The 121,896-nt window shown below is 37.0% G+C and overlaps 2 protein-coding genes across 5 annotated transcripts; one reads left to right on the top strand and one right to left on the bottom strand.

The window, feature by feature from the left end:
- Positions 1–3,342: 3,342 nt before the first annotated feature.
- On the top strand, positions 3,343–96,915 carry ABCC13 (ATP binding cassette subfamily C member 13). 4 transcript variants are annotated; one of them, NM_001032930.1, is given in 28 exon segments: positions 3,536–3,726; positions 9,178–9,239; positions 16,188–16,335; positions 17,046–17,188; positions 24,915–25,092; positions 32,579–32,833; positions 35,232–35,297; positions 37,343–37,480; positions 38,720–38,866; positions 41,399–41,483; positions 41,580–41,646; positions 42,011–42,137; positions 45,896–46,072; positions 49,126–49,293; positions 50,725–50,887; positions 56,788–56,863; positions 70,374–70,434; positions 70,975–71,194; positions 78,346–78,500; positions 81,066–81,221; positions 84,932–85,131; positions 85,881–86,007; positions 87,369–87,470; positions 90,049–90,192; positions 91,479–91,637; positions 93,164–93,330; positions 94,371–94,565; positions 94,978–95,147. In NM_001032930.1, coding segments are annotated over 28 exon segments (3,891 nt in total). In that variant the 5' UTR covers positions 3,536–3,660; the 3' UTR covers positions 95,117–95,147.
- Positions 96,916–106,822: 9,907 nt separating this feature from the next.
- Positions 106,823–117,207, bottom strand: HSPA13 (heat shock protein family A (Hsp70) member 13). Its single transcript, NM_001193708.2, has 5 exons — positions 117,099–117,207; positions 115,181–115,521; positions 112,160–112,373; positions 109,644–109,811; positions 106,823–108,261 (listed from the first exon to the last, which is right to left on the bottom strand). The coding sequence occupies exons 1-5, from the start codon at positions 117,121–117,123 to the stop codon at positions 107,594–107,596; spliced, it is 1,416 nt and encodes a 471-aa protein (NP_001180637.1). The 5' UTR covers positions 117,124–117,207; the 3' UTR covers positions 106,823–107,593.
- Between the last annotated feature and the right edge of the window lie 4,689 nt (positions 117,208–121,896).

The raw sequence follows: 121,896 nt of genomic DNA, 5'->3' as shown, positions 1-121,896 counted from the left end.
GTGAGCCAAAGAATCCCTGTTTATAAATTACCTAGTTTGTGGTATTCTGTTACAGTAGCGAAAAATGAACCAAGACACCATAGAAGAATTTTTTTCCCCTTAGGTTCATAATGCTTAAAGAGACAGAGAATAGGAAGAACAAATCTCACAGGGAATACGCTTGATAGATGAGGTACATGGACCACATGGTGAGTGAGTTCCAAAATGACTGAAATCGAATTGCTCAATTAGGATGGAAACAGGCCTCTGTAGAAAGCAAAGTCCAGTTAAAGTTTGAGGTATATGTTTCTATAAGTGGTTCTCAGGTGAGACTGTCATGAGTGACAAAGCAGGGATCTTAGATTAGAGGCAAGGTGACTGGTGCTGGGTTCAGAGATTAGCTCAAAGGCAGGTGTGGCTCTGTCAAAACTGAGGGCTCAGTCTTCCGAGAAGCAGCTGACAGTGTAGCCCTGAGTCAGCATGTGTAGGGAGGTGGCTCACAGAGTGTAGACTACATGGTCTTAAGCTTTCAGATTGTGTGTGTATGTGTGTGTGTGTGTGTGTGTGTGTGTGTGTGTGTATTTTTTTTTTTTCTTTTTTTGAAGTCCAGTAGTTGAAATCAGTAACTCACATATGGTGTATGATAAGGCTAAGGCGTGGTGTCACATTCCTGAGGGCAGGGGAAGATCACTCCAAGTTCTCACATATGGAGTAGGATAAGACGTCACATTTTTGAGAGGCTGAGGAAATACACTTCAAGTTCTTATCACAGCAAAACATACATCGCTCACACAGCAGAGTACATGTTTGGAGTCATTTCAAAGCCACATGACAGGAGAGAATTGTATCGCTGTGACTTTATAGCAAAATACCACTTGTATAAATGTTGAAGACACATAAAACAGCACCATACATTTTCAAGGATAAACAAGTATCTCAATAAATGTGTAGAAGGTGAATCGGAAAGATATTTACTAGTTGCTTCCAGACGACTTCTGGTGGGGAAAATAAATGGACTAGAAAATAAGTAGATGAAAAATATAAATAAAATAGAAAGTCACTTCACAAAATGATACTGATAGTATGCAGTGAACTGAATAATATTGTTAATTTAATTTTTATATCAAAGTTAGCAAGAACAATGAAAATTACGTCTACCCAAATTTCCCACCCCTCATAAAAACATAGCCTACAATTGTCTTGAAGAAAGAGATTCTCCTGTCTCTGCCATAGTGACAGGGATATGCCCAACTAACTGTGGAAAACAGTCAGCTCTTTGTTTCAACTTTACTCATCAGCCTCACAGTCTGACTCTGTTTATGAGGCTCTCCTCCACCAGCCAGAAAGGATGACATGCCATACCTGCAAAACTTGTACAGCATCAACAGAATGAATCTTTCCAACAAGCCAAAACATTGACTATTGTGGCATAGAATATGTCCCACCCATTACTAAATCTAGATATCCTTTTATTCCACCTTCTCATGATTTTCTTTTTCCTGGGAAACAAAAGTATTTCTTTCATAGTCCAGCTAGCATGATACATCAGCGAGTCAGAATTCTAGCTTTGTTGTAAGGTTTCGTGAATGTCCGATCCTCTTATTTTGTACTTTTCTATTTCCTAGGTAAATCTGAGTATTTCACCCAGTTTTCCTTAACTAGGCATTGAAAACTCAGTTTTTTCTTACAGACCTTCATGTCTTCCTGCTCATTTGCACAGCCTTATCTTGCACCTTCTATAAAACGGAGAAACTTGACATTAAAATGTAATTTTTATTACATTTTGAGGGATTCCCAGATAATTTTTTCCCCAATCTCCTTAGGTAGGGACTTCTTTACTGTAGTCGCCACACACATCTATTACCCTCCCCAACTTCTACACAATTTTGGGGGGCATTCCTCCCTTCTCCCACCAATCAAGGAGCCAGGTATCTCTACCGAGCTGAGTAAATGTGGAAATCTTACTACTTCCAGTTGCTAGCACCCACATTACCTGAGGGGACTGATTCCTAGAGGTCAAAGACAAATGCTGGGTTTGGTGCCTGAGTTGGTTTTAGGCTTCATTTTCTTCCTGGCTTCCTCCTCCCTGGCACAGGTTCAAAGTTGTTTCTTTCCTCATAACTATATCTGAAAAAGCAAGGCCCATTCTACTAGAAGACCTTGTATTTTCCGTGGAGAATCTACAGAGTGAGCAGTTTGAAAGTGCAGATAGGAGGAGGGTTCTTCAGGCTGTGGCTGCTGAGTGAGAGCGAGGTATTCCCAAATTGGTGCACGTATTTGTGGAAAGGAGACAAAGTTTCTGAGTCTTGAGCTGCACCCTTAATTCTTCACAGACATGTTGATTTTAAAGTTAAACCTACAACCACTTCCTTGCGCAGGGTCAAGCAAGCATGGTATGAAGAGAGGAAGACAAATGAATTGTTTTCCAAACATTCCCCAGGACTTCAGTTCCATAAGGTATCATCTGGTCGAATTCGTCTGTGGAAGTTGTCTGGTTCCTCAGTTTCACCCATTCTATGGCCAGCCCAGACTTCCCCAGGTAGGACTCATGCCCCTTCCTCCAGAAAGCAGAACTTCTCCTGTCCTAAATCCTCCATTCTCTCCATCTACCAGTTAAATAAATCCCAGGCAGTAGACGGAAAGCTCCTTGTCCTGAAGTATAATATCCATCCTTGTAAAATACTACATGGCCTTATCTTTATCCTTACATTTAGGAATTTCTAATATTTCTCCCTCTTTTGTTGCTTCAGGTGCCAAATAAAACAAAATGCTTCATCAAACCAACGACATACATCATGTGTCAAGTATGTGCCTCAAAGTAACTTGTTGTGTACTCCTTACTTCTGTATACAGGCTCACAGTTTCTTAGTATTTACTAACAATCAGAATGCAATTCTTTAACTTTTTTTGTTCCCCTTTGTACATCATGTGTCACCTTTAATTCTTTGTTCATCCTAGTTACTGTGAAATTTTTCATTTACTTGCTTTGTAGTTACTTTGAAGAGTAAAATGTAGATGAGATGCAGTATACTGTTAAGGTTTTCTAATACTACCGGGAGTGTTTCATTGGTTTGTAAAGTTAAGGCCATTGTAATAAATTTGCTCCTTAAAATTCTACTGACACTTCTTCTTAATATTTTTTAAGAGACAGCTGTAACATTGTTTGCAAACGTAGTATCACCCCAGCGAGAAACTAGCTTTGTGCTTCGGTCATAAAAGGGACACAGGTTTGTTTTTTGTTTCATTTTCTTTTTTATTATACTTTATGTTATAGGGTACATGTGCACAACGTGCAGGTTTGTTACCTATGTATACATGTGCCGTGTTGGTGTGTTGCACCCATTAACTCCCCATTTACATTAGGTTTCTAGTAGGAAATGGAAAGGAGAGAACTACTGAGTCAAGCGCAAACTCCCCACCAGGCAGAGAGCAGCCCACTATATACAACTGTCCTTGTCCGGCTCCCTCCGCACCTTCCCTCGTCTGGGCCCAACCCCATTCCACCCACACCCCGCCCCAGGCGCACTGGCTGGGACCGACAGGCCGGGACTAAGTTGACAGCTGACTCTGCCGGGCGGAGTGCGTGTCCTCCCACCGTGCCGGCGCTGAGCTGACAGTCCGCTGCCAGGGAAAGTGACAGCCGCAGCCGGCTCGCAGCCAGCGGCCAGACGCCCGCGGACCATGCTCTGCAGTCCGCAGAACTGGGGCGGCTCCTATCAGCGGGTCCGCGGGGGGCTTGATGCGCAGGTAAAGTTCTCTGGTTCTTAGGGGAGAGGAGAGGCGGGTCGTGGGGCCACTGTGGGTGCGGGAGTGGAAGTGGGGAGAGGCGAGTCCTCGAACCCTGGATGTGGACTGACAAGCCCTTGTTTGAGTAGCCATCACACACGGGACAGACCGACCCGCATACACACTCAATCCTGGAAGCAGAGATCAGAGATCAGGGTGTGAACCACAGGAGCTCAGTCTTGGTAGTGCTGGAGGAGAGGAGGAGGCATATTTGTTTGAAGAGATAAGTAACTCCCCCATAAACAGAAAGGATGGGTGGACCTGTCATCGCTGAAGGGACACAGGTTGGAGGGGAATTCTACAACCACTGAGTGATCCCATTAAAACCGCAGAGCACTGGGGATTAATAATACTCAGTATGGATTTTGGGACCCAGGTCTGGGGTAAATCCAGAAACTTCAGACACTTAACCGTGCTCTGCTCTGGCGCACTATACCTCATGCTTCTACAATGGGAGTCAGATGCGAAGGCGGTAGTCAGAGAAATGAACCCTACAGTTGTGTATTAGCAACAATTCCCCTAACAAGAGTTCCATTTGTTTCACTTATCATCACTATACAAGACATGGGCTTAGAAACAGCCCTGTTGTCCTAACAAAGAAAAACTACATAATTCCGATTCAGGGGCACTTGTTCTAATCTTGGCTTTTTCAGTAACTCTGAGTGTCAAATAGATGTGACATCTATTCTGATCACATACAAAATCAAACTATAAATTTATTTAAAATTAAGTTATATGTAAACTACTTTTATAAAAGTCTATAAAATAGAAGGGCTGAATAAGTTCCTTGAAAATGTGGAAAAGTTCCATCACTATAGTACTGTACCGTAGACATGGCAGGCTCAATTGTGCAAGCTGGTTTAATATCATTAGTGTAACAGCCAAGGTGACCAAAGGCAGTAAATTATGAATTTGTAGTTGAAAAATTATAAAACACAATTTTGTCATCCCAAATTCTAGTCGATTCTTCCTCTAGTATTCAAACACTGTTTCCTTGATTATTATTCAACTTTGACAGCCTTCATACAGGAATCCGCTTAAACAAGGTTGAAAATATTCATTTTAATTTCATTCTGTATTTGTTATTTCTATGATGTCAAATTTTTTAAAAAGTTGATGGTAGCCAAGCACAGTGGCTCACGCCTGTAATCCCAGCACTCTGGGAGGCCAGGCATAGAGGCACACTCATGTAGTCCCAGCTACTTGGAGGGGCTGAGGTGGAAGGATTACTTGAGCCTGGGAGATGGAGGCTGCAGTGAGCCATGTTCACTCCACTTCACTGAAGCCTGGGCACATAGTGAGACACTATCTCAAAAAAAAAAAAAAAAAATTGATGGCTTCAAAATGTATAAAAAACCTCTGTTTACCTACATATTGATTTCATATTTTTAATACAACAGATCTCAGGTAAAAATCCCTATGTAACTAAAAGCTAAGAACATACCTTTCTAATTGAATTTTTATGGCTAACATGGTGACCTGTGAATAGATGCTTCTAAGTATTTTTTGTGGGTAGTGATTAGCATCCATCCATTCATTCGGTCAGTCATCCAAAGCATGTTTATTATGAGCTGGGCCCTGGGCCTTGAGAAACTGGAGATTTCTCCAGAAGCTAGCGATACAGAGATAAATCAACTATAATTTCTGTCTTCCAGTGGCACTAAATCTAGTAAGAGAGAAACACCTTCCAGGAAATAATGAGAGAGTTGGGTAATATGAGGGTATATTCAGTGAGTGCCAACCTGAAGGAGCTCTTAAGTCCTCCCTGAGGAGTATGTTAAGGTTGCTCTGGTAATACAGAACCTGTTTCAGAGCCTTGGACTGGAGTGAGAGGACAGAAATTACAAAAGGCACTGAAACTTGAGTAGGATTGAAGCACAAAAGCCAGGAGAAAGGAGGCAGAAGGAAGTGGGCAGTAGGAAAGGTGTAGGTAGTGAAAAACAGGGCTGCATGGGTACTGAGTTGAGAGTGTGGATTTAGAACTGGAGTATAGAATAAACTAAGTGGTTTAGATCTTGTTTCCAATACTTTGTTGCAAGACCCTAGGTGAGTTTCTTAAACTCTGGGTGTTAGTTTCCATTTCCATAAAATAGTGGTGACAGAAATTATGCCATCATAAAGATATTTTACATTTAGTGAAATAATGTACTTAGTACAGAATTTAGCACATTTTAAGTGATTAAAAAATGTAAGTTTTATCTGTCTGGGCGTGATGGCACACACTGATAATCCCAGCACTTTGAGAGGCTGAGAGGGGTAGATCACCTGAGGTCAGGAGTACCAGACCAGCTTGGCCAACATGGGGAAACCCCGTCTCTACTAACAATACAAAAATTAGCCGAGCCTAGTGGCAGACGCGTGTAATTCCAGCTACTCAGGAGGCTGAGGCAGGATAGTCGCGTGAACCTGGGAGGCAGAGGTTGCAGTAAGCCAAGATTGCACCACTGCACTCCAGCCTGGGTGACAGAGCAAGACTCTATGTCAAAAAAAAAAAAAAAAAAAAAGTAAGTTTTTTTTTTTTTTTAAATTCTAGAAGTTTTTCCTCCTCCATGAGCATCTACTTTCATTTTCCAGTAACTTCCTCCACTATTCCCAAAATCCTCCTATAAAATCCACAAAGGAAGCTTCTGAAATTAGGCATTATAGGATATCAGTAAACATAGCGATCTGTCACACAAACCATATTGCCATGAGGCCACATCTCAACATTAAACCCAAGGAAGCTTGAAAACAGCACATTTCAGAACCCTGGCTGTGCTATGATCTGGTGGTCTAAATACTTCTTGTTCCTCTGCCATAATCCAGAAGTAACAGGACCTCCATTCTAGTGAAAATTACTCTTAAATCAGCAATGTCGAGGTAAGTTTATGGAATGCCTACTGTAAGCTCAATAGTAAATAAATACAATAGATAATAAAATAGCGTAAATAAGATCTGTAGTGGACATGGGGACACACGAAATGAGAAACTCATTTGGGGCCAATTGGGTCTGCAGACCAGAATTGCTGTCAGATTAAGAACAAATGAGTTAGAAAGATGATAAATATTTAATGGAGAAGATGGGAGTAAATTAGAACATTCGAAGATACTCAGAATTGTCATGTTCTATTTTTCTGCATACAAATTAGTATGTGCAATATATAATCAACTCAATGAGATCCATAATATGAATTCGATAGTTATGAATGCATTGAAAAGTCATTTGCACATTCTTGGTGCTTGGTAAGGATTAATTCCCTTCATCAGCCTTTAAAAAAAAAAAAAAAAAAAAAAAAACCAAACCTGGCTGCTATTCCTTCTGGGATGGTTGGACTTTACTGTGATTCAGCATAAGATACCTGGTTCACATCTAAGGAGGCTATTTACCAGAATATATAAAGGGCATCATATAAGATGCTTTCACATGAAAAAATGGTCCTAGAAGGAATGTTAAACCAAATACTGATGTCTCAGTCTGCTAAAATAGCCATCTGCAGTAGCTTTGCAAGGCTTAGGTGCCTAAAACAACCATGTTACTTAGTTCATTATTCTTTGTGTCAATTGGATTGTGTCCTGGTTTGGGTCAGTTTGGCCGGTAACTCCTGCATTCTCTTATGCATAGGATTGTTGCGAGAACTAAATACAGTGACAGTGATTCTACGATTATAGAATCCGCTGGCAGATGGGCTGGTAGCCAGATAATCTAGAACCACCTTATTCCTATATCTGGCAGTTTTCAAGCGATTGGCCTGGTAATAGAGCATCAGATGAGTGCCTTAGTTCTCCTCCACATGATCTGTCATCCTTCAGCAGCCTAACTCCAGCTCAGTCACATGGTGCACTCAGTATTCTAAGCACAGCAGGAGCCAAAGTATTGAGGCTTTTTGAGGCTTAGAATTGGAGCTCTTTCAATGTCACTCCTGTTGTATTTCTATGATCAAAACAAGACACAATGCCAGCCCAGATACAAAGGGTGCGAAATAGATTCCACCTCTTGATGGGAAAAGCTGCAAAGAATTGGTAGCCATTTACAGTTTTCCACAGAAATATATGTGTTTTGGATATGAATCAGATCCTTGCATTGGTGGCAAATTATCACATTAGCAACTCCCTGTGAAATTTGAACTTATGACATAAAATACATCCTCCAGGTTAATTAGATAATTTTTAGAACATTTTTTCCAATAATTTGTGTACTTATTTTTTAGAAGTATGTTGGTAACAATAGTGATGACAATTTTATTGTTCATATATTTGAGTCATTGTTTTGGGCTAATGGTGTGATAAGTATTTTATATTTATCACTATATTTAGTTCTTGCAAAAATCTTATGATGATAAATGCCATTTTGGTAAATTGTATATATCTTACATGATTGATATTATATAATTTGTTATAACACAGAGAACAGATCTGGCGTCAAATATATTTTCTCATCTCTACTTTGGGCATTTTGTTGTATATGATAAAATTTGGATTTACTCATTCCTTCTAGCTTCAGAATTTTTTAAATTGGTAAATACTGATTATGGAATCAGAACTGAGTTAGAGAAGATCACTAGAAAATTTCTTAAATGTTAGACAGTTTCTAAAAATCAAAATTAACTTGGTGACTAGTCTTACTTTTTAAAATGCAAAGAGATTGATGCTGACTATAAAAACATAAAATGGTTGTTTTTGAGACATCTCTTTTTAAACCTCTTTTCTCTTAGTTAAACCAATATAGTAAATGGGAAAACTTTATGGAAATGTTATAACCCACCCCAAAATAACATGTAATTGTGACAAATATGTAATTATGTATATAATTTTAAAAATATGTAAACACATATAGAAGTACACCAGAGAACTATTACATTCTCTTATTTTTCTATTTTTCAGAAAAAGAAAACTATCTTTAGCAATTTAAATGCTTTACATTTATCTTATATATACATAGACATATATAATACATATGTGTATAAATTATTCATGTATATTATACTGTCATATAATTGTATTAATTGTAAATAGCCAATATGGGCTATTAAGTTCAACGAACTGTCCCTCTGTATGTGTACAAATATATATGTACACATATATGTATATGTACGTATGTTGTATATGTATATATTGTATACAAATACATATAATTGCAAATTTACAGTTCTAAAATCTCTCTATGTATGTGTATGTACCTGTACCTACAATTTTCCTTTCCGACATGACTTATTGCTACACACACCATCGCCATGTTGAGGGAAATCTTGAAATTCCTCTAGTCCAACCACCATACAAGAATATCTTAACTATACTTCTTAAGAATTATAACAACATATCTGCAACTATTAGTAGAATAAATAATCTCAGGTTTACTTTTCTGACAAAATATATTTCAAATGTAAATTAAAAATATTTACTTTATACACTATTCTCTGTATTTTTTCTTTTCAGAAATGCAGTCCAGAGAAAAGTGCCTCATTTTTCAGTAAAGTGACATATTCCTGGTTTAGCAGGTAGGAATTTTACTAATATATTCGTAGCATTCCACACTGAAAAAGATCCCAAGGGAAATGACACCTGAATTTTCTTTAATCTCAACGTGAATTGTTGTACAAAATTGTCTCATATTACTTATTACACAGAAATCATAGGTAAAAACATACTAAACAGTTCCACAGATAACAGTACTAATATTCCTCCAATATGTCTGTCCCTTTATAGAGTTTTCATCTCATTAGCACTAGGGAAGGACAGAAAAATGAACTTCTTTTTTAGCATCGAGTATATGCTATCCACTTTGTGTTTATTATTTCATTAAATTCTCCCCGAAGTGCTATGAGAAAGGCATTTGCATGAGAAAAATTTAGGCTCAGGAAAGGAAAGCATCTGTCCATTGATACTCATGTAGGAGTATGTGTTTTAAACCAATTTCTGATGAGTTCATGTTTCATGCTTTATTTTTGCTATGTCATTCTACTTTTTATTAGAAATGCTCTCTTATATACTCATATATGCTACTATTAAAACACACACAAACACACACAGCCCCAATCATTTTATAAGACATGTATTATGGGTTTCCTTATAGAATAATTCATCCATAGTGTATAATGAGGGCTCAGAATTTCTTCGGGAGATACCATTTTGAACTTTGATTTTAACACATAAATTAAATCCTATTGAATGGGAAGAGTTGATGTTTTCTTATTTTATAAATTCAGAAGCTTTCTTTAGAAATGTATTTCTTTTTCCCCATAACAGAAAGTCCATAATAATATGAAGTTAAATTTGTCTTTCTAGCTTTATGCCCCTTGCTTTACAGTTCACAGAAACAAAATTGCTCAGTTTTATCTACAGATAAGTTCCCACGAAGGAATTAATCTTTTAAAAAATGATTGGCCCCAAACTCCGCTAGTCTTTAAAAATGCAGAGATAAATGACTTCGTTTCTGTCTTCTAGGAATTCGTAGTAGAATTAAAAAGATTAAAAAGTATACCACCATTACAAAAAAGGGGACAAGACAACATAAGCATAACTGACAAACACACATTTTCAGGAGTGTCATCTAATCGAGTTTGCACAACTAGGGACTATTTCACAGATACCAATGTTTTCACTTAACATTTAAAGATGTGTAGGAGTGAGTAACATGGTATCCCAAGTTGAGCAAATAAAATGTGAAAACCACAATAAAAGGTGGGAAAGAACTGGCTGGGAAGTTTAGACGTGGTGAAAAACTGTGGGTTCAGACTGAGACATTTTTAAGTTTTGAGATACATATGAAGCATCACATGAAAATGAGTTTGGATACGTGGCTTCCAGGCTTCGAATAAACCTTTGACCTATAGATATGGATTTGGGAGTCACTGACTAGAGGACAGTAGTTGAAACCATGCGTATGAATGAGATCGCCCAGAGGAAGAACCCATTGAATAGGTTGAACAAATGCAACATTGGCAATCCTCAGTATTTAAAAGGCAAGAGAAAGAGGAGTCTACAAAAAAGCTAAGTAAAGGTGTTCAGAATACATTGTAAGAGAAGTATCTGATGAAATAGTATGAGTGACAGGAAAGAAAAGAGAGACTGTCAAGAAAGTAAAAAAATAAAGTGGTCAATAGGGCCAAATACTGAAAAGGAGTAAATTAAAATAATAACAAAATATTCTCCATTAAATTTGTCAACATGAAGATCATTGGGGAGCTTTTTAAAGCAATTGAAGTAGAAAATGTATATACTTGTGAGCAAATACTTGGGCAGAAGGGATTAAATTGTGATAAGATTTTCAAGTTACACAAATCTAGGAATCTCTTAAAGAGATAGCAAAACTATGTAACATTAAGCAGCACACTAGAAAAAAGAAAGCATAGCTAGAAATGTAAATGTGAGCTATTTACAGTTAATGTTTTTAACACTTCAAATTTGTGTATGTATAGAAATGTTTTCCAAACCTGAATTTTGTTTATGGAGAAGCTGAGAGGAAGAGTGACACCTGCCCCAGCTTTAAAAAATTCCAGTCTCTGGCTGGGCGCGGTGGCTCATGCCTGTAATCCCAGCACTTTGGGAGGCTGAGGCGGGCGGATCACGAGGTCAGGAGATCGAGACCATCCTGGCTAACACGGTGAAACCCCGTCTCTACTAAAAATACAAAAAATTAGCTGGAAGTGGTGGCGGCGCCTGTGGTCCCAGCTACTCGGGAGGCTGAGGCAGGAGAATGGCGGGAACCCGGGAGGCAGAGCTTGCAGTGAGCGGAGATCGCGCCACTGCACTCCATCTCAAAAATAAATAAATAAATAAAAATAAAAAATAAAAAATTCCAGTCTCATTTTAAAGTCATAGGTATCACAGAATTTAAGTAATGCAAATAAAATTAATTTTAAATAAATGTAGTTTTAAAGTTTGATTATCAAGCTATAAAACCTATATGCATATATATTAAATATTGCAAACATTATTTTAGCATTCCTGAAGAAGCTGAAATTAAGTTTAATAAGCAAGATAAGATATAGCAAATCTTCAAATATGACAGCCTAGCATTCTGAAATCCGTATCTTAAGTCAATCAAACAAACCATCAAGCTCTAACTGTGAATATCACATTTATTTTCTAGTTTAATTTGAATATCTCAGAATTAGATATGAAATATTTTCAGAGAATGTTGTTATCCAGAACTGTCATTGGCATGAATCTAATTTGATTTCTTATGTGGTGATTAAACAATTGTAGCAGAAACCTAACTATTGTTCAAGAGAATGTCCCTTTGAAGTCAAAGATGAATTGTATTCTCAGATCCATTTTTGGAGTTACAGAATAGTGTCAAATTATTTCCTAGAACAAATTCAAGCATCAATAATTATATGAATAACTCAATTAAAATGTGCTCAGAAGACACAATAATTAAAAAATTATATACTTATGAGCCTTAATTCCTAAGACAATAGCTATCTAGATCATTCTGATGATCAAATAATTACCAAGCCTTTATTAGCAAATATAATCTGTCACCAGTGTATAGTAATCATGGCCAGAGACATACATGGAAAAATGTAGTAAGAGTTTTCATAGGTCACAATCCTGTTATTATTTTAACCGGATACACTATTCAATATGTCCTTTTTCTCACATATTAAAAAATTTGTACATTAAACAACTTTCTCCCATCCTATAATTTTTGGCCAGATTGCTTTCTTTCCTTTTCCCATAACATAATACCTCTTTCCAGAAATGTTTTAAAAAGTGAATAATAGTAATAAAATTGATAATGCTACTATGTATTTGCACATTCTAAGTATTCAAATATTACTCATCTATAAAAGTTACATTTCAGCTCATCTTCCTAACAGAATGCCATTGTTTTTCTATTCTCTTCACATGAGTTGGTTGAGATATTTATGCACACTTGTTAATTCTAAATGTAGTCAAAATTTTCTCTAAGATAATAACATTTAAGAGTGGAAATTGTATTAGTCAGTTCTCACCCTGCTACGAAGAAATATCCGAGACTGGGTGATTTATAAGGGAAAGAGGTTTAGTTGACTCACAGTTCCACAGGCTGGGGAGGTCTCAGGAAACTTACAATCATGGCAGAAGGAGAAGCAAACACGTCCTTCTCCACCTGGCAGCAGGAAGAGGTGCCAAACAAAGAGAGAAAAGCTCCTTATAAAACCATCAGATCTTGTGCAAACTCACTCACTATCACGAGAACGGCAGCATGGGGGTAACCACCCCTGTGATCAGTTACCTCCCACCAGGTCCCTTCCACGACATGTGGGGATTGTGTGAACTGCGATTCAAGATGAGATTTGGGTGGGAACAAAGTCAAACCATATCAGAAGTAATACATTTCACTGTCTGCTTTTTGCTAAGTTAGCCCTGGTTTATTTTACATATAAAACACCATCACTAGTCTCTGAAGTTCTTAATGTTTAACTGCCTGTAAAAATGAGAAATTAATCCTGTTCTGCCCGCTTTGGGGAGTTGTGAGAATCAAATTCATTGATGTGAATGTCCTTTGAAAAGAAACATCAGTCGGCCGGGCGCGGAGGCTCACGCCTGTAATCCCAGCACTTTGGGAGGCTGAGGCGGGCAGATCACGAGGTCAGGAGATCGAGACCATTCTGGCTAACACGGTGAAACCCCGTCTCCAATAAAAAAAAAAAAAAAAATGCAAAAAATTAGTTGGGCGTGGCGGCAGGCGCCTGTAGTCCCAGCTACTCGGGAGGCTGAGGCAGGAGAATGGCGGGAACCCAGGAGGCGGAGCTTGCAGTGAGTGGAGATCACGCCACTGCACTCCAGCCTGGGCGACTGAGCGAGACTCCGACTCAAAAAAAAAAAAAAAGAAAAGAAAAGAAAAGAAAAGAAACATCATTCTAAAAATACGAGATACATGTGTAAACTTTATTATCATTCTAGGAATAAAGCCCACAGGTTGATGGGACCTAGTATGTGTTATACATTTCACTTACTGAGAGGGCCAATTCTTGGTCCTCGTTGTTTCCCAAAAAGCTGCCTCAAGATTTGATTTAAATAAGTACCATTTTCTTATCACTTCCTTGCTTATTCTTTTTCCAAACTCTTGTGTGAGAAGGTAAGGCCACCCATGTGATCAGAGGCTATTAATAGAGAGCAAAAGATGGTGGAGGGGAGCACACATCTGGGAAAAAAGTCAAGGTAGTTAAACCACTAATCCATGAAAGTCACAATCAAGTCAGCTTCAGTGTCACTTTTAGATGCTGCATTATTTGGGGACTCAGCATGAAAGCAAGAGGTCACTTTTCCCTGAACCAAAACCGCTGAGTTTTGCACAGTTCTAACTCAAAATGCTGAGGCAGTAAATGTTATTAAAAATGCTTTTCTAAAAGTCAATGCAGTCTTATTTTGAAAATGAATATTTATTTTATGGAATGAAGTAGAACTTAATATGACATGAAAGTAGTTTGTTGCTTAATATGTTTTTAAAAGTGCACTGCAGGAAAATGTCCAGCATATTTGAGCCAACAGAAACATGATTACGGAAAGTCCCTTCTTATTACATTTAAACCTTTTTGTTAGATATGAATTGTGGGAAGATATTATGTATTATACTAAAAGTAAAATAAAATCTAGTGGAATCTCTTGTTACCGTAGGGTTTAAATTCATCCCAGAGTCAATCAATTGAGATTATTTAGTAACAAGGCCAATGAAAGCAGTCCCAATTTGGAGTAGTTTAAGACATTGTTACCGCCTCGTGGGCTAATACACTTTATATGGACAGAACTTAGGCCAGTCAGAAGGCTTGGATTTAAATATAGGTTTACTTTCTTATTGAAAAAGTCATGTCACCAAAGTCACAAACTATATCTGATTTAAATCACTTCAGAGTGCGTTTGACTTCAAGTAACAGAATAGTCAAATAATAATAGTTTAAACAAACAGGTATTTATTTTCTTATGTTATTGGAAAGAGGGTGTTGTTGGAAATAGGTTGCTGAGCTATCTCGGAAATGTTATGAAAGGCCCAGGTTAGGTTGGTCACAATGGCTCACACCTGTAATCCCAGCACTTTGGGAGGCCAAGGAAGGCAGATCACTTGAGGCCAGGAGTTCAAGACCAGCGTGGCCAACAGGGCAAAACCCTGTCTCTACTAAAAATAGAAAAAGTAGCCAGGAATGGTGGTGTGTGCCTGTAATCCCAGCTACTTGGGAGGCTGAGGCATGAGAATTGCTTGGACCCACAAGGCAGAGGTTGTAGTGAGCAGAGACTGATCCACTGCACTCCAGCCTGGGCAACAGAGCAAGAGTCTGCATTTTTCTGTCTTTCTGCTTCCCATCCTTATTATTTGACTTTTTATCCATAGTGGCAAAGATGGCTTTTATATCTCAAAGCATCATGGCTTCAAAGGACACAAGGGAAGGAGAAGGCAGGCAAAATGTTTTCTCCTTTTGAAGTTCTGTGCTTTCATTTGAAAAGGAAAGTTCTGCCTAGCAGATATTTGCTTAGGTATTGTTAGCAATACCTAATATAATAATATAATTAATAATATAACTCAGTTATATTATTAATCCCAAGCAGAGGGTAATGAGAGTACCAGGACTGGTTTAGATCAATTTTAATTCATAACTCTGTGGCTAAAATAAGACCTGACCATGAGTTCAAGAGATTTGCAACTGAAGAAATATCAGATCCCTGTTAGCAGAAAGATGGTAGAGCAGAGCTGTAGGTAAGTGCAATTCGTTCTCTCCACAGTAACTTCTGTGGTAAAACTACGCTATGCATCTTGTTTCCCTCCCAGTTTAGATCCACCGTTCTTGCATAATTATTCCCAGTGTCAGCCAGGATAAGCTCAATGAATGGAGGAGGGTAGAAAAACTAAGAGACTGGTGGAGACTTGCCTTGCTTCTTAAGGCATCAGTTCAGAAACTGCACTCTCACATTGGCTCATATTCTGTTGGTCATAAGGCCAAGGCCAGAGCTTATGGGATAGGGACAAGTTCTCCCCATCCAGTTGTACAATCTATAAAGTCAAGTGGCAAATTGTACAGAAAGTCCTAGTGGAACAGAAGAAAATTGCAAATTCAGAGGTTGGATTCGTTTCCCCTCCAATACAAGCCTAAAAGCCAATGTGGGTACTTGAGTGGTCAGGGTAATATTCTACTGTGAAAGTTTGCTATTTAAATTTTAGGAAGTGAGGTCAAGTAGTGAATGAGCTGAGCGCACTTCCCAAATATAAGATGAATAAATGAAGTTGGTATTTCGCTGAATCATTGGATGTCTAAACAGCATTTATAAAAACTATAAATGATTATTGCACATTATTGACCTCCAGGATAAAACTGTATGATTTTTTTTTAAACATGTAATCTCGTTATTGTATTTTAATCAATAAAATAATGTATAAATCAAAGAAAGAAGTAAATGCATGACAATTTCTTTTTAACTAGATTATTTGTTTTACTATCTTGTTTGCCTTACTTTTTCATCTTTAGAGTAATTACTTTAGGCTATAAGAGACCTTTGGAAAGAGAGGATCTTTTTGAACTAAATGAAAGTGATTCTTCCTACACTGTGTGCCCTACCTTTGAAAAACAATGGAGAAAGGAAGTTTTAAGGAATCAAGAGAGGCAAAAAGTAAAGGTAATTAATTACAAAGTTCTATTAAATCCTGAAGTAATCACTACCTGCAAACTAGATAAAGCTATTTTCAAGTATGAGATACTATTATTAATATCAAAATTCCTAAAAGGTGAAATGACAATCTACTTTATAAGCATAATTCATTGCTATTGCAGTCCACTTCTGTCTTCAAACTACTCAACACTGATTCTCTTTAATGTTCAGTAGCACATGTGTTGATATGCATGCATATATCTTTGGCTCCTTACCAGCGGTGACAAAGATAGCTTCTGTGTCTCAGAGCATCATGTCTATTGGTCAAAGCAAATTATATGGTGGCCAAAATTAAAGTTTATGGGAGCAGGGGCAGACACTCCACCTCTAGCATCATATATGCATATGTGTATATATTATTTTCAGACTCCTCCAAAAGAAAATATAATTTGGAGATAAAAACTGTATTTGTATTAATTAAGTAGTTTCAAAACTCACAAAAATAATAAAATGCAACTATTGCACTTGCCCTTTTATGCCACGTGGTATGAGTAACACCACCTACCATCTCAATGATGTGGGTCATAATTTCAAGTTTAACTGATTGATTCCTTTCTTATTAACTTATTTTCTTCGGAGCACATTGTTAATTGTATCATCTGTTTAGATAGATTTCATTTTATTAATATTAGTTGTGTCCAATTTTCTCATTGTTTCTATTTTCTTTAATTATGTAGGCATCTTTTTATATTGAGGCACATACCAAGAAACCATCTCTACTCTATGCATTGTGGAACACCTTTAAGTCTGTCCTGATTCAAGTTGCCTTATTCAAAGTGTTTGCTGACATTCTGTCCTTCACTAGCCCACTCATAATGAAGTAAGTTAAAGTCTGGTGGGTTTTTTTCTCCCTCCTCACAGATAAATGATAAGTAAGTATTCTAATATAAAAGTTCTAATACAAAAGAGTAGAGAAGGTTCTTATTTCAAATATTATTAGGATGTGGACATGCTATTAGGGTTATATACAATATAAATGGGAATTAGGATAATATAGTCAATATCTAATAAAGTCAACCATATACTAAGCACTGTTCTAAAATCTTATATTAATTTTATTAAGCAAGGGTTCTCCAGAGAAACAGAACCAATAGGATAGATAAACCCAAATAAAAGGGGATTCATTAGGGGAATTGGCTTTTGCAATTACGGGGGCCAAGAAGTCCCACAGTCTTCCATTTGCAAGCTAGAGACTCAGGAAGGACAGTCGTGTAATTCAGTCTTAGTCCAAAGGCCAGATAACCTTGAGTTCTGATGTCCACGGGCAGGAAAAGGTGAATATTTCTGCTCCAAGAAAGAGAGCTGATTCACTCTCTCTTTACCTTCTTGTTCTATATAGGCCCTCAATAAATTGGATGAGGCACTATGCCCTGGGATCTTCTTTACTCAGTCTACTGATTCAAATGCTAATCTCTTCCAGAAACAGCCTCACAGACACACCCAGACATCTGGTAGATGGTAAAACATTATTTAAATGTTATTAAACAGAAATAATGTTTTACCATTTCTTCACCAGTCAAGTTGACACATAAAATTAACCATCACATTGGTAATCTCATTTAATCTTTGCCACACTCCTGCGACATAGAAAGTATTATTACATTCATTATTACAATGGCAGAAATAGACAGAAAGATGGGAGTAATTTGTCCAAGTCTGCACAGCTAGAAAGTGCCAGAGTCATAATTGAAATCTAGGAAGTCTTGCTTGAATGTGTGCTTAGAAAAGGAAATGATACATATTTTCACTACGTTACTTAGTCGTGGCCTTTTGAGAGTTGAGCTTTAACAGTCATGGCAATTACAAACACACACAAACATACACACATACACACACACAATTACTATGCATAACATATATAAACATATATTATTATTACCTAACATATGTATATTTCTGTGTATCTCTGTATCTAGATATAGACACAGTAAAAAGACTTGAAGCATTTCTATAATATCTATCTGCAATGGTTTACAGGTAGACAATGAAATTGAGCTTTTGACTGTGCCACCTTTTTCAAGGAAACCTTGACTTACACCTAGCTGTCATATGAAGGAAACACAAAGAAACATATGTTTTATTAACTGGTGATTATATTTTTAGCATTGAAAAATTTCCAAGTTATTAGAGTTTTTAATAATCACTTAATTCATGAAAATATCATTAATCCTGCATTACCTACATCCCAGATGATATTCAGGAATATATTCATTCAATATTTATTGAGCACCTATGCATGGCAAAACTGTTCTAGGTCGACTGTGGGGACAGAACAAAAATCAAAACAAAGAACCTGCTCTGATGACATTTAGAGGGGAGAGATAAAAGTCAAACAAATGAATAAACATAAATGATATCATCAGTGCTTAGGAATGAAGTAGGGTAAGGGAATGCCAGTTTGAGGAGTTAGAAGTTACTGTTTTATGTAAGGTAATTATGAAAGATATTAGTGATAAGGTGACATTTGGTCAAAGTCCTGAAGGAAGTTGGGAAAGAAGCCAAGAAAATATTGTGATTAAAGGTAGCAGGGAGGGCAAAAGTCATGAAGATGCTCATGCCTGGTATCTCTGAGGGACTGCAAGGAGGCAAAGTGAGGTTGGAGCAGAGAGCTGGAAAGATAAGGTTGAGGTGAGAAAGGTGCAGAGATGAAAAGATTTTGAAGGACCTTATGAAATATGATGGGAATATTGGCTTTTAGTCCACATTAGCAGGGAAGCATTTGGAAGATTTTGAGCAAAAAATCAAAGATCTGACTAGACTTAAGTCTTATAGGGATGACTCTGGCTGCTATGTGGAGAATAAAATCAAGAAGTGCAAGAGTGGAAGAAGAAACACCAGTTAGAAGTTTGTTTGTGATAATCCAAGCAAAAGTCAATGGTGGCTTCAGCTAGGTAGCAGTAATAAAAGTGATAAGAAGTGGTCAGACTCTGGTGTTTTAAAGGTAGAGTTAACAGAACATACTGCTGGACTGAATGTAGGTTGAGAGAGGAAGCGAGAAGTAAAGGCAACCTTCAAAAAATTGTTTTTAATCATAAGGTAAACGAGTCAGCATATCCTGAGATATAGAAAATGAAAAGACTAGAGAAGGGAATGGGGTTTGCTTCTGGACTTGTTAACCTTGAAAGATCTATTAGCTATTGTGCAAGAAAGAATTAACATAGCAGGCTTGCCTATGGACTTTGGAAAGCCTGCTTACAGGGGTGATCTTTGGCTGGCAACTGGAACTTACATTTCAGGAGGGTGCCCACTACCCTAACTGATAAGAATGGTTCAATAGCTCCAAGTTGTTTATACAACCAATAAGGTTCATGGTGAATATCTGTTTTCTTTCTGGGAGTTTGGAATTTTGGTGTGTGTTAAGAAAAGGGGGCCGGGCGCGGTGGCTCAAGCCTGTAATCCCAGCACTTTGGGAGGCCGAGACGGGCGGATCACAAGGTCAGGAGATCGAGACCATCCTGGCTAACACGGTGAAACCCCGTCTCTACTAAAAATACAAAAAATTAGCCGGGCGAGGTGGCGGGCGCCTGTAGTCCCAGCTACTCGGGAGGCTGAGGCAGGAGAATGGCGTAAACCCGGGAGGCGGAGCTTGCAGTGAGCTGAGATCCGGCCACTGCACTCCAGCCTGGGCGACAGAGCGAGACTCCGTCTCAAAAAAGAAAAAAGAAAAGGGTGTCCACTTGACCAGCCTCCGATAAAAACCCCGGATGCTGAATTTCTATCAAGCTTGCCTTGTAGACATTTCACATGTATTGCCACAATTAGTAGCTGAGAGAATTAAGCATGCTCTGTGTGACTCTACAGGGAAAAGACTTTTGGAGCTTGTGCCTGTTTCCTTCCAGACTTCACCCCATATATCTTTTCTTTTTTGCTGATTTTGTTTTGTATCCTTTCACCATAATAAATATAGCCATGAGGATAACTATATGCCGAGTCCTGTAAGTTATTAAAATAAATAATTGAGCTGGAGAATTGTCATGGGGATCCCTGACATGGGACCGTCTAGATTAAAAGGTTGAGTAGGCCTGGTGCGGTGGCTCACGCCTGCAATCCCAGCACTTTGGGAGGCCAAGGCAGGCGGATCACGAGGTCAAGAGATCGAGACCATCCTGGCCAACATGATGAAACCCTGTCTCTATTAAAAATACAAAACATTAGCTGGGCATGGTGGCATGTGCCTGTAGTCCCAGCCACTTGGGAGGCTGAGGCAGGACAATCGCTTGAACCCGGGAGGCGGAGGTTGCAGTGAGTCAAGATTGCGCCACTGCACTCCAGCCTGGGAACAGAGCAAGACTCTGTCTAAAAAAAAAACAAGAAAGGTTGAGTAACCAGTTGTCTATATGCACCTGGTGTTAGGAAAGATATAGGCTGGAGTGACACACTGGAATTGTTCTAAATTGGACTGGGTATGTCAAGGCATTGTTCTGGATGAAATCACCTTAACATATGTGAAGAAAAGTAAAGATGTCCTCAGAAAACAAAACAAAACAAAACAAAACAAAACAAAACAAAAAAAACAACTATCAGCTACTCCAAAGCGTAGAGTTGGTGAAGATGAGGAAATTTATCAAAGGATATTGAGAAGCAGTGGCTAGCACAAACACATAAAAATAAAAACAAGAGAGAATGGAAGCAGGGAATCCAAGCAAGGTATATATTGCTGTCAGAAAACTGTTCCTGACATTTTTCACCCCAAATTCTTTGTTGGCTCCCTTGCCTGTAGAAGTATGAGCCAAATGTTTCCTGGATTAACTGCCCCCTCCCCACAAAATGACAGATCTCTCCCTCCACTTGCCTCTGCCCCTCACCTCAGCATATCCCAGGAGTCACCATGGCACTATCTTATGTGTGACCAGAAATCTTTCTATCAGAGGATTGGCCAGCATCTTCCTTTCTTGCCCTATTCTGGTTATCCAATGCTGCAAAACTAATCACACCACAATTTGGTGGCATTAAACAATGATGTTATTATGTTCATGATTTTGGTGGTCAAAACTTCGGGCAGAGACTGCTTTTCTCTGCTCCACCATGATTGTGACCTTGGCTGAGTGTCTAGAACAACTGGAGACAGCTGAAGCAGCTCACATGGAGACATATGGCTGGTGCTTCGGTTCTAACTGTGGGCTGAGTTACCCTGGTTCTTCTCGCTGTGTGCTGTGCTGGAATGCGCAAAATGGCTCCGTGACTCACACCTCTGAGGCCTGGGCTGAGATGGCTGGAAATGGCCAGATCTCTCTCTCTCCTCTCTCCTCTCTCTCTCTCCTCTGTCCTCTCTCTCTCTCCTCTGTCCTCTCTCTCTCCTTTCTCCCTGTCTCTCTCTCTCTCTCTCCATGCCACCCTCGCTATCTCTCTCCTTCTCTCTGTTTCTACAGACTCTCTGAATGGTTAGCTTGAGAACAGAGGTCTTAGAGTCATTAAATTTCCTACATGGCAGCTGGATTTCCTCAGCATGAGGATTATAAGAGGCTCAGACAAGTCTTTCCACAACATAGGCTTGGACATCTCAGGTCACTTCTGCCACATTGTTTTCGCCAAGAGATCCCCTAAATCAGCCCACATTCAAAGGGAAGGGAATTAGAGAAAAGAGGTTCAATTTCTCAACGAGAGGAGTAGCGAGGGATTTTCAGTCATATTCTGATTCCCCTTTGCCAATGACTACTGCTCAAGAGACTTGTGAGAGAATCTCACCATGGCCATGGTCTTTCCTAAAATAGCAGTAGGTCATAGCAATTCAGTGTGTCTCTGTTCCCTAAAAGTTGTATCTGAATTACCAAAGAATGTCTGTGGAGTAGCAAACAGTCTCCTTTACTTTGTGAGACACTTTTGCATCACACTGGTTTGATCAAACCTGCAAAACAAGAGTTTTAATATTGCATTGCAGTGAGTCACACCTTTCTCCCGGCCTAGGTGATGATGAAAGAGGCAAACTCTCCTGCATTATTCAATCATTGTGTCCTTAGCTCTTAGCACGAAGTCTGGCATAAAGAACCGAAATAAATTCCCTGAAAAAAATACAGAATAAATGGGAATTAACACAAAGTTACAATTTTCCAAAGTACCCTTATTCTGCAGCAGCTGAAAAACCTTAAATTTAAAAACCTTAAAATTTCAATTGTTAAATAAGTAACAATTGAGTGATCAGAAAGAATTGCAGAGCTTGTGTGATCATAATTTGGCCATAGAAGAACTAATTTTATAAGCTAATTTTGAGACTACATATATACATGTGTAGTTTCATATATATATACACATACACACACATATGTAGAATACATGTATTTTGAGACTGCATATGCATATATGTACATATGTATATATGTAGTCTCAAAATAGATATTCTTTTTATATGAAAAAGTTGCTGGAAAGGACTATCTTTAAGGATGAGAGCACACTGTCATATTATGACTCATATGTGTAAAATAAAACATAAAAGGAATATTTTTTATTAATTTATTAGTAAAATTATACTTTCATTATTTACAAGATATATTTCTTATTGATTGTTGTGTGACTCTCTTCCTCCCTTTTTGGATTTTATTGTAATATCAAACAAAAAACAAGTATTTGTATCTAATATCATGAATATTGTTTTATGGTCTTTATCAAGCCTTGAGCATAGATTGTTTTTAATATTTCTCAGTTAATGTGTGTAGAACCACTACAATGCCCGATGTTAGTCATTTAGTTGTTTTGTCTTTATGAAAAAGGAAAAAGTATAATCAGTAGATATATGCCCAATAAGAATAGTGCTACTCTTTCAGGAAATGTAATTCCTAGAACAAAGAAGGGATTTAGCAAGTTGCTTTAATAAAAGTAGGTGTCCCAATGGATGACATCAATTAAGAAATACAGAACTTTCTGCTGTTATTATGTATATGTGGGGTGTGGGGTAATTTAATAGTTTCATTGAGAATATGTAATGCTCCAAATAATTGTTGATACCTAGAGGTTTTACTATTAGAGACACTTGTATATATTTTATTCTAAAGTCTTACTTTAATAAAGTTAATATTTTTAAGCACTTGGTTGATAAAGCAATTTGAACAAGACAAATTACTTTTAATTTTAACACAGTAGCTGTCCCAATTGTCAACAAACAGATCAAAGCCTAGAAATTTATGCTTTACTTACTACTTAAAAATTTAAACTTTTGGCTGGGTGCAGTAACTCACACCTGTAATCCCAGCACTTTGGGAGCCCAAGGTGGGTGGATCACTTGAGGTCACTTGAGGTCAGGAGTTCAAGACTAGCCTAGGCAACATGGCCAAACCCTGCCTCTACTAAAACTACAAAAATTAGCCAGGCATGGGGGCACACACCTACAATCCCAGTTAATCGGGAAGCTGATGCAAGAGGATTCCTTAAGCATGGAAGGCAGAGGTTATAGTGATCCAAGAGCCCGTCACTGCACTCTAGCCTGGGCAACAGGTGTGAAAACCTGTCTCAAAAAAAAAAAAAAAAATTAAACTTTTATAAAGAATGAGTTTTTAAATATAATATTTTTTTGAGAAAAGGGTAGATATAATCAAACCTAATTGCATATGGTTTCATTTTAGTTCTACTAACCTATGGATTCACTCAAAATGGCACATTACAATGATATAGGACATTTTTGCATCTCCAAAGTTTACAGTGAAAAAGGTCCACTTATCAAACCTCTAATACTTTACCTTTACATATGAAATAGAAGGGATTACTAAATAAAACCCAAAATAGTAAGCCTGCAAAATAAATGATATGTTAACTTGTAGTATGTCACAGTATATGCCCAAATTGTTTTCACCATGTTGCATGGGCTATGTGGTCTTTTAAATTAAATATTATTTTCAGTTACATTGATGCAGTTTAAAATCATGCTTAAAATATTATTACCAATGAACATCAGGCACTCTGAGTTTTAGACAACGTTTATAGTTGAGGGACTATCAGCCAAGATACTTGTAATTAGAACCATCCCCACCGTTTTTCTGCACCCCAGGATAGACCCTAATCATCCTGATCATGCTGTCACAAACTTAAGAGGAAATAAGGAAAAGCAGAGAAAAAAGAAATTGGTTATGGATAAAAGTGAAAATAAAACATGAGATATAAATCAAGCTTTTTTTTTTTTTAAAAAAAAAAAAGGCAGCACCTGTGTGACATACGTAAAATCCCTTCCTTACGTTCTGGTTGTCATGTTTCCCTGTATTTGATAAAACACATAATTTTGAGAAAAAAATGGTTTTACATGTATCTATGTCTCAACTTTTCTGATGAGGTTATACCAGAAAAGTTAATTATTTGATGGGCCTGCTATGTGAAAACCAGAAAATCACCTCGTACTCACAAGCCAGTGGAAGGGATTCCTGATTTTACTTAAAAAAAAAAGTGGGGGACGGGGGGACAAATACCAAATTAAGCAAGTAGAGAAAAAGAACAGGTAGGAGTGTGTGTGTGTGTGTGTGTGTGTGTGTGTGTGTAACATTTTGACAGTGCTAAACTCTCATAAGCATTTAACTACTTCAGATGTTTAACATTTCTTACCCATTCTCAATTTTTATGACATTCAGGCAAATGATCATTTTCTGTGAACACAGCTCAGATTTTGGCTGGAATGGCTACGGCTATGCAATGGCACTTTTTGTTGTAGTCTTTCTGCAAACTCTGATTCTTCAGCGATATCAATGTTTTAACATGCTCACCTCAGCAAAAGTTAAAACAGCTGTAAATGGACTGATCTACAAAAAGGTAAAAATTCCAAGGAATTCCCATTTCTAGAGGGACTACTCCCTTATGTGCTTTAAAATAAGGGGACTAGAAAAATAGGGGAGTATATAAAAAACTCCTTAGGAAACCCTTTGTATATACATTTGTTTTGTTTTAAAAGAACTTTGACTCATGGATATCAGTTGCATTAATTTCTCTTTAGTGCATGTTCTCTCTCTCCTTTCTCTCTCTCTCTCTCTCTTTCTCTCTCTATCTCTCTCTGGTCTTTACAAATTCTAATCAGCCCTAATCCATTAAATTAAATGATAATCTTTGTTTACTCTTATGCCACCTAACTGCTACTCACAAAGTGAATGGAATTGAATATTTTCATGGTTTTCTGTATGTATGCATCAATAAAAGCTCTTCTTTTCACAATATTATTTTTAATCTTCATATTACCTTTTTCTTTCTCCTCTGTGAACTTCATTTTTGGGCAATAAAGTCACTCATTTTTATACAGTCATTCTCCATTGCTCTTTTATTCTAAGTCCTGCCTCTCAAACTTGGCTGATCTTTATTCCTGGCATAACCCTAAAGTTTAATTAGTCCTTTTTTGAAAATACCATTTTAAACACTGCCTCTTTATCATGGAGGGTATTTTATTTACCACATAATTATAAACAGTTAAAGAGCTTCCTCCTTCCCCTAGTTATCAAGTAGTTATCCAAGCAATAAGTGTACTTTGTTCCTGCTTTGCACTCTGATATAAATTGTAGGTTCATCAGCATTTGGAATAGAAATTTATTCACCTGTTGTATCTTTATCATATGAGACAATGACTTTTACACTTTATTAAAGTTGGATTACTGAATGAATAAATGAATGAATGCACGAATGAACAAGTGAGCCCCTGCTTTCCAAATAAATTGAGGGAAGTGTTAGCATAAATAACAAACATGTGGAACTAAATGCAGATTTTATAAGACATCAGATGAATAGGAAATCTACAAGGGTTGTACACATCTAAGGAAGTTTTCACTTTCTTTTCAAGAAAGTCTTGAAAAGGTCTGTGAGAGAGCTATTGACTTCGTGTAAGGGGAAGGAAGTATTATAATTTGGGCTGAACTGGACATGAAGCATTACAGGCCATTTTGCTCTGTTGGGCCACAATGGGGGCATGAAGTGGTTTTATGGATCTTGGAAAGCCAAGTACAAATTGAGCAGTAAATGGTAACTGAACTTGCAGCAGAGTTTAGCTCTGTAGAACTCAGTCCAAATACAGGATTAGAGGGGCTGTCCCGGTCCTAATTCTAGAGGCAGTATGTGCTGCCTCCAATATGGAATAAAGATACAGAAGAATCTAGAAACCGGTTTGAATGCTAACACTTGTTCTGGTATACAGTCCATATGGAACAGGAGTTTATTCCATGATTAGAGCATTGGAGTTTAGACATGAGATGTAGGTGGATTTACAAGCATAAAAGACTAAACTGCCATGAAAGAGTGAATTTAGAAGCATAAAATGTGGAGCACAGATAACTTTTAGAGCAATAAACCACTCTGTGTGATACTATAATGGTGGATATATGTCATTATACATTTGTACAAACCCATAGAATGTACAACACCAAGAGTGAACCCTAATGCAAACTACAGACTTCGGGTGATAATGATGTATTGGCTGTAACAATGTAACAATGTTCGGCTGTAATGATGTATCGGCTGTAACATCGGCTGTAACAAATGTACCACTCTGTGGAGGATAATGGGGGAGGCTATGCACATGCAGGGGTAAGCAGTATAGGAGATTTCTCTGTACCTTTCAGTTTTGCTGTGAACCTAAAACTGCTCTAAATAAAAGCAGTCCTTTGTAGGGGCAGAAAGGTGTAATGCCTCTTTTCACCCACCGTAAGAGTTGAGTGGGACACTCCTATAGCAAAAGACAGGTTGAAAAGAGAAAAATAAAACAAGTTAATTTAATTAAATTTTACATCTTCAGAAGTAAGACCCAGCGATCCAGGGAAAACTGTCTATTCTTATGCTTAGGTTCTGTAAAGAATAGACAACAGTGTAGAAATGTGATCAGACAAAAGGGTATGATCCGATAGTAATGGACTGAGAGGAGAAGCCCAGCATGACCTTTCCACTCAGATTCCTCCTGGCCTCTCTGTAGAGTATTCCTTTCCCTGGATATTGGACAGGAGACTTCTGGAATGATGGTCTTCAAGAGAGAAGGGAAAAAGTGTTATCTCTCTGAGTTAAATGTTTTGTTTGTAGGGAGAGGGGTTCTAGTTCCTGTGACTCACTTTTGGGAAAAGGAAAGAAAGAGGAGGGGGAGACAAAAGGGCTGGAGAGGGTCAAAGAGACTTTGCTTCTGAGGCTTTCCCAGTGTTCTTCAGTTCCACGTGCTCAGCATGCCAAGGTGCCATATTTTGGGGTGTCATGTTCTGAGCCCCAACACCTTAAATGTAAAAACAGAACAGACTGAAGTAGAAATTAGAGCAAGCTGTTAGAAATAAAAAGGGAAACAAGTGTCATCGTTGAGTCTATTGCAAAGTGGGAATAGTGACTACAGGGGCTAGACCTTGTATAATTCCTTAGAGATTGTTTAAGATTAATTTGGGCTGAGCTGGACATGAAGCATTACAGGTCATTTTGCTCTGTTGGGCCACAATGGGGGCATGAAGTGGTTTTATGGATCTTGGAAAGCCAAGTACAAATTGAGCAGTAAATGGTAACTGAACTTGCAGCAGAGTTTAGCTCTGTAGAACTAGGTCCAAATACAGGATTAGAGGGGCTGTCCCGGTCCTAATTCTAGAGGCAGTATGTGCTGCCTCCAATATGGAATAAAGATACAGAAGAATCTAGAAACCGGTTTGAATGCTAACACTTGTTTTGGTATACAGTCCATATGGAACAGGATTTCATTCCATGATTAGAGCATTGGAGGGAGAGCAAATGGGAAAGTGCCACTTTTAAACCATCAGATCTCATGAGAACTCACTCATTACCATGAGAACAGCATAGGGGAAACTGCCTCCATCATCCAATCACCTCTTACCAGGTCCCTCCCTCACCACACAGGGATTATAATTCCAGATGAAATTTGGGTGGGGACACAGAGCCAAAGTATATGAGGGGTGAAGGTATCAGGATGTGCTTTGTTCCTTATCCATCCACAATTACTAGTGTAAGTTTGGAATAAAGTTCAGGGAATATCATTTTTAGGTTTGCAAGAAAGAACATGGGTCTCCTTTCACTTGATGACTTTAAGATTCTGTGACCTCAAAACTCCGATTCTGTTACCCCTTAGTTCACAGGTGCAAGCTGCATGGAAATTCTTGGAGACTAAAAACAAAACATGATTCCAAAGAAATCATTACATCTAAAAGATACCTTCACTTGTAGGCTGATCATAGTTCTATTCACAACAGCAAGGATATGGAATCAACCTCAGTGTCCATCAACAGATGATCAGATAAATAAAATGTGCTGTATATGTGTGTATACACACACACACACACACACACACACACACACCATGGAATACTCTCAGTCATAAAAAAGGAATGAAATCATGTCACACTTGCTGGATCATGGATAGAATTGGAGGCCATTATCTTAAGTGAAATAATTCAGAAACAGAAAGTCAAATACCACATGTTCTCACTTATAAGTAGAAGCTAAATAATGTGTACACATGGACATACAGAGTGAAATAATAGCTATTGGAGACTAGGATGGCTGGGTGGGTGGGTGGGGGTAAGGGATGAGAGATTATTTAATTGGGACAGTGTGCACTATTTGAGTGATGGCTACATTGAGAGCCCAGATGACACCATGAACCAATATAGCTATGTAACAAAACTGCATTTGTACCCCCTAAATCTATAAAATAAAAAATAAGAACTTTTTAAAAAAGAAGCATCAATTAGATCTGGGTTTAATATGGGCAGTCTGGGGGCATTCCTCCATTAAGCATTGTCCAATAGAGTTTTTGTGATTTTTTTAAAAAAGTTCTGTATTTGCATTGTACAGTATGGTAGACACTAACCACATATGGCTGCTGAGCCCGTGAAATGTAACTAGTGCAACTAAAGAAGTCCATTTTTAATTTTAATTACTTTAAATTTTAATGTAATAACTACATCTGGCTAGCGGCTACCATACTGGCTAGTATGGTGTCTACACTGTCTCCATTTGTACTTTAAAGATGTTATCTAACTTTAATTATGGTAATTATAAAATGCAAAAAAAAAAAAAAAAAAACCCAAAAACTGGTAAACATTTAGTCACATTCTTAAAGTAGAGATACTTAAGTATAGTCAGGAGAAGGAGAGACAGAATCCAAACCCTGCTCTTAGATTCAGAAAGAGAATCCCAGCATATTTATTGGCACAAAAGGGGTTGAAGAATGCATTCTTATAAGTGGTATGTGGTACCACCTTCAGCTTTACCCTTTCTCATACTTCTGGTTGAAGACCATTGGGATGGAAATTTTTGGAGCCCTTGCAGCTCTACATTAAATGATGTGTATTACTTGCAGCTAGGATGGTCAGGAAAAGTTTCATGGTTAATATTGCATGATGTGGGTCATGGAATAATGGAAGGATGCATTGCATGGGGTAAAGGCTCTGATGTTGGAATAACATAGAAGAAAAAAGGTACAGAAATGCGTACAAGGCCTGCTCAGACAATGGTGAGTAGATTAATTTGGCTTGAGACAATGTTTCATGTCCAGAATGGTGGGAGAGATAGTAAAGTCAGAAGGGATTGCTTAAAAAAAAACTTGAAAACTATATTTTTAAAATGGACCTCAATTCTATAGGACATTGGAACCCATTTGAGCCATAAGACAGATGATAGGACAAAAGGATTAAAAACAGATGAGACAGAAAAGAAGGAGACCCTTAGAGCTACTGCAATAATTCAAGAAATAAAGAAATGAAGAACTAGGGTCTTGGCATCGAGTCTAGAAAGTAACAAATATATAAGAAGAATGTGAAATTGCAAAACAAATTTCATTGTCAGTTTATAAAATGAAATATTAAGGACTGAACTAGTGATAATCAAGATTGTGGGGCTTGGAACTATATCTGGTTCATGTGAATTTTCTTAGAGCATAATTCAGTGAGGGAAATGAATGAAGTTTTTAAAACAGGTAAGTCACACAGCTTTATGTATGTGTGTGTGTGTGTGTATTAAGATTTATATGATATGAAAATACTGTAAAAAACAAATCTAAAACTTGGATAGAAGTTTAAATAACAGTTTCTTAGAAAAAGTGATTAGGTAACAAATGACCTGGTTAATTTTCATTTTGATTGAAGAGTACTTAGAAGCTTCTAAACTTTTAACATTGTTTTAGATTTCCTTTCTTTTCATCTGAATCATTTTTCCTCCTGTAACAGACTAAAGTACTTCCTACCAAACAATTCCAGAAATGTTACACCATCCACTGTAACTGGCCATATTACAGTACTCTTTCAAGTTGTTTCGTAAAACAAAAGGCAGCTTACATTGTATAATTTAGCAATAAATGGTAACTAAATTGCCCTTAGTGGATTGTGAATTTTGGCAGAAACAAATACTGAAAGAAATTTGAAAAATTGAAAAATTCCCCTAGTGTTAGAAATGCCATACAAATAACCTTCAATCTTATAATAACTTTCAGTATTTTCTCTAATAGTCTAAAGCAATTGAGTTTTTCTTCTATTATTGTAAAAAAACTTAACATGAAATGTATTATCTTAATACATTTTAAGTTTAAAATGCGTTTATTGTTAACTATAGGTGCAATATATTACAGCAGATCTCTAGAGCTTATTCGTCCTGGTTAACTAAAACTTTGTACCTGTTGAGTACTAACTTTCCAGTTTTCCCTTGCCCCCACCACCCTTGGAACCACCATTCCAGTCTTTGATTTTATGAAACTGACCATTTTAGATACCTCATATAAGCGAACTCATCCAGTATTTATTTTTCTGTGTCTAGCTTATTTCACTTAGCATAACATCTTAAGGTATATCCATATGGTCTCATATTGCAGAATTGTCTTCTTTTTTTAAGGCTGAATAGTCATTTATCCAAAGAAGACATATAAACGGCTAATGACATATACCTGGGTATATGTTCCTGGCTATAGGTTCCATTGTGGGCCCAACCTACTATATTCCAGATGGGCTTTTCCATTTTTTAAAAAAATTTATTGAATAGATAGATTTAGAGTGACTCCTGTATCTCATTTTCTCTTGCTATCCCCAAGTCTCAGTCCTGTCTCTCTTTAAATCAATGCAGGGAAGTTTTCATAAAATTTTTGATATATAAATGAAACTTTGTCCAGTTTCCAGTACAAATACAAATCTCCCACTACTTTTACAGTTGTTTATGTATTTCACTGGGAATTTTAAATGGATGAATAATTAGATAAATCTATTTCTATCCTCATCTTTTGTAAGAAGTTACCAATAATTATGCTTGGGGGTACTGGATTCAGTATACACATATTAAGTAGCACGCACTTGTGGAAAGTGAGAATTGGGAGTTGGAAGAAAAGATGTATTTGCATCTACTCTATGACACCTTTTGAGTACTTTCATCTCTAAGTTCCCATGGCCCTTATTGCTGTTTTTACACTTACAGCAAAAACTGTGTGTGTGTGTGTGTGTGTAGCTTTACAGATAGACTGTAATCACTTTGAGAAATAAAACTGTGTCCTTTTTAAATGGTCCACAATTTCAAGCATAAAACTATTCATCAGTGTTCATTAGATATTCATTGATGCATTTGTGTACTTTGCATTGATAATATTTAGATGGCTTAGCATTATGGGGACACAACCAAATGGAGGAGAGCCTTAATATATCTAGAAGAGATTTTTTTTTTTTTTTTTGGCAATTAACAAGTTATTGAGGGTTCTCTTTTTTGCTTCATCTTTTATTTTAAGTTCTGGAGTGCATGTGCAGGATAGGTGAACATGTGCTGCATGTGATTTGCTGCACAGATCAACCCATCACCTAGGTATTAAGCCCAGTGTCCTTTAGCTGTTCTTCCTGATGCTCTGCCCCCACCCCCATGACAAGTCCCAGTGTGTGTTGTTCCCCCATGTGTCCACATGTACTCATCGTTCAGCTCCCACTTATAAGTGAAAACATGTGGTGTTTGGTTTTCTGTTCCTGTGTTAGTGTGCTAAGGATAAAGGCTTCCAGCACCATCCATTTCCCTGCAAAGGACATGATCTCTTTCCTCTTTATGGCTGCATAGTATTCCATAAATTCTTATTGTTTGGAAACCCAAATGTTACTCTCTGCCAATAAACATTATTCTAAAACTATATACTTTAATCACTAATTATATTTCCTCCCCTAAAAATCATGTTTCTGTGTTTTATAATATCCCAGTACATAAATAACCTTGTACATTTTCCTAATTATATTAAACATTGATATTAAAAGTTACCATTATTTGACTATAAAGATGCCCCATAATCACAGAACTCTAAAATATTCTGCTTCTATTTTTATAGGCCCTACTTTTATCAAATGTTTCTCGACAAAAGTTTTCCACTGGGGAAATTATTAACTTGATGTCAGCGGATGCTCAGCAACTCATGGACTTGACAGCAAACCTCAATCTCCTCTGGTCTGCCCCTTTTCAAATCCTAATGGCCATATATCTCCTTTGGCAAGAGCTGGGCCCAGCAGTGTTAGCAGGGGTGGCAGTCCTTGTGTTTGTTATACCAATAAATGCTTTAGCTGCAACTAAAATAAAAAAGTTAAAGGTAAGAAAATGACTGCCTGATGTTACATGTGTCAAACAGGAGCTGAGTTTTTCTGACTTGAATGAACAATCACCATCTCGCTAATCATATAGAGAGAGTTATAAATGGAAATCATCCAATTTTATCATTTACTTATTCACTCAATCAGCATTGACCAAGCATGTATCCTATGTCAGCCAGTGTTCCAGGCACAGCAAGTACAGCAGTGAGGGGAACTGACAAGTCCAGCTCTCATGAGGGGTAGTGGAGGGGACAGACGTTAAGCAAGTAAATAAATAGATAGAAAACATTTGTATATGAAGAAGATTTAGTAAAGATACAGTGATGAAGAGACAAAGAATGCCATTTTACATTTAGGATCAGGAAAGTCCTCAGGAAGGGAATGGGATATCAACAGGGTGAAGGAGTAACTCATGTGGACGTCTGAGGAAAGACATGCCAAGCAAAGGGAAGGGTATGCATGCAGCCTGGAGGTAGGGGTATGCTTGGTTGTTTGAAAAGTGAGGTACTGCAGCAAGCAGACAGGAAATGCTTCACTAAATTAATGTTGATATTCTTCCTTTATAATCAGTCATTCATCTTACCATCAATATATGTTTTGACATTCCGCCATGTGTTAGACAGTGTGCGCTATGCTGTACTGTAAGAAATGGAGAAACCACAGAGTTCACTGCATTGAAGGAAATCACACTGCAATGAGATAGATGCTTTCACATGTTAAATTAACAGAGGCGGATGTATTGCTTATGAAAACATTTTATAATTTTAAACGGATCAAAGATTAACAATATATATTGACATGGAAATGTGTCAATCATATTTTAAAGCAAAAAGTAGATTAAATATATGCATGTATATCATGCATATATGTAGCTATATCATTGATCCATTATTAAAATGTGAATATACCTATACACATGTGTGTGATGGAGAGGTAAATAGATGAAGATACATAGCTATAAATATATTTGCATAAGCATAGAAGTAATCTAGAGATAAAGCATCAGTCTTTAAAGAATAGTTACCTGTAAAGTAGAATTAGACAGAAGGAGGGTACATTTTTACTTATTACTTTAATACCCCTAAGTGATTAAAACTTATATATAATTTTATATTTTTCTTAATTTTTCAAATAAAAGATGACTGATCTTTAAATATAAAAACTAGAAAATAGCGTATATTTATGAAGTAAAGGTACTTAGCATGCTAGTGTTTAGAATAACAGATTTGTTTATAATTATAACAAATACTTTTAACCAGTTTTTAAAAATATATTCTGGATTTTAAAAACTGCTATTTAAAGGCACATTATTAAGAATGCAAAAATCTTTTTTGAACCTTAGAGTCCTATAACCTTCAAAGAGATTTAAATATTATGTCCAAATACACTAGATAGAAAATATACCTTTAGGCTAGGCACAGTGGCTCACACCTGTAATCCCAGCACTTTGGGAGGCCGAGGTGGTGGATCACCTGAGGTCGGGAGTTCGAGACCAGCCTGACCAACATGGAGAAACCCTGTCTCTACTAAAATACAAGATTAGTCGGGTGTGGTGGCGCATGCCTGTAATATCAGCTACTCGGGAGGCTGAGGCAGGAGAATCGCTTGAACCTGGAAGGTGGAGGTTGCGGTGAGCCGAGATCATGCGATTGCACTCCAGCCTGGGCAAAAAGAGCAAAACTCCGTCTCAAAAAAAAAAAAAAAGAAAAGAAAAGAAAAGAAAATATGTCTTTAAATCACACACGATATTATTAGTATAAAATCTCACACAGAATATGATGGATATTAGCTCGTAAAAGCATTCTTCATAAGATATACAAATACTTATGACATATAACATAAAGTGCCAATGTTAATGGAGAAAACACTTAAGAAACGATACTCAAACAAGTATAAAATATTATAATTGTTAAATATTTGAATAAAAATACAATTGCATAACATTTATATAAAGAAAAGGAAGTGTATTTGAAAATATACATTTTAATTATTCTAATTCCCAAAGAACAAATAAAATTTATAGAGAGCCTTATTTTTATTCTTGTGACACTTCTGTTATAAGTATGTATATAAACAGTTAATGGAGTTTTTAGAAATGTGTTCTATCTTAGTAGAATGTGGGTGTTATTATTCAATTTTAAACAAATTATGTTTAAATACGTATTATATTTTCTACTTTTCTACTATTCTCCTGTTGGCTATGTTCAAGTTACCTATTTATAACTGTCTTCCAACACTGTCAATAGAATAATGTATAAATATTGTAAGATGCTTTTCTCCACTAAATCTTAAATAAAATAGAGAAAATAGAGCATATTTTAAAAATAGCTCTGGACATATCAGTAAAAGTATTACCAATTTTGTCAAATATTCTTTTATTTTCTTTCCATTAAATAGAAAAGCCAAAGAAAGAACAAAGATAAACAGATAAAGCTACTCAAAGAAATCCTACATGGAATTAAGGTAATATGAAAGGGATATGCCTTTGACCTATTTTGAGCATAGTAACACAGAGGAAGTTTGTAGTGTTCTCAGTATCTCAGAGTGATGACAGATAATAATTGTTGGCAGAAAATTTCAGATTTCAGATATTACAGGAATTCTTATCACTAAAATAACATTTAAATGCAAAGTCAAATAAAATGCAGCCATTTTCTTTTTGTTTCTCACACAAGTGAACACAAATATCCTAAAAGTCACAAAATATTACTTATTTTAAGGTATTGTGTTGAAAAGATGAGATGAGGCAGGCAAGAGTGGTCATAACACACCCATCAGTGTAAAGGCAGATTTATATAAGGGAAGTGATGAGGTGTCATTTAGTTTATTTTATGTGGGACACAAATGATCACATAAATGCTATTCTATAAATAGTATGTTGCAAATTATTTTTCTCTAGAAAAGCTGGGATAGTTTAAAAGTGAGAGCAGTCAGTATCCTTGGGATCTGATAACAGGTGTTATAGAACCTCTCTCTGACAATACTGATAATTGCTACCATTTATTAAATATTTTCCATGCATCAAATGCTGTGCTTATTCCTTTATATGTGTTTCCTCATGGAATTCTTATAAACCTCAAGAAAAAGATTTCCCATTTCTATCTTATTAACTAGGAAACCAAGACACTGAGCAGTTAAGGGTCAGGTTTAAATTTACAGAACCAGTGAGAGTGTATTAGAGTTCTCCACAGAAACAGAATCAATAGATTTCATATAGAGAGATACAGATATACAGAAATATGAAGAGAGATTTAAGAAACTGGCTCATCTGATTGTAGGGGCAGGCAAGTGTAATATCTGTAGAACAGGTGGGCAAACCGAAAATTCTAGCAGAAGTTGATGCTGCTATCTTGAATCTGAAGGCATTCTGGAGGCAGAATTCCTTCCCCACTGAGGAACCTCAGCGTTTTCTCTTAAGGCTTTCGACTGATTTGATAAGGTCCACTCATATAACAGAGGGTCATCTGTCTAACTCAGAGTTTAACTGATTGAAATGCTAACAGCATCTAATAAATACCTTCACAGAAATATCTAGACTCCTGTTTGAACAAACAACTGGGCCCCATAGCCAGTCAAGCAGTCGCATAAAATTAAGCATGACAGCTGGGCACGGTGGCTTAAGCCTATAATCCCAGCACTTAGGGAGGCCAAGGTGTGCAGATCACCTGAGGTCAGGAATTCGAGACCAGCCTGGCCAACGTGGAGAAACCCCGTCTCTACTAAAAATACGAAAATAGCTGGGCATGGTGGCTCATGCCTGTAATCCCAGCTACTTGGGAGGCTGAGGCAGGAGAATCGCTTGAACTGGGGAGGTGGAGGTTGCCGTGAGCTAAGATCATGCCATTGCACTCCAACCTGGGCAACAAGAGCAAAACTCCATCTCAAAAAAAAGAAAAAAAAAATTAAGCATCGCATAGAGCTGGAATTTGAATGTAAGTCAATTCACTCTAAAGTTTAATGCAATAAGCCAGTGTAGGATCCTATTTCCCCACATTTTCTGTCTCAGAAAATAGTTGACAATCTCAAAACGCTAATCAGCTTTCAGAGAATGGCTTGAAGTCCCAAAACATCTGTCGTGGAGAAACTGGAATGGCAGGGAGAAGAGTTTAGCTATAAAGAAAAAGGTAATAGACAGAAGTGAGAGTTGGATCAGCAGGAAGAGTGACAGAACTGAGCTAGACGGAAGCTGTCTATGGAGTTCTATGGAGTTCGTGCCTTACAGCTGGGATGTTGCCAGAGTCTGGCTCAGAAATAAGTTACTGGGGGTGGTGGGGACATAAGGCTGGGTGGTCATTCCCTCCTTCTGCTCTGCTCCACCCCCAAAATACCACAATTTAAGAAAATATTCTGATTCAGTCTAAGTGGAAGCAATGCAATTTTCTTCATGGTTGTACCATCATTTTTTATCCTCACAATTTTTTTTGTGTGTGTGTGTTACTTGTTTGTATGTGTGCATTTTTTTCTTCTATGATATAGATTGTCAGATAATTATTGTGACTCATTTACAGATCCTCAAACTTTATGCATGGGAACCCTCTTATAAAAATAAGATTATCAAAATTCGAGATCAGGAACTGAAATTTCAAAAATCAGCCAGGTATCTTACTGTATTTTCCATGCTGACATTAACTTGCATTCCATTCTTGGTAAGTGTATGTCATATTTCCTGTTTTTATTTTCAAATCTGATTTACAGATTTACCTCCAAATTACTTGGAATTAAGATGTATAAAGTTAAATATTATGTATCTGAATTAAAATTGTAAAGAAAATACATTCATTAACTTATGTGGATTAGAGAACAAAAGTTACAAAGAAAGGGAAAATACTGTATGTGTTTTCATTGATCTGTATTTTTTAGATATAATAAGATTTACTTCTCTGTAAATTTCTCAGAGATTTCATATATGCCTATATCTCTTAAAAACACAATCTACATTTCAGAATTTCATTCCAGTTTTAGAGCTTGATATGTATGACCGACTCCTTTTAAGCAGACTCAAAGGGCACATTATATGGAGGTGAGAAGAGAAGCAACATTTATTGAGTTGTTACTGAATGTCAGGAAAGTTACATACATTGCCTTTTTTTCAATCTCGCAATAATAAGGCATTATTTTTCTCATTTCACAAGACAAAATGGAAGTCCAGAGTAGTTGGAAACATCCTCAAAGTTACAAAATTAGTATTTAGAGGCGAACTGACATGAAGTGACATTATTTTCTTTCTATTACACCATGTAAACATTGGGAATCCCATGCTATTTTAACTAGAGTATAAATTGCCTTGAACTATGAAGCCATGGGCAAAAGCCAAAGGAAAAGCAAGCCACAGGTAACCGGAGCATCAATTTGAATCAAAGTTGCCACTCTATGTAGATAATTAATTTTTTTAAATTTCAACAAAAGTGAGTATTATGGAAGCAAATGCAATATTTACATTTGGAATACTTTGGTAAAACCATCCAAGATGTATTTGCTTAAGCCAGGACTATATATATGATAGTTAAGTCCATTCGCATGCATGAATGATTTTTTTCTGCCTTTTCTAAATGAAACTTATAAGAACAAATATAAATCTTAAACATGATTTATTCATATCTTCCTCAGTTAATCTTATGACACAAAGAAAGAATAATTATTATATATATGTCAGAATGTATGCAACTGGAAAATAAGTTTACATAAAACTTCTGAATTTTAAAGAAAAGATGAACTGGTTTACAATATAAATGGTAATAATAACTGTGGTAAGGGTATAACATCTTAAAAGAAAAACGCTGGAAACAAAATTATTTAGATTTTATTTTCTAATTTTGGGGACTGTAACTAATAATGTTATCAGTAGAAATTTGAAGAAAGTAACACAACACATCTCTATTTTTTAGGTGTCCCTGGCAACCTTGTGTGTCTATTTCTTACTGGATGAAGGAAACATTTTAACAGCCACTAAAGTGTTCACATCAATGTCTTTGTTTAATATTTTAAGGATTCCTCTGTTTGAGTTACCAACCGTGATCTCAACTGTGGTCCAGGTACATACAGAATACCTTAAACTAGGAGTTATTCCTTTACAGGAATCTATGGTTTGGGACATTTTATTTCTTCATCTTTTTAATTTTATTTTATTTCACTTTATGTGGTTGTTTAACACTGCATTCAAAATTAGTTTTCCTGAATTAATGAGTAATAGAGAACATTATAGAATAAAAATGAATCATGTCTTGCTTGCTTGTGCTTTTTTCCCATCAAAGTGACTTTTAAATACTTCAATATGTTATTTTGTTTTCTTGTTAAGTGTTAGGTTCTCTACTTAGCATTTTTAAAGCTGGTGTTAGCCACTATGCCGTCATAGGATTCATTTCCTGTTTCCAACGGAAAAGTTATAATTAGGTGCTTTGTATGAAACTGGATAGAATGTTTTTCCAGGGTTCAGCAGCATTTCATCTATACTGAATGAATAAGCAGGGAGAAAAGCACATTGATAATATCAGTCAGCCAACAAGCCATGTGTGAGATGTCTGGGTCTGCCTGCTTTTAGTTGTAATCTCCAGTTCCTGGAGGCTGTTTAGATACTAGATACAATGAGTAGATGGATGCTAAAGCCACAGGAAACCCAGAAAAGTTCCTTGATCCTTTTGCCCTGAGATTTATGGTTACATTTTTTGGATATCAGGTTTGGCCATCCTCCATTCAATTATTTTCCTCAAGTCTGGATTCATAAACAAAGTGAATATTTGCTTATTGGAATCATCCTTTAATTTAAGAACTTTACTCTTTAAAACATATTACTTGAATAAGGAGTAACATAATTGAATAGTAAAAACCAATTAAGCCATTTTTGTTACATCACATCTTTTTTCATGTTATTTTTCTTAAAATAACCAACAGAGGGCGTAGAAGAACCGCTGATGTGATCCTTTTAGCATTTGATTTCGTAGCACGCTTCTCATAAAGAAAATGTCAGTTCTTAGAGTAACAGTTTTGTTCTAGTTTTGCAATTAGAATCTAGCTAAAGGTCCGATATCAAAGCCTTTTCCAATTGCTAGCAGTACTGTGCTACCTTCATTTAAGGAGACATTTTTCCAAAATGGAAAAACAGAAAAAGCTAGCTGTATATTCTGATTTGCCACACTTGGTAAACAAAACCACAGCCCAATTACATCTTATGTGCTAACGATACAAGTCCCCTAACACAAAGTAAATAAAAATGTACTAGAAATTTTATGTAAGTCAGTTTTCCGAAAACAATGTAATTTTATTTCTCCTAATGTAGCTAAACATTTTATAGCTATTTTACTACATTACAATTTCCTGTTACTATAATTGAATATTATTATTGTCAACATTATAGTTTTGTTTATCATCAGTAGCAGAATTCACTCACCAATCTTAAAGTTGCTTTTAAAACTTTATTTTTCTATATCACAAGGAAATATTACCTCACACCTGTTAGGATGGCTAGTATCAAAAAGTCAAAGAATAACAAGTGTTGGCAAGGATGTCAAGAGAAGGGAACCCTTGTATACTGTTGGTAGGAACATAAATTGGTACATCCGTTATGGAAAACAGTATAGAAGTTCCTCAAAAAATTCAAAATAGAACTACCATATGAGATGGAAATCCCACTTATGGGAAAATATCCGAGGGAAATAAAATTACTATGTTGAAAAGATATATGCACTACCATGTTCATTACAGCATTATCAGGAGCCAACATGTAGAAACAACCTAAGTGGCCACTGGCAGAAAAATTGATTAAAAAAATATACAAACAATATAATAGTATTCAACATGGCAGAATATTATACTAAGTGAAATAAACTAGGCACAAAGAGACAAATACTCTATTATCTCACTTATATGTGAAATCTAAAAAAGTCTAACTTATGGAAGCAGAGTGAAGAAAAGTGCTTATTAGGGCTCAAGGGTGACACTGGGGTGGGGTGGGGTGAATGAGATGTCAATCAAAGATTACAAACTTCCAGTTATAAGATGAATATGTTCTGGAGACCTAATGTACAGCATGATAACTATGGTTAATGATAGTGTATTGTATACTTGAAAATTGCTAAGAGAGTAGATGGTAGGTATTCATATACACAGGAAAATAAAGGTGTCTACAGGAGGCGATACATAATCTAATTAGCTGGATTGTGGTAATCATTTCAAAATGTGCACGTGTATAAAAATCATGTCATATACCTTAAATACGTATAATTTTTCTCAATTATACCTCAAAGAAGTTGGGAAAAAATCAATCTTTCTGTAATTATTAAGAGTTTTTATGGCTTTTCTAGAATAATATATAGGATTTTCATTTCTTTTTCTCATACCTTTCAGCCTAGATGACATTAGTTTTGATCTTTGATTCTTGAAACTGCCCTTTGTCTTTAGGAATGAATGTATTTATAGCATTAAATCAATTCAAACTATGCTTGATATATTTATCTCAATATCTTTAATCTGCATAAAAATTCTACTCAGGCTGTAAAACATAATAAACATTTTTTAGTTTAAGTTCTACTTGAACCCCAGATAAATTCCATCTGTGCTTATTTTGATAGACAAAGATATCCCTGGGGCGTTTGGAAGACTTTCTCCACACTGAGGAGCTTCTTGCTCAAAATATTGAAACAAACTATATAGGAGGTCAGCACTTCCTCTTTGCATTCATTACTTACTTGACTTCTGGGTTGAAGGTAATTGGTTCTAAAATGCATCATTGTATATTTTTTTCTTCCTTAGATCATGCTATTGAGTTTACAGATGCTTCTTTCTCCTGGAATAAAACAGGAATGCCAGTTCTAAAAGAGTAAGTCGTGGTTTGGAGAATTTTTTTTAATGTTAATATTGGGTTCTAAAATGCTCCGTATTTTTATTTCTTAGAGGTTTTAAATAAGATTAATATACTGAAATTAATAAGACTTTTAACCTCTCACTTCACCTTTCATTTTCATGGTGATCTTGCTGTCCTTTTTTCTATTATTTCTTCTACCTGCAGCATTTTATTGTTCATTTGTTTGCATTTTGGAAGGGTAGGTGTTTGTAGAAAAAGGTGAAAAGCGACGATTTCAGGGATGATGCTAAGTGCTGCACACAGTGACTTATCTAGGAATAGATTTTTAAAACAACCGTAAAAAGAATCTCCTATATTGTCTCCCTTTCTTCTCATGCAGCTTGAACATAAAGATCCCAGAAGGAGCTTTAGTGGCTGTTGTAGGGCAAGTTGGGTCTGGAAAATCATCCATGCTTTCTGCCATTCTGGGGGAAATGGAGAAACTTACCGGAGTAGTCCAAAGAAAGGTAAAATAAAAAATACATTCTTTCAACATCTTCTAATGTAACAAGCTATAGCCAACTTGTCATTAGTGTCAATAAGAATTTATCAAGCTGAATTGAAGATGCAAGCCTTTAATGGGCATTTCCAGTTTATAACAAACATTTCAATTTCCATAGAAATTGATTAACTATGGGTGGATTAATAACAGAATTCTGTTCTCCAAATACTTCAGCAAATCATTTGTAAATGCTTATGGTAATTGTTTGATGATATTAACTGAATTGCAACCAATTATAGAGAAATGAATGTGATTTATATTGTAATTTGATTAGGTTTCTATTTATTATTCAGCAAGGTTCCCTAAGTAATTACAGCCATTTCATTTCTAAGAAGTCTTGTAGCCACTCTCGGGTAGGATCTTTGACCAAAAAGAAACTTCAGAAAAATAAAGTTATTAATAACTTACATTTAAGATTCAGCATTAGGACCATGAAGAGATCTACTCTTGACTAATTGTTCTATTCTTAAAGGTCAATACGAATAAGAATTGAACAAGTTCTTAATCAGCTCTCTCTTTTTGAAACAGTAGACTACCCAATGAACTTTTCCTTAGATGTAATCAACTCTTAGGTAAAACACTTAAGTAGCTCAATCTTTCCTTCTTACCTGTGACAAGATGAACAAGCTCTATGTATCTGAGATCAGCATCTCTTCACTGTATTATTTTTTCTTTCCTCTCTGGGAAAAATCAACTCTAACTCCTTTTATTTTTCCTCACATCTTTCTTTCTACCTTTATATCTTTCCTGATTCCAGTCCTTTGGTGACTATTTTTTGTTATTCTTTTTTATCTCGGCATGACTGTTACCTAGTCTAGGGCCAAATATGATTCCTGTGACTTTTTCTGATAAGATTGCACTTAATGAGCACCACTGTTTTTAAACCTTAAGTATACTATCTTTGTAGCACTATGCTGTTTGTAGCAATTGCAATTAGCCATTTCTCTGCAGTTCAGGATAGCTGTACCTTTTACTTGGGTGCACATTACAAACATAATAAGTGTCATATTAATTTCATTTTTATTATGTTTTTTTCAGCTATTTCACTAAGCAATTACTGAGCCTATGCTATGTGCCAGAGAAGTAAACGTGAATAAGATATGCCCCTCTTCTTTCAAAGGTCATAGTGTAGTGAGGGAAATACCATAATCAATGATAAAAAGGTCTAAATCAGATATGAAAAATGAATTGAGGCATAAAAAACAACAAATTCTGCTTCAAAGAGTTCGAAAAAGAATCCAAAAGGAGGTCGCCCTTTATTTGATATTGAAAAATAATTAGAAATTGATAAAGATAAAAATAATGTCGATTCTAGATTTCACTTAATTCATTAATAATAGTAATAAGCTGAAAAGGCTGGGGTGAGAATTGCATAGGATAATGTGCACAGACCTAGCCTAGCTCCTCTCTATGAATATGTAGGATGATCATCATCTTTATTACGACTGTTGAGCCTCTCAAAATAAGATTTAAGGATTATTTCTGATATCTTTGAATGTTTTTAATTAAGAAGGTGTTCATAGCGATGAAACAAACTGTAATAATGCCATTATTAGTGGTAAAACAGAGAGGATATTCCTTGTTTATTTTAAATTACTGATGCCCAAGAAAAAGTATATTATCTGTTTTTATAACTGGTCATTGGCCTTCAGGAAGCTTTTGGCCTGGATCAATGGCAGGATTTGAAGTATCACATTCTGAATTATTTCCCCAAATACTTTTTATTCAGAATTTATATCATCCTGATTATCTCTATTGAAGTAAAATTAACATTATAGTGGCATTTTCAAAGTGCTTTTGTGTGCACTTTCTATTTTTCAGTTTTTCAGATGATTACTTTTTTGAGGCATATTTTAATCCACAATATTCAAACTCTAAAACTGCCTATTGTCGCTAAACTTTCTCTGTAGACTCCCTACTCTTTTCAGTATCAAAAGCTCACACCAGGCACCGTTCATGAAAAGGATTCAATGTTCAGTGTTCTGTGGCAGAAACATCAGAGATTTGGAGACCATTTTTGAATTCACAAAACTTCTATTATAGTTTCATTATTAAGAATGAAACAAAATGTTTTCATTTGTATGTGAAAGGAAATAATAAAAGCGAACATTTACATCTCTATGAAAATTGTAGTTTCTGTTTTCTCATGTTCTTCAGTCTCTTCTCCTTTGTTTTTCATCCTGTGCACTGCTCAACTTGTTTAATACATAGCAAGTATTCAAAATATCGACCACTCACATGCTGATTTAATATGCAATTCAAAGCACAGTTTAGATTATTCACTTCACAAGGCAATTTGAGAACAATTCCTTTTGTGTTCAAGATCAGGTCAGATCAGAACTATATTGTTTTTGATCAAAAGCCATTCTGTGTCTTACATACTCAACAAAGAAGAATTACAAGTTAATCTTTGATCTTTAAAGTAGCAGGTAGAAATCAAAAGGCTAATAATGGTTGCACATGTGTGTATATCAGAAAGTACTTTAAGTGGCTGGTATTGTTATAGAGTATGGAGTACTTAAAATACTGAATCAGTGTTTGAATGGAGTCCATAGGGTAGATTGAAAGGTAGGCCACTAGTGCAAATACTGTGGGTTCTTTTTCTAGAAAAGAAGGGTTAGTTGAGAAGATATTTTATGCAGCAGACTGTCATATATTTAAAAATCATTTCAAGGTATAAAATCATAAAACATAAATTTGGGAGCAGTGGTTAATGTATAATACACGGAGATTTGCCACCCAGATCCTCCTACTAGTTAGGACTTCTACAAGTCCCAGCTGTGGGAGTATGAACAGGAAGTCATCTCCTTCAAGGTTGGCCTGGACTTCAGATAGTGGCCTGTCCCAGGGTCTCACTTTTGCTCAGCCTGACTTGGGACAGCTCTGATGACCAATTCTCTTCCATGGCTCTCCGGAGGATTGGCCAAAGTTTTCTTGGTTCTGCATCACATCCGCATCTGTGGCTTCTCCCTCTGCCTAATCTTCCCTCCTCCTTTCCTTCCACAGGGGTTGATCCCAAACAAACAACTTGGACCCCAAAATCTGATTCAGTGTTACAGACTGAATTGTGTTCCCCCAAAATTCATGTGTTGAAGTTCTAATTCCCAGTACCTCAGAATGTGACTGTATTTGGACACAGGGTCTTTAAAGAGCTAGTTAAGTTAAAACAAGTTCATTAAGGTGGGTCCTAATTCAGTATCACTGGTGTCCTTATAAGAGGAATTAGGACACACACACACACACACACACACATGGAGAGAGAGAGACCATGTGAAACACGAGAAAATTACAATCATCAACAAGCTGAAGAGAGTGGCCTCAGTAGAAATCAACCTTGCTAACACCTGATTTCAAACATCTAGCCTCCAGAATTGTGAGAATAAATTTCCATTGTTTAAGCCACCCAGTCCATGGTATGTTGTTATTGCAACTCTAGCAAACTAACACACTCAGCATCTGCTTCCAGAGAATACCACTTTAGACAGATAATTGAGATAGAAGCTACAGTGAAAGTAAATAAGAAGCACAAAGTAACTCATTTGGAGGAAATTCCAGTAAAACATACATGATCTATGTAATTATATGTATCCATATTAAATTTTTTCTTTCTGTTTTAAAACTAAAGAAGGCAAAACTATGGACTAAATATGTTCCTTTACTGTGATGCATGCAACTTCTCCTTTTCTCTAGTTAAGAATTTTTTTTAACCTCTTTCTTTTTTAGGGTTCTGTGGCTTATGTTTCTCAGCAGGCCTGGATTCAGAATTGCATTTTGCAAGAAAACATTCTCTTTGGCTCCATCATGAAGAAAGAGTTTTATGAGCAAGTATTGGAAGCCTGTGCTCTCCTTCCAGATTTGGAGCAGTTGCCAAAGGGAGATCAAACTGAGATTGGAGAAAGAGTAAGGGAACTGTAATTTATCACATAAAGAAATATAATCCCATTCAGCTTGCTAATAAAATGTTTATGCCTTTTTCTTGAAGTCTCGAAGAGCTATACAACTATAATTTTTAAAAATTATTATGTAATTCCTATATAAGAGATGGCGATATTAAGGACAAGTAATTATTTACAATTGACTGTTTGGAAAAGATTAAAAATCAGTCGGAAATTCTGTTGTTAGTATCCACTTAGGGGAATAAAAGCCCATTCATTAGACCATCAAAATTTTGTTTTGATGGCTGGCACAATGCAGTTCACTTTCTAAAGAGTGACTAATAGTTTTGTTTGTACCTGTATCTCTAGTGTGCAAAGTCAAGGCTAGAACAGGAGCAAAAGAGCACCAATCTCCAGCAGTAGCACCCGAGTCTAGGTTCTAAAGAAGCTCTGAAAACAACACTGTTATGAATGTGCCTTCTCCACGTTTGCTCATTCCTGCTTAAGTGGAACTTGTTCCCCAATTATCTCTCTTTGTTCTATTTCATTTTCATTGTGTTAGTAAATAGTCATTACTCTGCTCAGTGTTTTGGATTTAAAAATACATATATATATATATCATGAGCCAAAGTATGAACCCCGAGAGATTATCTCCAACCCCTGACTAAAATCTGCATTAATTAAACATGAATGCAAAAGTAGCCTCTGCCTGCAATTCATGTGTGCTCTAAAGATGAATAAATAATCCTTACTGAGTGCTTTGAATCTCTGAAAAGAGTGAGCATAACATTGTTAGACATTTTTACACCTGCCCTCATGTTATCTAATAAGTCCATTATAGAAATTAATACAAGAAATACATAACAAAATTGTAGAATGTAGAAATATGTAAAATCCAGGATGAGCCAGAATTTACCTTGTAACTAGAATTACTTCATTTATAATCTATAACTTTACAGATGTATTTTCTCAATAGTTTTAAATAGGTTTATTTTTTCCAACCCTTGGATTTCTTCTTGCATCTTCACCATCTCTAAGCAAAATGATTCCATAGCTAAAAGGCAGACATGTGAATTCTTCTTCAAACTTGTTAACACATGTTGAACAAGATGCTGATAAACCCAATCTCTAAAAGTATGAAATATCTGATATTTTGTAACTGTAAAAATCTTAAACAGGGAAACAAATCCAAACTAACAAGTATAGACTTAATATAGGCATTAAATGCTATTGCCATTTATAATGTCTTATTTTTATGATTAAATTTATCCCAATCTGCATTTGAACTTTACACATGCAACTGAATATTTCAAAAGGAAATCTGTTTATAGGTGCTTAAGAGACAATAAAGACAATGACTGTAGACTTTTCGCCTACTTGTATTCATCTTTTCTTTTGGCATTCTTCATTTGACCACATTTATTAATTTTTATATGCCCTTATTCTGCTATGGGGTACACAGTGGTGAGTGAGAGATCTACCACTCTGCCTTCAGGGATTTGCAGTCTGGTGCACCTCTGCCAATAACATTCATCAGTTGTCTTTATCAATATTTATTAATCACCTAGTGTTAGACACCGGGTGTCAAGAACACAAGGATTAACTAGGTAGGGGCTCATAGGCTAGTGAGAGAGACTGAGATAAATATTGCCAATTCTAGCAATGGGATGCATACACAAAGTGCAGCAAGACAGGAAGGGAGGGAATGAATCTCTGCACTTGGGACACCTAATGGAAGTTGCCTTCAGAGGACATTTCAGTGTGAGTAGCCCTTAAGTTAAAACAGAAGGATGTGGTCTCCCAAGCAGAGTGAATAGCCTCTTCCCGGTAGGAAAGACCAGGTTAGTCTGCTTGGCAAACCACAGTCACTTGAAGGCAACATTGGGAGAGTGGTGAAGAGATGAGTTAACGCCAGAATACAAGCATCTTAGATCTATACGAAATAATTTGTTGTTTTTGCTGTTGCTCATGAGTGATGAAAAGAGGGAGCTGTGGATATCCAAGGTTTTTGTGCAAGATGATGACATAATTACAGAAAAAGTGATGACAAGGTAGAGGGGTGAATTGGAAAGAAGAGTAACTGCGTGATAATAGCTAATGTTGATTGTATCCATACTCAGTGTTGAATTTTTCCTAAAATTTTTACTCTAATCTTATTGAATGCTCCCAACAAACATACAACTTAGGTGCTATTATAAGCATAGGAACACACACATATTACATTCCTTTATGTGCGTGTATATGAGTGTGTGGGAGGAGGGTGTATAATGCCTATCCCCCTTGCTAAAATGTGACCTCCTCGTGAGACTCTGTTTCACTCATCTTTGAATCCCAAGCACTAGCGTAGTACTCAAAATATAGTCATACCCAGAAGATGTTTGCTGAGTAGGAGAAGGATGAAAAATGCAAAGAGGCAATGGCATTTTATAATTACAGGTCATTGGCTAAGTTATGTGCTGCACTGAGAGCTTTTAAACCAGATCTGTAAACCCTAAATATAAAATAAAGTAAATTGGGCCTGGTTCCATAATTCTTCATACATGGTTGTACATGTCAACTTTAATTCTCACATGGACATGATGAACATTCCCTATTCTTGCTTCTTGGAGTTGTACTTTTGCCAACAAGACTTGTGCTAATCTTTCTACAGGAGAAAATAGGACATGTTGATTACTTCTTTGGTAATTTAGTTATTATTTTCAATTTCCTATGTGTCATTTTAAAAATAATCACTGATGTCAGTATATGGTTGGCAGCCAAAAGTCTTGTTTAATATCCCACAGGCACGACTTTTCAGAGTGAGAGATTCGGAAATTCTTTTCTCCTTAATTGTTAGCATCCTCTTTTGAGAGTTAGCAGTTAAGAGAAAGTAGATATATCTGCTAATGTGTGCAAGTTAGTAATGCTAGGAAATGGGATGGGGCTAGGCCTAGAAAGTCGTGGATAAAGAAAGGTTGGAGCGTTCATCTTGGGTTGCTATCTATCCATTCTATAAAAGAGCATTTGGATGTAACTACACATGCTTTGAGATGTATACGCATTTCCTCTCGTCTTGTTTTTCTCCTGCTCCATTTTCAGGGTGTGAATATAAGTGGGGGCCAGCAACATCGAGTAAGCCTGGCTAGAGCTGTCTACAGTGGAGCCGACATCTACCTCCTGGATGACCCCTTGTCTGCTGTTGATGTTCACGTTGGAAAGCAGCTTTTTGAAAAAGTGATAGGGTCCTTGGGCCTTTTGAAAAACAAGGTAGACATAGTTTCATTTATGCTTTCTTGTGGGACAGGGGATCTGCCTAGCACTGTGCCTAAAATTCCATTTATTTTGTTTATTTGTTTCAGCAAAGTAGTCACATTTCACATGAAAAAATGGGATGCTTAGATTGCAATTTCACAGACAAATTTCAATGTGTAAATGTTAAAGTTTCACTTACAAGTTTACTCTGGTGACAATTTATGTGATTGTTATCTCTTTGTCTAATACCATATCCTAAGGGGATTTATGTGCCATAATGAATTGTTATTGACTCAAGTGATTTTTAAAATGGTATTTTGGTGCACTGCTGTTATTAAAAATAGAATTATTTGCCAGGCATGGTGGCTCATGCCTGTAATCCCAGCACTTTGGGAGGCTGAGGCGGGTGGATCACGAGGTCAGGAGTTCAAGACCAGCCTGGCTAAGATGGTGAAGCCCCGTCTCTACTAAAAATAGAAAAATTAGCTGGGCGTGATGGTGGGTGCCTGTAATGCCAGCTACTTGGGAGGCTGAGGCAGAGAACTGCTTGAACCTGGGAGACAGAGGTTGCAGTGAGCTGAGATCACGCCACTGCACTCCAGCATGGGCGAGAGAGCGAGACTCCGTCTCAAAAAAAAAAAAAAAAAAAAAAAATAGAATTATTTTATTGCTTATGTAAAGTGTAAAATTTGGTATTATGAACATAGCATCATAGCGATTCAATTGTTTTTTAAAGGGCCAAGAAGATGAAAATTAGTATTTACCAGTACATGCCATATTTTGCAGTGTAAATTAGTTCATTTATCCCTATTTCACATATAAAGGAACTTCAGGGCTCACAATGACTTGATATAGGTTGCTCAACTTAAGAACAATAGAGATTTTTTAAAGTATGTTTGACTCCAAAATTGCATTCATTTCTTTATAATACGTGTTTATGAAATTATTAATATAGAGAACTCTGAAAAATATATGTATAAAATTATAAAATATATGTCTCAGTAAAAATAAACATCTTTATATATTGACATAAACCCAAGATTAAAAATGTCACACTTAATTGTACGTATATGTATAAAATAATATGAATGACTTAAAAATAAAGACTATGAATTATGACTTGGATTAAACACTTTTTTGTAATGGTACTGTATATTTAAAAATAAGCAAGAATGACATATATGAAATTGTCTTGAATTTGCAATTAAATTGATTCATTTCTAATGAATGAAAAAATACCTGAACAGAAGTGTTAAAAATCACATTTACAAACTATTTTCTCACCTAGCAGCATGTCATTATTCCTTGTAAGATATATGGATGCTGCCTTAAACTGGCACCTACCAAAAATCATACTCTAAAATAGTAAAGGAAAAAAAGTTACTGCAGCTTTTTTTGAAAATGCTATTTTTTGTAACCTCTGAGATAAAACACTTTGTTTTTCAGACTCGTATTTTAGTGACACACAATCTCACACTTCTGCCACAAATGGATCTTATTGTTGTAATGGAAAGTGGCAGAATAGCTCAAATGGGGACATACCAGGAGCTGCTGTCTAAAACTAGAAACCTCACTAATTTGCACCAAGTCATCAGTGAAGAAGAAAAAGGTAAGGACACAATGAAAAATAAACTTAAGATACAATATACCTACTCATTTTGAAAGTTCATTAATTGAGTAATTTCATGCTATAAATTTTCATTCATCCTGCTTAAGTCAGGGGCAGGACACCTTCCTTTCCGTAGGAAAGAAGCAAATACAATGAGACACATCAGTTAAAAATCAAACTCATTGATGATTTTTAAGAAAAGTTTTAAGTTCTCTGGGGTCTATTTATTCATTTATGAAATAAGAAATTAGATTACTTATAAACTGTAGTTCAAGTCTAGAATATAATAACTCTAAACATTGTATCTCCTTTTCAATTAAGAACAGGGAACATACTTGTGAAATCAATAATAAATATTTTAAACATCTAGGTATAATATAGCACATTGAGGAAGAGAAACAAAAGAAAGAAATTGGGAAAGGCAAAAGGGATCAATGTTTGTTCAAGTTTTAAGAGTTAACTATTTATTTAGGTTTATTTATCAATTTTTGTTACTCTAGCCCTAGAATATTAAATTAAGATGTACGGACATTTAAAAAAAAAAAAAAAAAAAGAAGTGGTTTGATCTTTATCCAATGTGTAAGATGCAAGAATGTTTGCTATCCAGCATTTTCCTAAAGTTGGGTAATGTACCATCATCTCCTTTTACAGCTGTAGGTAGTTTGTCATGTAGAGACCATCATTTTTTTCCTGTACTTTTCTGGATCCTTTTCCTATACCTTTCCAGAGCAGCACAGCGGACTAACTGTAAAACCAGCTAACTCATAATTTCAAGATAAAAGAAGAAATATAGAGCTATGTTTCATTATTTTCTACATGAACTAGTAGTATCCATTAGCTTACCTGACACTTGTCCTGGATATAAAGTCCTAAAAATGTGAAATTGCTTTATAACAAGATCAGTACAATTTATTATTTTAATGCCGTGAAATCCAAAAACAAAGTCCATTTTGCTGATGTTTCTCTTTGGGACCTAAGCTAACACACATTAGTTTTGTAGTACTGTTTTTTAAATTCCTTGTTTTTCCACCTTTCTCATATTACAAATAGTCTATTTGCAAAATTATTTGGTGGATTGTCAGATGTGGCTGGCATCCTTAACAGAAGAGGAACTTCCTCTTTTCTTAATGTCTAGCAACTGTGGAAATGATTCCTTGCCTTCTCAGAAAGGTTAAGTAATAATTTATGCTTCTTGCGTAGAAAACAAATGTCTAGGACTGCCTCCTAGACTAGAAGCAGCATGGAGTCTGTCATTTCTCTATCTCTGTCACTTAGGTAGCCTCATGCTAGGCAAATTACAGGCACTCGGTAGCTGTTTGTTAAAAAGATGAATCTGAAAGTGTATCCCCTCAGGAGTTAACAAGGTGCTATGGAATGCTTTGAGCCAGTATCTTTCTTGTGTGTGTGGCCATTTATTTTAAAGGTCACATGAAATACAGATTGTATGCCTTTAGAAAATATAGTTCCAAAAGTAAGCAGTGTGTAAGCTTTAAGCTAAATATTTAATTTGCCACGAAATATAAATTGTGTGTCTTTTGAAACCTGTGGAATTTGTTGTTGTTTAAATACCCAATTTTGGAAATAAAATCCTACCTTTTCTGTATTTGTATAACTTTTTTATGTACAAGTGCCCTCTACTGTAACAGAATAAAAGCAGTAATATTCTTGAAGTTGGGCTGATAGATGTTAATAGATCTATTAATAGATGTTACCAACTCACAATCAGAAATTTGCCAGAGTTAGAAAAATGTAACTTTAACTTCTTTCTAATTACCTCAATATTTCTGTCTTTTCTATGACAATCAAAAAGGTGGAAAGTAGAGAAAATTTTTATGCCAGAAATGGAATGTGTTATTAAAAATGAATATTCTGGAATTGTGATTTTTTGAATGCTGGATAAAAAATACAGAAAGACTTACACTCACAATAAAAACTAGATAGCTAGATCAAAAGAGAATCTGTAAAAGGTTAGCTCTGTAGAGGATGATTTCCTTAGCCACGGCAGGGAGCAAGACAAAAACGGATCTTGATATCAAACACTACATTAAATAATAGCTTGCATCCAGCGTGATGTCCCTGCAATGCTGCCTCCTAAACCTGGGCCAACTGAACCTCGCCCTGTACTTCATTCTTTAGTCAGTTCCCACTCTAGCCTTCCCTGCATGGCTCTCTGGCTAGGAGTGTCTTCCCCACTTCCCACTTCTTGACCATTCTAGGAACTCAGGTCCCAGAATTCTCTGCTCAAATAATGGAAGCTTGCTCCTGGGACCCGGGCTATCATTCCTCAGGTTTGTTCTTTCACGGACAGACTGCCCTGCTGGCTTGTATCATTCTTTGGCCTGAGGATGTTTGCTCTTGCGGGTGGGAGAGTGGGCAGAGTCTGGACATGTCAGCTGAGGTATCTGCAGATGTACAGAACTTCTGAGAGTGCAAAGTGGAGCTTGGGAGGGGGAGAAGAGGAGCAAAGGCCTTGGCTGAGACTGACTCATCAAGGACTGCCATGTCCCCCAGAGGAAGTCTCAGGAATCCAGACATTCTCATCTGATCCTCGCCTTCTAGGTGGCTTGGAAGGTGTATTTGTCAGAGAAAGCGATAGAACTTGAGTCTTTTAGTTCCATCAGTGACTTTTAAATAATTGGAAATGCAACTTGTGAGCCTTTATTTGCACTCTTGCTCTGGTTCCACAGATTTTAGGTACAGGTCTGTCCCTGTGGGGAATTTCTTTCTGTTATTTGCATAAATATCAAGAGAAATCAGATTCTGTTTGAGTACGCTTTTGCTGAGATTTAGGGGAAAGAAATTACCTGGCAGAGAGTAGGATGTAAGAGGTGTGATCACTCTGTGATCTTCCATTTATTTATTATAATTCACCCTTTTTGATCTTGAGTCTGTTCAAAAATTCCTTTAAAAGGTACACAATTCTTCAGTTTCAAAATTCTAGGTAATTTATGTGTCACTACAACGGGAGTGCAGTAGGCACACCTCATCCACAAAGGATGTTTCCAAGACCCCCAGTGGTTGAATGAAACTTTGGAGAGTACCTAACTCTGTATATACTATGCTTTTTAAAATTATGTATATACTTATGATAAAGCTCAAGTTATAAACTAGGCACAGTAAGAGATTAACAACAATAACTAATAATAAAATAGACCAAGATGCCAGCATTGCTACTCATGTACTTTGGGGTCATCATGAAGAAAAATAAGAGTTCCTTGAACACAAGCACTTTAATACCATGACAGTTGATCGGATAACCCAAGCTCTCAAGTGACCAATGCGTGGGGAGCATCCACACAGCATGTATGTGCTAGACAAAGAGATGGTGTACTTCCCAGACAGGACAGAGCAGAACGGTGAAATATTTCATCAGGCCACTCAGAATAGTAAGTAATTTAAAACTTATGAATGTTTATTTCTGGAGTTTTTTGTTTAATATTTTTGGACCACGGTTGACCGTGGGTAGCTGAAACCGCAGGAAGCAAAATTGCAGGTAAGGGGGAACTAGTGTATAAGCCAGCACAACATTGTGGAATAAACAGTGGACCTATTGTTAGAAATCCCGGAATCTAGTTCTCTCACTGAATAACCACATCAGTCTTCATCAAACGACTTAATTCTTGTGGTTCTTCCCGTTTGGGAAATACAGTGCTTCAGCTCACTCTGCTTTTCCTAGTGGCAGACATGGAACTGAACAATGTACATTATTATCTCTCCCCTGCCCCTCCAGCTGCTTATTACTCATTTCTTTTTCTTTCCTATCATTCTTACTCTCACTGCTGAAGTCAATAACAGGTAGCTTAGAAAGTCAATGGTAAAAAGTACTCTTTGCAGTGTAATTTGAGTTTGGATATATCACATCTCTAAGATTCCATCTAGCTCTAAAAAATCTAAGAATCTTGCCTTATGGAAATGTTATATAAGATAATCAAATCAGAGGTGAGAAATGGGTTTATGAAGAAAAGTATAACAAAGCTAAAGATAAATTTTACATATTTACAGATTTAGGTTAGGCTAATTCTTACACAAACTAATTATACTGATGATAGCTTGTACATCGTGGATCGTAACGATGTCAATATATTCATTAAGTTTTACATTTACTTAATCCTCCTCCAAAACTCCAGAGGCTGCCATGGTCCTCATTTTGGAGATTTCTAAGGTCTCTTCTACAAAGTCTCTGCTTTTTCTGTGTCGTTTGATGAAGACTGATATGGTTATTCAGTGAGAGAACTAGATTCCGGGATTCCTAACAATAGGTCCACTGTTTATTCCACAATGTTGTGCTGACTTACACACTAGTTCCCCCTTACCTGCAATTTTGCTTCCTGCGGTTTCAGCTACCCGCGGTCGACCGTGGTCCAAAAATATTAAATGAAAAACTCCAGAAATAAACAATTCATAAGCAAGACACAGAGATTAGGTGTCTTGCTCAAATTAAGACAGAAGGTAAGTGACAGAATTTGAATCCCATGCTACCGCTGTTTCATGTCAGAGAACAACTAAGCTCTTAAACATTGTATCAAGTGTGTAGGAACAAGTACATTGACTTAGTACTGACTTACTGGAAAGAGGAAAGTGGAAAGAGGGAGTGGCTCACTCTCATTTATTGATGCTCGCTTCTTCCCCAATACTTGCTCTCCTCCCTTGCCCTGTCTTAAACAATTCTGGGTTTCAGGCAAGCCACTTACCCTTTCTGAGTTTTATGTTTTTCTCCTGCAAAATATAGTTAAATTTACCTATTCTCTTATCTTATCAGGTCATTTGTGAGCTCAATTTATATAATGCATGTAAAAGTAGTTTATAAATTGAAAATAAATAAATTTAAATATTATTATTAAAGGCTATAAAGATGAGACTGTGCCTTAGAGGGACAGGCTGAAACATCTTCAAACTGAATTTGCATTCTTTAAGCCGTGGAATCCCCATGTTTCATAGAGATGTTTGAGGTCAATCAGTTTCTTCCATTATGGGCTAGATGATTCCTTCTAGAAAAAAGAAAGCATAGAATTCGTAGAAGAGACCTTAGAAATCTCCAAATTCAATTCTTTCTGTTTAGAGATGAGAAATCTAAAATTCAAAGAGTTCAAGTATCAGACTGTGAATAAAGACAAAAATCTGTCTAGCACTGAGGTATTTATCATCAAATTCACTAGCCCATTTACCATCAAATTCACTAGCCCATTTACCATCAAATTCACTAGCCCATTTACCATCAAATTCACTAAGGTTATTTGAACCTCAGTAGCTGATAGGTCTTGGTGTATGACCTTGGTTTGTGTTTCCTGCGTAAGAGCTCAGTGCCTCAGTCTTTTTATCCCTAAAATAAGGATAATAACTATAGTACCTTTCTCATAGGGGTAGTTTTGAAAATTAAAAGAGATACAAAGCCCTTAGGGCAATGCCTGTCACATAGGATGCTATTATCACTGTTAGTGACACTTGCAAGGCAATGACAGCTTTGGGGAATCTGCCATTGTGTTTTCTTACTAATCTTCACGAGAATCACATTTGTATAAAGGCTGCATGAAATTATGTTTCTTTTAAAGGCTAGAGTGGTTTTCCTCTTGGGAAATATTTAGCCCTTCTGTGGAAGATCTGAAATAAGTTAGCAGCCCTCTCAGAGGGACACTGAGAGAGTTAGCATTCCTTTCTCTGAGAAAAAAAATAATTTCTCTGTAGGTTTTCTCAATAAGAAATCTCAGTTTTACTACGATATTACAGAACATTTTAGGACAAGCTGAAATAATGGAGAAAATACTAGGGCTCCCAGTAAACCTATGGATCTAGAACTTAAAAACCTCTCTAATTTGTGTAATCCTCCATTATACTTCTCTCTATTTTGTTTATTGTTGGCTTATAATTGTGGATATAAAAACACTGACTGTCTTTCTCTCCAGCTCATGCTCTAAAGCGAGTCAGTGCAGTCAACTCCAGAACTAGACCAAAAGACAAAATCCTGGAACAAAAACCTAGGTGAGTATCAGGAAATGCCAGGCTCACTGGGATTATGGACTGATTAATTACTTTTTTATAGCATTTGAACACATCCTATAAGAAAGATCCATACATTATGATGGATATAAAATGTACTTAGTGGTTTCCAATTCTAAACTACAAGTTAGATGGATGTGTCTAAATTTTTAAGTGAGATGGATGAGACTTAGTTTTGGAAACATATGTTCATTAGATTTCTCGCTATTTCTAGCCAAATTCTAGTGGTAGAAATTTAATCTGATTGCCAAAAACATCCCCATCCCATAGCATTCATAGACTCTACAGATGAGAATGTGAAAAATAGGCTTTGGACATAAACATTTCATGATGGATTGGGATGATTATCAAGACAGGATATGTGACCTAGACATACAGACTCGGTATAGGACCTGAATAACCTGCCTAGAAAAATAAGAGAAAGAAAGACAGAAGAAAGAGAGGAAAGAGAGAGAGAGAGAGAGAGAGAGAGAGAGAGAGAGAGAAAGAAAGAAAGAAAGAAAGAAAGAAAGAAAGAAAGAAAGAAAGAAAGAAAGAAAGAAAGGAAAGAAAGAAAGAAGGAAGGAAGGAAGGAAGGAAGGAAGGAAGGAAGGAAGGAAGGAAGGAAGGAAAGAAAGAAAGAAAGAGAAAGAAAGAAAGAAAAAAAAGAAAGAAAGAAAGAAAAGAAGAAGAAGAAGAAGAAGAAAAAGAAGAAGAGAAGGAGTAGAAAGGAGGGCAGGAAGGAAGAGGGGAGGGAGACAGAATAAAAAGGGTAAAACTTTCGTCCTGATTGGATTTTGTTATATTATGCTTTATTTTTTTTTGTAAGTGACTAAAATGAATAATGATTGAAGCAAATTAATCTAATCAGTTATTTCCCCAATGTTTCTTCCCTCAGTAGCCTAAACAGAAAACCAAAAGATAATAGGAAATAATAGGAATACACAGCTTATAGGTTGGTCGTGGTGGCTCACACCTGTAATCCCAGCACTTTGGGAGGCTGAGGCAGGTGGATTACCTGAGGTCAGGAATTCAAGACCAGCCTGACCAACATGGTGAAATCCCGTCTCTACTAAAATACAAAAATTAGCCAGGCATGGTGGCATGTGCCTGTAATCCAAGCTATTTGGGAGGCTGAGGTAGGAGAATCGCTTGAACCTGGGAGACAGTGAGCCGAGATCGTGCCACTGCACTCCAGCCTGGGTGACAGAGTAAGATTCTGTCTCAAAAAAAAAAAAAAAAAAAAAAAAAAAAGAGAGAGAGAGAGATTATAAAATAAGTGCCTAGATCTTGTAATTGCTAAAATTGAGCGTTGTGACAGATTAAAGGGAATCAAGCACTTTAGGATCCAAGAGCTCAGATACTGGCAGTTTTGACCTTGAATGAAAGAATGAGTCTTGAAATAATTATTTTTTTAAGAATTGGATATACCTAAGGATGTGTGGATGATGTAGATGTTACAGGTTGGAGATTTGTGTGCATACCAAATTTAGCTGACTCAGTAGGTAAACTAATAATAAATCATTCCTCCTTGATCATAAAGACCTTGGACTGCTTCTCTTTGTCTGTTATCTTAGTGTTTTTATACTGTCTCACGGCTTTAAATGCTTTCCATATACTAATTTCTCCAAGTTAATCTCTCTAGTCTGGATCTCTTCTTGAACTCCAGGGTTGAACCGGCCACTGACTCTCTCAGCATCTCCCCTTTAATGTCTAAATGACATCTCCAATTTATGTGTCCCACAAAGGATTCTAGATTTTCCTTCACCACACACAAACCTGTCCCACATACGATTTTTTTCTACCTTAGCTAACGGCAATGCTATTCTTCCAGTTGCTCAGTTAAAAAATATCTTGCAGTCATCTTGACCTTTCTTACTCTACATCCAATCTATAATCAAATCCCATTGGCTCGACCTTCAAAATATATCCAATAATCCAGAATTCACCCACCACTCATTACCTTCATAGCTGTCCCCTTTGTCCGATCACGATTATTTTTCACTTGCCATCATTGTAACTACCTGCTTACAGGCCTTCCTGCTGCCATCTTACCCCATACAGGCTATTTGCAACATAGTATACAGAGACTCTCTTTTATAAATGCAAGTCAGAGAATATTGGTTTTCTGCCCAAAACTTTCAAAACATTCACCTCTCAGAGAAAAATCTGAGGTCCTTACACTGACTTGTAAAGCCCTATAGGACCTGGACCTGTTTACCATTCTGATCTCAGAACCCTAGGAAGTTCACCCTTCATTACTCTGTCCAGCAACGCTGACCGTTTTCTGTTCCTGGGATAGCCAGGCATGCCCCTACTTCAAGGTCTTGCGTTTCTGATTCACTGCATGAAGTATACTTTGTTCAGATAACCATATGGCTTGCACATCCACCTTCTGTTGGTGTTTGCTTAAATGTTGGCTCATCAATGAAGACTTGCTTATCCACCCTATTTCATATCTCAACACTTCCTACTCCTTTCCCAGCTTTACTTTGTCATACGTCTTATTAATTTCCATAAAATTGGGAAATTTACTTGTTTATTTTTTATTTTGTCTTCCTCCTAACTCTATATTATAAGGTTTTATAAGGCCAGGATTTTTTGTTATTTGTTCCATTGCCATCAGCTAGAACACCAAATGGCACATATATAAGTATTTGTTGAATGGGTGGATAAATAACTAGAGACTGAAAGAACACTGAAAAGTTTTCTGATCCATCATTTCTTTTATTTTTTGGCCACTGAGACTTAATATATTTCATTTAAATGAGTATAATCTTTTAAGAGTCTCTAAGAAAAGATAATCCAGAAGCAATGAAACATACTTTGAAATCCATTTGCTTTGGGGTATACATATCTCTGAATCCTAAGGAGCATATCTGCCCTTGTATAGTGTCACTGTGCACTCATTAAATAACTTAAGAAAAGCTTAACATGTAAAAATTAATCAATATTTTTGTAAACTTAATCATTTCCTTTCCCCTACAGTAAATCAATTTTCCTTATTTATATAATCACTGTTAATATAATATCTAAATTGAACCCTTGAAGTTTCTGTAAACCAATTTTGGGAAATCATTCCTTCTTTTTCTCCCTAAAAAAAGAATTCCAGTCCCTACAAATATTTGTTTACAAAATTGTTTTTTAAAAAAATTCTAAGTTGCATCAGCTCAAATAAAGAATTCAGCAGAACATGGTGCTGCACGCCTATAGTTCCAGCTACTCAGGGGCCAAACTGGGAGGATCCATTGAGCTCAGGAGTTTGAAACCAGCCTGGGCAACATAGCAAGACTCTTGTCTCAAAAAAAAAGGAAAAGGAGGAAGAGAAGAAAGGAAGAAGAAAGAAACAGAGAGAGAGAGGAAGGAAGGAAGGAAGGAAGGAAGGAAGGAAGGAAGGAAGGAAGGAAGGAAGGAAGGAAGGAAGGAAGGGAGGGAGGAAGGAGAAAAAAGAAAGAAGAAGAAGGAGAAGGAGGAGGAGGAGGGAAGGAAGGAAGGAAGGAAAGAGAGAGAGAAAGAAAGAAAGAGAGAGAGAAAGAAAGAAAGGAAAGAAAGAAAGAAAGAAAGAAAGAAAGAAAGAAAGAAAGAAAGAAAGAAAGAAAGAGAGAGAAAGAAAGAAAGAAAGGAAGAAAGAAAGTTGGTCCAGGGCAAGATGACCAGATGACCGAACAGGAACAGCTCTGGTCTGCAGCTCCCAGTGAGACAAACGCAGAAGGCAGGTGATTTCTGCATTTCCAACTGAGGTACCTGGCTCATCTCACTGGGACTGGTTAGACAGTGGGTCCAGCCCACAGAGGGCACGCAGAAGCAGGGTAGGGCATTGCCTTACCTGGGAAGTGCAAGGGGTCTGGGAACTCCCTCCCCTAGCCAAGGGAAGCCATGAGGGACTGTGCCATGAGGAATAGTGCACTCCAGCCCAGATACTACGCTTTTCCCATGGTTTTCACAATCCACAGACGAGGAGATTCTCTCAGGTGCCTACACCATGAGGTCCCTGGGTTTTAAGCACAAACCTGAGCAGCCATTTGGGCAGACATCCAGTTAGCTGCAGGAGGTTTATTTTATGTATGTATGTATGTATGTATGTATGTATGTTTGTATGAATGTATGTATGTATTTTGTACACCAGTGGTGCCTGGAACACCATCAAGACAGAACTGTTCCCTTCCCTGGAAAGGGGGCTGAAGCCAGGAAGCTGAGCGGTCTTGCTCAGCAGATCCCACTTCCATGGAGCCCAGCAAGCTAAGATCCACTGGCTTGAAACTCTCAACTGCCAGCACAGCAGTCTGAAGTTGACCTGGGATACTTGAGCTTGGTGGGAGGAAGAGCTTCTGCCATTACTGAGGCTTGAGTAGGCAGTGTCCCCTCATAGTGTAAACAAAGCTGTGGGGAAGTTCAACTGGGAGGAACCCACCTCAGGTCTACAAAGTCATTGTAGCCAGACTGCCTCTCTAGATTCCTCCTCTCTGAGCAGGGCATCTCTGAAAGAAAGGCAGCAGCCCCAGTCAGGGACTTACAAATAAAACTCCCATCTCCCCGGGACAGAGCACCTGGGGGAAGGGGCAGCTGTGGGCGCAGCTTCAGCAGACTTAAACGTTCCTGCCTGTCAGCTCTGAAGATCTCCCAGCACAGTGCTCAAGCTCTACTAAGGGACAGACTGCCTCCTCAAGTGGGTCCCTGACCCCCGTGCCTCCTGACTGGGAGACACCTTCCAGCAGGAGTCGACAGACACCTCATATAGGAGAGCTCTGGCTGGCATCTGGCAGGTCCCCCTCTGGGACAAAGCTTCCAGAGAAAGGAGCAGGCAGCAGTCTTTGCTGTTCTGCAGCCTCTGCTGGTGATACCCAGTCAAACAGGGTCTGGAGTGGACCGCCAGCAAACTCCAGTGGACCTGCGGAAGAGGGGCCCGGCTGTTAGAAGGAAAGCTAACAAACAGAAAGCAATAACATCAACATCAACCAAAAGGATGTCCACACAAAAACCCCATCCAAAGGTCATTAGCATCAAAGATCAAATGTAGATAAATCCACGAAGATGAGGATAAAACATCACAAAAAGGCTGAAAATTCCAAAAATCAGAATTCCTCTTCCCCTCCAAAGGATCACAACTCCTTGCCAGCAAGGGAACAAAACTGGATGGAAAATGAGTTTGAGGAATTGACAGAAGTAGGCTTCAGAAGGTGGGTAAAATAACAAACTCCTCCGAGCTAAAGGAGCATGTTCTAACCCAGTGCAAGGAAGCTAAGAACCTTGATAAAAGGTTACAGGAACTGCTAACTAGAATAAACAGTTTAGAGAAAAACATAAATGACCTGATGGAGCTGAAAAACACTCCATGAAGCATACACAAGTATCAATAGCCAAATTCATCAAGCGGAAGAAAGGATATCAGAGGATGATCAACTTAATGAAGTAAAGCATGAAGACAAGATTAGAGAAAAAAGAATGAAAATGAATAAACAAAGCCTCCAAGAAATATGAGACTATGTGAAAAGACCAAACCTATTTTTGTTTGGTTTACCTAAAAGTGATGAGGAGAATGGAACCAAGTTGGAAAACACACTTCAGGATATTATCCAAGAGAACTTCCCCAACCTAGCAGGACAGGCCAACATGCAAATTCATGAAATGTGGAGAATGCCACAAAGATACTCCTCAAGAAGAGTGACACCAAGACACATAATCATCAGATTCACCAAGGTGAAAGAAGGAAAAAACGTTAAGGGCAGTCAGAGAGAAAGTTCAGGTTACTCACAAAGGGAAGGCCATCGGACTACCAGCACATCTCTCTGCAGAAACCCTACAATCCAGAAGAGAGTGGGGGCCAAAATTCAACACTCTTAAAGAAAAGAATTTTCCACCCAGAATTTCATATCCAGCCAAACTAAGCTTCATAAGTGAAGGAGAAATAAAATCCTTTACAGACAAGCAAATGCTGAGGAATTTTGTCACCACCAGGCCTATCTTACAAGAGCTCCTGAAGGAAGCACTAAATATTCAAAGGAAAAACTGATACCAGCCACTGCAAAAACATACCAAAATGTAAAGACCATCAACACTATAAAGAAATTGCATCAACTAATGTGTAAAATAATCAACTAGCATCATAATGACAGGATCAAATTCACACATAAAAATATTAACCTTGGCCGGGCGCGGTGGCTCAAGCCTGTAATCCCAGCACTTTGGGAGGCCGAGGCGGGCGGATCACAAGGTCAGGAGATCGAGACCACAGTGAAACCCCGTCTCTACTAAAAATACAAAAAATTAGCCGGGCGCGGTGGCGGGCGCCTGTAGTCCCAGCTACTCAGGAGGCTGAGGCAGGAGAATGGCGGGAACCCGGGAGGTGGAGCTTGCAGTGAGCCGAGATCGCGCCACTGCACTCCAGCCTGGGCAACAGCGTGAGACTCCGTCTCAAAAAAAAAAAAAAAAAAATATATATATATATATATATATATATAAACCTTAAATGTAAATGGGTTAAATACCCCAATTAAAAGACACAGACTGGCAAACTGATTAAAGAGTCAAGACCCATTGGGGTGCTGTATTCAGGAGACCCATCTCATGTGCAAAGACACACATAGGCTCAAAATAAAGAGATGAAGGAATATTTACCAAGCAAATGGAAAGCCAAAAAAAAAAAAAAAAGGAGGGGTTGCCATTCCTAGTCCCTGATAAAACAGACTTTAAACCAACAAATATCAAGATCAAAAAAGACAAACAAGGACATTACATAATGGTAAAGGGAGCAATGCAACAAGAAGAGCTAACTATCCTAACTATATATGCACCTAATACAGGAGCACCCAGATTCATAAGTCTCAAGTCAAGTTCTTAGAGGCCTACCAAGAGACTTAGACTCCCACACAGTAATAGTGGGAGACTTTAACACCCCACTGTCAATATTAGACAGATCAATGAGACGGAAAATTAACAAGAATATTCAGGACTTTAGCTCAGCCCTGGACCAACTGGACCTATTAGACATCTATAGAACTCTCTACCCCAAATCAACAGAATATACATTCTTCTCAGCACCACATCACACTTCTTCTAAAATTGACCACATAATTGGAAGTAAAACACTCCTAAGCAAATGCAAAAGAATGGAAATCATAACAGTCTCTCAGACCACAATGCAATCAAATTAGAACTCAGGATTAAGAAACTCACTCAAAACAGTAGAACTACATGAAAACCGAATAACCTGCTCCCGAATGACTACTGGGTAAGTAGCGATATTAAGGTAGAAATAAATAAGTTCTTTGAAATCAATGAGAACAAAGACAAAACATACCAGAATCTCTGGGACACAGCTAAAGCAGTGTTTACAGGGAAATTTATAGTGCTAAATGCCAACAGGAGAAAGTGGGAAAGATCTAAAATTGACACCCTAACATCACAATTAAAAGAACTGCAGAAGCAAGAACAAACAAATTCAAAAGCTGGCAGAAGACAAGAAATAAGTAAGATCAGAGCAGAACTGAAGGAGATAGAGACACAAAAAACCCTTTTAAAAAATCAGTGAATCCAGGAGCTAGTTTTTTGAAAAGATTAACAAAATAGATAAACCTCTAGCTAGACTAATAAAGAAGAAAAGAGAGAAGAATCAAATGGGTCCAATAAAAAATGATAAAGGTAATACCACGACTGATCCCACTGAAATACAAATTACCATCAGAGAATACTATAAACACCTCTATGCAAATAAACTAGAAAATCTAGAAGAAATGGTTAAATTCCTGGACACATACACCCTCCCAAGACAAAACCAGGAAGAAGTCAAATCCCTGAATAGGCCAATAACAAGTTCTGAAATTGAGGCAGTGATTAATAGCCTACCAACCAATAAAAGCCCAGGACCAGACGGATTCACAGCCAAGCCCTACCAGAAGTACAAAGAGGAGTTGGCATCACTCCTTGTGAAACTATTCCAAACAATGGAAAAAGAGGGAATCCTCCCTACCTCATTTTATGAGGCCAGCATCATCTTGATACCAAAGTCTGGCAGAGACACAACAAAAAAGAAAAATTCAGGGCAATATCCCTGATGAACATAATGTGAAAACCCTCAATAAAATACTGGGAAACCAAATCCAGCACCACATCAAAAAGCTTATCCACCATGATCAAGTTGGCTTCATCCCTGGGATGCAAGGCTGGTTCAACATACGCAAATTAATAAACATAATCCATCACATAAAGAGAAACAATGACAAAAACCACATGATTATCTCAATAGATGCAGAAAAGGCCTTCAATAAAATTCAACAGTTCTTCATGCTAAAAACACTCAATAAACTAGGTATTGATGGAACATATCTCAAAATAATAAGAGCTATTTATGACAAACGCACAGCCAATATACTGACTGGGCAAAAGTTGGAAGCATTCCCTTTGAAAACTGGCATAAGACAAGGATGCCCTCTCTCACCACTCCTATTCAACATAGTATTGGAAGTTCTGGCCAGGGCAATCAGGCAACAGAAAGAAATAAAGGGTATCAAATTGGAAGAGAGGAAGTCAAATTGTCTCTGTTTGCAGAAGACGTGATTGTATATTTAGAAAACTCCATCGTCTCAGCCCCAAAACTCCTTAAGCTGATAAGCAACTTCAACGAAGTCTCAGGATACAAAATCAATGTGCACAAATCACAAGCATTCCTATACATCAATAATAGACAAACAGAGAGCCAAATCATGAGTGAACTCCCATTCACAATTGCTACAAAGCAAATAAAATACCTAGGAATACAACTTACAAGGCATGTGAAGGACCCCTTCAAGGAGAACTACAAACCATTGCTCAAGGAAATAAGAGAAGATACAAACAAATGGAAAAATATTCCATGCCCATGGATAGGAAGAATCAGTATCATGAAAATGGCCATACTGTCCAAGTAATTTATAGATTCAATGCTATCCCCATCAAGCTACCATTGACATTTTTCATAGAATTAGAAAAAACTACTTTAAATTTCATATGGAACCAAAAAAGAGCCCGTATAGCCAAGACAGTCCTAAGCAAAAAGAACAAAGCTGGAGGCATCACTCTACCTGACTTCATACTACAAGGTCACAGTAACCAAAACAGCATATAAAGACCATGGAACAGAACAGAGTCCTCAGAAATAACACCACATGTCTACAACCATCTGATCTTTTACAAACCTGACAAAAACAAGCAATGGGGAAAGGATTCCCTATTTAAGAAATGGTGTTGGGAAAACTGGCTAGCCGTATGCAGAAAGCTGAAACTGGACCCCTTCCTTACACTTTATACAAAAATTAACTCAAGTTGGATTAAAGACTTAAACATAAGACCTAAAACCATAAATACCCTAGAAGAAAACCTAGGCAACACCATTCAGGACATAGGCGTGGGCAAAGACTTCATGAGTAAAACACCAAAAGCAATGTCAACAAAAGCCAAAATTGACAAATGGAATCTAAGAAGAAGAAAGAATGAAAGAGAGAGAGAGAGGGAGAAAGAAAGAAAGAAAGAAAGAAAGAAAGAAAGAAAGAAAGAAAGAAAGAAAGAAAGAAAGAAAGAAAGAAAGAAAGAAAGGAAGGAAGGAAGGAAGGAAGGAAGGAAGGAAGGAAGGAAGGAAGGAAGGAAGGAAGGAAAGGATGGAGGGAGGGAGGGAAGCGGGGAGGGAGGAAAGAATACTTTGGGAAGATCACCTCAGGTCCAATATGTCATATTTTTATCAACACAACCCAGAGTGAAGTTTTTAAAGAATGCACTAAATTTTTCAAATAAGAAATTTCAAACGACTAAATAAATCACATTTTATCTAATGTTTGAGAAGCCTATTATAATTTTTCCAATTAATTGGCTATACTAGTGTATTATTTTCTATTCTCCCTTTCATTTTTTATCTGCTTTACTGTTTGGTAAGATAATATCACATAGAGAGAGTTTTCCTGACTTTTCACTCTAAATTTCTATTCTTTTCGAATTCTCCAATCATTTCCAATTAGTGCAGAATTAAGACAGATTAAGGATTGGGGCCGGGCGTGGTGGCTTATGCCTGTAATCCCAACGCTTTGGGAGATCACTTGAGGTCAGGAGCTCGAGACTAGCCTGGCCTACATGGGGAAACCCCGTCTCTACTAAAAATACAAAAATTAGCCAGGTGTGGTGGCGTTTGCCTGTAGTCCCAGCTACTCCAGAGGCTGAAGCAGGAGAATCGCTTGAATCTGGGAGGCAGAGGTTGCAGTTAGCTGAGATTGTGCCACTGCATTCCAGCCTGGGTGACAGAGTGAGACTCTGTCCACACACAAACACACACACACACACATATACACACGAGTGGGATTGGAAGATACAAGCCGGCAGGAACTTTTCAACAAATAGAGGCTGTCTGTAATGGGATCTACTAAAATAGAATATAATAAGTCTTTCTCATGAAAAGGTTCATGGGAAAACTGTCTAGTTGCCTATCAGGAGTATGCTGAAAAGGAGGGGTAGGGGGGTTGGACCAAATAATTTCTGAAAAATTTTCTCTCAAAGTTTAAGAATTAGAGTTAGTTTAATGACATTATTTTTCCAGCAGGACTAAAATATTTATTTCAAACTGTTTCCACATTTTTTTCTAAATTTATATTATGCCTATTAATTACTTTCTTAAATCTCTATCACTGTCTTCCCTGAATAAAATAAACTGGAAATTTTATTTCACTACCTAGGCTGCCCCCTTTTGCCTTTCATGCGCAACACTGAATCACTTTTGTCTTCCCATATGTTCTCCAAACTTTTTAATTTCGTGCTTAGATCGGAGGCAATGGTTTCAACATGTTGATTTTACATATTTTATACAAAATATGTAAATAGATATTGTGCGAATTTTCCGGAGAATTTCTCAAGGACAGAACAAGACTCATGTTTAAAATTTCTCTACTAGAATTAAATAGTTTCTCTTTTAAAAAATTCAAATAAAACCTGTTATTCACAACAAAGTGCCTAGAACCAAATGCAGGGTTTTTTTGTGTGTGAAAAAATGATGAATAACATTTTCATTTGAAAATCAATAGTATCCAATAAATTACTGGTTTTTGTTAGTTATATCTAATTAGGAAGGCTTAATTCCCTTTTAACCGTTGGATTTCATAGCATTTTATGTTCAGCTACATTAAGAATTAATTTTTGGCTTGGTACCAATGCTAAATTTGCTTATCCAAACAGAAGCCAGGCCAACAGCTTGAAGGATGAAGACAATAATTAACCCAAATCATACACCAGGAGCTATTCCAATGAAAGTGTCCATTAAATAGTGTGTCTTTCTCTGATGCTGAGGCTGATCCTGCAAAGGACATGCACTGCAACCTCCCACAGAATGTTTCTGAATACTAGTGCCAGAGATAGGATGGGAAGAACTACCAGGCTGCCCAAATAAGGCGTTTCTTATTCTGAAAATTACAGTGGAAACCATGAAGAAACAGGGGTTTATCATAATCTGCTGAGAGGTGTGTACATCAGTTCAGCATTTCTAGAGGTCAGTTTAACAGGAGATGCATCAAATGACTTGTAATTGATCACGTCGCATGTTACTGTGTATGGGAATCTAGTACAAGAGGCAATAAAAGACCTATGAAAAGAATGGTCATTATAGCAATAAAGTAGGAAAAAAACTGCAACCAGTATAAGCACTGACTTTGTTACATAAATCATATCATGGTAAAATGATAAAATATTATGTTATATTATAAAATATAATGGTGTTGTAGAAGAATATGTTTTTTATAAATTGAGTTACAAATGTGTAATTTTCTTTAAAAGTATGAACTGGTTATAGAGCAATATTATCAATATTAATACTGACAATCATTAATAATTATAATATTGAAATATAATATCAATATAAGATAAGAGCAATAGTAATATAAGATATATCTATTATACACATTATATAATATAATATAAGAGCAACATTAAAATATTATCATACCACACACAAATAGAGGCAAGACTACTGAAATATTCACAAGCGTGTTAGCACAGATTGTCTCTGAAATGTAGGATTGTAAATCTTTTCTTCTGCTTCTTTTCCTCTTCTCCCTCTTTTATCCTTTTCTTCCTCCTTCTCCTCCTCCTCCCTACTTCTCACTTTTCTTCTTGCTGCTTGTTATTTTCTAAATACTTATCCAATAATATGATTCCAGAAATATTTAGAAGATGAAATTGACAAATACTTGGTGAATAGATGGAAATGTCCTATGATCAAGACAGAGAAAGTGTTGTGGCTCCTTGTAAAGCCAGAGAAAACATTAGGGGAGATAGGAAAATAACTGGCTCAGTTAAGGTTGTGTATGATAGAAACAAGCAAAGTTTGCATGAAATGATAATCACGGAGAATGCAGGGAAAAGAGAGAGAATATAGGTTTGCCTGGGTCTAAGGAATTCCCTAGAAGTTGGATAGTCAATGCTAAAACCACGTAAATCCCAGGTAAAGCAGGATCATTGATTATCCAAGAGAGCAAAGATTATAGAAGGCTAGATTTGGGAATCTAAGTAAAATAAAAACCAAATGTAGTGAGAATGACTGAATTACTGAATTGAAAACTTATAAATAGAAGAGGTTATGATCAGAGATTGAAATACTTACAGTTGGGTTTTCAGAGATGGGTTAGTTCTAAGTAATAAGATTCATGGTTTAAGGTCATGAAAGTTGATGGCAAAAGTGGGGTACACATGCAGGACCTGGAGCTATGAAGACCATGAAGCTGGAAAAGAGATCGAGTTTAATACAGCCTTTCATGTAATCTGTGACATTACCCAGGGTGGTGGCAGAACAAAATGAGAAGAGTAACCCTGATGTTAGTTCATCTTCTGAGATACCAAGAAGTTAGTAGACGCCAGTCTAGGCTAGGATGAGAAGGGATAGAGTATGGTACAGCCAGATGGCATTAATTTAAATGCTCTAAAGACTTGATTCAAGTTTAAGGGATAATTATTTAGAAGAAGCAGTTAAAAATAGACCACATGGGCCGGGCGTGGTGGCTCAAGCCTGTAATCCCAGCACTTTGGGAGGCCGAGACGGGCGGATCATGAGGTCGGGAGATCAAAACCATCCTGGCTAACCCGGTGAAACCCCGTCTCTACTAAAAAATTCAAAAAACTAGCCGGGCGAGGTGGCGGGCGCCTGTAGTCTCAGCTGCTCGGGAGGCTGAGGCAGGAGAATGGCGTGAACCCGGGAGGTGGAGCTTGCAGTGAGCTGAGATCGGGGAACTGCACCCCAGCCTGGGCGACAGAGCGAGACTCTGTCTCAAAAAAAAAAAAAAAAAAAAAAAATAGACCACATGCGCTGGCCCTAAATTATGTGGGTTATGGTAGAATGAACAGTCTCCCTTTGATAAGACCAAAAAGATGCAAAGTTATTATCAGGGAAAACCAAGTTGCTGTTAGGGTAAGGGAGTAGAGAAAGATGCAACAAAATGGTTAAAGATGTATAATTTTTTTACGTTAGTTTCATCTAAAACCTAAAAAGCAAAACATTGTCTTGCTTTATCAGGCCCTCATTGGATCAAGGAAAACAGTTCTCAATGAAAAAAGAAAAGATCCCTGTTGGTGGGGTAAGCACCAGAAGAACTAATGTTATTTGCTATTAACCACCTAAACATAAAAGTTTACCTTGCATTATTGATAAATACTATAGATTTCTCATTTAATTTGAGGATAATTGCTATATAATAGCTTGAGGAAGTTGTATGAAATGGAATTGTTGGTGATTGGTTAGGATTACATGTTATTTAGTTATGTATATTCTTTTTCACTAATGATAGCAACTAACATTAATTGAGCTTTTAAGGGTTCAGTACTGTGCTTGACACTCTACATATACTTATAAAGTGATTACTGTTATTCTAATTAACAGGTGATCCATCTGAGAATTATAGGTGTTAGTGACTTGATCAAGATCACAAAGCTTAGGAAACATCAGAATAGGGTTTAAATCGAGGTGTGACTTTAAAGTACATCTTTGAAATCCTATATCATACTATGTATTTAATTGATGCTAATCAGAAACTATCAGTAAGGGAACTTATTCAGAAATGGCCTGTCATGTTCCTGTATCTCTTGGTAATCTAATTTTATATCAATTTTGCCTTTAGGTGAAGTTCTCCATCATTCTGCAGTACCTCCAAGCCTTTGGCTGGCTCTGGGTGTGGCTGACTATGGTCACTTACTTAGGGCAGAATTTGGTGGGCATTGGACAGAATCTATGGCTTAGTGCATGGGCAAAAGAAGCAAAAAACACGAATGACTTCACAGAATGGAAGCAAATAAGAAGCAATAAACTTAATATCTATGGAATATTGGGATTAATAAAAGGTAAAAGAAAATGTATAGCTGCTTCTCTTTTCTTTTTCTGACCTAATTGATTTAAACACAAACATATGGCACTATGTTATCTCAAATACAATCTGGGCCATAATTTTCAAATATTTGGGGATAACTCAAATGCATATGTTTCCAATTTACCATATTTGAGAGAATAACCCAAAACTTATGGTGTCATCTACCTGGCTCACATTAAATATTATACATAGTTACTTAATCTTGAAAATAACTGTTTAAAAAGGTGCTGTTGTCCTCATTTTACAGCTGAGGAAACTGAGGCTTTTATGTAAAGTCATGAAAGATTCAGAAATGGCCACTCTCTGTATATGTGAAGATTGTGAGTGATGTGAAGATAAACAGGTGTCTGTTAAGGGGTTTAAAGCCTACTGAGCCTAGGTCAGGTGTACAATCAAACTACATGATCAGCATTAAGCACTGTAAAGGTAGTGAAGGAAAATGCTGTGAGAATTCAAAGCAAGGGGAGGCTGTATTGGGTTAACATATTAATGTGATTTCTAAGGAGTACTTGGTAATTGAGGGGAGACTAAAAGGATGAATAGAAGTTTATCAGCTTGAGATCACAGAGAAGGAGAGAGAGTCATAGAGGCAGATAGGAAGGTGTGAGTGAAGACAGGGATATGGAGGTAAGAAGGGATTTGGCAAGAGTGAGGGTGCCAGTTTGAGTGGTCTTCAGGTTATTGGCAGAGAAACATAGGGGAGCTAAAGGTGAGAAGGAAGATTGGAGATATGTCAGAGATGATCACTGGGAAGACAAGTGGAGAATTTTGGAAAATTGATGAAGGAAGTGACATAGTTGGATTTGTATTTCAAAGAATAAATTAGCAGTGATAATAAAAAAAATAGGTTTTATTGGAGGGACTAAAGTCAGAGAGACTAGAATGAAGCAGGGGTTGGTAGGAAAAGAATAATCAAGTGTATTTGGGAGTCCAGATGAAAGGTATTCTAGTATAGAAAGATCTCTTATCTGATCCATGACTGTGTCACCCAAAATAACCAATAGGTAAGAAGCAGCAGAGAATTGAATAAATAATGAATGAATGAATGAATGAATGAATGAATGAATGAATGGTCAGAAAGCTACAATTGGATTGGATAAAAGGGATGGATAGGAAAAACATTACAGTGGAAAGACCTAAGAACTGTCCATTTGAGGGTGAGTCAAGAGAGGGCATTCATTAGCCAATCATGCTTTTGAGGTTTAGGTTGGGTAACTGGGAGAGCAATGAGGACAAAAATAAGGAAAACAGGAAATCAGGAAAAAAAATAGGAAACCACTAATTAAACCAGAGCCTTAATTAGTGAAGGAGAGAAATGGTGAGTTCATTGTTGGACACATTTAATGGGAAGTGTCGATGAATGTTTCCATTTTTTTCTCCAATTGGCAGACTAAAAATGCACATCTGTAAGTTTGGAAATTAGGTTTCTTTATCTGTAAAATGAGGGGCTTAAACTAGATGATTTCTACATTTCTGTCAGATTCTAGCATTCTAGAGCTCTTAGTTCTACACAGGCTTGTAATTATTCTGTAGAGATAATCAATGAACCCACAGGAGTAGATAAGATCACCATGAATGAGGAGTAAGAGCCATGAGGGTGAATGACAGATTCTTGACAAGTGTCCACATAGAGCCGATTAGTGGACTAACCTCACAGAAACTGAACAGAGATAAGTTCCTGATCAGATGATCAGAGGGAGAGAAGGAGATAGAACAACAGACACCATGATGTGAATGCTTGCTCCATGTCTGGAAACCCAGGCATATTTTCATTGTTGAAGTTGAAACAAATGAAAAGGTTTGACTTTTTCTGACCCATAATAATGGCAATTTCCTATGACTTAAGCTAATGCAGTAGTTTATTTAGCACGCATCCTAATGAGGGAGCTTTTACACTCTTTACTTAAACTTTGTTACTTATAGTCTCAGTTTTACCACTTGTATAGATATTGTTTTCTTGATTACATCAGGTATGTGTAGTGCATACGTCAAGAGTGCAACAAATGTTAGCTATTATTTAACAATAGAAAAGAGAAGTAATTATGACAAAGCCCTATGACTGGTAAGTTTTGGAGCTAGATTTGAATCCATGTCCAGCTTACTTCCAAGCCAATGTTCTTAAAAACTAAATTAGCATTTAGATGGACAGTAATGAGATATTCTACAAACACCAGGTTCTATTTCAATAGGTTTGGGAAACTAAGAACTATGTTCCTCCATGAATCTGAAATCTTTTTTCTTTCCTTCATTAAAGGTTTTAAGATAGTCTACAATAAAATGACCCGTTTAATTCTGTTTAACACAATGTTCCTCAAATTTATTTGACCATGATTTTTTTTTCCTTGTGTTGCTCATTAATATCTTGGAGCAACTTGTGTTCCACAGAATATATTTTGAGAAATTCCAAAGTATGAGAATTGCCTTCCAAGAAACTTCAAGTATGATGTAACAAAAGCAAAAAAAAAAAAAAAAAAAAAATAGTGTTTGAAGTAAATTCTCAGTCTTTCTAAAATGTTACATGTCTATTAAAAACAAAGAAAATTAAGAAATAATTCCTGATTATAGTCAAGGAAACATCATCAAGAGAGAAATGGAAAAAGAATATAGATTGTAGGTGATTAAACAATTGTTTGGAAAATTCAAAAGTATACTACAACTAAAGGGAAAGTTTTTTTAGAGATAATTTCTTGTGTTTGTATCAAGAGAAACAGGCACCTAGAGAGAGACTGATAGTAATTCAAATAAGAAAATAACAGAGCCAACTATGTGGAAGTTGTTACATCTTCATATTCATATCCATATGGGAAAACAGAGAGAGATGCATGATTTTGGTAATGGAAAAGTCAGATAAAACAAAAACTATGAAACTTAGAGACTTGCTTCTCTTTTCTGCTCTCTTATCTTATTTTCACTGTCTGGCCATAGTACTGTTTGTAACTGTCTCCATTTAAAAATAAGCAGATATTGTGAGACAAATTTATGTTTGTTCTGTCATTTTGTTAACAGCATTCACTGGGAAAAGAGATGTTAATAACGAAAATGAGATATAAGAATTATCTACAGTATGAAAGAACAGGACCTTACAATTTCTTTGCTTTTGAATCAGTGAGAGTCAGATTTATTGACTTGCAGTTTGCAACTCAATGAGGAAGATATAGATGTAGAGGTCTCAAATTACAGCAAAAGAAACCTCCCTATATACATGAATCTCTGTATCTCTGCATGTCACATATACATATGAAGGCTAAATTCACACAAATTCAGTGAAATTATGTTACAGCTTTAGAGTAGATGTAATAACCTTTGGAGAACATTTTAAGTGAGTAAATAGCATTTCTATAACATGTAAAGTATGCAACTTTAGTGTCCATAATATTATTTATGTAAAATCTTCATTTTAATTAACTGTCAGTAAATATAGAAAGATTTTATAACCAAAGCAACAGATTATGAACAGTTTTATCGTAAAGGTTTTTTTCCTGATTGGCTTTTGTTTAGAGTGGTCTGCAGTTGTTAGCATATAAATCTTCTCTGATGTATTGCTTCTTCACATTTTTTACATTTAAAAAATTTTTAATCTTTAAGGCTTATTAAGTGCAACTGCAAATTAACGTTTCCATAAGTAAGGTGAGCCTAGAAATAAAAATGTATAATTTCTGGGGGTTTTTTTTGGCAGAACTCAGCTCTCTTATGGAATCTGATTTAATTGACAGCAGGCTGTATTCACTGACATCATCATAGCTCATTTTTATTTTTTGGAACTTTAAAGCATAAACCGAACTTTCACATGTTAATACTAGAGGCCCACTATGAATAATATAGAAGGCTAGCATTCAAACAAAACTGGAGAACTGAAGCTGAAAATGCTACATCCATATTTTATGACAATAATAAAGATCTTACCTCATTTTTTAAAAAAGAAATTGCCCTGAATAGTTTTTTCCCTGAGTCTCAGCGATTTGCTTCAAATTTCTAGGATACTTGGCACATCTCTAATGTATTGTGTTTTATGTCTCACTATTGGGAACTTCCTTTCTCCGATCCAATATGTAAAATATAGGCACCTTATTTTCAAAGTGTGATGATTAAGGAGCACACTGCTGCTTCCAGTTTAAGAGGGCTAAGTGGTTCATTTACTTTCCTTACCTCCCTAAATTCCACTGAAAGGACAGTGTATAAATATAAAAGGAAAGGTGTTAGGAGACTTCAGAGTAATACATTTCTACATACGGGAATATACCGACAGAAAATGAAGGGTAGAAGAAAACCTGTAGCCAGGAACAGATACTGGAGAAGTTGGAATAGAAGAGGGAGATGTTCAGTTGAGCCATGGAAAAACACTGAACTTATGTTCACAGGTACAGAGAGAAGAATTGAGTTTCATGGAAGTAATCAATGTAATTCATTAGAACATTGTTCTGATGGCTCATCAGCCTCTTTTAGAAAAACACTGCCACCACCACCAATGTATACAGCCACTGTGATAGAAACAGTCAATGGAAACTAGAAAACTGATGTTTAAAGAGGAAATGAGGATTTCTAGCATGTGTGACATACGTAGAAGAAAGCCTCCTTATTGTGGCTTTTGGAGAAGCCTCAGCCAACGTGCCTTGCATCCCAGTATGAAGGCTTTCAGGGTCGTACCTTCCCACTTAAACAGAACTTGAAGCAAACTCTTCCACTCAGGGGAGAGAAATATTGGGGGAAATTAATGTATGCAACGGCAGAAGAAAGCCACATCAGGTACCTATATTAATTAACCACGTCTTTGTTTCGTAGTTTTAAACTGATAATGTCCATCCAGGGCATACATTTCACTCAAACCAACAGCATCAATAAAAGTCAACAAACACAGCAGTCAGGCTCAGAAGTAAAACAATAATATTTGGAATACAATTAGACTTTCAAAATGTCTAATTACTGCTTTCAGAGATTCAAAATATTGCATCCATAAAGTAAACATAGAATGTGCTAAACTAAGTTCATCCTGAGAACAAGAAAGCTCTTGAAAAATTTAAAGAATTTTAAAAGTTTGTACCAATGTAAGATAAATTGGAAGAAATTATCCCAAATGTACAACGTTATAAACAGAGATGGAAAATGATAGATAATAAAAAATTACAGGTACAGTTCAAGAAGTTTAACATGTATATAGAAAGAGCTTCAGTAAATGGGGGGAAAATACTAAGTACATAATATTTTTAAAACATACTTCCTGTCCGGGCACGGTGGTTCACGCCTGTAATCCCAGCACTTTGGGAGGGCGAGGTGGGTGGATCACGAGGTCAGGAGATCGAGACCATCCGGGCTAACAGGTGAAACCCGGTCTCTACTAAACAAAATACAAAAATTAGCCGGGCGTGGTGACTCAGGCCTGTAGTCCCAGCTACTCGGGAGGCTGAGGCAGGAGAATGACGGGAACCCGGGAGGCGGAGCTTGCAGTGAGCCGAGATCGCGCCACTGCACTCCAGCCTGGGTGACGGAGCGAGACTCCGTCTCAAAAAAATAAAAGATAAATAATAATAATAATTAAAAAAAAAAAAAAAACTTCCCACACTGAAGAATAGAAATGCCTGTTCCAGCAACCACTCTAGTTTAGAGCAGGAAGACCGAGAGTCCCAAGGCAGCAGTTTGTGTTGCAGAGGGCAGGTGCTCAATACGAGTAAAGAAACAGTAGGATATTTGATCAGTTCGAGTGTATTCAGAAGAGACTTAGCTATTGAAGTGTTTGAGAAAAAATTAGCCCTAGTTACACAGAAAATTAAGCATACGGAAAAATAGTGACACAAGCTACATGTTTGGTGACCTTCATGAGCAATATGTGTTTATTGAATATTTGAGAAAAAATGGGTAATCTATTGGAAGGGAAATAGGGAAGTATGGGAGGAATGGAGGAAAATAATAGAAACCACTTAAGACTGAGAAAGCTAATAGCTATTTGAGATATTATTTAAAAATATAAGGAAATATAGCTAAATGAATGAAGGTGGTGAGAAGCAACTAGTTTTGTTTTGTTTTAAACATGATACCTGCAAAGGAACAAGGATCATATTGGCAACACACTTTTATTAGCAGTTTTGTATATTAGAGTGCAATGGAGCAGCTGCGTGTCTGTTAAGACTCAAGAGTAAACCGGCTTAAGTAACATGGAAGTGTATTGACAACCAAAGGTAAAATGCCCAGGCATAGATTTTTAAACACACTTGATCCAGAGGTTCAAATAAAATGTTCCCAACTCTCTTAATTTTGCAGACCTACTTATTTTTTTTCCTGGTTGGTTTTGTTCCTAGGCTTCACATATTAGTGGAAATGTATCTTTCAAAGAACTTTCTTCTGTTTCTATGTGTGCTAATAACTGTTTTTCAGCTTCTTCCACTAAAGCTACAAGTTTATCTGATAAGTAGCTAATGCAAGAACAACTCTCCCATCAACCACATCTTAGGAGCTTAACACACCAAAAGAATTATATCCCTCACTCATTTTATGTGTCCACTGTGGGTCAGGAAAGGAACTCTGCTTATCCTAGGGACTCCAGCTGAGGAAACGAGCCAAGCTCCATTTTAAATGCTGGCGGGCACTGTGCAAAGGGAATAGGACAGACACCAGCAATTAAATGTTCTAACTTGGAAGTGTCGTATACCATTTCTCTTATAATTCGTAGTTCAGAACTATTCATTTGGGTCTATCAACCAAAAGGGGGCCAGAAAGTTCATCTCTACCATGTACCAAGAAGCTGGGAGAATGGAAATATTTGCCTACAAGCACTGGTAACTAACATTGTCCCACAGAACATCCTAAAGGTAATAGGTTGCTAAATTTCTGTGCATTAGATCGACCTTTTATTTTCTGTACGTTTCTGTGTGGAACCTATGACCCCAAGTGCGAGTGTTCTGCTGTATCAGCATGGCAAAACATCAGAAATGTGTATATATTTCACATACACCGTATATTATGTTTATATGTGTTTTAGTCTATAGTTACACATTTTAGGTGTAATATTTGGGTTTTCAGTTAAAATAAATATAAATATTTTTTATAATTAATCTTTTTACAGCAATCTTTTGAAAGTTAAAGCACAAATTTCCTCATATTTTTAATATAACTGTGATAACTATGTGTGTTTAGGTCTCTTTGTCTGCTCTGGAGCCTACGTAATCACTAGAGGATCCCTGGCTGCCTCTCGAACCATATATGTTCAACTGTTGAATAATGTACTGCACCTCCCCATCCAGTTTTTTGAAACAAATTCCACAGGCCAGATCATCAGTCGTTTCACTAAGGTAAGGAAAGACACACCTTATTAAATAGCATACAAAAAATGACCCATATTTAGTACCTTATTTTCTCACTTGTACAAAATATTATGTGTTTTATATAGATTTCATTGTTAAATATATTTGTAACTCTTAGGACATACATGACTGATGTACAACAGAGTCACATTTTGTACATATAATTAAAATAACACTTGAAAAATTACTTAAAGAATCCAAGAAACACATGTGCTTTGAGATCTACCACTCTAATTTTTACACACATCAAGTTTGAGAATCACTGCTTTAGGCTAAGAAGGGAAAGAAAATGTAAGTCGGCCAGGCACGGTGGCTCAGGCCTGTAATCCCAGCACTTTGGGAGGCTGAGACGGGCCGTTCACCTGAGGTTGGAAGTTCGAGACCAGCCTGACCAACATGGAGAAACCCTGTCTCTACTAAAAATACAAAATTAACTGGGAATGGTGGCACATGCCTGTAATCCCAGTCACTCAGGAGGCTGAGGCAGGAGAATCGCTTGAACCCAGGAGATGGAGGTTGTGGTGAGCCGAGATTGCACGATTGCATTCTAGCCTGGGCAACAAGAGCAAAACTCCATCTCAAAAAAATAATAATAGTGAAAAAATAAAAAATAAAATTAAAAAAAAAGAAAGAAAATGTAAGTCAATGTAGAGATATCCAGACTTTGAAAACATCCTGCCTTTAAGAAAACATAACATCACTTATGGTGAATGGGGAATGAATTGAGATTTTCAGAGTGTCTCTGTTTATCTGTAGGAGTTTTCTCATTGTGTCTACCATAAAATGCTTCTAATAGAACTGTCCAACAAAGATAAAATGCAAGCCACGTATGTGATTTTAAATTTCCTGGTAGCCATAATAAAGAAGTAAAATAAAACACAATAGAAATTAATTGTGATAATACATTTTATTTAACACAGTATATCCAAAACATGATTCCCAACTGTAATTAACATAAAATTATCGATTAAACTTTACACTTTTTTGTACAAGGTATTTTAAATCTGGTTTTTATCATGTGCTTATAGCATATCTCAATTTGCAATAGCCACATTCCCAGTGTTCAGTAGTCACATATTGCTAATGGTCCCTACATTAAGATGCGCAGGTCCATAACCTCAAAGTGCATTAACACATTTCTATGTATATGTAAAAACATGGGGGGTGTATGAAGGGAAGTGAAGATAAAACGTAAAAACATAAATGAAAGTACCTAACATCATAAATTTCTAATGGAATGTTAAATCTTGCTTAATCATACCAAGGGACATACTGTTGTTTGAAAAATTATAGAAGAGTTTGATGACCACCATTCTGTTTCTCCCAGAGGACATTTATGACTACAACCCTACTGATTTATTATTATTTTCATGTAGCAAAATTTCAAATGATTGAGTCTTAAGCAGATGAGAGTATGGGCAGGTAAATTCAAAATGGGAAATTCCATGTGAATATGATATTTTTAGACTGTTTGGTACATGAAATAACCAGGGAACTCCCAAAAGAGGATAGGATTAAAAAATTTCATCTCTGCTTTTTATATTAGTTTTGTCCTGAACTGAGTAGTTCATCTATTCAAGGTTCAGTGTCTTAGTATTCCCTGGAATCTCTCAGGTCATACCTTGTGCCACAAACAGATTAAGTTATATGCAACAAAGTGTAAAACAGGCTGGGCGCAGTGGCTTATGCCTGTAATCCCAACACTTTGGGAGGCCGAGGCAGGTAGATCACCTGAGGTCAGGAGTTCAAGACCAGCCTGGCCAACATAACGAAACCCTGTCTCTACTAAAAATATAAAAACTAGCTGGGCATGGTGGCTCATGCCTGTAATCCTAGCTACGTGGGAGGCTGAGGCACGAGAATTGCTCGAACCTGGGAGGCGGAGGTTTGCAGTGAGCCAAGATCGCACCACTATACTCCAGTTTGGGTGACACAGCGAGGCTTCGTCTCAAAAAAAAAAAAGTAAATCAATGCATGACCTTGCCATTGTCCTTCTCTCATTCCTATTGGCCACTCCGTCTTTCAGTTCATAATTTTATAAATGAAGATTATTTTGTTTTCCTGCTTCTTCTGATATGAGTAGGATCCAGTTATCCAGGAAGGCCACTGAACATGTTCGTAGTTGATAACAATGCCCCAGGAGTGACTTACAAATTTTGAGTCATAAACACTGGTAGCTCAATGCCCCAAATATTGGGATAAAAAAACTAGCTATTGAATTATGGACTGCTTTTGTTTTTGTTTTTGTTTTTTTGATCAAAGTCTGACTTTAGTTGTATAATTAATTGCCATGTAGTGGTCATCGGGAAATATAAACTGCTTGATGATAAGTATCTCGAAATTAGAACAGCCTTTTAATTGTTATAGTTGACTACAGGGGAATAATATATGGGGTCAGCAAAGATCATGTAGTTAGATTTATTTATGAAATCAATAGATTGTCATAGCTGGGTAAACATTTTTAATTTTGCCATTGAATAATATATTTCTTCTTTCTCTCATTTTAAACTGTAAAAAGTTAAAAATAAAGTGACCTAATGTCAAATTTTTCAGGACATATTTATAATTGATATGCGTTTGCATTACTATTTACGGCTGTGGGTGAATTGTACATTGGATGTTATCGGAACAATTTTGGTCATTGTGGGAGCTTTGCCCCTCTTCATTCTGGGGATTATTCCCTTAGTGTTCTTCTATTTCTCTATACAAGTAAGTGCATACATTTTTATTTGTATTAATAACTTATAAGTTCACAATCAAATATAGTTTCAGACCCACTCAAACCTCCTCTTTGTCCAGGTTCTCTAAGAAGCAGAGTCGAAGAAAGGAATAGATGTATTAGAGATTTACTGGGGGAAATGCCTGTAAAAGATAAAGGAGAGGGAGCAGAAGAAGGCTGGGCTGAGCAAGCCCTCAGACAGCGACTCAGGCTGAATTCCTGTGAGGGAGTAAAAGAAAGAAGATGGATTGGGTAACAAGGGTCTTGGACTACAGGACAGTTCTACAACAGGTTCGACAGGAAGTTCTCAATCACGGTTGCCTGTTGGAGGGTGTTATGTACACTTTCTGCCAGTACTCAGTCATTGGCTGGCCTCTACGCTAATACAGCAGTGGATCCATCAGTGCAGTTGCAGGGGCTGTCAGTCAGCTATGCTCCTGCAGCAGGAGAGCTGGGGCCTGCATTTTTATGCTCACCACAAAACCTGTATGTTGTAATTTTAGCAGAAAATTAATTTCCCTGCACATCCAAGAGAGACAGATACTGCCTTTTTGTCTTGTTTTTTTTTTTTTTTTCCAGACATCACCTGTCTCCTACAAACAAACAATTGCTGGAAAGCTAAATATGTCTGTCATGATTCTTACATGCTATCTTCATATTAAAATGTGATCATCCAATTTAAATTGCAAAATTATGTCACTGTAAGGCTGCAATGGTAAACAAAATTTCTTAGCATTTTTTTTCTTCAGCAATCAAACAAAGCAATTTTATTAAACAATGAAAAGAATCAATTAAAATGGATATCTTTATTATCTTTATTATTTTACAAGAAACCATGACAGCTTTTGGTTTAAAAAACATTTATAGCTTCATACAGAAATGACTCACATAAATTTCTCCACCTCGCTCCTACACTGTGATATAAAAGTTCTTTTCATATTCACAGATTTATACACCTTATTTCTGTTCCCATAATTTTTTTGACACTTATCTCAAGGTACTAGTCAAACACGCAAGAACTATAAATAGATGAATTTTTCAAATGTGTGATATCAAGAGATTATTATAAAAGATTTTAAACATCTTCTTTCTACATTGCCTTTATCAAAGTACATGTAATTTTTTATTACAGGCTTAATCCACAAATAAAGAGTGAAATTTAAAGATAGTTGCAGAAATAACTATTTCCCATTTCTTTTACTTATCCTGGCAATAAGGACTTCAATAAAAGAGGAAATTAGTTTAAGTAAACAGAAAAACAAAAGTAGATTGTAAGTGTAAATGGAGCTCAAACTGAATCCAAAATAACGAATGTATATTTTTCCACTCCATATTAGTTAATTATCCTCAAATATGTAATCTACTATGAAAATGTAATCCTTACATTTGTTGGAGATTTTAAATGAAGTATAAAATACAGAGAAAATTACCTATTATTTCTAAATTTTCAGTGAAATTTCTATATTAAAATATTTATTCCAAAGCATGATTTCTATATCCTGATAGTCAGCTTTAACTTATCAGTTATCATATACAAGGTAAAATCAATGCTGAAGCATATATTTTAAATGTAGAAATATCTGAGACTCTTTTCAAAAAGATTCTTAGAGTTTAATGCTTTTCAAAAACCCAAGTTTTAAAATTCATGTTAGAGTTTAGTCTGCTCAAGCCAGACTACAAATAATTTTCTCATTTCCATACCTATACTCCATTATTCTTCCTACCGTACATCTTTTCCCTGTTCTTTCTGTCTGTCCCGATCTTACTTGACATTGATGGCCTACGTCATTTTCCATTTTCTATGTGGCGCATTCTCTATCACAATAGTGCAAAAAGAACTGACTCCGTATCTACTATTCTAATATCTACTATTACGGGTTTATTACACTGCTGGCATATACTGATGGTAAAATAAATCCAGAATATATGAAAATGTAAGTGCTCTGAGTTCAGAGACTATGTTTTATATATATTGTAAAAATCTAGGAAAAAAAGCACTCATGTGGCAAATGAAATTTCATGTGTTGGTCTCCTGTCTGGTAAACTCTAACAGAGTTACCAGGAGTAAAAAGGAGTCTAGGAATCATGTCTCTTTAGGGGGAGTAATATAGGATGAGGTCTGAATTTGGATTCAGGAACTTGGAGTTCTAGTCATCTTCCTTACTCATCTGCCTGGGACATCATTTCCCTTTCTAGGCTCTATTTCTTTCCCCTGTGCAATAAAGGTTTGATTTAGATGTATGCTATGTGAAGTGTGGTTCCTGGACCCATGGGCCATAGCCCAGACCTATTGGATCAGAATCTCCCAAGGTAGGGTCCAGAAACCTGCCTTTCAACAAACACTTCAGGCAGGTGATTCTTACTAAACTATAAGGAGCATTGATCTAGATAAAATTTCTTAAACCAGATTTCCCAGAGAGTTGCATGAAAGAACTCCATGGATTCTATAATTCACTGAAAATTTATCAGAAGCTCCAAGTGTGTATGCATATTTACATTTGTCTAGGGAAAGCATTTTACCCTTATTTATCTACTCACATGGTCTGTGACCCCAATAACATATTCCCTAATCTAGGCAATCTCTTAAATCCCTTTACAGCCTCAGAATGCCATAGTCCTCTGTATTCTTCAGAGCACTTAGCACAGAGTAGAGTTCAGTTGTAGACCACCAGGCTGTATGTAACCTGAGATATGTTTTTGTTTCGCTTGCTCAGCATTTTTACCAAATGTAGACATTTTAAAACCAGGGATTTTACATAAAATTCCAGATTTAAAATTTTCCTGAAAATTGTGCAAGACCTCATAACTCTTGATTTTCATTTCCAGTTGGTAGCAATTTTCCGGGGCTGATTAATGATCCAATTAATTCAGGGCATGCTCCATCCAGCTTCCCACAGTCCTTCCTATCCTAATTGTCTTCAACTTCAAGCCAAGGGGAAGTAGACAACTTATAATTTGCTTTTTGTAAAAACAAAGTCTGCCTATACATATATATAACTTTTTGTAAAAACAAGGTCTCCCTATATATATATAACTTTTTGTAAAAACAAGGTCTCCCTATACACACACACACACACACACACACACACACACACACACATATATAAAACTTTTTGTAAAAACAAGGTCTCCCTACATTGCCCAGGCTGGTCTCAGACTCCCCGGCTCTAGCAACCCTCCTGTCTTGGCCTCCCAAAGTGTTAGCATTATAAGCATGGGCACCACACTCAGCCTCTCTCACAGTTCTGAAGTCTAAAATCAGTATATAGGCAGAGCTGATTCCTTCTGGAGGCTTTGAGGGAATATCTCTTTCATGCCCCTCTCCTAGCTTCTGCTGGCTGTCAACAGTCCTGATATTTTCGTTGGCTTCTAAACACATCACTTCAATCTCTGCCACTGGCAGACATGGTGTTTTCCCTGTGTCTATGTCTTCCTTTTTGTCTCTTATAAGGATACTCAACATTGGATTTAGGGTGCACTCTACATCCAGGGTGATGTCATCTTGAGATCCTTAACTATTACATGTGCAAAGATGCTATTTCTGAATAAGGTCACATTCACAGATACTGGGGGTTAGGACTTGTATCTGACTTTTGGGGGGTCACTCTTTAAATCACGACACAAAGGTCTTGTAGTTTTTCAACTATTAAAGCGATTTCTGCTACATCTTTCCGACTGCTTCTTTCTGTCTTCTGATTAGAGATACTATGTGGCAAGCTCTCGGCAAATCCGGAGGCTGACAGGAGCGTCCCGTTCTCCTGTCATTTCCCACTTCAGTGAGACTTTATCAGGAGTGTCCACCATCAGAGCATTTGGACATCAACAGAGGTTTATCCAGCAATACAAAGAGGTGGTGAATGAAAACTTGGTCTGTTTCTACAATAATGTAATTTCTAACCGGTAAGTCCCATCGATACTTAGCCTAAGATCAATCTCTTCTTAGACATCTTGCTCACTGACTTCTAAACAGAGGGTTTTGAAATGGCATTTCATTCAAGTTTTAGAAGTATGTATTAATAAGACAAATATTTTCCAGTATTTAATGTACATTTAAATTGAATTGTATCTATTTATATTCACATGAATGGTACATACAATTTAAATGAAAAAGGTGCTATTATAATTACTCATGACATAATTCTGCATGGTGTTTTATATTTTTAGAATATATTTTATTTGTATATCCTGTTACAAAACAGTGTATACAAATTTTATTAAAAATTTTTGAATTTGAAGTTATAATCTCACATAAAGGAGAAAAATGAAATATTAAATAGTGGTTGAGCACATTTCAATTTTTAGAGACTAATTTTATCATATTAAAAAGTATATACAACTGGAAGGGGAATTGATTTTCCAATAGGATTTTTAAAATGCAATATATCATTTTAACTGGTGTTATTTTGCTTTTAAATTCTGATCAAGTTTTAAAGCAAAGTTCTGCAAAAGTAAAATGCATTTTCATGCAGATGAATTCTTTAAGTTATCACGGATGATCCTATGTTTGATTGAATTCCAAGTAAGTGGGGGAGAAAAAAGAAAGCAGCTCTTGCTGTTTACGTCTTGATTTCCCAGAGGAGACAGTTAGTACTAAATGCACCAAAACTTTTCCATCTCAGTTACTCAGGAATATATTCCATTTATCACAGGTGGCTGTCTGTTAGACTTGAATTTCTTGGCAACTTAATGGTGCTTTTTGCTGCACTGCTTGCTGTGTTGGCTGGCAATTCTATAGATTCAGCAACAGTTGGTTTGTCCATATCCTATGCCCTAAATGTAAGTAATAATGACTTTTGTGGTATATGGTATGTTTATAATCCAATTAATTAAACACTCTTCTTCTTTGCTTGTCTGAATTATATATTATATTAACTAAGTAATGAGAGACAAATCTGGATTGCTCTGGAGGCTCATTTCCTTCTCTATCTTGCTAGTCGCAGGAAGCTAGCTCAGCAATTCTAAGTTAACGTATAGGAAGAACAGGCTGATACTCAAGGCTGAGTGCTAAAGGACCAGGAAATCCTGATGTTCCATAGTTACTCAGAAGTTTCCTGCTCTCCTGTCCTGGTGGATTTATAGAGTATTACAAGGGTAAGGTCCCTCTCCAACACAGCTGGTGTATCTCATTTGCTCAGTCTAAGCAAGAAGATAATGCAAGCTCTAGGGAGAATATATGAGCTGTTTCTCTTTGGCTTGTAAGTTTTTCCCTAATAAACCCTATTTGATATTACACTGCAATGCACTAGTGGTAGGATGCATGCTCCCTTTGTAAAATAACAAATGCTCTAAACTGCTTCCACATTATGGAGAAGATAAGTCTAGGTGATTGTGTTATATACTCTTGGTCCCATATCCAAAAACCTTGAGCCAGTTGCATTTCAGAATTCAGAATTTAGGCTGCTAGAAAGGAAATATGTACATAGCCATATCCAGGGCCTGGTTCAGAAGCCCGTAATCAAACACTACTGCATATGCCCACGAACTGGATTAAGAAAACGCTTTGAAGAGCCCCACATCAGTTCAGGCCAGGTGAGGTATCAAATGGGCTGGCACCAAACTCAAGAAAAAAACTGGATTGGACAAGTTTTTTGACTTTTAGAATTCTGTTCAAAGTTATACCCTTAGAGAACCTATATTTGGGAATAGAGTGGGAAGAAAATATAGATTTTTTTTTTTCTTTTTAAGGGGAGCAGGAATAGTTAGAAATCTAGGAGAATCTGCCTTCTGATGGAAGGTAGTGAAGAATGCCAAAGTGTTTGCACACTGGTTTTTTTTGTCATTTAGGATGCACATTTTTTTGAGGCATATCCCATCAATCTTACATCATTCCTTATACCCACTATGCACTTCTTGCATATATGCTGAATTATGGTCTATCTTATCCCAAGTAATTCCATTATTTATGATATTAATGAGTTTAATATCCTTAAGCATAAATATGCATATGAAGAAATATGCTTATTTCTAGAGCTGCTAAATAATCAAAAGAAATAAAGTATATGAGATAATATGTGACAAGTTCTTGGCAGATTCAAGAAATGAAAAGTAAAACTTTAGAAAAAATAAAGTATTATTTATGTTACAAAAAAACTAAAGAACATGCATTAAGCTCTTGTTTGCTCCACCATACCCCCTAGATAACTCATTCTCTGAATTTTTGGGTAAAGAAAGCATGTGAAATTGAAACCAATGCAGTTGCTGTTGAAAGAGTTTGTGAATATGAAAATATGGATAAAGAGGTAAGCACACCTCCTGTAATCCCAGTACTTTGGGAATCGTGGGAGGATCACTTAAGTTCAAGAGTTCAAGACTAGCCTTGTCAACATAGTGAGATTCGGTTTCTCAAAAAAAAAAAAAAAGTAAACTGGGTATGGTGGCTTATGCCTTTAGTTCAAGCTACCTGGGAGGGTGAGGTGGGAGAATCCCTTCTGCTTGGGAGTTCAAGGTTGCAGTGAGCTGTGATCATACCACTGCACTCTAGCCTGAGTGATAGAGCAAGATCCTGTCTAATAAAAAAAAAAAAAAAGTATGAGGAAAAAAAGAGGTAAGCACTACTAAATAATCAATAAATGGATTGGCTGCAGGAGTAAGACATTGTAATGTACTATAAATTGACATTAAAAACAAATGTTAAGCAAACCTGCATTTCCAAATTCATGTGATATTCAGTGTCTCAATGAAATTAAAACCAAAATTGTTATAAAGTGGCCTATTATTCTATATATCACTAAAATGGAAATAAAAATACTTCTAATTAAATTAGGATACACCCTAAATTGTAAGATATATCCCTACTTCAATGAGTTATAAAAATACAAGAGCATATCCTGTTTCTAAAAGGCACAGTGATTTGTCCTCTACTGATGTGTAGTGTAAAATATGCAACTTGCAATTATAACTTTGTGGAGATTTTACAGTGAGAAAAGTGTCTTAATATACTCGACTCATAATTATTTAGATTCTGCACAATTTCTAAATGAATTACATTTTATTGCTTATACCTTCTGTTCTGTTTACCCATCATTAGTATCTCCGTGAATGGGAAGGGAGAGGAGAATAAATGAGTCTATTTTGTTCCCTCTAATTAACTGTAATTTGGGAGGGTGAAGAGTTATTTCAACTAGTGACAGAGTATAATATTTAGGTTTCTAAAATATTTTACTCATCTGGATTGCTTCTGCTTCCAACTTCTACTAATTAACAGGGCAGATGACAAAGATGACTTGGATTTCTGTTCCTTCCTCAATCCACCTAGGAAGCTATCTTTCTTTTTTATCTTGTAACTCTTCCTCTTTCGCTCATGAATCTGAGGAACAGGTACCTCCTCCAAAGAAAAATCTAACATTTCCCATTGCATTTTTGGTAATATCTTTTCCTGTTTTCTCTCAGATCTTACTCCATTAACCACCTCTTCTAATTCCCACTCCCCTGCAGTTCCTCTCAGCCTGTAACTATGCCAAAATATTTTCTGCATTCTCCAACTCCTACCTGAAGTTTGAATTTTTCTCTGGATTTTTCCCAAGGTCTTGTCTTTCCTTCTCAAAGAAATTTCATGAAAAATTAGTCTACCTTCACAATCTTCAGTTACCAATATTCAACTTGTTTAGTCTGTCATCTCATGGCTAAAATCAAATATTATTTTTCTATATTTTCTAAATTTTTGCTCATGATATATATTTCTTTCACATTAGAAAAAGATGATAAAAATATGTGTGTACACACATTTAAACAAACAAACAAAAACCTTTATGTAATTCGATGCAAGTTGTGACAAATACTGCTATAAAAACTCTTGACATGGAAGGATGAATGTGTTCAAATAACCTTATTCAACCCTCTACACCTGTTTCTCTGCTTTCCGTTACAGAAAAGTTCTTTTGCATAGTTGCCTGTACTTGCTTTTCTATTTCCTTTTCTCTGATTCATTTTTGGACCCTCTCCAAACACGCTTTTGATCCCACTATTCCACTGAATCTTCCCTCATGAAGATCACAACTGGTTCTTTGTCAGTCCTCACCTACCTGACCTATCATTTGATGTTAGCCATCACTCCCTCTCCCACGAAGCACTTTACCTCACTGTCCAGGCATCACGCAGTCTTGTGTGTTCTTTTACCTTGTGCTTCCTCCAGTATTCCACACAGGCCCCTGTCTTAGGTCTTGGGCACAACTAATTAGTTCCAAATAGTTATTAAACCCTTTGCCTAGAATTTTCTTCCATTGGTATACACCTAGCGTTTTCTCTGACCATAGTCAACAAAGCCTTTCCTAACTACCCTGCTTTAAATGACACCTCCTCCTTCTCCCAACCCTGGCTGTTTCTTGTCTTATAAAGCTTTATTATCATCCAACATGCTGTATATGTTATATGGTTCTTTTTGTCTCTCCCCACTACACCCCATAAGGGAAATAATTTTTATCTGTTTTTCTCACTGCGGAACCTCCAGCAACTAAAATAGTGACTGACACAGCAAACCTTCGAGGAATGAATGAATGACAAGCTGTCCTTATCTCAGCTAAAATTTCAAGTTATCTTCAGGCCCTTAAAAGGATTTTAGAAAATTTTTTTCTTAATAACTGATGGGAGATGAGAAGTCCTGTTACCTCAAAATATTTATTTCTAATATTTTCTTATAACTAGATAAGTTTCATGTTGGTAACGTTTAAAACTATTTTCAGAAAATCATAATATCCACAAATATCTTTCATCATTTGTATTTATTTTTTGTTACATGCATAAGAATTATTTTGGAGGGAGGGATTTTTAAATTATAATTGTTGTTTAAAGTATTTATTTTTTGTTTGTTTTTGTTTTAAGGCACCTTGGATAATGTCTAGAAGACCCCCATTACAATGGCCCAATAAAGGTGTAGTGGAATTTATTAATTATCAGGCTCGATACCGAGATGAGCTTGGTTTAGCATTGCAAGATATCACTTTCCAGACTCATGGGGAAGAGAAGGTATCATATATATTTCATATGTTTTAGTTTCCCTTTTATCTGAATGCATTCATTGTTGAGTATAATACGATGTTGAATATAAGGTAGTCTTTTGTTACACAAAAGTAATAAAGACATGTGGTTGGTGTGTACTGAATATATTTTCCCTCTATAAAAAATACATTTCTTAATTAAATTGCTCATATACTACTGTGAAACATAATTTTTGTGTACTTTGTTTTTACTTCCTCTATAAAATGAATTGCAACAATAAGTAAATCGTTACCCCAAACACAATAAATCCATATATTTAACTATTTGTATACTTAAAGACATCATGTTTTCCAAAACCATTAGAGAGATGGGAAAATGTTTGAAATGCACTTTAGTTAACACAAACAACTTACAAAACTATCGATAGTATATGATATTAGTTTTATTTTTTATAAAAGCAACCGGACACATTAGCAAAAATATTTTTGGAGCAGAAATATTTTTGGAACAGAAGCAATCATTCTGAAATTTTCATTACCCCAATGACTTCAACAGATTTCTGTTTTTTCTGATTTATTTTGTTAGACTTAAGATTTTATATTAGGGCAAACGAACCACTTTAATATTCTATCTGCCTAACGTTCCTATTAATACCAAGATGCAAATCAGCAACCAGAAGATATTGTTCTTTTAGTTCTCATGGTCATAGGGAAATATTTAATCACTGGGATGTTTATGACAAGATAATTATTTTGGCCAGGAGTCAAAATCCTTAAACACTATTTTTGGCTTCCTGTAATAGTTTTAATGCAGAGTTGCTTTGATACACCAGGGAAATTTACAGACATTCCTTTGAATTTTCTAGTCTATCTGGCAAAAGATTCCAGTGCCCTATTTGTTTCTTTGCTTGTTTGTTTCAATGAAGGGAAGAGAGAGAAAATCTGTTTTCTGAAAATCTCAATAAAACCACTCATTATCATTGTTTCTTTTGCCCTAAACTTTAATGGGTAGTTTAGGGGTGGTTCAGGAATGACCTGGTTTTCCTGGGTCTGCTGGGGATCTTTGGTGAGGAGGTAACTAATTTATTCAAAACTAAAGGAAAAACATAGATTAGTCAGAGCCTTTCCAGCAAGTAAAGATTATTTGGATAAAAACTGGTCCTTACAGGTCACCTGACATCTTCCATGCCCATTAAGGTTAGTCTTGTTGACAAAAATTGGATCCCACTGACCTGATACCTGAATACATTTGTTGCCAGTGCAAAGGGCCTTGTTTCCTTACAAAAAGTAGAGTTTATGATTATTTCATTACAGATTGGAATTGTGGGAAGGACTGGAGCAGGCAAATCCACACTATCAAATTGCTTATTTAGAATTGTGGAGAGAGCAGGAGGCAAAATTATTATTGACGGAATCGATATATCAACTATTGGACTTCATGACCTTCGTGGCAAACTTAATATTATTCCACAGGTAAAGCCTATGTTGCCAGTAATCTTTCTTAACCCACTCCAAGAAAATCTGTTTTCTTTCTTTTTAAAAATCTGTTCCTTCCAAGTCTATAAATTCATTGTCCGAAGCCATATCATTTTAAATGGAATATATGAAAAACTGCTATGTAATTGAATCCTCTTTGAATACCCTTATCATAAAGCATTCCTAAGAGCGTTTATCTATTTGAAAAACCAGTACATCTTTTTTATACAATTCCTTCATAATAGTAAGTACAAATAAAATTCAAATAAATAGATCAGACTGAAACACACTGATTTTTTTTGAAAAAACAATTACTGAAGTTTTTGCTTAGTTGTTAGTTTGAATGTAGAATTTTGACTCTTTTTCACTTGAAGTTTAGAAACATTAAAAAAAAACAGTAATTCAGTTAGATCTCTTTTCTCAAGTTCTTTGATTTTTCCATCTGTGGAATCAAGGAACTTGATCATTAAGAGGCATGCAAACTAGCTTAAAAGTATGCCTCTTAAGTCAAGGATGAAATACTCAGCTGAAACTGGGTGCAGTGGCTCATGCCTGTAATCCCAGAACTTTGGGAAGCCGAGGTGGGTGGATCACCTGAGGTCAGGAGTTTGAGACCAGCCTGGCCAACATGGTGAAACCCCGTCTCAACTAAAAGTACATAAATTATCCGGCCATGGTGGTGCACACCTGTAATCCCAGGCACTCAGGAGGCTGAGACAGGAGAATTGCTTGAACCTGGGAGGCGGAGGTTTCAGTGAGCCAAGATTGTGCCACTGCACTTCATCCTGGGCAACAGAGCCAGAGTCCGTCTCAAAAAAAAAAAAAAAAAAAAAAAGAAAAAAAAATCATTGTACTGTCTTCTAAAAATATATTAAAATGTCATATTGTTTAGACATATACTTGTATTCATGCATTTACCTCAAAACAAATTTGAGTAAAATCTGGAATTCTGGAAGGGAAAAAAATTAGTGGAAAAAAAGAGCCATCAGTCGTTCCTCTCTTATAGATAGAGTAAAATATGGTTTCACTAGGCATCTTGGTATAGAATAAAGAAAACGAACTTAATCTTCTTTGAATTCTCTTCAACCACCAACTTACCTTCGTGTGGTGTGGACAAGAACTCTTTGGAACTTCCAGCTCACTCTCTGTAAAATAAGAATACTAACTCCTATCTTTCTGAGTTGGTATACTGATTGATAATATTATATACATACTACATTTCATATTTATTGTATGTTATATCCTTGACTACATGGCAGTAATTATCATCATTATTTTGGTGCTTGTTATTATTTTCAATAATAGGAATAGGAGAAAGAAAATCAGGAGACTTATGATGACTTAATATGAATTATAGTTTATTTTGACTCTCTTCTGTTTTTGTTTTAAATATCAAATGAATTTGATGACTATAGTAGGTCTGATCATTTTGCTTTCTCCTGCTTTGTTTTCTGAGTCTGATTTTTAGCAATGTATTTATGCCTCATGACAGTAAGATTATGCGGGACTATTTTCTGCTCTAGCACCCGGTTTTATTTTCTGGAACCCTTCAAATGAACCTGGATCCCCTAAACAAATATTCTGATAGCAAGCTGTGGGAAGCGCTGGAATTGTGTCACTTAAAAGAGTTTGTGCAGTCCCTTCCTGAGAAGCTGCGGCATGAGATTTCAGAGGGTGGCGAGAACCTCAGGTAAGCTGCTAAGAGCAGAGCTTGTCCAAGTTATTCATTCCAAGCTCTTTAGAAACTTGAACCGGCATTGAAGAGAAATATAGCTGCTGAGCCACCAGGGCCTGTTTAAAGTGCACCATGGCCGATTCCCTCTAGGGAAGAGAAGGAAAAAGTACATTGGTAGCTGCAGCCTGGGAAACCACTGGCTGAGAGAAAGGAAAGAAAAAATAAAGAACAATGCCCTATGAAAAGTCACTATTTAATTCAATCTTCTTTTGTCAAGACTGCTACTCTGAGAGCCTCGTTCCTAAAAAAATGTTGTAAGGGGCTACTTTGTCTTCACTGTTGTTTGTTGCCTTAAGACAGCCCCCTTCATATGACCAGAGACCCAAGGAAAGTGAGCTAGATCCCTGTAATGGCCTGCATGGCAGGACTCCCATCACCCCTTCTTTGATCACTTTCCCCCTACCCCTCTGTGTTTCTGCGACATTGGTCTCCATGCTGTGTCATGAGTTTGCCAGGCCAATTCACGCCTACCACAGGGATTTTACATCTGCTGTTTCCTTTATCTGGAACAAGTTTTTACTGGAAATCTGCATGCCTCACTCTCCATGTCCTTCAGTTCCTGTCTTAAAACTTCTCCTGAGGATTTCTTTGGCAAGCCCATCTAAAATGCCCACCCCACACCCACACTTTATATCCCACTTCTGTGTGTTTGAATTCTTCTTAACACTTATTATATAGATACTATCCATGAAATTACTACATATAATGTTGCACCGTACTCATATACCCCTCCTACTATGCTTTTTACTCAATTATCTTGCTTATTGCTTTCTGTGTCCCCATGAGAACGTATCTGCTACACAGAGATTTTTGTCTGTTTTGCTCATTGGTCTAAAGTCTGGCACTCCCTCAATAAATATTTCTTGAATAAAAGAACAAATGAAGTTGTGGGTGAAAGAAAGAATGAATAGTAGTACCATCAGAATTTTAAAACATGAAATGTGTTACCATAAAGTCCATTGTTGAAATTATTATTATTATTATTATTTTAACAGCATGGGACAACGGCAGCTGGTCTGTCTTGCTCGTGCTTTGCTTCGAAAAACAAAAATTCTCATCTTGGATGAAGCAACGGCCTCCATCGACTTTGAGACGGACAAGTTGGTGCAGACTACAATCAGGAAGGAGTTTTCTGATTGCACCATCCTGACCATTGCTCACAGACTGCAGTCTATCATTGATTCAGACAGGTGTGCTTGCTTTCTTTTCAGAAACAAAACCATTTCTGCCAAGATAAATATTGGGTATATGAAACACACTGATTACCTGCCAGTCATAAATAATTATATCTGTGCTGAGAGATACAAACTTTTCCCTAATGATATGAGGTATTTTCCAAAATAATTGAAGAAAAAGTTAAAGCTAAAAGAATATTAGAACTTGCTATAGATAATGATATAGAAGGTGTTTTCCAAAAGAATTGGAAGAAAAAGTTAAAGCTAAAAGAATATTAGAGAATTTGATATAGTTCCTGAATTAAGTAGCACCTATATGTTGAACTGAAATAACTCATACACTGGTTTAAACTTTATATTAGCAGGATCAATAAAATGTGAGGTGGAAGACTGTAGGTTACCTGACGCTATTCTTTTCACATTTCAGGGTGCTTGTTCTAGACTCAGGAAGCATTGTGGAATTCGAAGCGCCTCAGAATTTGATACGTCAGAAAGGACTTTTCTATGAAATGACAATGGACGCTGGAATAACACAAGAATCAGGCACAGAAAAGAAATTACTTTAGCTGTATGTTAATTTGCATAATAAAAAATCACTACAGTGCATTAGTATTTAAAAAGCAAAGATAGAAGAAAAATGCACAAGGGCAGGCCCCTGCTATGAGTTGGCACACACTCTCATAGGCACCAGTTTCTTTTTTTTGTTTATTTGTTCAAGATGGAGTTTTGCTCTTGTTGCCCAGGCTGGAGTGCAATGGCGCGATCTCAACTCACTGCATCCTCCGCCTCCTGGGTTCACGCGATTCTCCTGCCTCAGCCTCCCGAGTAGCTAGGATTACAGGCACCTGCCACCATGCCCAGCTAATTTTTGTATTTTTAGTAGAGCCGGGGTTTGGCCATGTTGGCTAGGCTGGTCTCGAACTCCTGACCTCAGGTGATCTGCCCATCTCAGCCTCCCAAAGTGCTGTGATCACAGGCGTGAGCCACGGCCCCCCGCCCGCACCACAGTTTCTAACGATCCTGGGCTGTACCTAGACTTCCCTCTTCCTTTCATGCTTACCTTATTCACATTGGCCAAAATGCTAAGTGCCACTTGTCCTTTAAGTCCCTGACTTCACTTGGGACTTCCCTGCTCAGCGTGTCCCCTGATCTTCCCCTCTGCCCTCCACTGTGATCTAGACACCCCTTTTCTGTGCTCTCATTAGCCCCGTGTGCATACCTTTATCATGGCAGGGCTCATACTCTATTTTAATTTTTAAGTCTGCTTTCCCCTTGAAGGCAAGTGACCAGTTTTAATCATCTTTGTATGTTATATTCCTACCATCGTGCCTTTCACAAAACTGATGCCCAACAAATGTTTGTAGAATGAATAGCTAGACATTTTAGAGTACTGTAAGTACTTATTTATATATAAACAGATGTGGACTGGGCACTGTGGCAAACACCCATAATCCCAGCATTTAGGGAGGCCGAGGTGAAAGGATAGCTTGAAGCCAGGAACTTGAGACCAACCTGGGCAACAACGTGAGATCCTGTCTCTACAAAAAGTGAGTAAATATAATGAAAAAAATGAGACGGGCATGATAGTGCACGCCTGTAATCCCAGCTACTCAGGATGCTGAGGTGGGAGGATCGCTTGAACCCAGGACTTCAAGTTTGCAGTGAGGTATGATACACCATGGTACTCCAGCTTGGGTGACAGACACCCTATCTTAAAAAAAAAAAAGTTTTAAAAGTATATTTTGAGCTATTGTACAATTTATGAAATGATGAAGAAATCACAGAAAAAAAGTTATTCAACTGCTTTTTGGAAAGAGTAATTTTATATCAACAGATTTTTTTATAATTGTTTAGAATGTTTTATATTTTTATTATTTGCCTTTGAGTAAAAAAAAAGCCTAGTATTTTCTTTGGAACATTATTTTTTGGTTAATATACCAACCTCAGTGGGATATTTTATTACATTTATGAGAGGATTGTTGATTTGTAGTCCTAATCAGATTTAAAGGGCTTTTCCTTTAGTAGTTTTGTTTAAAAGAAGCAACGTTATGTCTCTGAATTGTCCTTCAAATTTAAAGTCTTTAAACTTCAATAGGATTTTCTTTCAAGAAGATTTTAATAAAATAGTTTAACATGTTCTTTAAAGCCCATCAACCATTTCTTTTGTCCTCCTTTCTTCCTCCCTGTGCAGCCCTGTACAGCCTTGCTTCATTTCCTAAGGGTGTTTATGAAAAGTTGCCTTAAACTAGAAAACTTGTGTTATCTAAAATCTCCTCCCTTAAGGATGTAAGCTACTTGAAGTGTTGTCCTATCTGTACAATCCCTGAAGTGCTTTGTAAACATTGAATAAATAGCTGTTGAATTGTATTAAGAAAGGAATCAAAATACTTCATTTATATGAGTTAAAAGATGTTTTAGCTCCCTACTCCTATAATTTTAGTAAATCAGAGAAGCTGCATAATTTTAAAATCTAATGGGAAATCAACAGTAGCCTGGATAAATTGTGGTATATTCACATAATAGAATTCTATCTAGCTATGAGAATGAATGTACGACAGCTACTGCGCACATTAGGCAATCTGATGAATCTCACAAAGAATGTTGAGTGAAATAGCCACAAAAGAATATTACTATATGACTCCATGATTCTAATTATATAATTTTTTAAAAGAAAAACTAATTTATACTATTAGAAGTTGGGATACTGGTTATCCTTGGTGGGGAGTGTTATAATAGGGTACACAAGGTAGACTTATGGGATAATGGTAGCATTTTGTTTCTTGAAGTGAATCTGAGTACTCATTCAGTTTGTGAATGTTCACCAATCTGTATATTTAGAATATGTGTAGTTTTCTGCATATATATACAGATATATCTTCATATGTAATACAGAGTAAAAGAAAAGCAAAAGTAAAAAACATAAAAAATGACTCAATCAAAGCTATTCAAATATAATTTTCTTGTTTTAAGAAATCAATATTTTATTCTTACTTCAATTGTGTACATCAAGTTTGTTCAATTATTGATGTACACTAGAAGCAAAGTGCAAAGTACTCAAAGTGATTGGATTACAGCGAGGTAGCACATTTGTAATAAAAAAGGTTATCCCATGATTGTATGATTTGTTTAAAGACTGTAACTTCAAAATAGATTCATAAAGTAATGATACATTTCAATATACAAAATATTTACCATAGCTGACAGAGAAAAATCCTAAGTAGCATTAAGTTGCTTTCTTTGAGGATAATAAGAACGTTTATTATTGAAAGCCCACGATGTGCCAGGTAATGTGCAATATATTTGGAACATGTGTCACCTTCAATTCTCACTCAATAATATCAGAAAGGCATTATCTACTCCATTTTATCAAATACGATACTAAGATTCCAAGAGGAGCTGGGCCAATAAGACAAAGAATCCAGGTCTACGTGAGTACAAAGCTGAGGATGCTCTTTCTAGTTCTCCACCAAGATGTCTCATTCCTAGAAGAGTCACTAAAAACTAGTCTGTAGTTTGAAAAAATTTCCAAATCTTTAAAAAAACAGGATTTTAAACCAATATCTTTGTGGGCATACTAAATAAAATTAAAGTTTGAGGTAGGGGTAGGATCCATGCCTCTTTAAATACAGTATTAGGTTGGACCATATAAAATATTCATTTCTGTAGGTCAAAAAATGGCTGAATAATGGCAATTTCATTTACTTCTAAACATAGCCTTGATATAGAAGCGTTTAGAAACATTTGATCCTCAATCGCTGATACTCTTTCTTCCAGTTGATCGAGTCGGTTACTGAAGCTTGTGCATTTGTCACGTATTTCTCGTGTCATGGTTTTCATCTCTGTCATTTCGTTTATGACCTTCTCTGCATTAATTACTCTAGCTATCAATTCTTCCACTCTTTTTTCAAGATTTTTAGTTTCTTTGCGCTGGGTACGTAATTCCTCCTTTAGCTCTGAGAAGTTTGATGGACTGAAGCCTTCTTCTCTCCTCTCGTCAAAGTCATTCTCCGTCCAGCTTTGATCCGTTGCTGGTGATGGGCTGCGCTCCTTTGCAGGGGGAGATGCGCTCTTATTTTTTTAATTTCCAGCTTTTCTGCCCGCTTTTTCCCCATCTTTGTGGTTTTATCTGCCTCTGGTCTTTGATGATGGTGACGTACTGATGGGGTTTTGGTGTGGGTGTCCTTCCTGTTTGTTAGTTTTCCTTCTAACAGTCAGGACCCTCAGCTATAGGTCTGCTGGAGATTGCTTGAGGTCCACTCCAGACCCTGTTTGCCTGGGTGTCAGCAGCAGAGGCTGCTGAAGATAGAATACTGCTGAACAGCGAGTGTACCTGTCTGATTCTTGCTTTGGAAGCTTCCTCTCAGGGGTGTACTCCACCGTGTGAGGTGTGGGGTGTCCGTCTGCCCCTAGTGGAGGATGTCTCCCAGTTAGGCTACTCAGGGGTCAGGGACCCACTTGAGCAGGCAGTCTGTCGGTTCTCAGATCTCAACCTCTGTGTTGGGAGATCCACCGCTCTCTTCAAAGCTGTCAGACAGAGTCGCTTGTGTCTGCAGAGGTTTCTGCTGCTTGTTGTTGTTGTTGTTGTTTAGCTGTGCCCTGTCCCCAGAGGTGGAGTCTACAGAGACTGGCAGGCCTCCTTGAACTGCTGTGAGCTCCACCCAGTTCGATCTTCCCAGGGCTTTGTTTACCTACTTAAGCCTCAGCAATGGCGGGCGCCCCTCCCTCAGCCTCGCTGCTGCCTTGCGTTTAGATTGCAGACTGTGTGCTAGCAATGAGGAAGGCTCCGTGGGTGTGGGACCCTCCTGGCCAGGTGTGGGATATAATCTCCTGGTGTGCCCGTTTGCTTAAAGCGCAGTATTAGGGTGGGAGTTACCTGATTTTCCAAGTGTTGTGTGTCTCTGTTCCCCTGGCTAGGAAAAGGGATTCCCTTCCCCCTTGTGCTTCCCAGGTGAGGCGATGCCTCGCCCTGCTTCAGCTCTCGCTGGTTGGGCTGCAACAGCTGACCAGCACCGATTGTCTGGCACTCCCCAGTGAGATGAACCCAGTACCTCAGTTGATAATGCATAAATCATCTGTCTTCTGTGTCACTAGCGCTGGGAGCTGGAGACTGGAGCTGTTCCTATTTGGGCATCTTGCTCTGCCCCGGGCCTTTCTTTTAAAAGAACATTTAAAAGCTAGAATGCAAAAACATAGTAGTTAAGAGTTCAGGATCTCAAGACAGGATACCTATGTGAACTCAACCACTTAATAGTTGTATAAACTTGAGTAACTTTACATATTTCTCTGTGTTTATTTGGGAGTCATAATTCTATTTACCTCCTAAGTATGCTTTGGAAATTAAATCATGTAATACATGTAATCACTTAAGACAGTGTCTAGCACATAGAAAACATTGAATAACATATTGGCTGTTATTTAAACACCAAAACTCATTGTTCCTTATAACCATAGTCTCACATTTACAAAATCACATCATAGGACACTTTTTTTTTTTTTTTTGAGCCAGAGTCTTGCTCTGTCAGCCAGACTGGAGTGCAGTGGCATGATCTCAGCTCACTGTAATCTCCGTCTCCTGTGCTCAAACAATTCTCCTGCCTCAGCTTCCTGAGTAGCTGGGATTACAGGCATGTGCCACCATGCCTGGCTAATTTTTGTATTTTTAGTAGAGACGGGGTTTTACCCTGTTGGCCAGGCTTGTCTCAAACTCCTGACCTCAGGTAATCTGCCCACCTTGGCCTCCCAAAGTTCTGGGATTACAGGCATGAGCCACCACGCCAGGACACACTCCTTTTTTTTTTTTTTTTTTTTAGATGGAGTCTCTCTCTGTTGCCCAGGCTGGAGTGCAGTGATGCAATCTTGGCTCACTACAACCTCCGCCTCCTGGGTTCAAGTGATTCTCTTGCCTCAGCCATGTGACACCACACCCAGCTAATTTTTTATATTTTTAGTAGAGACGGAGATTCACCGTGGTAACCAGGATGGTCTCGATCTCCTGACCTCGTGATCTGCTGGCCTCGGCCTCCCAAAGTGTTGGTATTACAGGCGTGAGCCACTGTGCCCGTCCCAGGACACACTCTTAAGTAAATAAAAAGTGCAAAAAGTTTATAAAAGCCTATTTTATACACAGCAACCTTGGGATAACTGGAGATTCAAAGAAGATATAGGCCTCAGTGATGCATAGTATTATCTCAGTGAGATCAAGCAAATATGAGGAGGCAGCAGTTAGGAACTTCTTCTAGCTCCTTCTAGTTCTCCTTTCCTACTTTCCTGGATGCAAGTAGATCATTTTTTAATACAAGAAGTAAGAACTTCTGGTTGTACTGTTATTGACATGTCTCTAAATCTTCTTATGAAAAGGAAGGCTATTTGGTAATTCACGTGTCTACTATGCTGCTGAGTTAATGGGCCGAGGTAATGGGTCTGAACCATAAGAAGAGTTCCTGGCTTCTTGATGATTGCTATCTAGGTAACCCAGGCTTCTCACTGGTTACTTTCAGAATGCCCAGTCTGAGCTTAGTTATCATTGTTGCCCAAAGATAGTAACTTTTTGCTTATCTCAATAATGCTGCAAAAAGAGAAAAGGAATAGGCATAGGAGGAAAATGTAAAATAGATCGTAAATAGAAAAATATTTTTGATGAATTTGCTTCAAACATTTAGAAAGAAAATAACACATATGCATTTTTTTGTGTGACAAGGACAGTAACATAGGATCAGTTTTGAATTCATATTTAAACAACTCAGATCTTCCTTAATGCGCTTGTGATGACTGGTTTATGGCCTTTTAAAACTCTGATATGCACAGTAGAAATAATGTGGTGATCAAGACGAAGACTAAAATGAATGATTTGGAATGCAAGACAATGGAGTGCAAAAGGAACTAGGCGTAAATATTAGTACAGCTTCAGTCACCACTAATTCCCTGTGCACATCTGCTTCTGGCTTTCTGTCGTGAGCATTTGTGCAACAATTTCCAGATTTTACAGAACATCCTACTGCTTGACCTATATTACCATACCTGTCTACGATATTAGAGAGGTAACAAACAAGAATTACTGTCAGTCATGATACATAAGGTCTTGAAAAGTGTCATTTCATATATTCTGTTAGACTTTTTAGTTAATACAGGCAGGAGGAAAATCAGTTTTCTTTTATTCCATCTTGGGCAGAAGCAGAAGTCCAACAAAAGATAATGTGACTAAATGTTTAACTACATAAGGGTCATAAATTGAAAAGTACAAGCATGAAAAGAAGTAAAACAAAGAAGTGTAAACAACCACATGGCTTGTTGTTCTCAGGTAGAAAGAAGTCCCAAAATAAAGAGTACAAAGTTGGTTAAGGTGGCTCCATATCACCTGGGCTGTACCTATCTGTTTCAAACATCCACAGCATGTTTGTTGCTTGGTAGTTGCAAACCCCTTGCTATCTCCAGTATCATGTCTGCATTCCAAGAAGGAGAAATGAATGGTGAGCAGACATTTGTACAATCCAAATGTGTAAAAAAAAAAAAAAAAGCCTGAGTTTATACCTAGTGATTTATGCTTATATCTCACTGGCCAGAATATATCACAGAGCCATCCCTAGCTGCAAGGGAAGCTGGAAAATATAGTTTTTGAAGTAGGGATATTACTGCTCCAAATAAAAGTGGGTTCTGGAAGTAAGCATAAATAAAATAAATATTATGATAGCATTTAGCAGGGTCTGCCACAGCTACTCAAAGAACTTTTCAATCATGTCAAAATTATCCTATTAGTTTAGTAACTTGGGAGACAGAGGAAGGGTACTGATTACACCTAATAATTGAGACCCAATTTCCAGTTTCCAACAGTCCATGTTAAATAATTTAAGGTGAATGAACTCTAAACAAAAATGTGTTTTTATCATATTAGCTTTACATACATACGCACACACATTCACACATATATATGTATACATTTAATATATATAAAATAAGTTACAGAGTTACAAGTGTTAGAGCATTTGAAATTTTTTAGGTATTTTATGTAGGACAATTAATAGGTAATTCAATGAGGTATCAAACAGACTGTATTTATTCCTGCTTTAAAATGCAAATAATTTAATGTGAGGCAAATCATTTATAATTCTTGTAAAAACAAAGTAAATGCTTTACCAAAGCAAAATTTTTTTCATAGTTCTTCAGAAGAACCCTCAATAATTTACAGAAATTTTAGACCCATTGAATTAGGCTCTGATGATACTGGGGAAGGTAACCTATTCGTTGCTCCTTAACAAGCCCACATAAGACCATGTGTGGTGGCTTATGCCCGTAATCCTAGATTTTGGGAGGCTGAGGTGGGTGGATCACCTGAGGTCAGGAGTTCGACACCATCCCAGCCAACATGGCGAAACCCTGTTCCTACTAGAAATACAAAAATTAACTGGTTGTGGTGGTACCTGCTGTAATCCCAGCTACTCAGGAGGCTGAGGCAGGAGAATAGCCGGAACCTGGGAGGTGGAGGCTTCAGTGAGCTGAGATCGCACCACCGCACTCCAGCCTGGGAGACAGAGCACTACTCCATCTCAATCAATCAATCAATTAAAAAAACCCACATAAAATTGACCGTCACTGAACTTTGTTCATTTCTGTATCTACCATATGTATTAATCGTTATCACTTTCTTTGTGCCAGGCACTTACAAAAACCAAGTGAAATAGGTGCTATTGATTTAATTTTTTATTTAATAAATCGATAAATTCTAAACCTGCTTGTTGAAAATGTAAAGGAATAAAAAGCATAAATCTCCAATGTTAACATTAGCTGGTAAATACGAGGTCTTACATGGATACTAGCCAGGTTTGGTAACTGAACAGAAAAGGTACTATGGGATTGTATTCTGTAATGGATAAGGCAGCACAGCACTGGAATTACAAGCATAGACTGGATTTGAATCCCGACTTTCTCACTTAATAGTTGTAATCCTGGGAAAACTGCCTAACATATCTATGCCTTAATTTCCCTATTTGAAAATGCAGATAATAGTCCTCCTCAAATGGTGCTAAAACTAAATTGATTAGTATTAGTAAAATATTTAGAGCAGTGCCATAGTAAGAACTCTATTATCTGCTGTTGTGTAACAAATTAATCCTAAGCTTAGTACTTTAAAATAACAGAAATGAATGATCTCACATTTTCTGTGGGTCAGGAACCTGGTAGTTCAAACTGTTTATAATTCTTGCCAAAACAAGAATTAAGGTGTCTCATGACATGGCATCAAAGAGTCAACTGTGGCTGCATCATCTCAAGACTTAGTAAGGCTGGAGGGTTCATTTCTTTTTTTTTCTTTTCTTTTTTTTTTTTTTGAGACGGAGTCTGGCTCTGTCGCCCAGGCTGGAGTGCAGTGGCCAGATCTCAGCTCACCGCAAGTTCCACCTCCCGGGCTTACGCCATTCTCCTGCCTCAGCCTCCCGAGTAGCTGAGACTACAGGCGCCCGCCACCTCGCCCGGCTAGTTTTTTGTATTTTTTTTAGTAGAGACGGGGTTTCACCGGGTTAGCCAGGATGGTCTCGATCTCCTGACCTTGTGATCCGCCCGTCTCGGCCTCCCAAGTGCTGGGATTACAGGCTTGAGCCACCGCGCCCCGCCGGGTTCATTTCAAGAAGGCTGTCTCACGTCGCTGGAAATTCGTGCCTCCTGTCAGTGGGGGGTACCTGTCTGCCTCCATGTGGCCTCTCATCTTCTAGGGTGTCTTTCTACACCTGTATTCACCAAAACAGCTTCTTTACATGGTCTTCTTAATGTGGCAGCTGGGATCCGAAAGAGAAAGCCAGCGAGAAGGTGCATCCAAGAAGGAAGCTGATCTTTTTTAAACCTAATTTCAGAAATGACATCCCAGTATTTCTGCCGTATTATTCATTAGCAGTGAGTCATTATCTCTTGCCCAAATTCAAGAGAATAGGATTATACACGCATGTTAATTCCACAAGGTGGGATCACTGGATCCCACATCAGAGGCTGCCTACCTCAGTGAGGCACTATCTGTTAATTAAGATAAATATGAACTATTGCTGTATTCCTTCATATATTTGAGTCTCTCCAAGGTCAAGTCTACTGTCATTATCTAAAGGCTCATGTTAAATCAAATGAATTTCTTAAAGAAGCAAAACACAATTAATATATTGTTTATTTGTCCAAAGACTACTATAAACTTTGGTTAGAGAAATATTTATTAACCATCAACCAAAGGAATCCTGTTATGCAGGATTATTTATTAACTAGCTAGATTAGGTTAGCTTAGTTTCTGGCTCCACCATGGTCAGAAGCCATGAATTGGTGTTCAGAATTCTGAAGTCACTGTTCATATGCTACAAGAACTGTCTTTTCTAAATTAGAGAAATAAGTGGAAAGCATATAAGCAATACAAAGGATATAGAGAAATGTACATTTCGGGAACAACTAGGCCACAGTTATTGAGATTGAGTGCCTAGGGCATCAAATCAGTTCCATCCTCACTTTCTTATTTATATGCCTGAAAAGTATACTCCAGACTAGTCCTGAATGAAAAAGTACATAGTTTAAAAAACAAACTGCAAAATGGTATTTATTTACATTAAAACATGAATTGCCTGTATACACACGAATAGAAGAGGAACAATCTGTTATGCACAATAACTGTAATATTTAGTACATGTTATACACAGTAGTATCTGTTAAGTCAGTGGTTTGAGTGAAAACACAGTACCAAAACATTCCGGATACAAAATAAATTACTCATTCACATATTCTAATCATACAAGACACTTAATATTTTAAAAGTTATGTACTTCAAATAACACTGGCTAAATGTACAACTAAAGTGTATTAAGTTTTTTTAGGAAAAGACTTCAGATTGTTATTCATAAATGATCCCTTTTAGGATGCATTATCTTTTAAATAAATAAACTAAATTGACTTCAAGACTATTTATAAATAGCCCACTAAAATATGATTGAACACATTCCTTCATTTTATTAAAGGTGTAGCTATATACTAGAGAATATGCTCAACTACTGCCTCCAAATTCCAACACTGTCATTCTAATTTGCAAATAGAAATTATTTAAATTCCAACTTTAGTACATGAGATTAGCTGCCTGCCCTATGTTGTCAACTGTTTCCAAAAGTATTAACAGATTAAGAGACTGTCTTGAACGTCTCAAATGTTTGAGGAATTCAAGGGTTTTTTCTATGTTTTAGGTTAAAGCTGAGCCTATATATGGAGATTTTGAGATAAACTGAACACTTTTAGAAGACCTTCACAAAGAGTTTTTCAATTCTAAAATCTATTACAGATTTATATAAAGTCCAAGAGAACATTTGGAATATTTTCATAATGCAGTGAAGAATTCATCTTTGGCATTTCTCCATTCATTCTAAAACATTTCAACAAACATTTTATACATTTATATCTACCTACTATTGACATTTTCTGTACACAAAAGTATTTGATTGAAATTTGAGTTTTAACAGCAATTTCATTGCTAATAATTTTTTTTTAAGATATGAAAAGTATTAGTAACATTCAGTTTTTTACTATGAGAAGCTGAAATATTTTGATGTTGTTGAAATGAATTTGCTCAGTTTCCTTCTTCGATGACTAGCAATTCAACATCCTATCAAATTCAGCAATGGATAAAGCAGACATACTTTACATTAAAAAAACAAAAATTGTGACAAGGACATAATTTTTGAATATGAAGCATTCCTCTATTAAGGAAAATGTGTGTGTGTGTGTATGTGTGTATATATATATCCATATATCTTCAAATAAAATGGGTATGACAGAAATCAAACTGTTATATTTTCTTTCTTGGTATCTGTGGTTTTTCTTAAAGGAAACAAACAACAAAAACCAACAACTCTGCTACAAATGCCGATTTGTAGAAACGTTGCCACAATGGCTTCCACATTAGATTTCCACGTTACTTCCAGTATTCACAAATTTTTTGCTCTCATCATAACCAACCTAATGTTTGAAAATAGTCCAAGTGTAATTATTTAAAAATAATAATAGAAAACAATAACACAGCTTTTATAATTGAACACATTTTCCTCATTCAAAACTAAATATGAGGAAAAATCTCAGTAAAATGGAACCAAAACCATTTAGTAGCTCAATGACATGCTATATTCCCCAGGGCTTACTGAAAATATAAACAAAGAAACCAAAATGTAAAACAAATACAGTAGGTAATTGATGCTATTTGCCAATGTTTGCAAAGGTCTTGGGTAACAAAAATGAGAGAGTAATTATGGCTCTGACATTAACACATTCTTCAAATGCAATTACCAATTTTATTCTCTAACCAAACAGAATAATGGAAATCCAAGCAGAGAATGATGTATAGGACATAAAGGAATTGGAATATAAATTGGGTATTTCTACTATATGGTGCTGAAAAACTTGAATGCCTTTAGAAATAAAATAAATTCATCTATTAAATGCATAAAACTCCTGGAGAATATAGATTACAAGAATATGACACTTAACACGATGCTGAATTTGTGAATGTAAATTTGTTATATAATATGGCAGTTACTATTATGTATGCAGCTTATGCTAATAATACTGCTATCTTCCAACCACTGTAAATACCTGACAAGATCCTTCAAGTATAGTTCAAATTATTAGTTACATGTGATAATACAAGTAATTACCAGCTCCTGCTAATACAATTTAGTAAGAACTGGAAATCTCATAATTGGCACTATTTAATGTTTCTAGAATATAATGTTAAGTGCATATGGTTATCAATCTCCAGAATTCAGAAAATATAGTTATCCATATTCTTATAAGAGAGCTGTACCTCAATTTTATCATTTTAGAGTATTTGTTAGAATAGGATCTCTCCAAAATCAAATAGGATCAATTTGGACACGTCTAATCCTAAGACAAAACGCCATGTAAAATTTTCCTGTATCTAAATGTTGCCCTCTAGGTAAATCTGTGATATTTTAGAAAGAGACTTTCTTTTGTGGAAAAAGTAATCTGATAAATGGGAAGAGATCACCAGACAAGATCACAAATAACCATTATTTCTACAGAATTCAGTTGAAGTTGGTTTTTTGTAAATGCTTATTGGGAATTTCTAAAGCACTGACTTGGAGAGGCCAAGAGCCTCCATCAATCCCTGCTTGGATGGCCACTCCCGTTACCACTGCTAGGTCAGGGTCTACAGATGTGTTGGGATCTTTTCCAAAGAACTCTTGAATGACTTGACGGATCCGAGGAATACGAGTGGAGCCCCCAACTAAAACCACCTCATCAATCTCAGTCTTTTCCAGGTGGCCTTCTTTCAATACTTGCTGAATGGGTACGAGTATTTTCTGAAACAGGTCTTCATTCAGGGTATCAAAGAGTTTACGTGATATTTCTGTTTCAAATAAAACCTGACTTTCTCCACTTTTCTTATCAGAAAGGCCGTGTCCAAACCCACTGTTCACATGATGGTCATCTGCTGAGGAAAGTTTGTCTTTTGGCAGTTCAGTGTCACTACTGTGAGGTTCCTTCCTGTCCTGTTCCTCCACCGTTAGTATTACTGACAACTGAGCAGCTTGATGAAGAGTCAGATTTAATTTGACCATTTCCACAGCTTGTCTCAATCTGTGGATCTCCTCTTTCCTAGAGGGCACAAAGCCATATGTTTGATAGATCTGTTTATATAAGTACTGAAGCAATCTCTGATTGAAGTCCTGTCCTCCAAGTTTATTGTTTCCTGAGTGAAAAATAAAAAAGTTTAATACAGTTACGCACATAGGTGTGTGTGTATACATGCATATTATGTATATGTAAAAATTATATTCTGAGAATAACAAATCCCTGTTTCATTTATCATGACAATTTTATTCATACAAAGACTGGTTAAAAAGAACTGTGTTGCTGGGCATGGTGGCTCACACCTGTAATCCTAGAACTTTGGAAGGCTGAGGTGGGAGGATTGCTTGAGACCAGGAGTTAGAGACTAGACTGGGCAACATGGCAAGACCCTGTCTCTACAAAATAAATCAATAAATAAAAATTTTAAAAATTTAAAAAAATAATAACTGGGTTAAAGCTATCTTAACCCAACTAAGTACTATTTAAAAACTAGTGCACATCAGGGTCAAAATTTTAAATTATGTAAAAGGAAGTATCTCTTCATAACATCAAATAATTTTTTAGTAAATAGAGATTAAGAATACAGATTGGCTTATAAGTAGCTATTTAAAAACACTGAATGTCATTCTCAACAGAAGAAAGTGCTTCTTATAATGAAAAAGTAGGTATTTAATCTCTTTTTTCTCTTTCATTTTTTCTTGCCTGATTAGTAGGACCTGAAAAGGTCTTTCTACTTTTCTACCTGAAAACTAGATAAATAATTTAAAAAGAAAAGAGTAATGTAATATAATTTCCTGGTATTTAACTTGATTCGAAGAAGAGAAAAAACAATGCAGAGGTTAGAATACCTATAACTTACAACTCAACTCATCAAACAGGTTGAATCCCTTAAGCTACATTCAACAAAACGAAAACCTTTAAAGAAAGGGTTTAGAATGCAAAATCCTACCATTTCCTAGGGAAAAATACAATTCGATTTTCTAAAGACATCTACTCTATAAAACATATTAAATGAAATATACTGATCACCCTTCATTTTAAATAAATTTTTCTGCCCTCTGTTTCCTTTCTTCACCATCACCATGAAAAGTCCTACTGCTCCATGAGCCGTTAACTGGGTAATGGGCAATGTATTTATTTGACTTATAGGATGCCCAGTCATTTTTTGAGATTTAACTTTTGGCAGTAAATATATACAAATGGTGGTATAAAATTACATATACAGAAAATTATCAAAATAAAGTCAAAGAATTCCGGGGGAAAAGGAGGATGCACTACACATTGGATATGTTAAAGAAAGCACTGCCCAAACCTCTTCAACTCTCCCTGCATTTTTCTGTTTTTTTTTTTTTTTTTTTTTTTAGTAGAGAAGGGGTTTCACCGTGTTAGCCAGGATGGTCTCGATCTCCTGACCTCGTGATCCGCCCGCCTCGGCCTCCCAAAGTGCTGGGATTACAGGCATGAGCCACGGTGCCCAGCCTCTCCCTGCATTTTTCTTACCAGACATTGCTCGGGTTAGAAACATCCCTCCTTGTTTATTCAGTAAAGACACATCTAGAGTTCCTCCGCCCAAGTCGATCACCAACACGTGGAAGACGTCAGCCTTGTGGAGGCCGTAAGCCATAGCTGCCGCTGTGGGTTCATTTATTACCCTCAAAATCTTCAGTCCTGTAAGGTTGGTTGAAGGGAAGAAAAACTCAGGAGAGGATGCGATAAAGTAATCTCTTCCCACTCACAGCATGTGTGTGTCTTCTGTGACATGAACTCCACCACTGAGTAATAATGAGAGCAGTCACAAACCCAACAGAAGCATGAAATGGGAACAGTACACACAGGCTCTTCTAAATGGTATCTTTAAAATGATTCTGAAAGATTACAATATAAAGAAATAAAAGTCAAGGTTCAGTTGACTAAGTCATTGTACTCTTTATCTCCCAGCCTTTTCTAACATTCCTATTCTACATTGGAATATATGAGCAATAAAAATTAATCATTATGCCGAGGCAGGCGGATCACGAGGTCAGGAGATCCAGAGACCATCCTGGCTAACACGGTGAAACCCTGTCTCTACTAAAAATACAAAAAACTAGCCGGGCGTGGTGGCGGCACCTGTAGTCCCAGCTACTCGGGAGGCTGAGGCGGGAGAATAGCGGGAACCCGGGAGGCGGAGCTTGCAGTGAGCCGAGATTGCGCCACTGCACTCCAGCCTGGGCGACAGGGCGAGACTCCGCCTCACAAAAAAAAAATAAATAAATAAATAAAAAAAATTAATCATTATATACTGTCACTTAAGTGCTATGGAAATTAAAGAGGCTTATGTTGAGCAGGTAAAAGATCAGGTTTCTTTGAATGAAATTCCTGCTTTAAACTACATGCCACACTTATGAGTGGTATGGAAAGTAATATGGCATTATGTATCAGGAGCCATCACAACATTCAAACTCTAAAGAATTACTCCAAAGATCACAACACCCTTCCCTTCAGCTCTCTGATTTTACCACTTATTCTACTCTGGCCACACTGACCAGCTTCCTATCCTCTATATACCAGCAAATTCCCAGCTTATGGCTGTTGCAGTGGCCATCTCTTCTTCCTACAACACACTTTCTCCATGTGTCTGCATGGTTAACGATTTTGCTTTCTTCAAATGTGCTTAAATGTTACTTTCTCAATGAGGTTTGCCTGATCACTCTATTTAAATTCTACAAGTCGTCCATCCCCTGACCACCAAAAGCAATCTCGACCCATTAGCCTGCTCTTTTCTTCACAGTAGGTTACTTTCTGATATACATTGTATCAGTGGCTCTCAACAACGCAGGATTTTACCTCCAGAAGAAATCTGGCAACATACTGAGACATTTTTCATTGTCATCACTTGGTGGAGGAGGGTGCTGGTGAATAGAGGCTAGGGATGCTGTTAAATATTTTGTAGTTCACAGGACAATCCTCCACAATAAAGAATTATCTGGCCCAAAATATCAGTAATGTAGAGGCTGAAAACATTATTAAATTTACCTTTTATGCTCATTCTGTGTTTCCCTTTGGTAGAATATAAGTTCCATGAGAACAAAGATTTCTTTTTTTAGCAAGGCCCTCAATATTGGTTCAATGGCATTAAATGTTAAATCATTAAATGATCTACCTCAGATTTTATTTTAAAAATTATATTCACCTTAACATTAATGGAATTTAGAAGAAAGAATTCCTCACTGCTAACATGTGTCCATTTTCTCTTTGAGCCTTTGTCCTGTAGCTATCTGACTGGTTCTTATTACATACACATTTTATATTGTGCTGTAGAGCTTTCAAAATTATAAACCTGTATAAAAATCTATCTACTTTACCTACTGTGATGGTTAATATCATCATCTTGATTGGACTGATGGATGCAAAGTATTGTTCCTGGGTGTGTCTGTGAGGGTACTGCCAAAGGAGATTAATATTTGAGTCAGTGGACTGGGAGAGGCAGGCCCACCCTCAATCTGGGTGGGCACCATCTAATCAGCTGCCAGAGCATGCCTAGAATAAAAGCAGGCAGAAGAACGTGGGAGGATTAGACTGCCTGAGTCTTCCGGCCTCCATCTTTCTCCCGTGCTGGATGCTTCCTGCCCTTGAACATCGGACTCTTAAGTTCTTTAGCTTCTGGACTGTTGGACCTACACCAGTGGTTTGCCAGGGGCTCTCGGGCCTTGGGCCACAGACTAAAAGCTGCACTGTTGGCTTCCCTACTTTTGAGGTTTTGGGACTCAGGCTGGCTTCCTTGCTCCTCAGCTTGCAGCCAGCCTACTGTGGGACTTCACCCTGTGATAGTGTGAGTCAATACACCTTAATAAAATCCCTTTCATATACACATATATACTATTAGTCCTGTCCCTCTAGAGAACCCTAATACACCTACCATATAGTTTGTTTATTTTGACTATCGTGTGGTTTGGGAGGTGGTAAATCTTACTACAGAAGGTTTTCAACCCAACACAATTTTGAGAAAAATGCATCTCAGTCAAGGGTACTGTTACCTGCAAGGTTAGCAGCTTCAATTGTTGAATTTCTCTGTTTTAGATCAAATTCTGCTGGTACAGAAATGACAGCATTGGCAACTGGCATTCCAAGATAGGCCTCTGCCATTTCCTTTAACTTCAACAATAGTCGAGAGCCAACATATTCTGGGGACACCGTGATGGTCTCATTACTTGTCACAGAAAACTCAACCATTCCATTTTTGTTTAAAACCTGTGAACAGGATTTGCAAATAAGTAAATAAAAGAGTAAAAGTATATATACATATATATGTGTATATATATACAAACAGACATACATATATACATAAATGCTAGACTTCCTGAGAACTTACCTTTATCTTTACAAAATAAAAAAAATGCATTTGTAATCTATCCAGTACATTCACCAACATTAGAACTTGTTAAATGTTATACATTCAAATTTATACTATGAATACATATTAGTTTTACTTTTTTTTTTTGAGATGGAGTCTTGCTCTGTTGCCCAGGCTGGAGTGTGGTGGCATGATCTCGGCTGACCACAGCCTCCGCCTCCCGGGTTCAAGCAATTCTCCTGCCTCAGCCTCCCGAGTGGCTGGGGCTACAGGTGCGTGCCACCATGCCTGGCTAATTTTTGTATTTTTAGTAGAGACGGGGTTTCACTATGTTGGCCAGGTTGGTCTTGAACTCCTGACCTTGTGATCCGCCTGCCTGAGCCTCCCAAAGTGCTGGGATTACAGGTGAAAGCCACTGCGCTTGGCCCACAATAGCTTTTAATAACAGCAGAATAAAATTCATCACCAAGCACATGACTAGAACACAAAAGATTCTCAGTATATGTTTTCTGAATAAAGAAAAAATAAATGATGAAATGTAAGAAATGAAGGTTGCTCATTCAAGTATGTAACTCAGAATCTTCTCCCTTTTTTCCCCAAATTTCTTGTTTCTAAGAGTAATGGATAGCTGAAATAATTTTCTAGTACATATTAACAAGAATAATTTTAGTATATCATTATGTACTTATCTAAGAATCAAATCTCATTTACATTCTTGTTTCCCATGAAAACATGTATTGTGCATTAGCTCATTATCCCCGATAATGTGGGTATACATTTAAAAAACTATTTTAACTCTAAACAATACTATCCTAGTTTTACCGAGGTTGTATTAATATAAATACAAAAGATAACTAATCTACGAAATTACAAGAATGTTTTTTCACTTTAGGTCTCATGGTTAGGTTTCCATCATGAAAAACTGACCTTCCAAAAAGTACTTCACTAGTCTGGGGAAAACATAAAAAAAGCTATCTGGACAATATTAAACTACGAAACAAACATACCAGAACCATCAGTGCCCAGATGAAACAAAAATAATAACAAAAAAATCAGGTCACTTAGAAACTTTAAATAGTTTTGAGGTCAATAAGTAATGTACCCAAAGCTGTAATTCAGAGGACATACACAGCTTTAGATGACTTTTTCATTAAAGATTGTAAGTCAATAAAGAATCCCAAAAAAGAAGTCAAAAAACAACAAAGTAATAAACCTAAGAAATGCAGGGAGCAATTTTTTTTTCTTTGAAAACGAATGAAAAATTTGAAAATTTTTATGAATAGGTTTATTCAATAAGCAACACCGATACAACTATTTTGAAACTAATTCATGGCCGGCATGGTAAAATCCCGTCTCTACTAAAAATACAAAAGTTAGCCAGGCGTGGTGGCGCATGCCTGTAATCCCAGCTCGGGAGGCTGAGGGAGGAGAATCACTTGAACCTGGGAGGCAGAGGTTGCAGTGAGCCAAGATCATGCCATTGCATTCCAGCCTGAGAGACGGAATAAGACTCCGTCTCAAAAACAAACAAACAAACAAAAAACTAATTTATTTAGAATTTCACTTCATAACTTCCAAGAAAAACTTCACATGGAAAAAAACTTTAAATGTTTAAAAGAAAAAAACAAAAGCAGCAAAATCCAAACCAACAAACACTCACATAAAAGTATTAAGAGGAAAAAAAAAAGTTCCAGTGGATAGGATGGGATAGGCTACAGTAAACATGGTAAAAGTCTAAAATCAAAAATTTAAACTTTGACATCCAGCTCAAAAACATCAGTGGAAAAAAAAGGTAAGGAAAAGATAACAAAAACATATGATGAAAGTCTTTTATAGTCACTAAGGAAAAGAAAAACACACCAAAACAAAAAAGCAAAAGAACAAAAAATGGACCACAAAATTAAAATATCAATAAAATTCTAAAAATTCTGATCTCACGAAAAAAACAAAAGAAATGAAAATTAATACAGGATACTATTTTTCACTTATCTGACTATTAAAGATTAAAAAAAATAACTAGTGAAGATACAGTCACTCTAAAAAATTACGGTTAAAAGCATATAACCTTTCTGGTGAGCAAACCGGCAATATAAATCAAATGCCTTAAAAACATGCACACATTTGACCTATCAATTCAACTTCTAGTATTCAAGTTAGGAAACTTTCAGAGAAGTGTACAAAGATAAGTGTGTAAGGATATTACCTGAATCTCCAACCTTAGTGAAAAACCACAAAAAGGTACACTGACAGAGACTAGTCTAATTAATAATGGGATAGTCATTCCACAAAATCATTAAAGATAATGATGTGAACCTATTAATTATCCATGACATATTAAATAGCATAAAATGGCACACCTGGTATGTTCTCTTTATATGTATACAAATATGTACACATACACACACAGAATATCTACGGTACACAGGGCTTCATCAACCTTCCTGCTACCTCGAAAGAGCTAAGCAAGACATGCTGAGGATGGGAGAGCAAGAAAATGGCAAGGCCTTAAGTACCTGTTAGCATTATGGAGTCAGTGATTAGCTCATCCTAGAGCTGCTGTGGAATTTCTTGTTATGTGAGATAACAGAACTGTCATGTATTAATAGATTCAGCTAGATGAGATAGAATGTTTTGTGACATGAAATCAAAGCATTAACTAAAAGGGTACACTAAAATTAATACAGACTTTAGATTAATCACTTACCTTAAATGGGTATCTGCCAATTTCAGCCTCCAGCTCTTCTGGGGTGAAAATCTTGCCTATGAATCTTTTGGCATCATATATTGTGTTTTGAGGATTTGAATCTGCCAGCTCTACGCTTTCATATCCCACATATACATCATTGTCAGTGAAAGACACCATGCTGGGTATGCTGATATGCCCATTTTCATCTGGAATCACCTTTACTTTTCCTGTGCCAGGAAAAAACACCCCAACGGAACAATAGGTGGTGCCAAGATCAATACCAATCACTTTAGGAGTAGGCAATGGTAAATACTGTTGTGCCAAATAGCCAGCCAACAGGAGGGTCAAAACAGCCGATCCTGAAATACAGGAAAATTAAAAGATGTATTTTTTCAAACTAGTACAATGTACTAAATTACTGTAGCAAAGTCCCTTGTCGAAACAAGGCTAAAAAAAGACAAACTCCAAAAATTTTTATAGGACTATTGATAACACTCCTCTCAGACAGCAAGTTTTTCAAAATGTAAACTGGTTATAATAAAATTTAAAATGAAGTAACAACACAAACAACAACAAAAAACCCTATAACTGTATGTTTGTGTCATTCTCTAATAAATGTAATAAATGTAAAAACATTTCAATAATATTTGTGCAGATGCTGACAAGAAACATTTATCTGGAACAAAAGCCAGATATAATCTAATATTCTTGATGAATTGATATTTAGATTTTACAGTTTTATAAAAAGCTTCGACTATCATTTTTTTAAAAGCTCCATTATTAAAATCCTCACAACAAAAACTTTATTATTGTAAGGCTAAAATTCTATCTTCGTATCTCACCTCCTTTTCCCTTTCAAAAGGATGAAATGGATAAATCGGATAAAATGATTTTGAAAGTTCCTTAGATATGAAACTGTCACTTCATAACAGAATATAGTTAACTTTTTAAGTATTTAAGTATGAACTAGGGACATCCTCCTTGCAGTGGTAATATTTACAGGAGAAGCAGCATAAAAGTGGGCAACCCCGATGGCAATATCTATGAAAGCTTCCTGAAGACAAGTTTTGTTCACTGTTGTATCCCCCAGACCCGGAATAGCAGATGCCCAACAAATACTAATTAAAAAAAGAAGAAGAAGAAAAGAGTAGGAACAAATGCCACGCAGATTGTAAACATAAGTGAAGAAGGATGCCCCTTTGGTTTTTAGTTAATCTCGTATTTGGTATCAGGAGGCTATGTTATACACCTGTGTCCACTCATATTACATATGACCCAAAATGTCAATTGTCAGGCTTCTGTATTACTAATTGTTAGCTCATCCTCATCAACACATAACTCAAAGAAATAAAACCAAGTGCAAATCCTCCTTTCCCCTTCCAGCTACAGGCAACATTTTAGAAGCATTTCATCACCTTGGAGACGCGGGGTGGGTGTTTGTGTGGGTGGGGGATAGGTAATTCCAAACCCGATTTGATGGAAAAAGCATCGATCGAGCTATACATCAGAGTCCTGAATCCCTCCAAATTCAGCATCCGTGAGCCAACAGATCCGGATGTAGCTCCTCCCCCTTCCTCCACAAAGGGGTCCTGGAGGTGCACGTTCTCGCAGCCTTCCATAGCTTGCCCCAATTCAACAGGCAATTCAAAAACCTAGGTGCTGTTGAAAGGAACGCCTCCTTAAGCCTGATGTCCCTGGGATGGACACAGCTGGTCGCCGTCTACCCTATCTTGGCCTGCAGGGGCCGGGGCCCTCCTAGAGACGTCCCCGCCCCCATCCACTCCGAACAGCCAAAAACCGCCTCTAAGTCACCTTTCTGACTCCCCTTCCGCTGCTCCAGCTGGATCCAGGAGGTGAGTCAACCACCCCTGCCCACGCTGGCATCCTCGGATCGCCTCTACGCCCGCAAGAGCAACAAGGACCCCCGGGAACCCACCTAAGATCGTCATCTCTCTGGCCATCACAGTCCCGCCGAACAGGCTTGTGATGACTGTACCAGACGTGAGGCACCGCCCCCACTCCGCCCGGCAGTCCCGCAGCCCCCTGGGAAATGTAGTCCTCTTGCTCTGAGGCAATCGGAGAAGCTATCACTCTGACGAAAGCAAAGACTTCATCTACCGTGAGGGCGCGGGGCAAAGAGCCTCCATTCAACCGCTGCCAGTGACGACTGAGTCCCCCTCCCACGCAACGGCCGGCAGGACCAGTCAGGCTGAGCGGGAGGAGCGCCGTGGCGGGAGACTGGCGTTTATAATCAAACCTGTTGTCCCGCGGCGCTATCTCTTTAGCCCCGCCCCGCGCTTTGCATTCTGGGAAGCGTAGTTCCAGCTTTTCTCTCTCCGCGGGAGGGAATGAAATGGAGGGTGAGAACCGTTAGTTATTGCTTTCTTTGGTCGCGCACCTAATCAGGTCCAGGATTCGAGTTTGTGTTCTTTCGTTTTAATTCCTTTGAAAGCGCGTTCGTTTGCCTGAGATCTGGCTTCTAGATGGCGTTCCCATAGCCTCCCGGAGCCCCAGCCATCCTCCGTAGAAGGGTCGCTGCCGCAGTGCGGGGCCTGAGGGAAGTCGGCTCTGGCGTCCGTGCTCGCAGCCCTGGGAACAGCCCTGAAACTCCAGTGACCCTCAGCCCTCAGCCCCTTTGTTTTGGGATAAATGAATTCAAGCATTCTTCAGTCAATTCGATTTATCCAAGGGATCAGGGACACATTTTCTCTATTGCTAACACTGAAGTGGGCCATTAAAAACAAAAACAAAAAACGAAATTAAAAAGAAAACGCTTAGCTCTCTCTTCAAGTAAGTCTTAAGTGGCCAAAATTGACCTTTTGGACAAGTCCTGTAACGTGACAGCCATTTTAGGACGCTTGTGACATGCTGTTCAGGTTATAGTCTGAAGTAGGATTTTTCTTGCATCTTGGTCACTGTGGGTCGCACTGAATGGCTCCTCTGAGAGTGGTTTTGTCATTTTTGCTGTTAGAGTTCACGATAACTAAGATCCTGGAGAATTGAATCCATTTCCTCAGCTTAGATATAAATCAAACCATCCCTGTTGACAACACGTCAGCCTGCTGTGGGAATACATCGCTGTTTATTTCTATCTGACTTATCAATGTGAATTTTGATTATGGAAGCTGAATTCTGGTTGATAGGGATCCATTGCAATGTTCTCTCTACTTTTGTGCATTTTTAAGTGTTTCATAATGCAAACTATAAAAAGTGTGTATCTACAATGAGTGCTGTTCAGTAAGATTCTTGTGAGGAGTGAAGAATTCAAGCACTTAGTTCTTAAGTATTACTTGTAATGGGCAATGGGCTGGAGGTGTTCCAGGCAGAGGGAACTGAGTTACCAAGAGCATAGAAGCAAGAGATCATCTATTCCATAGATTAGAAAGTGGTGGATCATAAAGCATGAGGTAGAATTCTGAGAGACAGAACTAGAGACTTAAACCAGATGAAGATTAGCCGTCTGTGGCAAGCACTGGTCATTGGGATTCTCCCTGCCACCCACTCCTTTCTCCTTGCTAACAAGATCCTGATTTGTTCAAGAAGCAGATAAAGATTATGTGATCTCAGAGTAGAAGGCCTTTAGAATTAAGATTAAACTAAATAGGTTGTATTCATTTTCTATTTCTGCCTTAACAAATTACCACAAATTTCGTGTCTTAAACCAACACAAATCTATTATTTTTGCAATTCGGTATATCAGAAATTTGGTATGCGTCTCACTTAACTAAAAGCAAGTTGTTAGCAAAGCTGCCTTCCTTTCTGGATGTTCTAGGGGAGAATCAAGTTTCCTGCTAATTTAGGTTATTGGCAGAATTCATTTTCTTGCAGTTGTAGGGTTCAGGTCTTCATTTTCTTGCTGGCTGTAACCTGAGAGCTCTTTCCAGTTTCTGAGGCCATACGCATTTCTTAGCTCAGAGACCCTCTTTCTCCATCTTCAAAGCCAGCAACAGTGAGTCAGATCCTTCCCAGAAGACAGCTTTTTGCATCGCTCTTTCAAATTTTAGATGTCATGTGTTTACGTTGGACCTATCTGGACAATTCAACGTAATCTTCATTTCAAACCCGGTAAACTTATCATATCTGCAAAGTTCCTCTTGCTGTGTAAGGTAACTACACAGTTAGAATTCACAAGTTCTAAGAATTTGAGGAAGCTTTTATTCTGCCTACTAAAATGGTTCTGTGGCTCCTCAAATTCACATCTGTCCACATACAAAATGCAACATCTGCCAAAGTTCCATCCCATTATAGCATGAACTCAAAGTCCAAAAAGTTCATCTATACTTCATTAATTCAAAAGTTTCACATCTCATTATCTAAATCAACTACATCGTGTAGTAACTAATACCACTTATCCCTTCTTGTTTGTTTACAATCAGGGGAACAATGAAATACTTAGATAAGAATGCTAGTGAGACTATTCCAGTGATGTTATAAAGAACAGAAAAGCCAAGGCATTGGGGTTGGGAAATAATCGTTGTTATCATTCTCCAATGGTGACCAATTAATTTGTTGTTTTTACAGTTATTGCTTGGTGTTTTATGTTACAATCCATTGCAATTATTATCCTTCTTGATACTTAGATTGTTTTAATTTTGGCCGATGGCAGCCTCTTCAAAATTCACTCATGAATGCTTTTGACACAATCACTTTACTTACTGCCTTGCTACCTGCTGTAAAAAGATATCTAACATCCTCTTATTTGTTTTTTGTTTGTTTGTTTTATTTCATACTTATAATTAACTGTGTGTCTATGGAACCCTACTTTCTTTTATTAAGAAAGTGTGGTATCTGGAGACCATAATTTGTATGCTAGGTGGTTATTATTTTAAGGGTGCCAGTTCTTTTTATATCTTTGAATTCAGTGAAATATCAAATAAAATGCCAGCAGAATATTTTATGACTTGATAAAATGACAATAAAATTTATTTGAAATATTTAAGATAAGAATTTAATGGGTATATAGTCCTTCCACATGTTAAGTGACAAAACTACAAACAGTACTACAGAGGAAACAGAAAATGGACTTTAGGCTTAGCAGCACATGCTTGTAGTCCCAGCTACTCGGGAGGCGAAGGTGGAAGGAACACCTGTGCCCAGGATTTTGAATCCAGCCTAGGCAGCACAGTGAGACCCTGTTGCAAAAAACTAAATAAAAGAAATAAAAATAAAACGGACCAAAGAAGAAAGTGGCAGTCTCTTCAAAATAAATGAAAGGTGTATTATTCAACAAATGTAACAGGGCAATTGGCTATTTATAACTTTGAATGTAAAAAGGGGTGTTATACCTTAACATCAGGGGTAGGAGAAGTCTTTGAAATTAAGACTTAAAACCTAGACACAAATAAGGCAAAACTAACCTGAACAGATAAATTGGATTATGTAGAATTTAAGATTATCTAGCAGGCAGAATTACCTATTTGAATTTATATGAAGTCAAAAGACAAATGACAAACTGAAGAATTACTAAACATACATGATGTACAAGAGATTTAATTCCTTACTTTATGGAGAATTCCTTCAGAGTATAAAGATGTACAACTCAATTGAAAAATAAGAAAGGACGTAAATGGACAGTAGAAAATAAAATAAAAGTAACCAACAAACATGAAAATAAATTCTACCTTAGTCACATTTAAATAAACATAAATCAGAATAATACCATGTCATTTCTACCTATCTGTAATCAATTGAATTGTGGTCGGCCTCCAAAAAAGATATACTGGAGTGCTAAACCCCTGTACCTCAGAATATGACCTTATTTGGAAATAAAGTTGTTGGACATATAATCAGATAATATGAGGTCACACAGGAATAGAGTAGTCTCTTAATCCAATATTACTGGTATCCTTCTAAGAAAAGGGCCATATAAAGGCACAGAAACACAAGGAGAATGCTATGTGATGACCAAGGCTGTGATTAGAGTTATGTAGCTACAAGCCAATGAATGTCAAAGTTTGTCTACAAACCAGCAGAGCTACGAAGAGACAATAAAGGATTCTCCTGCATGTTTTAGAGGGAACATGCCCAACTCATATTTTGATTTTGGACTTCTAATCTCCAAAACTATGAGACAATAACATTTCATTGTTTTAAAGTCATGCAGTTTGTGATAATTTGTTATGGCAACCCTAGGAAACTATATACTATCTTACTGGAAAATATTTAAATAATGATAAGCAGTGCTAGTGAATGTGCCTGTTGCTCATGATAGGCCTGTTTGTGGAGTACATTTTGAAAGGGTAATATTGATTAAAATGCAGGGCACATAGACTTGCATTTATAGACATGATTATAATGAATGGAATTATCCTTGCTCCACAGAGAAAGAGATGGAAAACAGCACAAAATTAGATGAAATAATAGTTTCAGACTTTGGAAAATAGGCAGAGAAACACTGTGATCCCTGAGAAAAAAAGAGATAAACCCCGTAAAATGTATAGTCATCCTGTATTTTTATTGAGAAAAACACTTGCAAGACCACAGTGTAGAGGAAAGTCCCAAGTAGAGTATATGGCCTTGCCTTGTAGAGAAGACACATATCAGAGTTCAGGAGTTTTGGAAGGAGGCTGAGGTTGCAGCAAAGGGCTCTGAAGAGGTAAGCGCTATGCAGAACACCAGAAATCCTCAAGATATTGGGATACCTTTACTTCACACCATACACAAAAATTAACTTGAAATTAGTCGTAGATCTAAATGTAAGACCTCAAAGCTCAAACTACAAATTTGTGGGGAAA

Source organism: Macaca mulatta, chromosome 3 (assembly GCF_049350105.2).
Source record: "Macaca mulatta isolate MMU2019108-1 chromosome 3, T2T-MMU8v2.0, whole genome shotgun sequence".
Lineage (NCBI taxonomy): Eukaryota > Metazoa > Chordata > Mammalia > Primates > Cercopithecidae > Macaca > Macaca mulatta.
Note: the sequence above shows the minus strand (reverse complement) of the source record. Positions and strands in the feature narration are given on the sequence as shown.

Excerpts from the sequence above, each read along its gene's own strand:
- ABCC13 (XM_077994442.1), top strand. The coding sequence starts at position 3,661 with ATGCTCTGCAGTCCGCAGAACTGGGGCGGCTCCTATCAGCGGGTCCGC. Across the intron at positions 38,867-41,398 it reads TGATCTCAACTGTGGTCCAG|ACAAAGATATCCCTGGGGCG; the intron begins GTACATACAGAA and ends TTATTTTGATAG. Across the intron at positions 81,222-84,931 it reads TCTTCTATTTCTCTATACAA|AGATACTATGTGGCAAGCTC; the intron begins GTAAGTGCATAC and ends TCTTCTGATTAG.
- HSPA13 (NM_001193708.2), bottom strand. The coding sequence starts at position 117,123 with ATGGCCAGAGAGATGACGATCTTAG. Across the intron at positions 112,374-115,180 it reads TTGGCAGATACCCATTTAAG|GTTTTAAACAAAAATGGAAT; the intron begins GTAAGTGATTAA and ends TCCTGTTCACAG. Across the intron at positions 108,262-109,643 it reads TCTAACCCGAGCAATGTCTG|GAAACAATAAACTTGGAGGA; the intron begins GTAAGAAAAATG and ends TTTTTCACTCAG.